The sequence below is a fragment of the Bubalus kerabau genome, chromosome 3, assembly GCF_029407905.1.
Source record: "Bubalus kerabau isolate K-KA32 ecotype Philippines breed swamp buffalo chromosome 3, PCC_UOA_SB_1v2, whole genome shotgun sequence".
Taxonomy (NCBI): Eukaryota; Metazoa; Chordata; class Mammalia; order Artiodactyla; family Bovidae; genus Bubalus; species Bubalus kerabau.
The window spans coordinates 69,934,550-70,078,728 of NC_073626.1; the positions used below are offsets into that span (position 1 = coordinate 69,934,550).

The following is a 144,179-nucleotide window of genomic DNA, read 5'->3' on the forward strand; positions in this document are numbered from 1 at the left end:
TTTAAAACAAAATTGTTTTAATTAGTTCATACTGCAGCAGTACACTAATACATTACAAGAAAGTCAAAGAATGATTTGCAGTTAATAGCCTCCAAACAACATGACAACCACAAAATACTCACTTCTAAATAATTGTATGCTTGAGGTTATTTTATCATTTCAGTAGAAACTCAAATAACTTGGATTTCAAATTTAACAGGTAGAAAAATTGAAACAGTATTTCCCAGCTGTTTTTCTAAGAGCAGTATGAATTTTTCACTATATTTGAGCAAGGTGACATGAAAATGGATAAAAATGGCATACACATTGGACAAAAAATAAATGTTCTTTTTCCTTTGCCCAAGTTCTACCGGCTTAATTTTAAAGCAAGGATAAAGGAGATACTCTCAATCTTGGTTGTCCAGCATTTTTGATGTCTGCTTAATCCTGAAAATTTTTGGATTGTGACTGAGGCCAGACAGGGAGATAGAAGACAAAGGGTTAAGAATAGAGTTGGAATTAGGGCTGAGGCCAAAGGGAAATGAATGTAGGGCAGCAGGAGAGAGACAGAAGTCAAAACAAATTGGGGCTGAAGCCAGAGCAAGACAGAAGACTTTGTCTAATGGAAGATGTTGAAGATATATTGAAAGTGGAAACATAAAAGTGAGATCATGACAAATTGTTTTAAGGATTCCAGACTATCTAATACCTTGATTACTCTCTCCAGAACAGTTCGGATAGTGGAAGTCCTATCACATCATTTATAATGTTCATATTTTAAAGTTCCAGCCAGATAAAAACACACAACAAAAAAAACTTCTGTACATCTTCTAATGATTAACTGAAACAGAAAATACTTCATGTAATAAAAATACTTCCAGTAAACCAGAAAGGTGTGCAAAGCATATTTATATAACAACGCTTTTAACAATCTACTTCTTAAATGCTTGGGAGAGTGATCATTTAAAAGTTATGAAAAAGTGTGAATTTTCTTCCTTCAATGTAATATTATCATTTTAAAGGAAGTCACTTTTCACATACAAAATATAGCCATCTTTCCCAAAGGGAGTATGTTGCAAAAATGTCAAGTCACCATCACATTCGTAAACAGTTTTTTCCCCAACCAGGTTAACCAAGTGATCAAACAAAGGAGAGAAAATCATACCTCACAACTATGAATCTTATAATTGATGACTATGTTGACTCCAAGGTAAGACTCAAAATATCAGAAGAATTGGTTTCATAGTCTGTCCTCAATATGTTGTGATATTTTTACATTGTGTACTTTCTAATACCAATTATTAGCTCTTATAATAATGTCTAATAATATCTGATAATAATGATAACAAAAGAAAAAAAACAATTTGGTTTTTTTGCCCTTATATGAGTTGTCTTAGGATTTTTGTGAATTCAGATAGGGGTCAAATATGGACCCAATTTTGCCCTCACTACCTGAGGCAATTGACAAAAGCTATTTTCAAAATCTTAAAGCAGAACATAAAATCTTTCATAAAACTTTGATAACTAAGATAATATTAATTTCTGAAATGATGTACATGTTTGTTAGCTAGTGTTCTCATTTTTGTTGTTGTTGTTGTTGTTCATTACACTTTCATAATAAATAATGACTTTTGGCGACAGAGCCTAGCTTTGACCTGGTGGTTTGCCCAAGGAACCCTTGGCATCTTGTTCTCAGTACACTGAACCACTGAGTAGAAAGAGCCTGCAGCTGGTGTCAGATTGGCTCCCAGAAGCCCATATGCAACAGGCAGCCTGATCACAGTGCTTTACTGAGGTGCATTATTTATGGCCCTTGGCAGCTGCCAGCCACATTACACTGCATTATGCAAGTATTGCATCTGTGGTCCACGACTGGAGGAGAAATAGATTTTATTAAATACAGGTCATATTTGATAAGGAAAAAAAGAAATAAATCCTAAGTGTACTCCACAAGAAGAGTGCTTCAACATATATCTAAAAAGCTATTAATAATTCCATAGTGTTGAAGCAATTGATGCAATTTTTATGCAAAGTTTTAGATCACAAATCGCATTGAAATGGGAATTAGATATTTCTGGTTCTGGCCAGGTCAGAGTCATTTTGTAAAATCCCTAATAAGACTTGCTTCCACTGCTAGCCCTGGCCATCTGCTGTGATGCCAGTCTGGATTATAGCATCTCTATACCTGGGTGCAAGGGTTACCAGTATGTGTGTATGGTAGAGCCGTTGCCCTTCCACATTTAAAATACTGTGTCCCATGCAATAAGTCCTCAGCCTCAGTTAGGAAGAGGGTGTTTCTTAGATTACAAATGATGGTATATCTGTACAATTTCTTTCGAACACTTTTTAATTCTCAGTACCTCCAGGCACATCTCAGAAAACAAATCAGAATCTGCCCCCTCCCCACCATCACAATACTTCCCCACTAGATGTACCCAGCTCTTGGAATGTTTGCATGCATATTCTCCTAAAGATCACAACAGTCCAGTGAACAGTTATATCAGAAGCAGTTACTAAATCCTCTCCATTTGGTTACTTAGTTTATTGTTTTTGTGATAGTGTGTACCTAGGTTGGTGTATTTCTCTATAAGCAGATTTTGTGTTTCTTAAGAAAAGCTAAAAGAACCCAGAAGGCAACTGGAAAGGACAAGTAAGAAAAAGGAAAAGAAGAGTAAATACTGTTAGGAAACCATTCAAGTTTTATAAGCCAAATTCAGTTTTTGCAAGTACAAATATTACTACAAGTGATTTAAACAAAACATCAAAAAAGGTCTTACTCTACTTTTTGTTCCCATGCATCTACTACACGGTACAGTCAAATATACTACAACTCTTAGCTTTCATTATCTTCCCTTCTATGAAGGCAGGGACTATCCCAATCAATTGTCTATTCATAGTGGCCAGCATAATTTGTCCACCATTTAGTAGAGACACAAAATTAATTTTTGAATAAATGCCAACTGAAAGAATGAATCAACAATCTTAAAGCACCAGTCAATGTTCTCACTATCTTCAAGGAGCTTAGAGTAAGTCCTTAGAAATTGTTCTGGAAAAGAAACATCTTATCAAAAAAGTTCTTTAAATAGATTAACATATAAGTACGTGTATTTGGTTGACCCTCTTTCCAGCCTGGTATATAAATTGTTGTATCTATTTTAATACTTATAATTGCAGGAAAACCTTTTTTGTCAAAAATAGCAGGCCCTCTGCTATGACACTCAGTCGTCTAATTGTAGTCATCTAATTGTATTATAACTACTATTTATTCTGTATGTCTCAAATACCTGATACCTGATACCTGTGCACTGGTTCATCCACCTAATTCACTACCAATGAAAGTTTTAATGACTGGACTACCAGATTATGCTTTCACTTAAAATTATAGTAGCTATAACACAATTAGATGGCTGTTTCTAAGTGCCACTGATGCTCTAAAGAAAGATATTGTGTAGCAAAGGGTAAGTGACAGCCTATTGAAATCCAGTATGAAAGGAGTATGTACCAACAAGGATCTCTCAACTTGTAATAGCAGAGGAACTCAAGCATGAACGATCAGAGGGCTGAAAACTGTTGTCCCAATGAAAGGTTACCATTCTTAATTCATTTTTCAGACTTGAGCTCTTTCTTAGGCACATAACACAATGACTGAAGACGTGGTTGCTTTCTTAGGGGGAGGATCTTACAAACTACATCAAGTTTACACAATAATGATCCCTCCACTCCTTCCCTATAGGAATCTATGATCATCTACTCAGACAACTGTCATTTGTAGAAAATAAGATATATGCAGACGTTGTAAGGACAGTCACACAAAAGGTCAGAGTTGACATCCATACCTGGAGAACTTAAATGTCAAGGAATCTCTGGAACAGTGGGGACATGCGTCAGATCATGCCATGAGCCATGCCGTGTAGGGCCACCAAGACAGATGGGTCATGGTGGAGAGTTCTCACAAACGTGGTCCACTGGAGAAGGGAATGGCAAACTACTTCAGTATTGCTGCCTTGGAAAGCGCAGTAAACAGTATGAAAAGGCAAAAAATATGACACTGAAAGATGAACTCCCCAGCTCAGTAGATGCCCAAAATGCTACTGGATAAGAATGGAGAATTAACTCCAGAAACAATGAAGAGATCGAGCCACAGTGAAAACAATGCCCAGTTGTGGATGGGACTGGTGATGAAAGTAAAGTCTGATGCTATAAAGAGCAATATTGCATAGGAACCAGGAATGTTACATCCACGAATTCAAGGTAAATTAGAAGTGGTCAAACAGGAGATGGCAAGAGTGAACATTGACATTTTAGGAATCAGTGAAGTAAAATGGACTGGAATGGATGAATTTAACTCAGATGACCATTATATCTACACTGTGGGCAAGAATCCCTTAGAAGAAATGGGGTAGCCCTCACACTCAACAAAGGAGTCTGAAATGCAGTACTTGGGTGCAGTCTCAAAAACAACAGAAAGATCTCTGTTCATTTCCAAGGCAAACCATTCAATATCACAGTAATCCAAGTCTATGCCCCAACCAGTAATGCTGAAGAAGCTGAAGTTGAATGGTTCTATGAAGACCTACAAGGCCTTCTAGAACTAATACCCCCCAAAAAAGATGGCTTTATCATCATAGGGGACTGGAATGCAAAGGTAGGAGGTCAGATACTTGGAGTAACAGGCAAGTTTGGCCTTGGAGTACAAAATGAAGCAGGGTAAAGGATAACAGAGTTTTGCCAGGAAAATGCACTGGTCATAGCAAACACTCTCTTCAAACAACACAAGAGAAGACTCTACATGTGGACTTCACCAGATGGTCAATACTGAAATCAGATTGATTATATTCTTTGTAGCCAAAGATTGAGAAACTCTATACAGTCAGCAAAAACAAGACTGGGAGCTGACTGTGGATCAATCAGATCATTAACTGCTTTTTGCCAAATTCAGACTGAAATTGAAGAATGTAGGGAAAACCATTAGACTATTCAGGTATGACCTAAACCAAATCCCTTATGATTATACAGTGGAAGTGACAAATAGATGTAAGGGATTAAATCTGATAGATTGCCTGAAGAATTATGGATGGAAGTTTGTGACTTTGATAGGAGGCAGGGATCAAGACTATCCCTAAGAAAAAGAAATGCAAAATGGCAAAATGGTTGTCTGAGGAGGCCTTACAAATACTGACAAAAGAATAGAAGTGAAAGGCAAAGGAGAGAAGGAAAGATATACCCATTTGAAGGCAGAATTCCAAAGAATAGCAAGGAGAGATAAGAAAGCCTTCCTCAGTGACCAATGCAAAGAAACAGGGAAAAACAATAGAATGGGAAAGACTAGAGATCTCTTCAAAAAAATTAGTGATACCAAGGGAACATTTCATGCAAAGTTGGGCACAATAAAGGACAGATGGTATGGACCAAACAGAAGCAGAACATATTAAGAAGTGCCAAGAATACACAGAAGAACTGTACCAAAAAATCTTCATGACCCACATAACCACGATGGTATGATCACTCACCTAGAGTCACACATCCTGGAATGTGAAGTCATGTGGGCCTTAGGAAGCATCACCAGAACAAAGCTAGTGGAGGTGATGGAATTCCAGTTGAGCTATTTCAAATCCTGAATGATGATATTGTGAAAGTACTACACTCAGTATGTCAGGAAATTTGGAAAACTCATCAGTGCCCACAGGACTGGAAAAGGTCCAATCCTTGAGTCCAGTCCTTGACTGGATTTCATTCCAGTCTCAAAGAAAGGCAATACCAAAGATTTTTCAAATTACTGCACAGTTGCATTCATCTCACACACTAGTAAAGTAATGCTCAAAATTCTCCAAGCCAGGCTTCAATAGTACATGAATTGTGAAATTCCAGATGTTCAAACCAGATTTAGAAAAGGCAGAGGAACCAGAAATCAAATTGCCAACATCCGTTAGATAATAGAAAACGTAAGAGAATTCCAGAAAAACATCTACTTCTGCTCTATTGATTACGCCAAAGCCTTTGACTTTGTAAATCACAACAAACTGTGGAAAACTCTTCAAGAGATGGGAATACCAGACCACATGACCTGCCTTTTGAGAAATCTGTATGCAGGTCAAGAAGCAACAATTAGAACTGGACATGGAACAATAAACTGGTTCCAAATTGGGAAAGGAGTACATCAAGGCTGTGTATTGTCACCCTGATTATTTAACTTCTATGCAGAGTACATTATGCAAAATGCCAGGTTGGATGAAGCACAAGCTGGAATCAGGATTGTCAGGAGAAAAATCAATAACCTCAGATACACAGATGATACCACTCTTATGGTAGAAGGTGAAGAGGAAATAAAGAACCTCTTGATGAAAGTGAAAGAGGTGAATGAAAAAGCTGGCTTAAAACTGAACATTCAAAAACTGAAGATCATGGCATCTGGTCCCACTACTTCATGACAAATAGATGAGGAAACAATGGAAATAGTGAGATACTTTAACTTTCTTGTGTTCCAAAATCACTGCAGATGGTGACTGCATCCATGAAATTAGAAGACACTTGTCCCTTGGATGAAAAGCTTTGACTTACCTAGACATCATATACAATTATGTAAAGTTTAAAAATAAAATAAAATTAAAAAAAAAAGAAAGCCAAGACATTACTTTGCTGACAAAGATCTATCTAGTCAAAGCTATTGTTTTTCCAGTAGTCACATATGGATGTGAGAGTTGGACTATCAGGAAAGTTAAGAACCAAAGAATTGATGCTTTTGAACTTTGGAAGACTCTTGAGAGTCCCTTGGACTGCAAGGAGATCATATCAGTCAATCCTAAAGGAAATCAGTCCTGAATATTCATTGAATGGACTGATGATGAAGCTGAATTCCAATACTTTGGCCACCTAATGGAAAGAACTGAGTCATTGGCAAAGACCCTGATGCTTGGAAATATTGAAGGCAGGAGGAGAAGGGGATGACAGAGGACGAGATGGTTGGATGGCATCACCAACTCAATGGACATGACTTTGAGCATGCTACGGGAGTTGGTGATGGACAGGTAAGCCTGGCATGCTGCAGCCCATGGTGTTGTAAAGTCGGATATGACTGAGTGACTGAACTGAACTGTGCCAGATCAGGTGCTCTGAGAAATAGATGCTAAATTGGGATAGAAATGAGAGAAATTTATTGGAAGAAACTCCTCTAACAGACAAAGAAAAAATGGGAGTAAGAAAAGAGTGAGTTTTGCCCTAGATCTTTGTCATTTCTCTTGCCTCCTTTCATGCATGTGGGATGATATCATACAAAACACTACTTGATTCATTTTACTGGTGACCTTCCAGATGAGGAAGAGATGACCAGCACATTGGAGGTCTCAGTAAGTCACATGTACTCCAGAGGGAAGGAAATAAACTTTATTAAGATTCAGGGACCCACCATAACCATAAAATTTTAGTAGCTAAATGGTCAAGGTCTGTCATGACACCCTCTTCAAAGTAAAGAACAAATTATCACATTGTGTACATCTTATCTGGAGAAGGCAATGGCACCCCACTCTAGCACTCTTGCCTGGAAAATCCCATGGATGGAGGAGCCTGGTGGGCTGCAGTCCATGGGGTCACGAAGAGTTGGACACGACTAAGCGACTTCCCTTTCACTTTTCACTTTCCTGCATTGGAGAAGGAAATGGCTACCCACTCCAGTGTTCTTGCCTGGAGAATCCCAGGGACAGGGGAGCCTGGTGGGCTGCCGTCTATGGGGTGGCACAGAGTTGGACATGACTGAAGCGACTTAGCAGCAGCAGTACATCTTATCATGATGCTCAAGATGTAATATTTAGATAAAGAATCACTGTGCCGGTGGGCTTCTTCCATCTTTGTAATCAGTGCATTTCACATCAATATCCAGGATAAGACTGTCAGCTTTAAGTGAGTCGCAAAGCAGGAAAGAGCTCTGCTGTAGGTCTTGGCTATAGTACAAGCAGCCCTCACACTTGGACCATATGATCTGGTCCACCTTGTGGTGTGGGAGGTACCACTGGTGGGAAGACATAACATATGGCAAGTTCCAATTAAAGATTCATAAAGTGGGTCTCTTGAAGTTTGGGGGCAAGGTATTGCCACTTGCAGTATAAAATTATACATCTTTTGAAAAATAATTCCTGGTGTGTTGCTGGACTTCAGTAAAAATGGAATATCTGACCATGAATCACAAAATGAACATATGGCTAAACTGTCCATCATGAGTTGAGTCCTATAAGACTTACCAATGATAAAGTACTGTGAACTCAGAAACAATCCTTTATAAAGTGAAAATTGTAGATCTGCAACAGAGCACAAACAGAATTGGAATCAACCACTGTTACACCATGTCCCTTCTCAGCTCATTCTTACATCTGTATGATGAATCTCAAATAATGAGCTAGAGGAGGAAGAAAATCCTCTAAATGGACAGTTTAGGTTCAGTGTACCTTTTTTTCCATTTTGGATAAAATCAGTGAGTTTATAACACATTCAGAATTATAGACAATGGTAAAAGCCCAACTAACTCTTCTGGGATATGGAAAGAAAAAGACTATAAGTTTCAGTAGGAGATTGGATTAAGCATGTGGATTATCTACGAGATAGGCATATGTAAATGGGCATTAAGTATGAAGATCTAAGTATCATGAGTCAATGTTCACTAAAAAATATCTACCATAGAAGATGCAGTAATCAACCAAGTAGGCAAAATAACTCAACCAATTAATGTCAGCCAGCCTCTGTTATCAGTCAACTCAGTGTTGGCCTGAGGAACAGATGAATGAAGTGGCAGAAAAGAACATGAATGCACCAACACCATGGACTCCCACATATCAAGGCCAGTTGAGCTACTGGATTTCCAGCCTGTCAACAGTAGACATCAATGTGGAGCCCTGATATGGCACTGTTCAAGGAGTGCATCTAACTACACGAGCCATCTCCATCTGAGAGGGACCATTAGTTTATGTTCATAGGACTAAATAGAACAATGTATTCCAGGCGTGGGTTTGATTTTATTTTATTTTTTTGTCCAAAGGCCTCAGCCAGCACTCCAGATAAGAGATTATGAAAAGCTTGAGCCAAAGTATGGAACATATTAAAAAAAAAAATAACTAATAAACAGAAACCTCAACTAAACAGATTTAGAAGACCAGAATTTGAAGCTCTCATGCTCCATGATGATAGCAGAGTCCAACAGGAAGAAGAAAGAATCCTCTTCTTTCCTGACAAAGACTCAGCCAGTGAAAAGCCATAGACTGTTTTCTACAGCTCTTTAACTTCTTTTTCCTCTCTATAAAAAGCATTCTTCTTCCCTTGCTGTGGGGGAACTTGCATGTGGTTCAACATGGTTGCAGATCCCAAACTGCAGTTCTCTGCTGATCATGAATACATCCATATTTCCTGGAGTAACATATGACAACCTATTGTTTTAGGTCAAGATTTTGGTGTGACCAGAGAAGACTCCCAGTGGCTCTGGGGCTAGTGAGCAAACAGTTGTGGTACCCCAATTGAGTCCATTAGTGCTCACTGTTTTTATCTCTGACCTTGAAATTTGAAGAGATGTTTTTCCTTGGAATTGATCCCATGATCTCCTTGTATTTGAAGCCCTCTAGGTTTTATTCAAGATTTAAAACTTTCATCTTTCTTACTAAGGCCTTGTTCTGTATGTGAGAAACAGTTTGAGACTTCAGTCTGATCAGATCATTTCAACTAAAGCTGGCTGAAAATGCCTTCAGCCTAGCTCCTTTGGAAAGGGGCTACTTTAAACGAAACTGTGCCAATGCAACCTCTCTTTTGGAAAGGCTATTCTTTAGAAACTAGTTGAAAAAGCCTTTGACCTAGCTCTTCCAGAACTAAGCTGTTTCCTTTGAACTGACTTGTATTCAGGCTTGCAAGCTGTTTGAACTGAGCTGGCTGTGCTGTAAGCTGCTTAAATTGTTTCAAAATTGTTCTTTACTGTAGAGGAAAGGCCTCTAGGGAATGGGATCCCAGTTATCTAAATATAATGAGGGCTCCCCCGGCACATGGACTGCAGCCTGTTTTATGTTTAAGAACTGCAATCCTTCCTTATATGCATTTCTAACCAAATGGACCAACCTGACCAAAGGCGGTTTAGAATACCATTATAGAGAACTTCTGAAATCCCTAAGCTTAATTTCCTTAAAACTGAATTGGATTATAATAGTTCAAAAATTTCCAGAACTGAGTGGAACGCTTATTTCAAATAGTAATTGGAGGTTTCTCAATCTTACCTCATGCAAAGAGTTGACTTATTGGAAAAGACTCTGATGCTGGGAGGGATTGGGGGCAGGAGGAGAAGGGGACGACAGAGGATGAGATGGCTGGATGGCATCACCGACTCGATAGATGTGAGTTTGAGTGAACTCCAGGAGTTGGTGATGGGCAGGGAGGCCTGGCGTGCTGCAGTTCATGGGGTCACAAAGAGTTGGACACAACTGAGTGACTGAACTGAACTGAACTGAATCTTATCAGGAATCTAAGACTACCACTCTGCAAAACACTATTTTAAAACTGTTTGAGGCAAACAAATGATAAAATGACCCCTTAAGCCCCAGGCTCTTCTTCCATGGCTTTTTTTTCCCCTTGGGTTCCACCTCTGGTGCCATCTTGTCTCTCTTACTCAGCTCATCATAGCAAGACTTCCCCTCCTTTCCATCTTCCTCCATCCCTTCTACCCCCATGCCTCCACTATAACTTCAAGTCCCCACACTAATTATTTCACCAAGTTTCCCCTTTTTACTGAAACTATCCCCACTCTCTTTTCTTCTGAACTTGTCAGAATGTCTTCCTTTAAAATTAAGCCTTCTGATAACTCCGGGAATTGGTGATGGACGGGGAGGCCTGGCGTGCTGCAGTTCATGTGGTCGCAAAGAGTCTTTCACGACTGAGCAACTGAACTGAACTGAACTGATAATCCAGAAGCTAGACTCTTAAATTCTTATATTCCCTGGACTAAAGTTGAACTGCAAACCACCATCAAAGATTCTCCCAAAGTAATGAAAGATTCTCACAGATTTTCCAAGTAGTTCAATATGTCATTTGCACTTATCAATCTAGTTCCTCTGACTTATATCAGCTAGTTCATATGACTGTCAATGAAGGCCAGGATCAGCATGGGGAAAATTCTGAAAGGTATCTAGAATTAAAACTGGGAAACCATCCAATTAACTTATGATGTGATTAGGCTTAGACAATCTCTAGGCAACTTCATCTAGCAATTTCTAGGGGCTTTCCAAATTCTGTTGATTAGAACAAAATTCATGTTGCACATAAAAATCTGACTAATCTGTCTATGATTATTAAAATCAATTTCAGAATGTTTTTAATGAAAATTCTGATCTTTCTTAAGACATTGATTCTACCTGGGTAGCTTCAAACATTTTATTAATGGGCTCAACCAGGATGTTTCTCTTTTAATAAAAAGGACGGGGATGAAATAGGAAATTATGTCCACTCCAGATTTAGTTAATTGAGCAAGCCAATTTGATCATACTCTAAATGTGCCACCTCCAAGGAAGATAGATAAAATTCTTAATCTTCAACTCCTGTAAATGAAGGCTTCTAAATGAAACCAAAATCCTCCTAGTTTATGCCATTACAGCAAATAGCCACGGTGTTAGGGATTGTTACAAATAAGAGTTTTAGTTAACTTCAGCCCTCCAACCAGCCTTTTCTGTATCCTCCCAATTTTTAATGAAAGGGCTCTGAGGAAATACAGGGGTTCTTTCCAATCCTTCTTCTTAACAGTTTAGAGAAACATTTCTCCTGATTGGGGATGAATCTCTTCTATGTATAATTGACTAGAACCACACACTTGGTACCCAACTCTACTACTATAAAACAGCCTCTGTTTCATAGTACTAACTCATTTCAAATAATTGGGATTTCTGATGAACATCAAGAGGTTCCTATCTTGGAATGCATTTCCTTTTTTTTAAAGGCTCTTTGAGAGATATATACACCCTTTTCTCCTTAGTTCCTCTGCCTTTATCCATTTATTACATCAAGATTTTTTAGAGGGAGGAAAATGTTGGCATTCTCCCAAAAGGGGGAAGTAATTCTAGATTTTGACAGTAGTTATCAAAGAAAACAATCAGGTGAATTAAAAGACATTTCAACATCTTTTATTTATTTCATCTCTGATGGTACTAGAGCAGATTCTGGAAAGACTAATCATTTGACCTTAATAAATCACCTACCACTTCCTTATGGGCAAAATCTCCAACAGATGTTGGCAAAGCTCAGAGTGCACTTCCCATTAAAATTCAAAAACTCCCCACAAACCTCTCCCCAGAATTAATCCATAACCTATAAGTGAAGAAGCCCTTCAAGGCATAAAACTCATAATAAAAGATTACAAGTTTCAAGTCTTCATGATTCCTTTTACTGGCCCCTGTAACATTCTCATTTTACCAGTGAGAAAACCTAAAGACCAAGGGTGATGATTTACTCAAGCCCTCTGAACGATAAACAGTAAACAGCATTGTTATCCCTCAACACCCTGCTGTTCTTAGCCCTCATACATTACTAACATCCATTCCCACCAGAAGTAAATTCTTTACTATAATTGATTTATGCAGTGTGTTTTTTAGTATTTCAGCTGATGAAGCTAGCCAATACCTTTTTATTTTCACCTGGGAGGAAAAACAATTCACCTGGACAATAATGCCTCAAAGCTGTTAATAGTCCTTATTTTTTTTGCAAATTCTAAAGGCTGAACTGGATGACATAAAGTTCCTTAGAGTGTTACTTCATTATAACATGTGGATGATTTGCTTTTTTGCTCCTCTTCTCAAGCCTCCTCCCAGGAAGAGAGCATCTACTTGCTAAGGCTTTAGCCTTAAAGGGACAAAAGTTTGCCCCCAAAATTGCTGTTTTCCCAAACTCAGGATTGATATATAGGGCATCTGATATTAGATATCAGGACAGGAATTATTCCTAGATCCAGATAGACTTCATGGTGTTCTAAGTGTTCCCAAACCCAAAATTTAGCACCAGCTACCAGGTTTTCTGAGGCCAATTGGTGGTTGCTGAAATTGGATCCCAAATTTCTCTCTTATGGCCAAGCCTCTGTATGTTTTACTCAGCAACAACCCCAGCCTAATTTTATGTGAAGAACTGAATGAAGAACTTAGGCATCCCAATTATCAGATTCCCTTTTTTACCCCTTTTTTCTACATGAAAAAGAAGGGAATGCCCTTAAGAGGACTCCCTAACATGGGGACCACCATCATTTATCCACATTCAGTTGGCAACTGAGTCTTCATTGCCCAACTTAAAATCATAATCAAAGATCCATGAGAACTTTGTGCTCCTTGTCCCTATAACTCTGAAGAGTTTAAAGTCCTATCTACAGAAGGGTGACAATTTTATCAGAGGAAAACATACAAGCTATGATGTCTGTCTAGGGATTTGGGGCAAGAAAAGGAATCATCATCTTGGTAGGAATTAGATCATCAGGAAGAGACAGAATTGCTGTTACAGAATGGGGCTAGAAGAGATACCTATGGGACCCAGCTGACCCAGTTTGGGACCTTGTGGTACTCTCTTGCCAAGCTAAGTGTAAATAGACAGATATAGCAATGCAGGTACAAGAAGAACATGGTGACCAAGGGATTGGATGGCTGAAGAACAACACTCTAGGTCATGCTACCAGATGAGCCACAATCAGCAGAAGTGGTGGTAATGGTGCAAGAAAACTAAAAACAATAGTACAGGGGAAAGAAAGCAATTGTGGCCCTAAGATCAACTGTAGCAGCAGGGTTGGAATTAATTCTGTTAACCTCCATTTTCAGGCCCACAAGAATCCTGGAGGAGCAGCCCCTTAAATATATACAGAAAAGTAGATACATAGGCGGAGAAGGCAATGGCACCCCACTCCAGTACTCTTGCCTGGAAAATCCCATGGACGGAGGAGCCTGGTGGGCTGTAGTCCATGGGGTTGCTAGGAGTTGGACATGACTGAGCGACTTCACTTTCACTTTTCACTTTCATGCATTGGAGAAGGAAATGGCAACCCACTCCAATGTTCTTGCCTGGAGAATCCCAGGGACAGGGAAGCCTGGTGGGCTGCCGTCTGTGGGGTCGCACAGAGTTGGACACGACTGAAGTGACTTAGCAGCAGCAGCAGATACATAGGAGAAAAGGGGAGAGGGCTATAATGAATATTAAGATGTGCTACTCAGATCCTCCTTCAGGGAAGGACTAGCTGCCTTCAGGATTTGTTACAGTTTTATGAGTTATCTATTGCTGCTATCAAGTTATCCACCAAACTTAGACGCTTAAGAATTTATCTCAGATTCTTGTAGGTTATCGATTCATATATGGCTTAGCTGGGTGCCTTTTGCTCAAGGTCATTCATGAGGTTGTATCAAGCTGCTGGCTGGGGCTGCACCTGTGTCTGAAGATTCTACTATGTGGGGTATTTGGAGGGTCACTTCCAAGCTTAATGACATGGTCCTTCAGTACCTTACAAGTGACCCTTTCTAGAGGGCTATCTCACAACATGATAGCTGGTTTCCCCAGGGTGAGTGGCTCAAGAGAAAGTGTGAGAAGGACCATCACCCCAGGGTAGCCACAGTTGGTGACAGAATGAGGAACAGAACAAAAAGGCCCAATCATTTCATTTTAACATGGGTGGTTGACAGGCAACACACCTCCAGGCTCTGTGCCAGACTGGCCTGGGCACTGTCAGGCCTGAATCACAGTTCAAACTTTTCCTCTGGCCAATCCTACTTACCCCTCCTTCGTCTCATAAGAGTTGATCCCTAATAAACGTCTTATACTCCAAACTTCATCTTCTTTGTGTGCGTGGTGGGAGAAGGTGGTATTATTTCCTTTCTTCTTCTTCCTGAGTGTTTTCCTCCCAGGAAATTCCAAGTCTCCTTTTCTAATTCACTACTTTCTGCCCACTGACCATGGCTCTAGCACAGTGGACTGGAAAGTCCAATCACCCCTAAGCCATAATGGTCTTGTAATATTTTTTTCCCAAGGTAGCAGCTACCACCTGGTCTTATACTTCATATGGTTTTGGTTATAAAGATGGTAGAGGAGTTAGGGAGACGTTCTCAGAGGATTTTCTTAAATTAAGAGATCCGCTTAGAAATTAAAGCTAGAGACAAAACTAACTTTCAAATGGCAATGTTTTTTTAATTTCACCAAATCTATTTAGTAAACAAATAATGATTACCATATGAGAGGTTCTCTCATTGAGATACATGGAAGAGTGGCAGGAGGCAATGAAATAAAGCAAACAACTCAGTTTAGTTTTTACTTTTGTTAATAAATTAGTAATGGGTTTTTTTTTAATTTAGAATGTACATACTACTTAGGTTCAACCTCTCAAGATATATTATTCTTCAGTGAAATAATTCTCTAATTCTTTGGAGAGAACATAAAAGACCAAATGTAATACATACAATTTAGAAGCAGAGTTATAATGAAAATGCAAATTAATTCAAAGGTCCATAGTGAGATCATTCAGCCATCTGGTCGCTAATGAAGTTCTTAATTGTTATAGCATCAGCACCCCAGTCAGAAGACAAGATGGAGAAAAAAATCTGTTGCCTTTTAATATTTAATATCTGCTGTCTTATAATATTTTTAAAATTTTAATTAAATTTCAAGAAATAGTTTCCAGCTCTGAAACATTTTTTAATACCATGGAGCACTGCAAACCTTGTAAATACAAAACTTAGAATTTTTTTTGAATAATTATTTCCCATGCTGTGTAATGAATAGAAAACTTAAACACTATATTCATAATTCAGCATACAAAATATGTAGCAATAGGGATTCTGTAAAGAATAACATTAATTCATCTAAGACATATTTATTAGCATCCATACTGTGCCAGAAACTGTTACAGGTATTGGGCAGATACAGTAATAACCAAAGTAGACAAGATTCCCTGCCTTCATGGTGTTTGCATTCTACCCCAGGAGACACAGAGTAAAGTAAATAAATAAAATGCATAGTACTTTAAATTAGTTAAAAGTTATAAAAATAAAAGCAGAGAAGAGTGATATGAAATGTGACTGAGGGGTGGGGAATGAGAGTTGAAAGTTTAGATTCTGTGTTGAGGAAAGACCCCACTGAGACACTGACTTGAGTGAAGACCTAAAGGAAGTGAGGCGATGAGCCTCACACACATTTTAGGGAAAGAACGCCTATAAGCGGAGAGAGCAATTGAGAAATCCCTGAGGCAGGGTTCAGTCTGGCGTGGGTAAGAAACAGCAAGGTGGCCAGTACTGCCATCGAAGAGTGAAGGAGGGCACGATACCAGAGATGAGGTTTGAGATGGGGAGGGCAGAAGTATGCACTGAGGGGCACAAGGAGGACTTGGGCTTTACTCTGAGGAAGATGAAGAATTTTGAGCACAGGTGACATGGTAGGATCTCACTGAGTTTTAACAGAATTACTCCAGTTGTCCTGGGGAGTTGTAAATGGAGCAAAGTTAGAAATGGGGACCCAAGTTCAGAGCTACACCAAGAAGAGAGGTGATGGGGATTTGTCCAGGATGATGGCATCCGTTGTTGTTGTTCAGTTGATAAGTTGTTTCTGACTCTTTGACACCCCATGAATGGCAGCACACCAGGCTTCCCTGTCTTTCATATCTCCCAGAGTCTGCTCAAACACATGTCCTTTGAGTTGGTGATGCCTTCCAACCATTGGATGATGAAATGTCATCCTCCGTCACCCCCCTTCTTCTCCTACCCTCAATCTTTCCCAGCATCAGGGTTTTTTCCAGTGAGTCACCTCTTCACATCAGGTAGCCAAAGTTTTGGAGTTTCAGCTTCAGCATCAGTCCTTCCAATGAATACTCAGGGTGGATCTCCTTTAGGATTGACTGGTTTAACCTCCTTGCAGTCCAAGGGACTCTCAAGAATCTTCTCTGGCACCACAATTCAAAAGCATCAGTTCTTCAGCACTCAGCCTTCTTCATGATCCAGCTCTCACATCCATACATAACTACTGGAAAAACCAAAGCTTTGACTATACAGACTTTTGTCGGCAAAGTGATGGCAACAGAGCTGGTGAGAAGTGGTCACTTTCTCAGGTAGAATTTTTCATTTAGTGAGGACTTCAGATACTCAGAACATTTTACTTTACTCTGTAATCTTTGTCATATACAAAAGTGAAAGTGAAGTCAGTCAGTCGTGTCTGACTCTTTGCGACCCCATGGACTGTAGCCTACCAGGCTCTTCCATCCATGGGATTTTCCAGGCAAGAATACTGGAGTGGGTTGCCATTTCCTTCTCCAGGAGATCTTCCCGACCCAGGGATTGAACCCAGGTCTCCTGCATTGTAGGCAGACGCTTTACCATCTGAGCCACCAGGGAAGTCTGTTTCAAAAGAACCAATACATGTGACAGCCTAGGACAACCTTAGTAAAGTGACCCAAGAGCCCTTCAATATCCAGTCTTTTTCTCCTGGCTGATTCTGCTAATCTCTTAATCTGTCATGCTTTTTCTGTCCCTTCCTCTTTCCCTATCCTACCCTTGAACTCTATTTACAATGGTTAAATTTTTGTATTAACTTGACTGGCCCAGAAGATGCCCAGGTATTTCAGTCAAGCATTATTTTTGGTGTGTCTGTAGAGTATTTCTAGAAGAGATTAGTACTTGGATTACTGGACTGAGGAAAGTAGATTGACCTCCCCAATGGAGGTGGGCACCATCCAAGCCACTGAGTACTCAAATGGAATAAAAAAGAGAATGCAAGTGAATTCTCTCTCTCTGCATGACTGTTGAGTTGAGACAATGGTTTCCTGCTCTTGGACTGGCACTTTACACTCTTGGTACTCAGGCCTACAGACTCAAACTAGAATTTACATCACCAGTTTTTTGGGTCTCCAGCTTCAATGTGGGATTTCTCAGTTTCAGTAATTTCATGAGTCAGTTTCTTATTAAAAAATCCCATTTAACATTCTTACCTATTTATCTGTCTCCGATTTGTTGTATTTCTCTGACTATTAATATACTACTCAACCCCATGTATCAAGACTCATTATGGAAGTGATTCTTCTTATATTACAGCTTTCTTATTTTTTACAACTAAAAGGAAATTAATTCCTCTTTGCTCCAACCACAGTGTCTTTCTACATCTCTCATTTCTCCCTTTGGCATTGTACCGCAGTACAATCCTTATCACAGCCATTAGAATACCATCTCTGTACCTTCCAGTTTCATGAACAGTGTTGTGGATGTTTCTTGAAATTACTTCATATCCAATGGGCATTTGTTCATAATTAGACCTAGCCAAAAAGTGAAGACCAATTCTTTATACACTTGGCATTGCCATGGTTGTTAGGGATATTGATATCAATTGTATGAAATTAGCTCTGTGATTTTTTTTCCCAAGGTAAAAAAAGCCAAATTATTAGCATCTTAAAATGGCAGGTAAAAAGAAGACTAAAGAGAGAAGAATAAAGTGATGTAGTCATGGATACCAACTAGGTAATATAATAGGGTCTCTAGACAAGAGCAGAGTGTAAGATTTGGACTAGAGACAGAAGCAAAAATTGGAAAGGACCTTGCATATAGGACTTCATACCAGAAAAATCAAATAAAATTCAAAACTCATGAAGGGAAAATTAAAACAAATAGAATTAAAATGATTCTAAAGGTATAAGATGATGACACAAACCTGCCAAAAAAAAAAAAAGGATATATCATACAGAGTCCATCAGGAGAAGCTCATTTATTGTTCAAACAACTATAGGAATAACAAACCAAATGTATGTTGGAAACATTTATAATCAGTCAGCTATAAAAGTAGAAACTATAGATGCCTTTCCCAAAATAGAAATATAATCCCAGTCATGAATAAGTTGAAATCAAGGTCAAGAATATATCAGTATGACATATTTTGGAGGTAGTCACTAAAGTCTTGGGAAGAGTTCATTGTTATTAGTTCAATCTAAAATGAACCTCTTAAAAATAAATAGATAAATAAATAGATAAATAAATAAATAAATAAAATGAATCTCTTAAAGAGAAGTCGAAGAAATGAGTCAATACACAGGATCAGATTGTCAAACTAGATTCATATGACTCAGGTTTTACTCAATATCAAATTTTACTATATAATTGTAAGAATATTAGGCATTCAAGAAGCTCAGATGAAGCAGAGTGAGTTCCAGGACATTAACAGTAATTCCCTAGGTCCTTTCTTCCCACACGAAGACACATATGGGAGACGTGCACCTCTAGCCTAGGATAAAGTCTGAAAGGGTGGCTCTTGGATTCCTCATGTAGCAGGCCATGTTTAAATTATGAAATGTCTCAATTTAATACTCAGCAGCTTTCCATACTCTATGTGTACCTTTCTGTACCCATTCTCCAAAGAGCCATGTCATTTTTACTGGGTTTCATTTATTGTATGTAATCCTTAAAGATATCCCTCTATGGTCACTTAAAAAATAAGGTCTATACCTCCTAGCAAAATAATATTAGTCTATTTACCCAGAGGTCCATTTGGCAAGGAGACTAAAATGGTCATCTGCCTTCTTTTCCCATTTGGTGAAGGAAGAGAATGAATCCCATGGATCCTGGCCAACTGCTTTAGCATCTTCCTCCTAGGAAGTATAAGACGATGTTTCTTATGACAGTGTGGTGCTTTTTGTAAGAAAATACAAAGTGAGTTTCGGAAAGGGGAGTGAGAGGTGTATCATGAAAGAATTAAGGTAAATAAGTATTTACAAAATCCGTGAGTCTACAATTTAAAGAAAAGAATGTGAGAATGGTATTTGGAAGAAAGATAAAATAAATGATAATTCTATTGAGGATACTTTTCATAGTGTGGGGAGAAACACAGGCTAAAGTGTTTAAAAATACAAAGAATGTAAAATGGTCTCACATTATTGGTAGCGACAACAATTCCCAAGCTGGCAATTTGCCATTAGCCATGAACTAGATCACCTCCCTTCATAAACAACTTACATATGTTGAAAAAATAAAAACCACATGTGACAGAATATTAAAATGAGATCCTTCCTGCTTCCTGCAGCTGAACAAGAAGATAATGGATGCTCTATCCCTGGGTGAGTGTTACGCATCATGACCTAGAACCCATTAGACGATGTGAGATAATGGGACCCCAACAGAAGACACTTTTTGAGGAGTGTTCTGCCCCAAAAGCCAAGGGTCATAAGAAAAGCTGTAGCAAAGCTTCAGTCTGAGGGAAATGTAGCCTGCATCCCAGGAAGATGCAAGGGGATGTTCTTAGAGTGTCTCAGAAAACCCTGAATGTGTTCCCAGAAAGGGGCAACTTCAAAATCTGGAGGCTCACAGAGCACCAATGATCTTAGGTAATAGCTTCCCTGTCCTCCTGCCCCATCCCCTCTCTCTTTCTTCTACCTGCAGATTTCTCCCATTAGCCGCCTGAGAGAAAATAGAAACTCTATAACAATATGGAAAGAGAGAGGAAAGATCAATTTTCCTGTATTTAGGGTCTGCCTTTCAGTCTCAAAAGTTTGATTATTATCTGAGATAGGACTGTCTTAATTACTGAATTGAGATATGATGTGTGTGTGGGTGCGTGTGTGCACACACATGTGTGTGTGTGTGTGTGTGTGTGTGTGATTTCTATTACCTAAAAGTAACCAGAAAATATATTATCCAGTTGTCAAGGTAGGGGTAATACCCACTGATCAGATTTAAAGAGACTGTGAGGGACAAAATGAAATTGCTTTGCAAATATACCATGTGAAAACTGCTTGTTCAATGTATTGGTCACATTTACTTACTTGGTTTAATCTTAATATCCCCACAGAAAACATAATTAGCCTAAAGTAACTTAACTGGAAAAAAAATGAAAAAATTTAAACTGACTCTAAAGGAAAAGCATATGATTTAAGCTACTGTTTCCATTCATTAAAATAATGAATCAATAATTGGCATGTAATCAAAAAGTGCACATTTGTTATTTTACAAACTGAGGAAATGCATAGAAGAAAAACAAAAGAAAAATAATTGCATTCTATCTTGCAGCTAATAACCACTATAATAGCACTTTGGATTGCATCTTTTCAAATATTTCATAGATGAAAACCTCTGAATATTTTTTCTACTAAAAAGGTATCATTTCCATATTAATAAATATAACTTTTAATATTTTTGTGACTCTTTAAAAATTTATTTTTAATTGGAGGATAATTGCTTTACAATATTGTGTTGGTTTCTGCCACACATCAACATGAATCCTCCATAGGTATAGGTATACGCCATCCTTCCTGAACCTCTCTCCCACATTCCATGCCCTGCCACCCCACTAGGTTATCACAGAGCATCAGGCTGAGCTCTGCATCATACAGCAAATTCCCTCTGGCTATCTATTTTACATGTGTTAGTGTGTATGTTTCCATGCTACTCTCTAACTTTGTCCCACTCCCTTCTTCCCCCACTCTACCTGCAAGTCTGTTCTCTGTATCTGTGTCTCTAGTCCTGCAGGAAAATAGATTCATCAATACCATTTTTCTAGTTTCCATATATATAAGTTAGTATATGATATTTGATTTTTCTCTTTCTGACTTACTTCACTCTGTATAACAGGCTCAAGGGTCATCTACCTCACTAGAACTGACTCAAATTTGTTCATTTTTATGGCGGAGTAATATTCCATTTTACATATGTACCACACTTCTTTATCCATTCATCTGTCAATGGACACCTAGGTTGCTTCCAGGTCCTGTCTATTGTAAATAGTGCTGCAATGAACATTGGGGTGCATGGCCTTTAAGAATTGTGGTTTTCTCAGGGTATATGCCCAGTAGTGAGAGAGAGAATTCTAGAAAAACATCTATTTCTGCTTTATTGACTATGCCAAAATCTTTGACTATGGGATCACCACAACAGTTGAAAATTCTTTAAGAATTGGGAATACCAGACCAGCTAATCTGCCTCTTGAGAAATCTGTATGCAGGTCAGGAAGCAACAGTTAGAACTGGACATGGAAAAACAGACTGGTTCCAAATAGGGAAAGGAGTACATCAAGGCTGTATATTGTCACCCTGCTTATTTAATTTATATGTAGAATACATCATGAGAAACATTGGGCTGGATGAAACACAAGCTGGAATCAAGATTGCTGGGAGAAATATTAGTAACCTCAGATATGCAGGTGACACCACCCTTATGGTAGAAAGCAAAGAACTAAAGAGCCTCTTGATGAAAGTGAAAGTGGAGAGTGAAAAAGTTGGCTTAAAGCTCAATATTCAGAAAACTAAGGTCATGGCATCTGGTCCCATCACATCATGGCAAATAGATGGGGAAACAGTGGAAACTGTGGGTGACTTTATTTTCTTAGGCTCGAAAATCACTGCAGATGGTGATTGCAGTCATGAAATTAAAAGACGCTTACTCCTTGGAAGAAAAGTTATGACCAACCTAGACAACATATTAAAGAGCAGAGTCATTACTTTGCCAACAAAGGTGCTTCTAGTCAAGGCTATGGTTTTTCCAGTAGTCATGTATGGATGTGGGAGTTGGACTATAAAGAAAGCTGAGCACCGAAGAATTGATGCTTTTGAACTGTGATGTTAGAGAAGACTCTTGAGAGTCCCTTGGACTGCAAGGAGATCCAACCAGTCCATCCTAAAGGAAATCAGTCCTGAATGTTCATTGGAAGGACTGATGTTGAAGCTGAAACTTCAATACTTTGGCCACCTGATGTGAGGAACTGATTCATTTGAAAAGACCCTGATGCTGGGAAAGATTGAATGTGGGAGGAGAAGGGGACAACAGAGGATGAGATGGTTGGATGGCATCAGTGACTCAAAGGACATGAGTTTGAGTAAACTCCTGGAGTTGGTGATGGACAGGGAGGCCTGGTTTATGAGGTTGCAAAGAATTGGACATGACTAAGCAACTGAACCTCAGATATGCAGATGACACCACCCTTATAGCAGAAAGTGAAGAGGAACTAAAAAGCCTCTTGATGAAGGTGAAAGTGGAGAGTGAAAAAGTTGGCTTAAAGCTCAACATTCAGAAAATGAAGATCATGGCATCCGGTCCCATCACTTCATGGGAAATAGATGGGGAAACAGTGGAAACAGTGTCAGACTTTATTTTTCTGGGCTCCAAAATCACTGCAGCCATGAAATTAAAAGATGCTTACTCCTTGGAAGGAAAGTTATGACCAACCTAGATAGCATAAAAAGCAGAGACATAACTTTGCCAACAAAGGTTCGTCTAGTCAAGGCTATGGTTTTTCCTGTGGTCATGTATGGATGTGAGAGTTGGACTGTGAAGAAGGCTGAGCGCCGAAGAATTGATGCTTTTGAACTGTGGTGTTGGAGAAGACTCTTGAGAGTCCCTTGGACTGCAAGGAGATCCAACCAGTCCATTGTGAAGGAGATCAGCCCTGGGATTTCTTTGGAAGGAATGATGCTAAAGCTGAAACTCCAGTACTTTGGCCACCTCATGTGAAGAGTTGACTCATTGGAAAAGACTCTGATGCTGGGAGGGATTGGGGGCAGGAGGAGAAGGGGACAACAGAGGATGAGAAGCTGGATGGCATCTCCGACTCGATGGACATGAGTCTGAGTGAACTCCGGGAGTTGGTGATGGACAGGGAGGCCTGGCGTGCTGCGATTCATGGGCTGCAAAGAGTCGGACACGACTGAGTGACTGATCTGATCTGAAGCAACTGAACTGAAATGAACTGATGCCCAGTAGTGAGATTGCTGGATCATATGGTGATTTTATTCATAGTTTTTTGAAGGAATCTTCATACTGTTCTCCATAGTGGCTGTATCAATGTACAATCCCACTGACAGTGTAGGAGGAGTCCCTTTTCTTCACATTCTCTCCAGCATTTATTTTTTGTAGATTTTTTGATGATGGCCATTATGACTGGGGTGAGGTGATACCTCACTGTAGTTTTGATTTGCATTTCTCTAAGAATAAACAATATTGAGCATTTTTTCATGTGTTTATTAGCTATCTTATGTCTGCTTTGCAAAAATGTCTGTTCAGGTCTTCTGCCCACTTTTGATTGGGCTGTTTGTTTTTCTGATATTGAGTTGCATGTTGTTGTTGTCATTCAGTCTTTCAGTTGTGTCTGACTATGACCTCCATGGACTGCAACATGCCAGGCTTCCCTGTCCTTTACCATCTAGAGTTTGCTCAAACTCATGTCCCTTGAATTGGTGATACCATCCAACCATTTTGTCCTCTGTTGTCCCCTTCTCCTCCTTCCTTCAATCTTTCCCAGCATCAGGGCCTTTTCTAATGAGTTGGCTCTTCCCATCAGGTGGGCAAAGTATTGGAGCTTCAGCTTCAGCATCTGTCCTTCCAATGAGTATTCAGGACTGATTTCTTTTAGGATTGACTGATTTGATCTCCTTGTTGCCCAAGGGACTCTCAAGAGTCTTCTCCAATACCACAGTTCAAAAGCATCAATTCTTCAGTGCTCAGCCTTCTTTATGATCCAACTCTCACATCCATACATGACTGCTGGACAAACCATAGCTTTGACTAGAAGCACCTTTGTCAGCAAAGTAATGTCTATGCTTTTTAATATGCTCTCTAGGTTTGTCATAGCTTTTCTTCCAAGGAGCAAATGTCTTTCAGTTTCATAGATGCAGTCACCATCTGCAGTGATTTTGGAGACCAAGAAAATAAAGTCTGTCACTGTTTCCATTGTTTCCCCATCTACTTGGCATGAAGTGATGGGACCAGATGCCATGATCTTAGTTTTCTTAATGTTGAGCTTCAAGCCTGTGTTTTCACTCTCCTCTTTCACCTTCTTCAAGATGCTCTACAGAGAATTACAGTTCCTCTTCACTTTTCTGGCATAAGAGTGGTGTCATCTGCATATCTGAGGTTATTGATATTTCTCCCCACATTCTTGATTCTAGCTTATGCTTCATCCAACCCAGCATTTCACATGACATTCTCTGCATATAAATAAGCAGGATGACAATATACAGCTTTGATGTGCTCCTTTCCTAATTTTGAACCAGTTTGTTGTTCCATGTCCAGTTCTAACTGTTGCTTCTTGAGCTGCATACAGATTTCTAAGGAGGCAGGTCAGGTGGTCTGGTATTCCCATTTGTTGAAGAATTTTCCACTTTGTTGTGATCCACACAATCAAAGGCTTTGGCATAATCAATAAAGCAGAAGTAGACATTTTTCTGGAATTCTCTTGCTGTTTGATGATCCAGTGGATATTGGCAATTTGATCTCTGGTTCCTTTGCCTTTTCTAAATCCAGCTTGAACATCTGGAATTTCATGGTTCATGTACTGTTGAAGCCTGGCTTGGAAAATTTTGAGCATTACTTTGCTAGCGTGTGAGATGAGTGCAATTGTGCGGTAGTTTGAACATTCTCTGGCATTGCCCTTCTTTGGGACGGAAATGAAAACTGACATTTTCCAGTGTGGTCATTGCTGACTTTTGTGTTTTTAAAAGTTTACTGGAAAAATCTTTTCATAAATGAGACCTTTTAGTTTTTTTATACTTTAAATGTTGTAAATGTTTTCCCATTTGTCATTTGCCCTTTAATTTTCCTGATTATTTTTCTCTTTTATTACATAAAAGTTAAAAAGCTTATTTAATCAAACCTAGAAACAGTTTTCTTTGGGAGCTCTGATATCAGTGATAAAAAAAAATCCACCTGCTTACAATATTACATTGATAATTATGTAATTTTATTCTAGTACATTTCTGATTTCACTTCATTAAATATTTCATTTTTAGTCTCTGAAATTTATCTCAAGGAAAGATGTTTTATATATAAAAAATTCCAACTTTGCATACATAATTATATTGTTAAACTCCAATCAGCCAGAGACTAGAACAGGAACAAGCTTATAATTCAACAGAATCAGATTTACTGACCTAGTGAGATGAGACACTCCAGAGGAACCATGGATTGCTACCTTTTACCAGAGAGAAAGGACAGAAATGTCTTTTGTAAGCTTTGAGTTCTCACATAGTATTATGAAGAGGAGATAAGTGGCTCTGCGATCAGTTATGAATTGGTTACTATTTCTGAGGTGGGACTGGAGAAGCTGGGTTAATTTGGATTGGGTGCTGTCACCAGACAAGGATGGCTTAGAAATTGTGTATCCCCAGTAACAGATGAGTGCAGCAAAGTGGTCCAGGGCATCATTAGTACAAAAATGATAGTTACGCAGAGTATTGTTTTGACACTTTTCAGTTGCTGTATAACCTCAGAAGAAACAGTGGTTCCTGTCAACTTTGGAATAGGTTTTTCCTGTGTCTGTACCCAAAACCCTCATAAAAAACTGCATTTCTTTTTCTGTACAAGATGATTTTCATTCTTTCAGCCCCAGAAAAGCTTTTAGTCTTTCTATATTTAATATACACATTTGTATATGTATATATTTAATAACAATCTATTGGTCATTCTTTAACACACTAATCTGAAATGTATTATTAATCATATTTCTATATATATTTGAACACTTCTTTTTATTTTATCCTAATAACCTTTCTGATCATAGTGGCTCCAGAATTCTGATTTTAAATGGGGAACACATGTAAACCTGTGGCGGATTCATTTTGATATTTGGCAAATCTAATACAGTTATGTAAAGTTTAAAAATAAAATAAAAAAATAAATAAATAAAAATAAAAACTTCAAAAAAAAAAAAAATAAAAGAGATACAATATTCTCTTCCTCATTCTAATGTCTGATTCTTTTCATTTTTTTTATCTTGAATTTTAAGTTTAATATTAATATTGTAAAATGTGCTTATCAGTTAGGATTAACTTCAACTATGAGTATGAGAAACCCCAAATGACTCTTAACTATTCTGGAAGGTTAGTGGTCCAGGACAGGGTGCTTTCTGTGTCAGGGAACAGGTGCCTCCTGTCTTTATTACTCAGTTGTGAGTAGACTGAAGTTTATGGTCCTGGATAGGTGTAACCATGTTCCCAGCTGCAGGATAGGGAGAGAAATGAAGGCTGAGGAAGGGATAAAGATGAAGCAGAGAGCAAAGAGCACATAAATGCTTTTCTTAAGGAAGGTTTTGAGATGCTTATAGGACACTATAAGCTTACATCTCATTGTCTAGAGATGTCACGTAGCTATACCTACTTGCACGGAAGGCTGATAAATATGGTTTTTATTCTAGCCTCCTATGAGCTGAGCTAAAAATTCCGTTACCATGGAGGAAGAGGTTTTCAGAAATATGGGATCCACTAGTAGACCCTATAGTAATGTACCCAATGTCTCTCCTCCAATTCTTTTGTAAAATTTATTTTTTCCTTTCATTGGTATCAATTTTTTCTGTCTTGTATTTGTTTAATACATTTTGATTGAAATAGTTAATTTACAATGTTGTGCTATTAACCAATTCAGATATAGAGTAAAATGATTCAGTCATATATATGTTTAGATTCTTTTCCTTTATAGGTATTACAAGATATTGATATAGTTCCCTGTGCTGTACAGCAGGTCCTCTGTGGTTACCTATTTTATATATAGAAGCGTGTATATTTTAATCCCAAATTCCTAATTTATTCATTCCCCCCTTCTCCTTTGGTAACCATAAATTTGTTTTCTATATCAGAGAGTATATTTGTGTTTTGTAAATAAGTTTATTTGTATCATTTTTTTAGATTCCACATAAGGGATAATATACAATATTTGTCTTTCTCTGTCTGACTTTCTTCACTTAGTAAGATAATCTCTAAAGTTTTTGCACAGCAAAGGAAACAAAAAGACAGCTTAAGGAATGGGAGAAAATATTTGCAAAGAATGCAACTTACAAGAGCTTAATTTCCAAAATATATCAAAAACTCATAACTCAACATCAAAAAAGAAACAACCCGATGATAAAGTGGGAAGATACAGATAGATATTTCTCCAAAGAAATACAGATGGCCAACAGGCACAAGGAAAGATGCTCAACATTGCTAATTATTAGAGGAAGGCAAATGAGAGGTGAGGCAAATTAGAGGAAGGCAAATATGAGGTGAAGTTATCACCTCACACCAGTCAGGATGTCCATCATCAAAAGTCTGCAAATAAAAATTGCTGGAGAGGCTGTGTTAAAAAAGGAATACTCCTCAACTGTTGGTGGCAATGTAAACTGATATGTCCACTTCAGAGAACAGTATGGAGGTTTCTTAAAAAACTAAAATATTTTTACCATATGATTCAGCAGTAGCATTCATGGCATCTAGCTGGAGAAAACTATAATTTGAAAAGATACATGAACTCCAATGTCCGTAGCAACACTATTTATGATAATCAAGACTTGAAAGCAACCTGCTGCTGCTAAGTCACTTCAGTCGTGTCCGACTCTGTGCGACCTCATAGACGGCAGCCCACCAGGCTCCCCCATCCCTGGGATTCTCCAGGCAAGAACACTGGAGTGGGTTGCCATTTCCTTCTCCAATGCATGCAAGTGAAAAGTGAAAGTGAAGTCGCTCAGTCGTGTCCGACTCTTAGCGACCCCATGGACTGCAGTCTACCAGGCTCTTCCATCCATGGGATTCTCCAGGCAAGAGTACTGGAGTGGGGTGCCATTGCCTTCTCCATGAAAGCAACCTAAGTGTCCATCAATAGATGAATGGATAAAAACACTGTGGTATATATACATAATAGAATATTACTCAGCCATAAATAAGAATGAAATAATGCCATTTGCAGCAACATGGATAGATCTAGATATCATGTTTTTTATATTTGTTATAGAAGAATGTACCAGAAATTATTATTTTTTTTTTTACTGTCCCAAGGATTCTCTCTATATCCTCCTTAGAGGCAACCACTATCAAATCTTTTAGTATTACATTCAAAAAATATTTTTACAAAACATTAGGTTTATGCTGCCATTTAAAAAATGTTTGTTTTTACTGTAGATGATAAGGATTTAGTGTTTTTCACCACCACTTTCCCCAACCACATATTTCCCATCCATCTAGGACCCAGTTTATTCTTAGTTATATCAGCTTATATCAGTAATTATCAGCTTAGTTATATCAGGAATTATAATTCTTAGTTAGATCAGGATTCATTTTTCATGTAATTATGAATAGGTAAATATTTAAAGCTGAGCCATGTAGTGTAAAATGATTACATTTTTCTTTTACAACTTCTCCCAACTAATTGTTTTGTTTTACTTAGTTTTCTAGTTTTTCTCTATATTATCTGCTGTCAGTCATTCTCTCAATTTAATCTTCTTCAGATCAGATCAGATCAGATCAGTCGCTCAGTCGTGTCTGACTCTTTGCGACCCCATGAATCGCAGCACGCCAGGCCTCCCTGTCCTTCACCAACTCCCGGAGTTCACCCAGACTCACATCCATCAAGTCAGTGATGCCATCCAGCCATCTCATCCTCTGTCGTCCCCTTCTCCTCTTGCCCCCAATCCCTCCCAGCATCAGAGTCTTTTCCAATGAATCAACTCTTCGCATGAGGTAGCCAAAGTACTGGAGTTTCAGTTGCGGCTAAGTCGCTTTAGTCGTGTCTGACTCTGTGCAACCCCAGAGACAGCAGCCCACCAGGCTCCCCTGTCCCTGGGATTCTCCAGGCAAAAACACTGGAGTGGGTTGCCATTGCCTTCTCCAATGCATGAAAGTGAAAAGTAAAAGTGAAGTCGCTCAGTCGTGTCCAACTCCTAGCGACCCCATGGACTGCAGCCCACCAGGCTCCTCTGTCCATGGGATTTGCCAGGCAAGAGTACCTCTCTATATACCTCTGCTCCAATCTGTATTGATACATCATTAGCACACATCTTTCATCCTTTTATTTCCCTTAATTATCACTAAGAGAATTCTTCTTACTTCTCACCCTCTGATTCCTGATCCTAGGTTCCTCTTTTTGGTTCAATCCCACTTTTTTGATGGGAGTAAAATATTTCAGTAGGTAATAAAGATTGTTGTTTGGCATGAGGAAGAAGGGGGAAGGTTTTCAGAACCTTCCCTTTTGAAAGTATGATGGAAATTTGTTCTTAATCTATTTCATGTTTGAAATTATATGCTGAAACTTTTGATATCTAAGTGATAGAAATAACTTCTGGACTTGTTATATGCTATGAACTACTTATAAGTCTCTTGTTGTTTTTTAGTCACTAAGTCATGTCTGGATCTTTGCAATCTCATGAACTGTACCCTGCCAGGCTCCTCTATGTCCATGAGATTTCCCAGGCACGAATACTGGAGTGGGTTGCAATTTCCATCCCCAGGGAATCTTCCCAAACCAGGGATCGAACCTGTATCTCCTGCTTTGGCAGGTGGATTCTCTACTGCTGAGTCATAGCAGTGTTGCTTACCAATTGCTTTAGTCTACCAAACCATCTGGCAGTGTTCAGGAAAAAGTTGGGAAATGTTAGGTTTGAAGCTCTGATTAAATCCAGTAAGATCAATAGATCTATGCCATGCAATTGCCATATATATCAATCTGTGTATATACATATGAGTGTATGTGAGTATATATATATTTATATATATAGTCTTATTCCATGACTACGTTGTGCCCAACTCTTTGCAACCCCATGAAATACAGTACACCAGGCTTCCCCATCCTTCACCAATTCTTTGGACAGAGATCCTTTAGAGTCAGGAAGCATTTTCCTGTATTCAGGTGAACAAACCATTGCAAAAAAAAAAGGGGCGGGGGAGAAAAGCCCACCATTAACAGTCTTTCTATTTGGGTTAGCCATGTATTTAATCTTTTCCTACTGAAAAATCTGAGTGAGTGCCATTGTGGACTTTTGACAGAATGAGGGTTTACACTAGAGGGCTCTTATCCCTCCTATGGACTCTATGCACCTTTCTATGTACAGAGTTTGCTTAGATTTCCATTTCTTACTACTCACAATAGCACATGACTGTATCTGGAAGAAGAACTGGAGTTAAGCTGATTTCACCTGTATTTACCTAGCCATATTAAAGTTAACAATGCAATATTAGTGGGATTTTTTTTGCTTGCTTCAGCAATTAGTTTCAATTAATATTGTTTACCCTGCCCTCCCCACCACTCTTTGATAATTGTAGTCTTTTATTGGAGGAAACTTTTAGAAATTTGCTCCTCTTAGACTTCCCTTTATTTCTGCAATTTTAATTGTTCAATGGCACCCCACTCCAGTACTCTTGCCTGGAAAATCCCATGGACAGAGGAGCCCGGTAGGCTGCAGTCCATGGGGTCATGAAGAGTCGGACACTTACTGAGCGACTTCACTTTCACTTTTCACTTTCATGCATTGGAGAAGGAAATGGCAACCCACTCCAGTATTCTTGCCTGGAGAATCCCAGGGATGGGGGAGCCTGGTGGGCTGCCGTCTATGGGGTTGCACAGAGTCGGACACGACTGAAGCGACTTAGCAGCAGCAGCAGAGTAAAGACAAAATAATAGCTGTACAATAAGTTAAAATTTCATCATTTTGATTTGAAATTTTGAAGAAAAAACACAGCACTATTTTTTTTTTAGAAATTAACAAAATGGTAATCTTTTTTTTTTTTTCCTATTTCACCAGAACTGGTTACTAAAATCCAGAGTTGAGGACAAAACTTTGCCAAGTACCTGATTTTCTGAAGATAGCAAAATCAGGGAGGAAAAAAGAAAGACACTTCTGAATTCATTAGAAGACAGACAAATGATTTCTATTACCTTCTACTCTTATCCCTGAGCTTCCTAGCCCCAGTCTATATATATTTAAAACTAAATAGGAGAGAGTTGTGAGAGAGGAGGAGTCACAAAAGTCCCAAGGCATTGACTGTGTTCAAAGGAAGAGTCCACAGAGAATCAAGGGGAAAGAGATCCTGAAGAATCACTCATAACAGCTGAGGATGCCAGTGAATAAAGAAGACTAGCATTTCATTCCTCTATTAGAATACTTCTGAAGCATCAAATTTTCTGATCTTCTCTTTGCATTTATTTGAACTAGAGAGAAAAGAAATAGAGACAGCAGGGCAGTGAAGAGTTCAACCATGTAGCAATCTTCACTTCCCTCACTTGGCATGTCTAGCCTGTGGCTCAATTAGATACAAAGAAAGTTAGCCTGACCTTTATCCAAGATTATCACCTGCTTGAAAAACAACCTCAGTAACAAGTAGCTATGAGTACTCTGCTGGGGTATATATGAAAAAGCAGAAGTGAAAAAATCTTGGCAGGAATGAGGATATCTCCATAGGGCAGCTGAAGAACTCAACCATGCCTTCAATGAAAGTGATAACATTTGTGTGTCTGCTGGCAAGACAACATCAATGGCCAGTCAGGACTCTCCAGAAGAGCAGCAATAGCAGAGAGAAGACCACAACACCACCTAAGAAAGAGACATTTGTCCTTTTCCACCTTTCATATTCCCTCTTACCAGACTCCAGCTTCAAAGAGATATTGATCTAGAAGGGAGAGTGGGGAAATGAATGGAGAAGACTGTTCGTCCTTCCTACTTCAAGATGAAGCTCAGCTATTCTTGGAAAGAGGTGATAATGAAATTGAATATGAGGTAGATGCTTTTAAACTGGGTTCAACCAAAAATAACTTTTTAAATAATGATCAAAGGGTTATAGGATCTATCTGAGATAGCTTTGGGGGATGATAGTGGGTAAGTCTGCATGGTCCAGTTGGGACAACCACTGGAGGAAAAGATTAAACAAGTATTATTATGTTCATATCCTCTTAGGTTTATCCTATTATGAGGAATAAATGTAGAATAATAATATAACTTTATAAGGCCAAAGAGAAAAGAATATAGATGAATTTGGTTTTCTTTTTTCTTTTGATTAATAAGGATATAGGCAAGGATGTCAAAAGAGATACTGAAGAATTTTGACAATTTAAAATCGCCAGCAAAGAATTTTATGTCATGATTCTTAGAAATCAGCTTTTGGTTGTCAGAAATTGAAAAAAGTCTCAGAAATATTTTCACATTCTATTTTTCAAATGATTGAACATCTCATGTACCAAACATCGGCTAATTCACTGAGACATAACACATCTCCTCCTGTTCTCCTGAAACTTTTTTTTTTCCTTCGAGATGCTCAAAAGAAAAAACTTCTCAGGACACTTAACAAGGGCAAAGAAATCTCTAGGATCGATGATCTTTCATGTGAGAGAAGAAAGAATGTCTAAGTACTTGCTATGCACTAGATATTTTTATGATCACTGCATAATTTAATCTTCCATGTATAAGTATTTGTTCCCATGTAGGGAACAGAATTATTAAGTAACTTGCCCAAGTTCAAGGGCAGTGGCCGGGAGGACCAACCCCATGTCCAAGGAGCCATGGCTGTCGAGGGCCTAGAGGAGCTATCCCACATTGAAGGTCAGGAAGGGTGGCGGTGAGGAGATACCCCTCATCCAAGGTAAGGAGCAATGGCTGCGCTTTGCTGGAGCAGCTGTGAAGAGATACCCCACGCCCAAGGTAGGAGAAACCCAAGTAAGACGGTAGGTGTTGCAAGAGGGCATCAGAGGGCAAACACACTGAACCCATACTCACAGAAAACTAGTCAATCTAATCACACTAAGACCACAGCCTTGTCTAACTCAATGAAACTAAGCCATGCCTGTGGGGCAACCCAAGATGGGTGGCGGGTCATGGTGGAGAGATCTGACAGAATGTGGTCCACTGGAGAAGGGAATGGCAAACCACTTCAGTATTCTTGCCTTGAGAACCCCATGAACAGTATGAAAAGGCAAAACGATAGGATACTGAAAGAGAAACTCCCCAGGTCAGTAGGTGCCCGATATGCTACTGGAGATCAGTGGAGAAATAATTCCAGAAAGAATGAAGGGATGGAGCCAAAGCAAAAGCAATACCCAGTGTGGATGTGACTGGTGAGAGAAGCAAGGTCCGATGCTGTAAAGAGCAATATTGCATAGGAACCTGGAATGTCAGGTCCATGAATCAAGGCAAATTGGAAGTGGTCAAACAGGAGATGGCAGGAATGAATGTCGACATTCTAGGAATCAGCAAACTAAAATGGACTGGAATGGGTGAATTTAACTCAGATGACCATTATATCTACTACTGCGGGCAGGAATCCCTCAGAAGAAATGGAGTAGCCATCATGGTCAACAAAAGAGTCCGAAATGCACTACTCGGATGCAATCTCAAAAACGACAGAATGATCTCTGTTCGTTTCCAAGGCAAACCATTCAATATCACCGTAATCCAAGTCTATGCCCCAACCAGTAATGCTGAAGAAGCTGAAGTTGAACTGTTCTATGAAGACCTACAAGACCTTCTAGAACTAACACCCAAAAAAGATGTCCTTTTCATTATAGGGGACTGGAATGCAAAAGTAGGAAGTCAAGAAACACCTGGAGTAACAGGCAAATTTGGCCTTGGAATATGGAATGAAGCAGGGCAAAGACTAATAGAGTTTTGCCAAGAAAACGCACTGGTCATAACAAACACCCTCTTCCAACAACACAAGACAAGACTCTATACATGGACATCACTAAATGGTCAACACCGAAATCAGGTTGATTATATTCTTTGCAGCCAAAGATGGAAAAGCTCTATACAGTCAGCAAAAACAAGACAAGGAGCTGACTGTGGCTCAGATCATGAGCTCCTTGTTGCCAAATTCAGACTGAAATTGAAGAAAGTAGGGAAAACCACTAGACCATTCAGGTATGACCTAAATCAAATCCCTTATGATTATACAGTGGAAGTGAGAAATAGATTTAAGGGCCTAGATCTGATAAATAGAGTGCCTGATGAACTATGGAATGAGGTTCGTGACATTGTACAGGAGACAGGGATCAAGACCATCCCCATGGAAAAGAAATGCAAAAAAGCAAAATGTCTGTCTGGGGAGGCCTTACAAATAGCTGTGAAAAGAAGAGAAGCGAAAAGCAAAGGAGCAAACGAAAGATATAAACATCTGAATGCATAGTTCCAAAGAATAGCAAGAAGAGATAAGAAAGCCTTCTTCAGCGATCAATGCAAAGAAATAGAGGAAAACAACAGAATGGGAAAGACTAGAGATCTCTTCAAGAAAATCAGAGATACCAAGGGAAGATTTCGTGCAAAGATGGGCTCGATAAAGGACAGAAATGATATGGACCTCACAGAAGCAGAAGATATTAAGAAGAGATGGCAAGAATACACAGAAGAACTGTACAAAAAAGATCTTCATGACCCAGATAATCATGATGGTGTGATGACTGACCTAGAGCCAGACATCCTGGAATGTGAAGTCAAGTGGGCCTTAGAAAGCATCACTATGAACAAAGCTAGTGGAGGTGATGGAATTCCAGTTGAGCTATTCCAAATCCTGAAAGATGATGCTGTTAAAGTGCTGCACTCAATATGCCAGCAAATTTGGAAAACTCAGCAGTGGCCACAGGACTGGAAAAGGTCAGTTTTCATTCCAATCCCAAAGAAAGGCAATGCCAAAGAATGCTCAAACTACCGCACAATTGCACTCATCTCACATGCTGGTAAAGTAATGCTCAAAATTCTCCAAGCCAGGCTTCAGCAATACGTGAACTGTGAACTTCCTGATGTTCAAGCTGGTTTTAGATAAGGCAGAGGAACCAGAGATCAAATTGCCAACATCCTCTGGATCATGGAAAAAGCAAGAGAGTTCCAGAAAAACATCTATTTCTGCTTTCTTGACTATGCCAATGCCTTCGACTGTGTGGATCACAATAAACTGTGGAAAATTCTGAAAGAGATGGGAAATACCAGACCACCTGATCTGCCTCTTGAGAAATTTGTATGCAGGTCAGGAAGCAACAGTTAGAACTGGACATGGAACAACAGACTTGTTCCAAATAGGAAAAGGAGGATGTCAAGGTTGTATATTGTCACCCTGTTTATTTAACTTATATGCAGAGTACATCATGAGAAACGCTGGACTGGAAGAAACACAAGATGGAATCAAGATTGCTGGGAGAAATATCAATAACCTCAGATATGCAGATGACACCACCCTTATGGCAGAAAGTGAAGAGGAACTAAAAAGCCTCTTGATGAAAGTGAAAGAGGAGAGTGAAAAAGTTGGCTTAAAGCTCAACATTCAGAAAACGAAGATCATGGCATCCGGTCCCACCACTTCATGGGAAATAGTTGGGGAAACAGTGGAAACAGTGTCAGACTTTATTTTTCTGGGCTCCAAAATCTCTGCAGATGGTGACTGCAGCCATGAAATTAAAAGACGCTTACTCCTTGAAAGGAAAGTTATGACCAACCTAGATAGCATGTTGAAAAACAGAGACATTACTTTGCCAACAAAGGTCCGTCTAGTCAAGACTATGGTTTTTCCTGTGGTCATGTATGGATGTGAGAGTTGGACTGTGTAGAAGGCTGAGCGCCGAAGAATTGATGCTTTTGAACTGTGGTGTTGGAGAAGAGTCTTGAGAGTCCCTTGGACTGCAAGGAGATCCAACCAGTCCATTGTGAAGGAGATCAGCCCTGGGATTTCTTTGGAAGGAATGATGCTGAAGCTGAAACTCCAGTACTTTGGCACCTCATGCAACAAGTTTAGTCTTTGGAAAATATTCTGATGCTGGGAGGGTCTGGGGGCAAGAGGAGAAGGGGACGACAGAGGATGAGATGGCTGGATGGCATCACTGACTCGATGGACGTGAGTCTGAGTGAACTCCGGGAGTTGGTGATGGACAGGGAGGCCTGGCGTGCTGTGATTCATGGGGTCGCAAAGAGTCAGACACGACTGAGCGACTGATCTGATCTGATCTGCCCAAGTTCACTCAGCCATATAAATGCCAGAGCAGTAATAAGACACCATATTTATCTGGTTCCAAACCCTCTGTTTTTTTCGACTACAATCAAGTGGCTTCTCTATGAAATAGCAACATAGAAGTAAACTATATATGTAGAAGAGATATCTATAATTTACAACTTGGGGATCAGAGCATAAGGGACCACAATACTTGTGAGCGTTATAGAGAAAATTCCATATAACATGAAGTCGTTTGGTATTTTATCCTTAAGGTATAATTCCCTACTATGTGTATATGTTATCACTCAGTCAAGTCTACTCTTTGCGACCCCATGGACTGTAGCCCACCTGGCTCCTCTGTTCATGGAATTCTCCAGGCAAGAATACTAGCATGGATTACCATTTCCTTCTCCAAAAACTGCCTACTAAAGACCCATAAAAAAATGAGTGCCTGTGTGAAAATGAAAGCGTTAGTCACAAAGCCATGTGCAACTCTTTGCAACCTCATGGACTGTGGCCCGCCAGGCTCCTCTGTTCATGGAATTCTCCAGGTAAAGTTGGGATGCCATTTCCTACTCCAGGGGATCTTCCCAACCCATTGATCGAACCTGGGTTTCCCACATTGTAGGAAGATTCTTTACCCTCTGAGGCACCAGAGAAGCCCGAGTACATGTGTAACTAAAATCATATGAGGTAATTTCAATAAAACCATTTTGAATTATTTAGAGGAAATGTAATTATTTTAATGAGAACTTCCATTTACTATAGAATTTTCTAATATAACTATTGTAACCATAATTTTCAAATACTTACAGAAATTAATTTCCCTTGTTGCATTATCATATTGCCTAGAAAATTTGCAACATATTGCCTAGAATTTACAAACATGAAAAAAAGAGAAAAATAATCTTCCCAGGGTAAATATTGCTGTAACTCTCATCACAGAGGGACACACACCATGGTTTTGTATTGAGAGCTTCCCTGGTGGCTCAGCTGGTAAAGAATCTGCCTGCATGTGGGAGACCTGGGTTTAATCCCTGGGTTGGGAAGATGCCCTGGAGAAGGGAAAGGCTACCCACTCCAGTATTCTGGTCAGGAGAATTCCATGGACCATATAGTCCATGGGGTGACAAAGAGTCGGAAGCGACTGAGCGACTTTCACTTCACTTTGTATTGAGAAGTATCATAAAGACAAAGTAGTCAGAAAGGCTACATTCTGACCTTGGGTATATACTGATGTTCCCAATTATTATATGATATCATAAGAAAATGCTTATACAAGTAATATTTATTCTTATCTATATACATCCTGGCATTTATAACTTTAATTAGGATGTACCTAATTTCGAACGTTTATTTATTTGTCAAGCATTTTTAAGGAAGCTACTCTCAGTTTCTATGAGAAATGAGAAATAAGAACAAATAGAATCTCTACCAGTAGGTGATTAGTATGGAGTAAGCCACATGGAATGTATACATAATTTCTGTAATACAGGATTATATCTGAAAAGTGCAAGAAATAAATGCAGATATGAAAGTTCAAAGCAGCGGTTACTTTCAGCCAAAGGAATCAAGCATGACTTTTTGAAAGAGGCAGCATTTCAACTAGGCTTAAAAATGATCTTTGAAATATATTATATGCCTGTTGAGTATTTAAGTGAGGTTAAAATAATGTTTTTCCTGTTTTGACAAATTTATATAGCTTATTTAATAATTTCTTATTAGTGAGTCATCTGTATATATCCCTGTAAGGAAAAATACATTTTAAAATATGCTGGATTCAACTTACTCGTATTTTATTTTGAACATCTGTACACATTTACATATATTTCAGGAGACTGATGGGGTTTTCTTTCTATGTACCATCTTTATAAAATTTTATTATCAGGTTAACATAAATCATGTAGCACCCCATCATTTTCCATGCGCTGGAAGAATTTATCATGGGGATCATAGTCCCTTGGAAAATAAGAAATGATCCTAGTAAACACATCCTGCTTTGGACCCATTTTCCTTTAGAAAACTCTTATGGAGTTTTCAGTTTCCTCCATTGCTACGGACACACCAATAACACTGTTCATGTTTGTTATTTTTTTCTAAGTTCATTGCAGTAATCAATATTCTATAGAAAATTACTGAGATTTTAGAATTCATTTTCATAGAATTTTAGTTTTCTTCCTCCTTGCAGTCTTTTAACAGACTTCTTTCCTGTCTCTGTAACTCTGTTCTTTCTCTAATTTTGTTAATTGAGTCTTTTAAAAAGTTATCTATTTTCACCAGAAGGGCTGGTCCTCTAGATGTCTGAGATAGTAAGGTACAAATGTGGGCAGGGAAGGATATGCTAATTGCATTGTAATAAAGACATTAGAGGTAGCAAAAAGAAAAATATTTTTAAAATGAATGTATTTTAATTGGAGGGTAATTCTTTTATAATATTATGGTGGTTTTTGCCATACATTGACATGAATCAGCCACGGGTGTGCATGTGTCCCCCATCTTGAACCCCCCTCCCCACTTCCTCCCCATCCCATCCCTCTGGGTTGTCCCAGTGCACCAGCTTTGAGTGCCCTGTTTCATGCATCAAACTTGGACTGGTCATCTAGTAACATATGGTAATATACAAGTTTCAATGCTATTCTCTCAAATCATCCCAACCTCCCCTCTCCCACAGAGCCCAAAAGTCTGTTCTCTATATCTATGTCTCTTTTGCTGTCTTGCTATAAGGTCGTCATTACATTCTTTCTAAATCCCATTTATATGTGTTAGTATACTGTATTGGTGTTTTTCTTTCTGTCTTACTCCACTCTGTATAATAGGCTCCAGTTTTACCCCCTCATTAGGACTGATTCAAATGTGTTCTTTTTAATAGCTGAGTCAGTGAACTGAAATGGACTGGAATGGGTGAATTTAACTCAGATGACCATTATATCTACTACTGCAGGCAGGAATCCCTCAGAAGAAATGGAGTGGCCATCATGGTCAACAAAAGAGTCCGAAATGCAGTACTCGGATGCGATCTCAAAAATGACAGAATGATCTCTGTTCGTTTCCAAGGCAAACCATTCAATATCACCGTAATCCAAGTCTATGCCCCAACCAGTAACACTGAAGAAGCTGAAGTTGAACGGTTCTATGAAGACCTACAAGACCTTCTAGAACTAACACCCAAAAAAGATGTCCTTTTCATTATAGGGGACTGGAATGCAAAAGTAGGAAGTCAAGAAACACCTGGAGTAACAGGCAAATTTGGCCTTGGAATATGGAATGAAGCAGGGCAAAGACTAATAGAGTTTTGCCAAGAAAATGCACTGGTCATAACAAACACCCTCTTCCAACAACACAAGAGAAGACTCTATACATGGACATCACTAAATGGTCAACACCAAAATCAGATTGATTATATTCTTTGCAGCCAAAGATGGAGAAGCTCTATACAGTCAGCAAAAACAAGACAAGGAGCTGACTGTGGCTCAGACCATGAACTCCTTATTGCCAAATTCAGACTGAAATTGAAGAAAGTAGGGAAAACCACTAGACCATTCAGGTATGACCTAAATCAATCCCTTATGATTATACAGTGGAAGTGAGAAATAGATTTAAGGGCCTAGATCTGATAAATAGAGTGCCTGATGAACTATGGAATGAGGTTCGTGACATTGTACAGGAGATGGGGATCAAGACCATCCCCATGGAAAAGAAATGCAAAAAAGCAAAATGTCTGTCTGGGGAGGCCTTACAAATAGCTGTGAAAAGAAGAGAAGCGAAAAGCAAAGGAGAAAAGGAAAGATATAAGCATCTGAATGCAGAGTTCCAAAGAATAGAAAGAAGAGATAAGAAAGCCTTCTTCAGCAATCAATGCAAAGAAATAGAGGAAAACAACAGAATGGGAAAGACTAGAGATCTCTTCAAGAAAATCAGAGATACCAAGGGAACATTTCATGCAAAGATGGGCTCAATAAAGGACAGAAATGGTATGGACCTAACAGAAGCAGAAGATATTAAGAAGAGATGGCAAGAATACACAGAAGAACTGTACAAAAAAGATCTTCACGACCCAGATAATCACGATGGTGTGATGACTGACCTAGAGCCAGACATCCTGGAATGTGAAGTCAAGTGGGCCTTAGAAAGCATCACTACGAACAAAGCTAGTGGAGGTGATGGAATTCCAGTTGAGCCATTCCAAATCCTGAAAGATGATGCTGTGAAAGTGCTGCACTCAATATGCCAGCAAATTTGGGAAACTCAGCAGTGGCCACAGGACTGGAAAAGGTCAGTGTTCATTCCAATCCCAAAGAAAGGCAATGCCAAAGAATGCTCAAACTACTGCACAATTGCACTCATCTCACATGCTAGTAAAGTAATGCTCAAAATTCTCCAAGCCAGGCTTCAGCAATATGTGAATCGTGAACTTGCTGAAGCTGGTTTTAGAAAAGGCAGAGGAACCAGAGATCAAATTGCCAACATCCACTGGATCATGGAAAAAGCAAGAGAGTTCCAGAAAAACATCTATTTCTGCTTTATTGACTATGCCAAAGCCTTTGACTGTGTGGATCACAATAAACTGTGGAAAATTCTGAAAGAGATGGGAATACCAGACCACCTGATCTGCCTCTTGAGAAATTTGTATGCAGTTCAGAAAGCAACAGTTAGAACTGGACATGGAACAACAGACTGGTTCCAAATAGGAAAAGGAGTTCGTCAAGGCTGTATATTGTCACCCTGTTTATTTAACTTATATACAGAGTACATCATGAGAAACGCTGGACTGGAAGAAACACAAGCTGGAATCAAGATTGCTGGGAGAAATATCAATAACCTCAGATATGCAGATGACACCACCCTTATGGCAGAAAGTGAAGAGGAACTCAAAAGCCTCTTGATGAAAGTGAAAGAGGAGAGTGAAAAAGTTGGCTTAAAGCTCAACATTCAGAAAATGAAGATCATGGCATCCGGTCCCACCACTTCATGGGAAATAGATGGGGAAACAGTGGAAACAGTGTCAGACTTTATTTTTCTGGGCTCCAAAATCACTGCAGATGGTGACTGCAGTCATGAAATTAAAAGATGCTTACTCCTTGGAAGGAAAGTTATGACCAACCTAGACAGCATATTCAAAAGCAAAGACATTACTTTGCCAACAAAGGTTCGTCTAGGCAAGGCTATGGTTTTTCCTGTGGTCATGTATGGATGTGAGAGTTGGACTGTGAAGAAGGCTGAGTGCCGAAGAATTGATGCCTTTGAACTGTGGTGTTGGAGAAGACTCTTGAGAGTCCTTTGGACTGCAAGGAGATCCAACCAGTCCATTCTGAAGGAGATCAGCCCTGGAATTTCTTTGGAAGGAATGATGCTAAAGCTGAAACTCCAGTACTTTGGCCACCTCATGCAAAGAGTTGACTCATTGGTAAAGGCTCTGATGCTGGCAGGGATTGGGGGCAGGAGGAGAAGGGTTCAACAGAAGATGAGGTGGATGGATGGCATCACTGACTCGATGGACGTGAGTCTGAGTGAACTCTGGGAGTTGGCGATGGACAGGGAGGCCTGGTGTGCTGCGATTCATGGGGTCACAAAGAGTCAGACACAACTGAGTGACTGATCTGATCTGATCTGATATGAAGAATTGATTCACTGGAAAAGACCTGGAGGAGAAGGGGACGACAGATGATGAGATGGTTGGATGGCATCACTGACTCAATGGACATGAGTTTGGGTAAACTCTGGGAGTTGGTAATGGACAGGGAGGCCTGGTGTGCTGCAGTCCATGGGGTCGCACAGTCAGACATGACTGAGTGACTGAACTGAACTGAATATTCCATTGTGTATATGTACTGAACTTTCTTATCCATTCTTCTGCTGATGGACATCTAGATTGCTTCCATGTCCTAGCTATTATAAACAGTGCTCTGTTGAAAAAGAAAAATAGTATTTTTATTAAATGAAATACTTCTTTAGTAGTAAGAGTAAAACAAGTTTGGGTTTTCTGTGGATGAGAAATATTGTCAGTATTGGTAACACAATAATGTTTTCAATATTGTATCATCCCCATTTAAATAACTATTGTATATTAATAGGCAAGTATATTTATCAATCAAAATATCTTCAAATATAGGCAATATGGACTAAGGCTTATATTTATCCAGAAAAAAGTACACTGAAAATCAAGAAATGTGTTGGCTGGTCATGATACAAGGATGGGAAAACTGTTTTAAGCATTTTAGCTTCTTCTTGTTCATCCTGTACCAATAGGGGATGATCCTGACCCCATCTTCAGCCTCCAAGGGTATTTTGACAATGAGTAAGGAAATATACAAAGTATTTTGAATTTGTATAAATGGGTGGTTAATAAGAAAATGCAAAGTTCTTTAAAAAATATATTTAAAGACATATCTTTCCTGGCTAACATTAATATATTTGGATCTTGACCAGAATATTTATCATGTGCTTTAATTTGTTTTTGACCAAGCTAAATGAAATCAAGGTTATTAAAGAACTGCAGCCTCTCATCTCAAAGCAGTGTTGTAATTCCTCCCTTAGGTACAGGGAGCTGGCAATGTTCAACATCAGCCTGTCTCCATATTGAAATAGCTAGAGCTGCTTCCCGAGGAAGCCTCCCTTATTTATATTGTTGGCCCTCTCCTCTTCTATCAGCAAGCACTAGTACAATGAGATCCCAGAACAAATGAGCTTATTAAGATCATGCTTAGACATATCGTTTTTCAAATCACACTCTACAAGACAGATGTGCTGGCAAAGCTGTAATAAATGTCAAGGCTCAAGGCATCCACCATTCTTTTCAGCAGCCGATGGCTTGGCTAGAAAAGCTTTTCATAAATTTTAGTGCACACCTGTCAACTGGCAGGTGTGATAGTCTGCTATCACAGAGCCTGAGCTGTGATTTCTGGGCTGGCAAAGCCATCATCGTTTTCAGAGCAATCATGTGCTTTTCTCTGTTTGTGACCAATGAAATCTATGTGATCACACTGAGAATCGGTGCGTCTTGGCAGACCCGCCAGCGCAACTCATCACATAGAGATTATTTTAGATCGGCTGCCATGAAGTGTTATTTCCCATTTGTTAACACAATGGGGTTTCATGACAACAACTGAAATACATTCATTTGTGTATGGGTTTTGTATTTACAGTTACCAAACCCATTCCACCTTTCAAGTACTCCTTTAACCATCCACGATAAATCTTCTACCTGAAACAACTGCGAGCTAATTATGTCACATTTATGTTAGGGAGGAAAAAAACTTTTATTTTAATAAGGTAAATTTGTGAGTTAGAAATAAACTTTTGATCCAAATCACGTGAACTAAAATTGTATGCCATATGCATGCATATACGTTTGTGTGTGTGTGTGTGTGTGTGTGTGTGTGTACATGTGTATGTGTATGTTTAGAAAGTTTCTGAAAGGAAATTCAAACTGTTAATAGTGACACCAGTAAAGAGAAAAGGAGATTTGGAGATAGGTAAGTCAAGGATCTTCCATTATCTTTGCTATATATTATGATAATACTTGGATTCCATGATAATATACTCATATATTCCTTGTGTAATAAAAAAGTAAATTTTAAAACAGAGAATCCTAAATATTGATATCAAGAAGAAAATAGGGCCCCAAAGGCCACAGTTAGATCAACAACGCCATGCATTTATGGAGTGCTTTCATATATACTGTATCGCTAAACCCTCACAGACACTTGGTGGGATGATTGAATGAGATAGCATTCTCACTTACATAGATAAAGCCTGAAATTTAATGAGGCTCAGAGACATGGCTAAGTTTTCAGTTAAGTTCCTAAGTTAGGACTAAGAACCTGAGTCTTCCAGCATGATTGAGGCTTCAGTTGCCTTAAGTAAGCCCTACTCTCTTCTTCATTTTCTGCTCTGAAAGCATCAACAGCAAATATATTCTTACTGTCCTTATGTTTGCTATAAAACTCTTTTTTTCATTTTAAGTACTTCTGACATATATATATATATATATATATATATACACACACACACACACACACACATATACACACACAGTATATATTTCAAGTTATCAATACAGTCACAGTTTTATATTAATCAAACAGATCAATCACTTCATAGAATTTCTTAGACATAAACAGATACAGGAACATTCACAAAAATTTTAATACTAAGATTTCCACTTAAGAAAAAAATAACTGTAATTATGTTCAGCAAAATTTTTTTTTTTTTTTCAAAATCATGCAAGTGCAAGGCCTCTGGTTTTTCTAATGGATGCTTGCCATAAATACCATTCAAGAAAATAGCTCCTAAGTGAAGATATTAATTTCCATTAATGGCATAGTCCATCAGAATTAATAGCAATTCAGCAGTTGAGCACAGGTACACTTACAAAAGAGTAATCTATTAACCAATAATTCCTTAAGACAAAAGTTTCATGTGAAAATTTTAGGAAAATGCTCACCTTCCCACCCCTTCTATATCTCCAAGTCTCTACATCTTTATAGTAATAAAATAATTTATAATTATTTTCCTTTTCTCAACCCCTTTTGCAAGTGATTTAGAGGAGAGAATAGGCATCAGGAAAGGGCTCATATTTGTTTTGACACAAAACATAACAAATATGCCAATTTACATGCACAAAGACTGCATTCGCGTACTAAAGATTCCCTATATAGCCCATGGAATTCTCCAGGCCAGAATACTGGAGTAGGTAGCCATTCCCTTCTCTAGGGGAATCTTCCTAACTGAGGGATCGAACCAGGTCTCCTGCATTGCAGGCAGATTCTTTACCAGCTGAGCCACCAGGGAAGCCCAAAGATTGCCTGGTGACCTACAAACCACACCTGCAGCCTTGGCAAGGAGTCTGGTGATTGCTAACTCTGTTCCTGGCCCTCTGAGGAACTACAGTTGAGGGTGTGGATGAGGGGGAAATGTTTTGGAGGGGGATTCAAAATTTCCAAAGTCAAGGACGTCAACCACAATGAACCATCACAACTACCAGATAGCTAGATCTCACAGGCTTTATGAAAGCACCATGCTGCTCTTCAGCTCTGTCACTGTTTGAAACTGGCCCCCTTTACGCTTTCCTCAGAAGACCAGGTACAAGCAACTAGCTGACCTCCCTTTGGGGCTGCCACCCAAGCTTCTGAACTGGAAACATCAGCTCTGCTCTCTGCCAGGTCATAGGGTACTCTCAGTCCCACCCTCACTCTGGCAGACGTTGACCAAAGCCATTATCGATTGAACACAAAGACATGTTACACTCTGTCATTTTGGAAACACAATTGTAAAGGGGAGATGATAAGCAACAGCTGCAAAACAAGGATTGAGAACTACTGCTCCATTCCTTCCCCAGTTGAGCCCACCTCTGCTGCTTGCCTGGTGACTCTTGGGAATGGGCAAGCATTTCCCATGACTACCTGTTGAACTGAAACATCCAGGCCCTGGAGATGACTATGATTTCTGCATCCTGTACCTTCTTCCGATGTCCCTAAATCTGCACTAGCAATTACCCAACTAGGGTCTTCCTGAATGGAAGAGCTACAAGAGTCCCGTCTTTTGTTTATGTGAATTTAGAGGCAACACAAATTCATCACATTTAACAAGTGACAGCCATTTTGATCGGAGAAGGCAATGGCAACCCACTCCAATACTCTTGCCTGGAAAATCCCATGGGCAGAGGAATCTGGTAGGCTGCAGTCAATGGGGTTGCTAAGAGTTGGACACGACTGAGCGTCTTTGCTTTCACTTTTCACTTTCACGCATTGGAGACGGAAATGGCAACCCACTCCAGTGTTCTTGCCTTGAGAATCCCAGGGGTGGGGGAGCCTGGTGGGCTTCCATCTATGGGGTCGCACAGAGTTGGACACTACTGAAGCAATTTAGCAGTGGCAGCAGCCATTTTGATATTTGTCTTTATTTCCAACATTTTTATGTCTTCTAATAATTGCTACAATGTATTTAATGTGTATGAGGTATATTTTTAACAGCTTTACATTGGTTAAGTAAATAACTTAATCCTAAAAACAACTCTAAGAAGATACTACTATTATCCACATTTTATAGATGAGCAAATCAAGCCCTAGAGAGACTGGGGAATTTTTAAAGAGCAGATATATGGTATCATCTTGCTGTTGAGTCTGGGATCTGAACTGCTTTTTCATTTCTTAATTTCTCTGCCCACTTGCTCTTCCTCTGCCTGTATTTCCAGGCAGAGGACCAGAACACTCAAAATTTCTAGGTTCCCTAGACATCTTATATAGTTAGCCTCATGTACTGAAAAATAAACTAATTAAACAATTTATCCTGAAATTAAAAGCCTTGAGATTTTATCTTACTGTATTTGACAATCTGAAAGAGTAACTAAAAGCTGGCCTTAATAGTTAAAATATTTTCCCTTAGAATGCTTAGGTGATATACTCCCAAAGCCAAGCAATTTACTGAGAAGTGTTATAGTTTATAAATTACTTTCTACCCTAGGGTCCTAAGAAAATGGGAGAAGGCACATCTAACCTTGAAATCCCTGCTGACCTCCTCAGCTCCTTGTAAGAAATGTTCTAGTTCTGTGCACATGCAACTTTCCTTTCAGTCGCTATTGAAGTCACTTGATGAGGGATTGAGAAGGCTTCTGAATAAAACAGAAAGGACACTTGCACTAATTCCATCCCCAGACAGTGACATTCTCTCTCAGATGAAATAAAGCATCAAACGTGTTGGTTTTAGAAAAAGTTTAAAGGAAGCTCTGGCACTTAAACGAATCTACAGCTTGGTTTCCAGCGTGAAAGGGATGTTTTAATTAATGTCTTACTCTGCTACATTTTGGTTGGGCATTTTCCTCTTTCCTTCTTCTCCCCTGGCACTAGGAGCCCAGCACTGGTCTGGGTACCAAAAGCACAGAGACAGTGCCTATGGTATCATCCCTGCTCTCCAGGATTTCAATTGGTTTCTACAGCAATTTCAGCTCCCTGAGACACATTGTTTCCAGGGGCAGATTTATTTTCATATTTTAGGCTGCCAGCTTCCCAAGCTCAAATTTTAAGTCACATTAATTGTTCCATTGTTCTCTCTAACTGTCATCCCAATGGCCTCGGAAACAAATACCTACATCTTGGCCTAAACTGGTGATCAAAAATTATAAGTAAATGAATGAAGCAGTGGAGACTATCAATCCAAAGGAAATGCTCATTAAATGCTGACATGGAAACCATTAATGCCTGAATAGTTGCAGGGAGTGTAATCAGACTCCTGATTAATTCAAAACTGTGTTCTTCAGGCAGACTATGCAATCCTGAACAAAATGGGGCTTTTCCCAATCTAGCTAGATTCCTATGAGGTAAGGATTTAAAGGAGACATAGGATCTATAAATAGCTTCTCTGCTGCAAGGATCAATAGTTGAGAAATTTAAGCAGACAGTAAATAGCTCAGCTGGTTCATTTCTCTGATGTTCTTGCAATAAAGACTTGGCTGACTGCCTTTTAAAAATTTTTTAGGGCTTTGTTGCATTCAGTTTGATATGAAATGGTAGCTTTTACCAAAGGAAGGTGTAGGGTGATTTTTTTTTTCATTTGTAAAATATAACCACTGTGTTAGTTGTCAAATTGTAAACAAGCTAATGTTTCCCTAGCTGCACTGCTAGAGGCTGTCCTCACACATTAGGTCATCTTCTGGCTGCAGTTCTAATATCCCTCACTGAAGGTAGGGCAGCTCAACACACACAGCTTTACGATCACCCCAAGGCTCTGATTCCATTAGTATTTGACCAGGCTGGGGTGAAGAAATAATATAAAAATCTGAGGTACCTTTATAGACAACTAGGTGAGGAAAATGCTATTTAAAAAAGGTAAGAGAAAAGGAAAAAAATAAATAAACAGGTGCCATGTACTGAGCCCAGTCACATAGTAAATGCTCAGTAAGTATGCGATTTCATTGTTGACACCGTTACGGACTCTAACAGAACTGTGCTACTACATTATAGACTCTACAAAAATCACTTTTTACAAATATGTGAAATAAGTACTATTGTTGGTTCCATTTACAGATTAAAAAAACTGAGTCTAAGAAAGACCAAATGATTTAAGTTCACTCAGCTAGTCAGCGATCCAAACGAAATGGGAACTCCAGTCTGATTCCAAAGCAAAACTCTAGCCTGGATCAGGCTGCTATTGACAATGAGATACTAATTCAGTATAAGTTGTTAGTTTCTTGGGTAGCATAGAAAGTCAATTTGCAGTCACTTTGGGGTTAAATAATACACCCAAGAAAATTAGAGATCCAATACACCCAAGAAAATTAGAGATCCAATACATTCAAGAAAATTAGAGATACCAAAGGAACACTTCAAGCAAGGATGGGCACGGTAAAGGACAGAAATGGTATGGACCTAACAGAAGCAGAAGATATTAAGTAGAGGTGGCAAGAATACACAGAAGAACTGTACAAAAATATCTTCATGATCCAGATAACCTTGATGGTGTGATCACTCACCTAGAGCCAGACATCCAGGAATGCGAAGTCAAGTGGGCCTTAGGAAGCATCACTATGAACAAAGCTAGTGGAGGTGATGGAATTCCAGTTAAGCTATTTCAAATCCTAAAAGGTGGTGCTGTGAAAGTGATGCACTCAATATGCCAGCAAATTTGGAAAACTCAAAAATGGACCCAGGACTGGAAAAGGTCAGTTATCATTCCAATCCCAAAGAAAGGCAATGCCAAAGAATGCTCAAATTACTGCACGATTGCACTCATCTCACAAAGTAATGCTCAAAATTCTCCAAGCTAGGATTCAACATTACATGAACTGTCAAACTCCAGATGTTCAGGTTGGATTTAAAGAAGGCAGAGAAACCAGAGATCAAATTGCCAAAATCTGCTGGATCATTGAAAAAGCGAGAGTTCCAGAAAAACATCTATTTCTGTTTTATTGCCTATACCAAAGCTTTGACTGTGTGAATCACAACAAACTGTGGAAAATTCTAGAGATGGGAATACCAGACCACCTGACCTGCCTCCTGAGAAATCTGTATGCAGGTCAAGAAGCAATAGTTAGAACTGGACATGGAACAACAGACTGGTTCCAAGTTGGGAAAGGAGTAAGTCAAGGCTACATATTGTCACCCTGCTTATTTAATTTATATGCAGGGTACATCATGTGAAATATCAGGCTGGATGGAGCATAGGCTGGAATCAAGATTGACAGGAGAAATATCAATAACCTCAGATATGCAGATGACACCACCCTTGTGGCAGAAAGTGAAGAAGAACTAAAGAGCCTCTTGATGAAAGTGAAAGAGGAGAGTGAAAAAGTTGGCTTAAAGCTCAACATACAGAAAACTAAGAACATGGCATCCAGTGCCATCACATCATGCTAAATAGATGGGGAAACAGTGGAAACAGTGACAAACTTTATTTTTAGGGGCTCCAAAATCACTGCAGATGGTAACTGTAGCCAAGAAATTAAAAGACGCTTGCTCCTTGGAATAAATGCTATGACCAAGCTAGTCAGCATAGGTCCATCTAGTCAAAGCTATGGTTTTTCCTAGTCATGTATGGATGTAAGAGTAGGAGTATAAAGAAAGCTGAGCACCAAAGAATAGATGCTTTTGAAATGTGGTGTTGGAAAAGACTCTTAAGAGTCCCTTGGACTGCAAGGAGATCCAACCAGTCCATCCTAAAGGAGATCAGTCCTGAATATTCAATGGAAGGACTGATGCTGAAGCTGAAACTCCTGAAGTTTGGCCACCTGATGCAAAGAACTGACTCATTGTAAAAGACCCTGATGCTGGGAAAGATTGAAGGCAGGAGGAGAAGGGGACAACAGAGTATAATATGGTTGGATGGCATCACCGACTAGATGGACATGAATTTGAGCAAGCTCCAGAAATTGGTGATGGATAAGGAATCCTGGCATGCTTCACTTGTGGGGTTGCAAAGAGTTGGACACAACTGAGTGACTAAACTGAACTGAATACACTCAAACCTTACTTGCCTATTGTGGCAGCTCACAATAAAGTAACTGTATGTGTGTGTGTGTATATATATATATATATATATATATATATATATATATATATATATTTTGAATAAAAATGGGGTCACTTTTTATATTACATATGTAATTTTTCTTCTTATTACAGCATTTCAGTGCATTCTTTCAAGTTAGCACATACTGATCAACGTATTTTTCTCATAACTTCATTCCACTTCATAGTAGAATAAACTATTTGCATCTGAATATTCCTCTATTAGAGAGCATCCAGGTTGTTTCCAGATTTTACTTTGACAAACAATGCTACTATAAAGAGTCTCTATATGTGTATACAAGATACACACACACACACATTCATACATATATTTTTATTTATTTATATGTATATGTGTTTGTGTTTGTGTGTGTGTATGCATACACACATAGACAAATACATTGGAGACTGTATTCCCATTGATAGCTTCCAAATGTAGAATGACTGGCCAAATAGGTACAATTTTTTCTGAACTGTTTAATTATGTTTTATATCCATCATAAATGCATGTATGTTTCTCCATTTCTTCTCTATATCTGACTTATTCCTATTTTGGGGTTTTGAAAATCTGGTTGTTAAAAAGTGACTTCAGTATTATTTTTATATTTCTTGATTAGTCAAGATGTTCCCAGGTGGCTCTGTGATAAAGAATCCTCCTGTCAACGCAGGAGAGGCAGGTTTGATCCCTAGGTCAGGAAAATCCACTGGAGGAGATCATGGCAATCCACTCCAATATTCTTGCCTGGGGAATCACATGCACAGAGGAGCCTGGTGGGCTACAGTCCATGGGGTCGCAAAGAATCAGACAACTGAGCAACTGAGCACACAAAGATATTAAAGTATAGTTACATTTTACTATTTTCTACTAAGTCTTCATTATAAAGTTGTCCAGTTTTCTATTCGGCTGTGTTTTTGGTAAGTTGTATAAACTCACAGTGTGGTACTGTTAAGGGCTGTGAAGATCTGAGATTTTGTCCTATTTGCAAGCAAACAGGTAGTCTACTGTAGTTCTGTGGATGCTGGAAGAAGACACAAGATACCTGGATCAGAGCCAAAGGGCACTGTTTCTCATATCACAGGAGGCCTCATGAGTGTCAGCATATTTGTGTTAGTCCCCCGCCTCCAAATCCCTTCAGGGTGCCAGATGATGCTGCACATACAGTGGGTTGTACTACAGGAAAGAAACCTGGCCATAAGCATGCCTGTTCTTTGCCTTGGAGGGAGACACTATCTCTATCTTCCAAGGATATTTGCTAGTCATACATCTTTGAAAAAATTAGTCCTGAACAAAGCACAGTTAATGCCTCGTTCGTAAGACTGGCAGAAACACAAAAGACCCAAGGAAAATAGGCTCCCAGCTATTAGTGAAATCAGCCTTTGATCAAGTATATTGCACACTTTTTCTCTCAATCACTACCTACAATAGCATTTGTATTTTGTCAATGTCTCTCCTCCTTCCTGTCATTCTTGGTCGGCTATGCATACTATTTTCATATAGATTTAGAAGTGTTGTTCTTGTTCAGTCACTCAGTTGTGTCCAAATCTTTGCAACCCCATGGACTGCAGCACACCAGGCTTTATGTCCTTCATCATCTCCCAGAGTTTGCTCAAACTCATGAACATTGGGTCAGTAATGCCATCCAACCATCTCATCCTCTGCTGTCCCCTTCTCTTCCTGCCTATAATGTTTCCCAGCATCAGAGTCTTTTCCAATGAGTCAGCTCTTTGCATCAGGTGGCCAAAGTATTAGAGATGCAGCTTCACCATCAGTCCTTCCAATGAATATTCAGGGTTGATTTCCTTTAGGATTGACTGGTTGGATCTCCTTGCAGTCAAAGGGAGAAGATTCTCAAGAGTCTTCTCAACACCACAATTCAAAAGCATCAATTCTTTAGCACTTAGCCTTCTTTATGGTCCAACTCACATCCATAGATGACTACTGGAAAAACCATAGCATTGATTATATGGACCTTTGTCAGTAAAGCAATGTCTCTGCTTTTTAATACCCTGTCTAGGTTTGTCATAGCTTTCTTTCAAGGAGCAAATGTCTTTTAATTTCATGGCTACATTACCATCCACAGTGATTTTGGAGCCCAAGAATATAAAGTCTGTCACTGTGTTTCCATTGTTTCCCCATCTATTTGCCATGAAGTGATGGGACCGGATGCCATAATTTTAGTTTTTTGAATGTTGCCTTTTTCACTCTCCTCTTTCACCTTCATCAAGAGGCTCTTTAGCTCCTCTTCACTTTCTGCCATTAAGGTGGTGTCATCTGCATATTGAAACAATATCCCTAATTTTGGTACAAATTATTGCTTTCTTCCTGGTTTAAATGAAAACAGGTTATTTTCTAATTGCCACTTTATGAAAGCTGCCAATTTACATGTCCGTTATTTCTGTTTTTGTACTGATAAATGTGTAATAAAAGGCATAGAAAGGGAAGCCCATGTGGACTTTTGCCCCATCAAAATAAGGACTTAAGGTTACTAACTCCTTTCTATCAACTAAATTGCCACAAATTCAAACGATTAGCAATATTAGAATCATGCACAGAATAAGATATAGATACTGAAGCAGATCAATGTTTTGTGACACTTGAAGTGGTGTTTGAAGTATGAAAACACAAAATTACAAATACAACATCACTCCGGCCTATACAAATGTGAAGTTCTGAAGTGTCAGCCAAGCTCGTTCAGATTCACAGTAAATCTGCTCTATCTGGTAAAGGATATGAAAAAGAAAGTTGAAACCAATCACAAGATGAAGTTTTTGCTTTTCTGGGCCATAGTACTGCTTTATGACTCAGCTAAGTATGTAGCTTTGATCCCTCATGGAAAACTTTCCACAGTCTCTGCCCTTTCTGCCTTCATATTATGGTGAACTTCAGTCCACGGTGAATGAGGTTTTGTGGAGTATATTCACTGGGTGCAAAATAATCACATCAGATCCAGCAGAATTACCTAAGTACTGGAGGGCGGGGGGGACAGGAATGGATCCTAAAGCAATTCATCCTACAGGTGCCTTCCTGTGACCTCTCAACAGTTTGTAAGTGTGCTAAAATCTGTGCTAAATGGATTTGGAAGGCAAGCAGAGAGTTTCAGAAGTACCAGAATATATGGAGTGACCTTTAGGAATGTGCATGAAATGAACTGGGATGAAGTATTTTCAGACAAGCTTAGTTCTTCCTGTATGTCTTTATGTCTCCATACATATATATCTTAATACAACAGCAATTGGCCTAGCTGTCTCTTTTTCTCTGAGTTGCTCCAGTCACTTGGTTCATGTTTTACAGTTAGCTGTAAAACATAAATAATATTGGTTGAATGCCTAATATGTACATGGTATTCTATAAACCATAAACACATAAAAATTATTATAACACTGCCAAATGGCAACCCACTTCAGTATTCTTGCCTGGAGAATCCCATGGACAGAGGAACCTGACTGTCTACAGTCCATAAAGTTTACACAGGGTCAGACATGACTAAAGCAACTTAGCATGCATGCCCAAGTTTTATAAAGCTTACAGTCTTCTTATAGAAATAAGGGCTTCCATGGTGGCTCAGTTGGGAAAGAATCCACCTGCAATGCAGGAGACCTGGGTTCAATCCCTGGGTTGGAAAGATCTCCTGGAGAAGGGAATGGATACCTACTCCAGTATCCTGGCCTGGAGAATTCCACGGACTATACACTTCAGCTCAGTTCAGTTCAGTTGCTCAGTCATGTCCAACTCTTTGCGACCCTGTGAATCGCAGCACGCCAGGCCTCCCTGTCCATTGCCAACTCCCAGAGTTCACTCAGACTGACTTTCATCGAGTCAGTGATGCCATCCAGCCATCTCATCCTCTGTCGTCCCCTTCTCCTCCTGCCCCCAATCCCTGCCAGCATCAGAGTCTTTTCCAATGAGTCAACTCTTCACATGAGGTGGCCAAAGTACTGGAGTTTCAGCTTTAGCATCACTCCTTCCAGAGAAATCCCAGGGCTGATCTCCTTCAGAATGGACTGGTTGGATCTCCTTGCAGTCCAAGGGACTCTCAAAAGTCTTCTCCAACACCACAGTTCAAAAGCATCAATTCTTCGGCACTCAGCCTTCTTCACAGTCCAACTCTCACATCCATACATGACCACTGGAAAAACCATAGCCTTGACTAGAGGAACCTTTGTTGGCAAAGGTTCTCTGCTTTTGAATATGCTATGTAGGTTGGTCATAACTTTCCTTCCAAGGAGTAAGCGTCTTTTCATTTCATGGCTGCAGTCACCATCTGCAGTGATTTTGGAGCCCAGAAAAATAAAGTCTGACACTGTTTCCACTGTTTCCCCGTCTATTTCCCATGAAGTGATGGGACCAGATGCCATGATCTTCATTTTCTGAATGTTGAGCTTTAAGCCAACTTTTTCACTCTCCTCTTTCACTTTCATCAAGAGGCTTTTAGTTCCTCTTCACTTTCTGCCATAAGGGTGATATCATCTGCATATCTGAGGTTATTGATATTTCTCCCAGCAATCTTGATTCCAGCTTGTGCTTCTTCCAGCCCAGCGTTTCTCATGATATACTTTGCATATAAGTTAAATAAGCAGGGTGACAATATACAGCCTTGACGTTCTCCTTTCCCAATTTTGAACCAGTCTGTTGTTCCATGTCCAGTTCTAACTGTTTCTTCCTGACCTGCATACAGATTTCGCAAGAGGCAGACCAAGTGGTCTGGTATTCCCATCTCTTTCAGAATTTCCCACAGTTTATTGTGATCCACACAGTCAAAGGCTATGGCATAGTCAAGAAAGCATAAATAGATATTTTTCTGGAACTCGCTTGCTTTTTTGATGGTCCAACAGATGTTGGCAATTTGATCTCTGGTTCCTCTGCCTTTTCTAAAACCAGATTGAACATCTGGAAGGTCACGGTTCACATATTGCTGAAGCCTGGCTTGGAGAATTTTGAGCATTACTTTACTAGAGTGTGAGATGAGTGCAATTGTGCGGTAGTTTGAGCATTCTTTGGCATTGCCTTTCTTTGGGATTGGAATGAACACTGCCCTTTTCCAGTCCTGTGGCCACTGCTGAGTTTTCCAAATTTGCTGGCATATGGAATGTAGCACTTTCACAGCATCATCTTTCAGGATTTGAAATAGCTCAACTGGAATTCCATCACCTCCACTAGCTTTGTTCGTAGTGATCTTTCTAAGGCCCACTTGACTGGTAACAAAGAGTCAGACACGACTGAGTGACTTTCATTTCACTTCACTTATAGAAATAAAGCCAGTACACAGATATCTCCAGTATTGGTTAGACTATGCCTAGTGGCATGAGAGAGCAATAGACAGTTACTTAAGTTTAAAGTAGAAATGTTTCTTAGAGGGAGTAGCATTTAAGATGATACCTGAACAATGAGGTTGCCTACAATGTAGACACAGGGAAAGTGTTCCAGGAAGATTGAAAGGGCAAAGCCCTGGGGAACAGAAACTTACCAGGAACAGGAAGTAGTCCAACTTTACTTGGAAGATACAGTAAAATTAAAGACAGTGAGCAAGAAAAGTGGTGGCATGACATCACTGAGATCTTTGCACTCCTGCCGAGTGTAAAAACATTAAGGCAGTATAGTCAATGGGGAAACATTCTTCAGGGAAGTAGACTGAACAGAGAAGTAATGTTGGGAAGTTACCCTGAAAGAAGTATGTAGAATAAGGGAAAGAGATGGGAAAGTACTTTGAGGCCAGGTTAGGACTTCAATAGAGTACACAAAGCATCCTGTTAGGTATGGAGGTGAAAGGGTCACTTTCAGATCTCCTTACAGGATTTAATGTCATGACAGAAATGGGAGGTCCAGGGAGAAAGAAGATGACAATTTTCTGGGAATCTTGCAGCTTTGAGATCTGAAAGGGCAAATTATTCTATTTGTAGGATGTTATCATGTTGACTTATACATTCTCTCTCTCTCTCTTTTTTTTTACTATATTATATTTACCACTGCCCTAGTGCTCTCTCTCCCCACTTCTGTGACTTCACATGTCAAGTGTGTCTGCTAGCTTACTTAGCTTTGATAGTTCAGTTCAGTTCAGTTCAGTCATTCAGTCGTGTCTGACTCTTTGTGACCCTATGAACCGCAGCATGCCAGGCCTCCCTGTCCATCACCAACTCCCAGAGTCCACCCAAACTCATGTCCATTGAGTTGGTGATGCCATCCAATCACTGTATCCTCTGTCGTCCCCTTCTCCTCCTGCCCTCAATCTTTCCCAGCATCAGGGTCTTTTCAAATGAGTCAGCTCTTTGCATCAGGTGGCCAAAGTATTGGAGTTTCAGCTTCAACATCAGACCTTCCAATGAACACCCAGGACTGATCTCCTTTAGGGTGGACTGGTTGGATCTCCTTGCAGTCCAAGGGACTCTCAAGAGTCTTCTCCAACACTACAGTTCAAAAGCAGCAATTCTTCGGCGCTCAGCTTTTTTTATAATAGCAGGTGGATTAAAGTCCCATAAAATCATAGACACTGTACAATTTCACCAAAGCAAAAGGAAGTCAATTAATTTTAAGGGGTATGCAACTTCCTTAAGATATCAAAATAAGGAAGTACAAGTGACAAAGTTACCACCAACTACCTCCATGTATGTGTGTGTGTGTAAAGAACACCAAGGGATAGCTCCCCAGAGAGTAAGGAAAAAAATCACAAATGTGGAGAGAATGATGAGGTGGTTGATGTCAGGTGGTGATGCTGTGCAGTATCTTCATGCCCAAAGAGAGTCAAAAGGCTGCAGAATTACCATGAGGTTTGGGAAGATAGCAGGGTATTAAAGACAGAGACCTTGGTAGGGAGCATGGTTTACTAAGGGGTTTCATATCAACTATGAATTTCTTGGTCCCCTACTTTCACTTCCATCTTGCTCTTATTGTCATAGTCATTCTTACTTAGAAGTGATGGATTCAACAGGAAAGATAATCTAGCATGAAATATTATTCAATGCCATATCCCGATATGTGCTCAGAAGCTCAGTCATGTCCAGCTCTTTTGCAACCCCATGGACTGTAGCCCTCCAGGCTCCTCTGTCCATTGGATTCTCCCAGCAAGAATCCTGGAGTAGGGTACCATCTCCTCCTCCAGGAGATCTTCCCAACCCAGGGATCAAATTTGTGTCTCTTACATATTGTGTGTTGACAGGGGGATTCTTTACCACTGTGGCAAGCTCTCATATCCCTATGAAGTACATCTTTTCATGCATTTTCATACCTCTCAGTTCTTAAGGCAGAATTGTATAATTTTGATTTTGCCTACAAAATATCAACAGATTCAGTTATAATTAGAGATAGAATGTGAGTCAAGGGTTCACAGTAATTTGTTTTTGTGCCAGGAAAGTAGATCACACACTGAGAAGTAGGTCTACCTGAAATAATTTAGAAAGGATTTAATATTTTGCCACTGAAACTGGCACATTTGTTCAAAATTTCACTGTGCCCCTTACCAGATAATGTGGTGGGAATAATCACTTAGGCTAGAAATCAGTATTCTAGGAGTGGTCTCTATATTATTGAGTTTATGATATCCTGCAGAACTGTTTTGAATATATAGTGTAGCAAAGTAAATATAAATATCCAATAACCCTGTGTACGAGACAGCAAAAGAGACACTGATGTATAGAACAGTCTTATGGACTCTGTGGGAGAGGGAGAAGGTGGGATGATTTGGGAGAATGGCATTGAAACATGTAAAATATCATGTATGAAATGAGTTGCCAGTCCAGGTTCGATGCATGATACTGGATGCTTGGGGCTGGTGCACTGGGACGACCCAGAGGGATGGTATGGGGAGGGAGGAGGGAGGAGAGTTCAGGATGGGGAACACATGTATACCTGTGGCGGATTCATTTTGATATTTGGCAGAACTAATACAATTATGTAAAATTTAAAAATAAAATAAAATTTAAAAAAAATATCCATAAACTGTAAAGACATATATAAATGAACTCTTATACTATTATTACAAAAGATTCCATAATTTCCTATGGCACTTGAATTCTGGTGTTGGTGAACTTTGGAGAAGGATATTAGAAATGGCTGTAATGCCCGAGGCATCCAGATCTTCTCTATGACCCAGCCCATATTTACCAACCACACAATGACCATCCAGGGGCCAGCAAGCAGTTTTCCCTCACAAGAAACTAAGTCTGAAACTGTTAGAAAATATACCCAAAGGACACACCCGGGTTTTATCTGACCTAAAGCTTATAGTTTAATGACCTTTTATGGGAAAAATAAATAAATCATGAATACATAATTTAGCAGAAAAGAATGAACATGCACTTAGAATGAGGAAAGAAATAACAATCACAAATTTTAAAAGACTGACAAATAGCTCAAAAATACAAATTCTAGGATAATAATAAATATTTAATAAACATCTAACATGCAATCTAAAGAGTTTTTTCATAAAATTTTCAGCTTATACTTTTATTACCTTTTCATATAACCATAATGTTGTGATACCATTTTCCACACAGAAAGCAAATGACAATTTAGTTTTTAATATGATAGATTGAAAACTATTTTTTTTTTTACTATTGATAATTGAAATGTATAAAATATGGCTCTTCACAGTTCAGTTGAGTTCAGTTCAGTCGCTCAGTCATGTCCTACTCTTTGTGACCCCATGAATCACAGCACGCCAGGCCTCCCTGTCCATCACCAACTCCCGGAGTTCACTCAAACTCATGTCCGTTGAGTCGGAGATGCCATCCAGCCATCTCATCCTCTGTTGTCCCCTTCTCCTCCTGCCCCCAATCCCTCCCAGCATCAGGGTCTTTTCAAATGAGTCAACTCTTCACATGAGGTGTCCAAAGTATTGGAGTTTCAGCTTTAGCATCAGTCCATCCAATGAACACCCAGGACTGATCTTCTTTAGGATGGACTGGTTGGATCTCCTTGCAGTCCAAGGGACTCTCAAGAGTCTTCTCCAACACCACAGTTCAAAAGCATCAATTCTTCGGTGCTCAGCTTTCTTCACAGTCCAACTCTCACATCCATACATGACCACTGGAAAAACCATAGCCTTGACTAGACGGACCCTTGTTGGCAAAGTAATGTCTCTGCTTTTGAATATGCTATATAGGTTGGTCATAACTTTCCTTCCAAGGAGTAAGCGTCTTTTCATTTCATGGCTGCAATCACTATCTGCAGTGATTTTGGAGCCCCCAAAAATAAAGTCTGACACTGTTTCCACTGTTTCCCCATCTATTTCCCATGAAGTAATGGGACCAGATGCCATGATCTTAGTTTTCTGAATGTTGAGCTTTAAGCCAACTTTTTCACTCTCGTCTTTCACTTTCATCAAGAGGATCTGTAGTTCTTCTTCACTTTCTGCCATAAGGGTGGTGTCATCTGCATATCTGAGGTTGTTGATATTTCTCCCGGCAATCTTGATTCCAGCTTGTGTTTCTTCCAGTCCAGCATTTCTCATGATGTATTCTGCATATAAGTTAAATAAGCAGGGTGACAATATACAGCCTTGACGTACTCCTTTTCCTATTTGGAACCAGTCTGTTGTTCCATATCCAGGTCTAACTGTTGCTTCCTGACCTGCATATAGGTTTCTCAACAGGCAGGTCAGGTGGTCTGGTATTCCCATCTCTTTCAGAATTTTCCACAGTTTATTGTGATCCACACAGTCAATGGCTTTGGCATAGTCAATAAAGCAGAAATAGATGTTTTTCTGGAACTCTCTTGCTTTTTCGATGATCCAGCAGATGTTGGCAGTTTGATCTCTGGTTCCTCTGCCTTTTCTAAAACCAGCTTGAACATCTGGAAGGTCACGGTTCATGTGTTGCTGAAGCCTGGCTTGGAGAATTTTGAGCATTACTTTACTAGCATGTGAGATGAGCGCAATTGTGTGGTAGTTTGAACATTCTTTGGCATTGCCTTTCTTTGGGACTGGAATGAAAACTGACCTTTTCCAGTCCTGTGGCCACTGCTGAGTTTTCCCAATTTGCTGGCATATTGAATGTAGCACTTTCACAGCATCATCTTTCAGGATTTGAAATAGCTCAACTGGAATTCCATCACCTCCACTAGCTTTGTTCATAGTGATGCTTTCTAAGGCCCACTTGACTTCACATTCCAGGATGTCTGGCTCTAGGTGAGTGATCACACCATCGTGATTATCTTATCTCACACTTACATGTACCCTTTTTGATATCTCAGGTTTGTGCTTTCCATACTAGCAATTCTAATAAATTTAATGGTCTCTTTAAAATATTATATGCATAGTATGTGTGTGTATGCTAAGTTGCTTTAGTTGTGTCCAGCTCTTTGTGACTCCATGGACTATAGCCCACCAGGCTTTTCTGTCCATGGGATTCTTCAGGCAAGAATACTGGAATGGGTTGCCATGCCTACCTCCAGGGGACCTTCCCAATCAAAGGATCAAAGCTATACCACTTATGTCTCTTGCATTGGCAGGTGGATTCTTTATCTCTAAAGCCACCTGGGAAGGCCAATATGCATAGTACATTTGTAATTATTGATACTCATTATTGAAAATATTTATGATGGGAGAGAAACTTCTATTTAGACCTGATAACAGTAAGAGCTGTATCTTCTGCTTACAATTGCACACATCAGCTTTTTGGAAGAATTTACCACAGATAACTCTGACTCTGTACATTTCTACCCTTGTTTCTCTTGTCTTCCCACATATATCCCACAACAGGATCTCTGGGATGAGTTCATATCAAAATATGACCTCCAATCCTGCACATTTCTGAGAAGACATCAGGTGAGGTGGTACGGTGGAAAACTTCTAGAAGCAAGCCCTACTTTGATTCACAGATGTGATAGCATACCTCATAAATATATCTCCTAAACTACAAACAGAAATATGTCCACCCAAACTAAATGTATCCCTGAGTTTACTTCCCGTGTCTACATCCTCAAAATTTCTGTAGTCACACAAATCTTGTCATACAGGACAGGATAGATTTAGGATCCTAGTAGGAGATAGAGTTCTTCACCAAGAATAGTCAAAATGCCTTTGTCTGCAAATATTTAAAAACCATATGCCATATGAATACACTGCTAAGGTCATCTCTGGTCCTTGGAAGCAACCCAAGCAAAAGAGGGCTCTGAGCTTAAGATCAATTAGCCTCATAGTAAGTCTGTCTCTGAATCAATGATGTATGAAACCAAGGAACAAATATTCACTTTGTTGGCCTTTTTCATGAGTATCACAGGAGAATAAGGTCAGGTGTAGATTGCTGCTGCTGCTGCTAAGTCGCTTCAGTCTTGTCCAACTCTGTGCAACCCCATAGACGGCAGCCCACCAGGCTCTCCCGTCCCTGGGATTCTCCAGGCAAGAACACTGGAGTGGGTTGCCATTTCCTTCTCCAATGCATGAAAGTGAAAAGTGAAAGTGAAGTCACTCAGTCGTGTCCGACTCTAGCAACCCCATGGACTGCAGCCTACCAGGCTCCTCCGTCCATGGGATTTTCTAGGCAAAAGTACTGGAGTGGGGTGCCATTGCCTTCTCCGCAGGTGTAGATTAGTGATAGTCAAATTATACTTCTTCAGGCTAGAGCAAGGATTAGGGTGTGAAATCAAGCAGATACAAAAAAGAAACTTTAACAGGAAAATAGGATGACAGAGTTGAGATTCTAATGAAGAGGTAGGAAGTATCAGATGAAAGAGATGGGAATATGAAAATGAGTATCAGAGTTCAGGATTACCAAATGAAACCACAGATGCCACTACACCCAGAGATGCCCTCTCCATTGAAACCTAGTTGTCTGGTAACACCTGGATACAGCCAAAGGCATTCAGTATAAGAACTTGTCCACTCCCAGAATATGAAAGAGAAGGTGTTAGTCTAAGCGGTTAAACAGTGACATACATCTCTAATCACCCTGGTTTGGTTGACACTCTAGTGGTTTTCAGAGGAGTTTCTTTCAAATGCGTTACTCTGAATGAGTAATCCAGCTGAGGAGATTAGTGCTTATATGGGTCTATTAGTAATGGCACTGACTTATGTTAAGAATTTCTAAACATTTTCTTTTAGGACTATCAGACATTTTTGAGCTTGGGAATTTACAGTCACCGGCTATGGAGGGTTAGGGTTGGCACCATCAGGGAGAATCTTTTTATTACCAAAAAGTAAGCAATCTTCCCTAACCACCCTCCCCTGCCAAAAAACACCCTACATTTCCAGAAAAACATCGCCATGCTCTTTGAGTTTAATGTCAAATCTGGGAAGGGGATACCAGTAGTGAAGTTTAGATTAGAGGCCCAATACTTAGTGTGGGTAGTCTAACTGCTCTTCTTAAAATAATCTTTCCTGGGAAAACTACAAAAATTTACAGGGTTCAGGTAGGAGTCAGAGAGCAAACCGAACTACACACCCCCTTCCACTGAAACAATGTTGCTCAAAGGGATGACCCGAGGTTCACCTGTATCGGAACTTCTAAGGGTACTGGTTTAAAATGAAAAAATCGCCAGCTCACAGAGACTTAAGGAAATGCAAACTCTGCATATGGGTCTCACACACATGCATGGCTGACAAGCATCCCAGTGAATTTTTACAGCCTTTGCACTAACACCTGAAAAGTGGCAAAGGCTGCCATCAAGGAGTGAGGCTGGATTGAAGGAAGGATCCTTAGCCACCATCAAACAGTTCAAGGAATTGCCTCAAATTACATGGCCAGAGTCATAGAGAATTCCAAAGTGGAGACACTCACATTTGAATCGTCTCTTCCCTCCTCCCTGAGCTATGCTTGCTGAAGATTAATGCCTTACTCTTTGCGACACCAATTTGACTTTGCTGTTTCCCATTATGGCTCCTTTGCTTTCATTCTCTCCCTCTTTTGACAGATACAACTTCATTTGGATGTTCCCATGGTCCTCCTGTGCTTTCTGGACTCACTAGATTGAATGCAATCTCAAATCCAACCTACGCTCAGTGATATTTTCTCCCTCTGTGACATTCCTAAAATGTTACCATGTGATTTTGGCTTGATTGGCAATTGAAAGGGAACTCTGGGGCACTTCTCTCTTTTTAAACACTGCTAATCATCAAAACCATGGTCCTTATCACATATCAAACTATATCTCTCTATAATTAGCACCATTGCTTATAGGTCTGCCTTCTGTTAATATACTTCAGGTAATTGAGTTCCTCTTCCACATGACAGCTATAGCTATATTCTAACTGATAAGTCTTTAGCTTTGCATGTTTTATAATGTTTGCATTTCCTTAAGTCTCTGTGAGCTGGTGATTTTTGTGCACGTGAAATGAGAATTGTCTCAATTGCCATCCCTATGATTATACATTCCTAACCATGCCCTCATTAGATAAAAACTCCAACAAAACTGTCCTCAGAAGAGGTTTTGTTTGTGCTGTTTCAATGTGTGCATGCTCAATCACTTTAGTCATGTCCAAATCTTTGCCACTCCATGGACTGTAGCCCACCAGACTCCTCTGTCCATAGAATTCTCCAGGCAAGAATACTGGAGTGGATTGTCATGCCCTCCTCCAGGGAATCTTCCTGACCCAGTGATCAAACCTGCATCTCTGTGTCTCCTGCATTGTAGGCAGATTTACTAGCTGAGCTGTGGTTGTTTCAATAGTGGTTCTCCAACCAGGGCAGTTTTCTCCCCCACCTCCCACTCTGACTACAGGGAACATTTGACAATGTCTAGAGACACTGACAGTGCCTACACCTGAGAGGGGTGCCACTGTCTTTTGTGGACAGATGCCAAACACACAAACATCCCGCAATGCCCAGAATGTCGCCCCACCTTCCCCTTTCATCCCTACAACAAAGAATTATAGAATTATCCAGACTAAACTGTCAAGTGTTGAGGCTAAGAAAACTTTGTTAGAAAACCTCAAGTCAATATAGAAAAATGTGTACAATGATTTACTTGCTACTCACTCTTCCTTGAGATTCCTTTCAAAACAGGCAAAATTTTCACATTCCATGTCACCTTTCGCCTGGAAAATTGTAAAAACATATTTTTACAAGTTAGGATCATCACTGACAATGTTATAAGGTACTAACATGTTTATCTCAGTGGAAAAGGGGAAAATTCTGGTTCTTTGGACATATTCCGTTGAATGTTTTGTCTGTACATAGTCTCCACCTGGTCTGAGAGAATCATTTGCCCTTGACGTCTAAAACAAAACAAACAAACAAAAAAAAAAACAGAAATAAAATAAAACAAATGTCAGCACATGAGAATCTGGCTTGGAGGTAAGATATTCAAAATCAGCCTTCTATAAACACTATCTTTAACTCTACTCCAATAAAAATAGACATTAAACACATTTAAATTGCCTATGAAGTAAAGATGAAGCCCACTTTAATTCATTTGCATTTTACAATCATTCATGAGGTATTTAATATGTGCTGAGTGCTAGGTCAGATGTTAATGATATGAGAGAAAACAAAATCTCTAACTTTGACAAAGAGTCTGCTGAGGGAGAGAGAAATATAAACTGTTCTCAGAGCAGATGACATTCCTGTTCCATCAAAAAGATGACTCAGAAGAGTCGTTCTTCATCTTCTGCCACCAAATCTTCCAACCCACCAGCATCTCTAAAACTGTATGCTCTGCCTGTGTGGTGACTCAGTGGATTCACTGTCCATGTTCTACATAGACCAACTTCTCTCACCTCTGTCTAATCAATGACTTTCCTCAGGTCATTGATTATCAGGTCATTGATATCTCCTTTCTCTTCTCTCTCATTACATCATGTTTTGCTCCTCTTTTCTGTATCACTGATATCATCATAAAAGCATGCTGTACTATCTATAAGTCTCAGTCTCATCTCTATACCCTCACCTCCTTCTGATCTCCTTTCACCCTCTTAGCTCAAACTATCAGTGTCCTTTGATACAGATCATCTCTGTCTCCTCCTTAAAAAAAAAAAAATATATATATATATATATATATATTTTAACTTGGAATTTTGTACACCATATATTTCTGATTTTTTTCTTACCTATATGGTTGCTACTTCTCAGTTTTCTCTGCTGGAACTTTATCTCCCCAACCTTGAAATGCTATAGACCCCTTACTCTTAGATGATCCTATCCACTCCAATGGCCTTCAACACATTCTATGTGCTGATGACCCTCAGATTTCTATTTCCAGAATGAATCTTTCCTCTAAATTGTAATACTTTGTACTAGGATGTCTAATGGGCGTTTCAAATCCTTGCAAATCTGAAACTGGGCCCTTGATTCACCTCCCTACTGCTTGCCAAACATGTTTTTCCTCTAGAGATTCTTATCACAGTAGTTACTGCCATAAAGCATCTTATGTCAAAAATCTGGTGTCATAACTTTTCTTCAAACCCATCAAATGAATATTGATAGAATTAGATTTGAATAGTACCCTGCCCTAACCTAATGTCTCTCTCTTGGGTTCATCACCTGGTACTCCAAGAAGTCTCTGCTCTGGTAAATCAACAGCCAGTTCTGCCCCTAGAAGCCAGAGAAAAATATTTTTAAATGAAAATTATATCACATCACCCAGGTCCTTATGACAGAACACAAAGAATAACTAAAGACCCTCTTGATGAAAGTGAAAGAGGAGAGTGAAAAAGTTGGCTTAAAACTCAACAGTCAGAAACTAAGATCATGGCATCTAGTCCCATCACTTAATGGCAAATAGATGGGGAAACAATGGAAACAGTGACAGACCTTATTTTCTTGGGCTCCAAAATCACTGCAGATGGTGACCGCAGCCATGAATTTAAAAGACGCTTGCTCCGTGAAAGAAAAGTTGTGACCAACCTAGACAGCGTATTAAAAAGCAGAGACGTTACTTTGCCAACAAAGATCCATCTAGTCAAAGTTATGGTTTTTCTAGTAGTCATGCATGGATGTGAGAGTTGGACTGTGAAGAAAGCTGAGCACCGAAGAATTGATGCTTTTGAACTGTGGTGTTGGAGAAGACTCTTGAGGGTCCCTTGGACTGAAAGGATGTCCAACCAGTCCATTCTAAAGGAGATCAGTCCTGGGTGTTCATTGGAGGGACTGATGCTAAAGCTGAAACTCCAATACTTTGGCCACCTGATGTGAAGAATTGACTCATTGGAAAAGACCCTGATGCTGGGAAAGATTGAAGGCAGGAGAAGAAGGGGACAACAGAGGGTGAGATGGTTGATGGCATCACTGACTTGATGGACATGAGTTTGAGCAAGCTTTGGGAGCTGGTGATGGACAGGAAAGACCAGCATGCTGTGGTTCATGAGGTTGCAAAGAGTTGGACACGACTAAGCGGCTGAACTGAACCCAGCTCCTGGACACTGTGTGGTAGTTTTCCAACATTCAGAATAAAATCATAGTCTTTACCTTTTCGGGCTCAATTTAAATTCTCACTTCCTTTTCCAGTCATTTTCTCCTTGCTCATGACACTCTGTTGGCCTTTTTGCAAGTTTCACCTTCTTACCTCAGAATCTTTATAATCACTGTAACTACTTCCTGAAACAATTTTTCTCCAGGAAATCACATGGCTCATCCCTTACTATGTTCATGTACTACTCAAATATCATTTCCTAAGAGACAACCCTCTTAATATTAACTCTTCGCTAACCCCATGCTATGCTATGCTATGCTAAGTCACTTCAGTCGTGTCTGACTTTGTGCGACCCCATAGACAGCAGCCCACCAGGCTCCCCTGTCCCTGGGATTCTCCAGGCAAGAACACTGGAGTGGGTTGCCATTTCCTTCTCCAATGCATGAAAGTGAAAAGTGAAAGTGAAGTCGCTCAGTTGTGTACAACTCTTAGCGACCCCATGGATTGCAGCCTACCAGGCTCCTCCGTCCATGGGATTTTCCAAGAAAGAGTACTGGAGTGGGTTGCCATCGCCTTCTCTGTACCTTGTTATAATTTTTTCTAGCATTTATCACCACCTGATTTGCATTCTAATTTACTTGTTTGTATATTTACTGTTTATTCCACTATTATATAAATGCCATAGCCACAGGATTTTTGTTTTGTTCTCAACTCTATCCCTAGAGAAGGAAATGGCAACCCACTCCAGTGTTCTTGCCTGGAGGATCTCAGGGATGGGGGAGCCTGGTGGCTGCCATCTATGGGGTCACACAGAGTCGGACACGACTGAAGTGACTTAGCATAGCATAGCAACTCTATCCCTAGAGCTAAGAATTGTCCTTGGAGTATCTTGGGCACTCAGATATTCATTTGACTACTGAATGAACTAGTCTCCATATTCAGCAAGATAGCACCTGGTACACGCTTTCCTAACTTTTGTAAACTTTATTCATTTCTCTTATTTACCAAGCTTATACTTTTGGAAGCAGTATACTAACCCTATGTTGTTTATAGGTAACTGGAAATAAGCATTCATTTGTAATACTTTCTATATTTGGGCACATCTTACCCTGAGGTAGAAATCAAACAATATATGATACAGTGAATACAACATACCACAGCACATCAATTAAGTACAAATAAGTGATTAAAATAATTACCAAGACAATCACATTATTTTAAATAATCTAATTTTTAATACTTTTAGTAATTAGGAAAAATATATTTAGTAATTAGGAAAAATTATATTTATATATATTAGAAGTTTGTATATTTAAGGGATGAAACAAGATGACCCAAGATGCCATTCTAGAGATGGGTGCAATTTGAGCTCTTCAAAGAGGAGGGCATGGCCACCCACCTAGTATTCTTGCTTGGACAATGCCATGGACAGAGGAGCCTGGTGGGCTACAGTCACAAACAATTGGACAGGACTGAGCACCTAACACTTTCACTTTCAAAGAGAATTGTAGTATATTTTGTGGTTGGTCTTAAATATTTGATACAAGAATCAGTGTCTGTCTTTTCTGAATTAGGTTTTGATGTGTTCCCTAACATGTAGGATTTGAAGTTCAATGAGCTGACAATACTAGAACTTTGCTTTCTTAGTAACAAATGAAACATGTACTTGAAAAGTAGCCTAATAACTGTGTAATCTAAAAAATATCTGAATAATGGTAGCGAGTCATAACTTGCAGAGAAAGAAATTGATGTTCCCACTGTTCCTGAGCAGACTTAGATTAATTGTCAAACTTTCAATGAAGGAGTGAAGAGCTTCTTGCCTCAATCTTGTTGAGAATAAAGATTCTGACACTTCTTATTTCACATTACAAAGGTAAATAAACATATTTAATGCAATATATTAAAGCACAGCGTTGGGAGGAAAGAGGAACTGGCTTCTAATTTTTGCTCACCCCCTGAGAAGTAGTATGACCTTGAGCCCCAATTTCCCCATTTTTATCATTAATAACAGGTGAAGGGAGTGAGATAAAATAATTCTTTGTGTCTTCTACTTGAGACCAATTTGCAATATAAACCACAAAGCCACTTATTGGCAGTTCTACAGATTATACTGAATGTAAGATCATTTTTGTGCCTTTTAACATGGACAAAGATATAAAATATATCCATGGCATAAAATTTTTTCATAAAATCAATTAGAACAATAGGAAAACCCCCCAAAAATCAGTTCCTTCAAAACTCAAAAATTAACCAATGGTCTGTAATAATCCAAGGAACATTCATTCAATAAAATTGGCTCAATCTTGGTAAAAAGCAGCGAGCTTTGTGGTGTCTTAACTTGCCCTGTCCCCATCTGCTCTTACCACCTCTGTGATATCTTTGAAAACCAACAGCTTTGCAGTCTACTGTGAAAATCTTCAGTTTAGCAGTCACTTGGTGGAGCAGAATGAATTCAGGGCTCCCCACAAAGTCAGAGAATTATTGTTAGTTGATCTGCCTGACAGCTGCCTGAAAACCAGCACTTAAAGGACTTGTATTTGTTTCACCGGATTCAGAACTTACTCGATGAGAAAAGCCCTTTGGGAGGGGTGGTATTTGTCCAAAATGATTAGGGGCAATTGTTTAAGATTGCAGCAGCCTGATGTAGTGATAACAGTTGGGGAAATCAAGAGGCTCACCAGAAAATATAAAAGGAAACACTAGAAATTAGATGTCCATATGGGGCTTTTAAAAGTTCTGACATTTTCTTGGAAAAGAAGGCCACTCATATGTGCAGGGCTGCACTCAGGAAAGACTGTATTCAGGACTGTGTAAGTACTGAGGAAAGCCTCAAAAAAGTCCTAAGCTCTCACTGATAGCTCTGCATAATCAGGAAGTGAAAGTTGAGACATAGTGTAAATTGCCAGAGCATTTGTGTCCAAACATGCACACAAATCCCCTTAGAAAATACTGGGAGAATTATTGATTCATTACATTTGAGGAAATCTCTATCCAATCATCAGCTGACCACTGAGGTAACTAAACAGAGACATCAGAGGCTTCATGTGACAAAGAATACAGAATTGGTTCAGTTCAAACAGAAAGACAATTCTTTGTGAAGATGGCAAGAGTGGGTGGGATGTGATTTCCAGAGTAACCACATATTAGTAAAGATGTCCAGTTTTTAATTAAAAAATCATGAGACATGAAATGAAACACTAAAGTATATTGCATATGCAGGAGAGATTAATAGAAACTGCCCCTAAAGAAGCCCAGATGTTACTTAATAGAAAAAGATATTAAACCATTCATTATAAATATGTTGAAAGAACTAAAGGAAACAATGTCTGAAAAATGAATGGATATCAGAGGAAAGATGTCCCAAATAGAAAATAACAAAAAAAGAGATGTAATTTTTTTTTTAAGAGTGAAATAGAAACACTGGCATTAAATTCAAACAATTTAAGTGAGGGAAAAAAAAAAAAAGTACCAGGAAGTATCAACAACAGCTATGAGCTGAACAAAGGAAAAATTAGCAAACTTGAAGATAGGTCAGTTAAGAATATGTAGCCTGAGGTACCGAAAATAAAAAAGAATGAAGAAAAATGAGCAGAAACTCAGACTTATGGGATAACATGTAAAAAATGAGAGTTCTGAAGCAGAGAAAGAAAGAGGCAGAAAGAATACGTGAAGAATCAATGGCATAAAACTCCTGAAATGATAAAAAATATTCATCTACCCATCCAAGAAGCTCAATAAATTCCAAGTAATAAACTCAAAGAGATCCACAGCTGCACACATAACAGTAAACATTTTGAAAGCCTAAGACAATAACTTTCAGTGTAGCAAGAAAGACATGACCAAACATGTACAAGGGACACTCAATAAAATTAACAGATGATTTTTCATCTTCAGCTATGAAGTCTAAAAGGCAGTGTGATGACATTTTCAAAGTGCGGAAATCAATAATTCCATACTCAGCAAAACTATTCTTCAAAAATGAAGATGTTAAGATATATCATGGACAAATAAAAACAGAATTAATTGATAACAGATATGTCCCACAAGATTTAACACAAGGAGTAAGGACACTAGCAAGAAATTCGGAGAAGGCAATGGCAACCCACTCCAGTACTCTTGCCTGGAAAATCCCATGGATGGAGGAGCCTGGTCGGAGTTGGGCACAACTGAGCGACTTCACTTTCACTTTCATGCATTGGAGAAAGAAATGGCAACCCACTCCAGTGTTCTTGCCTTGAGAATCCCAGGGACAGCGGAGCCTGATGGGCTGCCGTCTATGGGGTCGCACAGAGTCAGACACGACTGAAGTTACTTAGCAGCAGCAGCAGCAGCAAGAAATTTGAATCCACAAAAATAAGAAAAGAGAAGTTAACTATATAGGTACAGATAAAAGAGACTAAGTATCTTTTATATTCTCTTACCTTGTTTAATAACTGTTGAATAAAGCAATAATTATAAAACTATGTTGATGCTTGTAATGCACAAATATGTAATATAAAAATATTAATGTATAAAGATTATAATAATAGCATAAATGAGGGAGAGGAACTATAGATATGTTGGTGTAAAATTCCTGCCTTCAATTGAATTTAAGCAGGTATGAATTTGAAGTAGATCATTGGTGTCAACATGTTGATTGTAACACTCAGGGGTACTTGGGGATTACATATAGTCAAAAATATATTAAAATAAATGAAGTGAAGTGAAGTCACTCAGTCATGTCCTTACTCTTTGTGACCCCATCGACTGTAGCCTAACAGGCTTCTCCGTCCATAAAATAAATGAGGGAATGAAATGAAATATTAGAAAATATTTAACACAAAAGAAGAATGGATGAGCAAAGGAAGAATAAACATACAAATGACATATAAAAAATCAAAAAACAAGTTAGCAAAGTGGATAATAAACAATTTCCAGCTACATGCTGTTTAAAAGAAACATACTTTATAAGACAAGTTAAAATTATGACAATTAAAAGGATGGAAAAATATATACCATGCAAATAGCAAAAGAGGTATCATGGCTATGTTAATACCAAACAAAAGAAACTTAAAGACAAAAGTTGTTACTACAGAAAGAGGAGGATATTTTATAATAAGATGGTCAGTATTATTATTAGGAAGGCATAATTATAGCCAATATATATCAGACAACAGAAACTCAAAATATATGTTAACAAAAATGTATGAATTTAATAAGAGAAATAGACAATTCAACAGGAATAGAGAATTCAAGACTCCATTTCAAATAAGTCTTCTACTACATGATTATATCAGAAGAAATAAGGAATATAAAACTTGAACAACACTACAAATCAACTAAACTTAACGGGTATATATGTATTTAAAGTATTCCACATAACAACAAAAGAGTACACATTTTTCTCAAGCCCACATGGCTATACTCCAGTAAAGAATGTTTATGAGGCCATAAAAAAGCCATACTAAATATAAACTGCTGAGAATTATTCAAAATATGTTATTTAATATCTGACTACAAAAATAGAATCAAACTAGAAATCATTATCCAATGAGAACTTAGAAAAGTCACAAATATTTGAAAATTAACACTCAGTGGGTCAAAGAGAGAATCACAATTAGAAACTATGTAGGTATGATTGAAAACAAAAACATAACATATTAAATTAAGAGCAGATTGTGAAAGCAGCATTTAGTGAGAAACTTACAGCTGTAATAGCCAGTGGTGGATTCAGTTTGATATTTGGCAAAACTAATACAATTATGTAAAGTTTAAAAATAAAATAAAATTTAAAAAAAATAAATAAATAAAAATAAGAAAGATGCAAAACAAAGTATATACATTGTATAGTCCTTCTGTTTCTGTCATTTGTCAAGGATTTATAAACCAAATTCATTGTTCTTCATAAATCTGACTTCATTTCAGTTATTGACCCTTCATTTGAGAGAGTACCAGCAATTGTGATTAACTCGGTTAACTCTCGGAGAAGGCAATGGCACCCCACTCCAGTACTCTTGCCTGGAGAATCCCATGGATGGAGGAGCCTGGTGGGCTGCAGTCTATGGGGTCACTGAGTCGGACACAATTGAGTGACTTCACTTTCCCTTTTCACTTTTATGCATTGGAGAAGGAAATGGCAACCCACTCCAGTGTTCTTGCCTGGAGAATCCCAGGGACGGGGGAGCCTGGTGGGCTGCCGTCTCTGGGGTCGCACAGAGTCGAACACGACTGAAGCGAGTTAGCAGCAGCAGCTGTTAACTCATGTACTACTGCTGCTGTCGTCTGACTCAGCAACCCCATAGACTGCAGCCCACCAGGCTCCTCCGTCCATGGGATTTTCCAGGCAAGAGTACTGGAGTGGGGTGCTACTGCCTTCTCCGAACTCTTGTACTAATTCCTGAATAAAGCATAGACTCATCAGATCAATTGTTTTTATCATGAATGTTTGTGATCATGTTATAGTTCAACAATTTCATATGCAAGTGCTAGCTAGCTTCACTGCTCAAAATTTAGAAGAAGAATAAAAAATTTAAAATGAATTTTTAAAAGCAAAACTGACACATGCATGAGGTGCATTTTGCTGTTGTATAATTGTAAGCACGCCTATAGGGATGACCACTTTTTATTTACTGCACTACACTCATAAGAACCCTTTTGGTTAGCTGTCTTAAAATTTAAATCAAGACTATTTATTTGAAATATATATATAGTATCTTCCCATTCTATTTCATTGCAAATATTGAGATTTGTCTTCTCTACCTACTTAATTGATATTTCATGTTTGATTCTCAAATACTTTGACATGGTGAATAATCATACCTGAGGAATTGTACTTCATTCTTTCAACAATATAAGCTGTTTTCCAAACCCCATTTAGCAGATTAAAATTAGCACACTTTCAGTTATTCAATGTTAAAAATTTGTGTACTTACATGAGGTCTTTAAGGTCATAGGTGATGCAAGAATCAATTCTCCTCCTGTATCAGTCATAGTTACTATATACACAGCCATGATGAATATGTGGAGGAAAAAATATTCAGATTTATACACTTGTACAATTTTGTATATTCTGATTCTGTAAAAATTGATTTATTTTTTATAGGAAAGAAAAAGCCGGCTGTGATAAAGCAGCAAGAAGACCAAGGGTTTTATCATCAGTGCTCAAGGGCACTGAAACTTTGCTAGCTTACCAATTCACATGGCTGACTTAATATACTAGAGTAATAAATTTTTAAAAGCCATTCTTTTCTGTAGCTTTGGTATTAAAGTGCCAATACTATGAATAATAAAGGGAGAATCATAAAGGAGAAAACCAGAAAGTTTCGGTTGTGTTTGTGTTACCTAAAGAAGCAATGGGGAGGCAGATGTAACCAGCCAACTATCACTTGGATAGTGTTGATTTAGACCCATCCATGCTTGCATTTTGTGTTTTTCATACATAAGTGTATTACAAAAGGTGAACTATTTTACTATTTACTTAAATAATACCATCCAAGATATACTAGAAATTTCTCTAATAGATATAACTGAGTTGCATCTATCAAAGAAAAGAAGAAAAACCTTAAATCAATAACCTAAATTTACACCTTAAGAATCTAGAAAAGGCAGAGGAAACAAGATCCAAAGCAAGCAGAAGGAATGAGGTAATAAAACTTAGAGCAGAGATAAACAAAATAGACAATAATGAAGTAACAGAGAAAAATCACCGAAACCAAAAATTTCTTCTTTGAAAAATCAAAATTAACAGTTAACACATTACATAACAAATGAAATTTAGAAGTTCTCATTAAGAAATAGCTACCGACAGATTCAAGAGGAAAGAGTTTCCTCTTTTGATGTATTAACAAGTAAAGAGATTAAATAAGATAAAAAATATATCACAAAGAAAGCCTGAGCCCAGATGGCTGTAGCGATGACTACGAAACGTGTAAGGAATAACTAAAATGAATCCTTCACAAATTCTTCTCAAAAGTAGAAAAAAAGGGACTACGCCACAATTCCCTTTTGTAAGGCCAGTACTACAATGATAACAAAAACAAAGACATAACGAGAAAACTATAGACCAGTATCTGTTATAGATGCAACAATTCTCAAAATACTAACAAACTGAATTCAGGCACATGAAAAAGATTATACATGATGACCTAATGGGATTTATCCCTGGGAGGCAACATTGGGCTGACATTCAAGAACTATTAATGTAAGTCACCATGGCAAAAGACTAAAAGACAAAAGTATATGATAATTTCAGTTAGTAGAAAACATACCAATAAGTATTCAAGATCTAAATAAATGGTAAGATATCCCATTTTCACAGATTAGAATTAATACTGCAAAGAAGGCTGCTGCTGCTGCTGCTGCTAAGTCGCTTCAGTCGTGTCTGACTCTGTGCGACCCCATAGATGGCAGCCCACCAGGCTCCCCCGTCCCCGGGATTCTCCAGGCAAGAACACTGGAGTGGGTTGCCATTTCCTTCTCCAATGCATGAAAGTGAAAAGTGAAAGTGAAGCTGCCCAGTCATGTCCGACTCCCAGCGACCCCATGGACTGCAGCCTACCAGGCTCCTCCGTCCATGGAAGTTTCCAGGTAAGAGTACTGGAGTGGGTTGCCAGTGCCTTCTCCGATTCAACACAATCCCCCCAAAAATTCCATCTGGCTTATTTATAGACATTGACAAGTTGATCCTAAAATTCACATAGAAATTCAAGGGTCAAAGGTAGCCAAAACCATCTTGAAAAATAGAAAAAAATTGGACAAATCACATATCCTGATTTCAAAACTGACTCTAGAATAACTTCCAGTTTTTGGTTCTGCATGTAAAGAACTTGAAGTCACCATTCAATGCTAATGAGTAAAATGCTAACCAGAATGAAAAATCAGTAACTCTCCTATGATCTATAAGAAAGGGCAGGACACAACAGCTGCTCTCAAGACAGAAGAGATGAACAGGGAAGTACAGAGATTTGTGGCTTGTTAGAACAGAATCTGATGAGTAATAACTACCACAGGAACCAGTGCTGGGGTAGGACAAGCTGAACGATAACTTACGAATTACTTAAACAAGTGAACAAGTCTCAAAGTTAAAAACTCCAGAAGCAGAGAGTCATGGGGAGAGATGCGGGTGCTCCACGATATGATGAGATTTATCTTCAGTAAATCAACCAGATACCCACAATAAATATAAGAGAAAAAAAATTCTGTCTTGCTTCTGGAAGGGTGAGGGAAAAAGGGAAATATTTTTAAATAGGCCAGAGCACTGTGCTGTTCTTAACAAGGCCTGCCTTCAGGGAAAACTACTTAACCAAAGTCTATATTACTGGGGTTTTATCAGAGTCTAACTGAACCAGGAAAGGAAAACACCCAACTTACACTCACTATTGCTGTCCTGTCCCATCTAAGCTGTGAAAAGAAATTGAGAAACACATGTTAAATTCACAGTTCAAAGGCACAGACATTAAAAGACTGACCTAATCAAAGACTAGAGAATGTTTTCCCTATTCCCATATCTCACCACCATATTAGTAAAGGCTTATTTAGAGAGGTTTCTTTTACCCAGTACATAATGCCTAGCTCGGAGAAGGCAATAGCACCTTGCCTAGCTGCTGCTGCTGCTAAGTTGCTTCAGTCGTGTCCGAATCTGTGCGACCCCATAGATGGCAGCCCACCAGGCTCCCCCGTCCCTGGGATTCTCCAGGCAAGAACACTGGAGTGGGTTACCATTTCCTTCTCCAATGCATGAAAGTGAAAAGTCAAAGTGAAGTCGCTCAGTCGTGTCCGACTCCTAGCGACCCCATGGACTGCGGCCTACCAGGCTCCTCTGTCCATGGGATTTTCCAGGCAAGAGTACTGGAGTGGGGTGCCACTGCCTAGCTACTCAGAAACAATTTTAAGACACACCGAAAGGCAAACAACAACAAGAAAAAATAATTTAAAGAGACAGTGTCATAGGGAAGAACAAATCTGATCCCATCATGGATGTTTCTTTTACTTTAACCTTTGTATTCTATTGCTTTTGGTGCAAGTTAAGAATGTTGCCTCAATATGTAAGGAAATCTGGAAAACACAGCAGTGGCCACTGAACTGGAAAAGGTCAGTTTTTATTCCAATCCCAAAGAAGGGCAAAATGTCAAAGAATGTTCAAAGTACCACACAACTGCTCTCACTTCACATGCTAGCAAGGTAATGCTCAAGATCCTTTAGGCTAGGCTCCAACACAGTATGCGAACTGAGAACCTCCAGATGTACAAGCTGAAATTAGAAAGGGAAGAGATAGCAGAGATCAAATTGCCAACATCCACTGGATCATAGAAAAAGCAAGGGAATTCCAAAAAACCATCTACTTCTGCTTCATTGACTACACTAAAGCCTTTGACCGTATAGTTCACAACAAACTGTGGAAAATTCTTAAAGAGATAGGAATACCAAACCACCTTACCTGCCTCCTGAGAAACCTGCAAGCAGGTTAGAAGCAACAGTTAGAACAGAAACCTGTAAGAAGCAAGAGTTAGAACCAGACATGGAACAATATACTGGTTGAAAATTGGGAAAGGAGTACTTCAAGCCTGTATATTGTCATCCTGCTTATTTAACGTATGTGCAGTTCATTATAGGAAATGCCAGGCTGGATGAAGCACAAAGTGGAATCAAGATTGTTGGGAGAAATATCAATAACCTCAGATATGTAGATGATACCATCCTAATGGCAGAAAGTGAAGAGCAGCTAAAGAGCCTCTTGATGAATGTGAAAGAGGTGAGTTAAAAAGCTGGCTTAAAACTCGACATTCAAAAAAGCAAGACCATGGCAACCAGTCCCATAACTTCATGGCAAATAGACAGGGAAAAAATGGAAACAATGATAGGTTTTATATTCTTGCGCTCCAAAACCACTGCAGATGATGACTACAGCCTTGAAATTAAAAGAGGATTGCTCCTTAGAAGAAAAGCTATGAAAAACCTAGACAGGGTATTAAAAACCAGAGATATCATTTTGCTGCCAAAGGTCCCTATAGTCAAAGATATGGTTTTTCCAGTAGAGAAACTGAAGAATTGATGCTTTTGAACTGGTGCTGCAGAAGACTCTTGAGAGTCTCTTGGACTGCAAGGAGATTAAACCAGTCAATCCTAAAGGAAATAAACCTTGAATATTCACTGGAAGGACTGATGCTGAAACTTAAGCTCCAATACTTTGGCTTTTGCTGCTGCTGCTAAGTCGCTTCAGTCGTGTCCGACCCTGTGCAACCCCATAGATGGCAGCCCACCAGGCTCCCCCATCCCTGGGACTCTCCAGGCAAGAACACTAGAGTGGGTTGCTATTTCCTTCTCCAGTGCATGAAATGGAAAAGTGAAAGTGAAGACATTCAGTTGTGTCCGACTCTTAGCGATCCCATGGACTGCAGCCTACCAGGCTCCTCCATCCATGGGATTTTCCAGGCAAGAGTACTGGAGTGGGGTGCCATCACCTTCTCCCATACTTTGGCTACCTGATGTGAAAACTCAACTCATTGGAAAAGACCCTGATGCTGGGAAATATTGACGGCAGGAGAAGAAGGGGATGACAGAGGATGAGATGGTTGGATGGCATCATTGACTCAACGGACATAAGTTTGCGCAAACTCCAGAAAATAATGAAGGATAGGGAATCCTGGTGTACTACAGTCCATGGAGTTGCAAAGAGTCAGACACAACTGAGTGACTGAACAACAAGAATATAGCCTGAAATATACAGGATAGCCAAGGCTCTGACCCTTAAAGATATAACATGATCCCATTCAAATAGACACAAGAAGTTTCATAACAGGGAATAACATTTGTCTTGGAGGTTTATAGGAACACTGTGACTGGACCTACATGGACAGAGGCAAGAACGAAGGCTTCTGGAACCAAGAAGTTTGCAACAACCAATCGCACCCATCCTCTCTTACTATTAAAGAAAAGCCTGAATTGTAACTCAGGTAAGATGGTTCTTTGGGACCCTGGTCCACCATCTTCTCTGTCTGCTGGCTTTCAGAATTAAGTTGCTCTTCCTTGCCCCAGCAACGAATCTCTTGATTTATTGGCCCGTCATGCAGTGAGTGCTACAAGCCTGGACTCAGTAACAGTGGCAAGCACTAGAACCAAGCATTGCAGGGCTGGTGGAATGATCAAACTGGAATTTTAAACAACGGTGATTAATATACTAAGGACCCTAGTGGATAATGTGTACAGAAGGCAAGAAAATATGGGCAATGTAAGCAGAGAGAATGAAGACACTAAGAACACACCAAAAAGAAAGTCTAGTGATTGAAAAGAAAAACAAACAAACAAAAAAACTGTAGCAGAAAAGAAGAATGTCTATAATGGACTTAGTACTGGGCACATGACTAAAGAAAGACTCTTTCAACTAAAAAGGATATATCAATAAGATCCTCAAAGAAAAAAGAAAAGGCAGGAAAAAAGAAAACCCACAATAGATTATCCATGGACTATGGGACTGTGGAATGTCTAACAAAAAGTACGACATAATTTGTAATGGGACAACCAGAGAAGAGAGAAAAGGAGTATTTAAAGCAAGTTTACTTTCAACATTAAAAAATCAATTAATGTAATCCATCACATCAAAAGACTAAAAACTGAAAACCATATGATCTTATTAATAGATGTGGAAAAACAATCAACAAAATCTAACACCCATTAATGATTAAAAAAAACCCCTCCAAATTAACAAGGAATAGAGGAGAATTATCTCAATTTGATAAAAACCATCTCCAAAAATCCTACAGCTAACATCATATCAATGGTGAAAGACTAGAAGTCTTCCCATTATGATAGGGTACAGGACAAGGAGATCTCCTTTCATGGCTCCTTTTAACATGGAACCAGAAGTTTTTACTAATGCAACAATGTAAGAAAAGGAAATAAAAGATATACAGATAGAGAAAGAAGACACAAACTGTCTTATTTCACAGATGGCATAGATAGAAAATACAAAATAAGTGACAAAAAACCCTTGGAAGGAATAAGCAGTTATAGCAAGACTGCAGGACACAAGGTTAATATAGAGAAGTCAGTTGCTATGCACCAACAAACAAGCAGAAATTGAATTTAAAACAATATCATTTATATTAGCACCCAGAATAAAGTACTTAGATATAAATATATATGTGTGATTTATATGAGGAAAATTACAAAACTCTAATGAATGAAATCAAAGAAGAATTAATTGGTAAGACATTCCATATTCATGGATAGGAAGAATCAATATGGTTAAGATGTTAGTTGTACCCAACTTGTCTATAAATTCAGTGAAATCCCAATAAAAATCCCAGCAAGTAATTTTATAAATAATGACACACCAAATTTAAAGTTTCAGTGTAGAGGCAAAAAAAAAAAAAAAAACTCAGAACCAACGCAGTCTGCAAAGAAAAGAACAAAGTTAGAGAACTGACACTTCCAAATTTCAAGACATATTATAAAGCTACAGTAATGAAGACAGTTTGGCACTGACAAAAGGACAAATATATCAGTGGAAAAAAAATTTTAAAGAGCCCAGAAATATATACCCCATAAATGCAATCTATTGATATTTGACAAAAGAGCAAATGTGATACAATGAAGTAAAGATAGTCTCTTCAACAAATTATGCTAGCGTTCATATTTTGTATGTGAATATAGAGACAGATATTACTGCCTTCACAAAAATTAATTCAGAATGGATCATATACCTAAATGTAAAATTCTAAGCTAAAAAAACCCTCAGACGACAACATAGGGGAAATCTGGATGAGCTTTGTTTTATTATACAAAAAAAAAGATACTTTGCATGGAAAAAAAAAAACTAATTTATAAGCTGGTCTTCATTAAAACTAAACTTCTTTCTCTGTTAAAAAAACTGAAAGAATGAGAAGACAAATCAAATACTGAGAGGAAGTACACCTGCCAACACATGTTATATCTTTTTGATTACAGCCATTCAAACAGATTAAGCCAGATATAGAAAAGCAAATACTGTATCATACCACTTATATGTGCACCCTGAAAAAGAGAAATCAAACTCACTTAGAGACAGCAGACTGGTGGCTGACACAGGTAGGGGTAGGGGTGGGCAAAATGAGTAAAGGGGATCAAAAGATCCAAACTTCCAGTTATAAGATAAATATGTCCTGGGAATGTAATAGATATCATGGTGACTATAGCTAACAATTCTCTCCCGTATATTTGAAAGTTTCAAAGGGAATAAATCTTAAAATTATTTTTTTCTTGTGATGAGAACTTTTTAACTCTTTGGGAAAAGAAAAAAAGAAAAACAGCGAGACACTTTTGAGTGAAAAGTGTGAAATAGTGTGAACAGTTACTAGCCATTTAAAACTCTGGCTCTTAGAACTTTTCTGAAGTATATGGAAACTCCCAACATGAGAAATAGTTGTAATTAACCACTGACAAAGGAAAACACAGACAATGGAAGTAATCAACTCTGTCTACTAAATAAAGCAGTTAAAACTACTAGAATCATCACGGACAACTGGGCAACGTTAAGTAAGAATGGAACTAATGTTTCCAGGAGTGAAGAAGCAGACCTCTAGATTTGATCTTCATTGTTTACTTTTTGGGGATAATTCAGGTACTTCTTCAAATATGTTAACTCCTTCTCACAACAGGAGACAGCATGATTTGAAAGAAAAAGTAAGTATTAGAAGTGCCCCCTCCCCCTACTCAAGTTCCAATTCTCAAAAACTTGCCCTGAGGCAAGTCACTTAACCTCTCAGAGGCTTAGATTTTTCATCTGCAAAATACATTTAATAATATATTATTGAACAATATGTGAGGATTAAATGAGACTTTTAGGGTATGTTAACAGAACCGGGCATATAGTAAAGATTAAATAAATGCATGTCAAACAGATTAATGTGTTAAATTAAATAAATGGCCTGTGATTTGGGATATTTTTCAAGATATAGAACTTATTTTAGAAATTCCAGTTCTTACACTAAACTCTAGTGATCTGAAAGAGTATAGGCTTAATGTAGAGATGTCCAAAGTAGTTTACCTATTGGGAGAACCTAGTTCAGTGACCTGTAAAAGCATTCCCCACTCCTTTCTGAGTATTAAAGGATTTTATATCTGTACCTTCTTATGGAAAAGGTTCTTGAGAATGTCAGGTCTGTAGTGCACAGTATCCTTCTTGAGGACAAAATGTCCATTTACAGCCCTAAGTTAAGGATTCTCCACAATAATGCTGTTTCTTCTTAAAAAGAGAGGAACAAAGAGAGTATTTACCTATCTTAAATTGGTCTTTTTTGAAATATGCTCAAAGCTTCAGCAGGTCTGTCAGAAGCTGACCTATGTCCACTTGAGGTTTTTTTCATTATGTGACTGTCTATTTCAATCTCCCAGATATATTAATATTTCAAATAAAAATAATACAGAGAATGAAAAATTGCCACTTGCAGCAACACGGATGAACCTAGAGATTATTAAGTAAGTCAGACAAAGACAAATATGATATCACTTACATGTAGAATCTAAAAAAAGTTATACAAATCAACTTATTTACAAAACAGAAACAGACTTACTAGAAAACAAATTTATGATTACCAAAGGCAGAGAGATAAACTAGGAGATACAAACCATTATAAAGAAAATAGATAATCAGCAAGAATTTAGAGTTTGATCAATATGATAACCTATAACGGAATAACCTCTAATGGAAAAGAATCTGAAGCTGTATACTTAAAACTGCTGCTGCTAAGTAGCTTCAGTCCTGTCCGACTCTGTGCGATCCCATAGACGGCAGCCCACCAGGCTCTCCCGTCCCTGGGATTCTCCAGGCAAGAACACTGGAGTGGGTTGCCATTTCCTTCTCCAGTGCATGAAAGTGAAAAGTCAAAGTGAAGTCGCTCAGTCGTGTCCGACTCTTAGTGACCCCATGGACTGCAACTTACCAGGAGTACTGGAGTGGGGTGCCATTGCCTTCTCCATATTTGAAACTAGCATAATACAAACAATTGCTAAATTTTTTAAAAAACAGAAGGAAAAGCTCTAATTTAATGTGATTTATTTTTGAAATTTTTTCAAAATGATCAAATATATCAAAGAAAGCTACGTGAATGAAAGAGAAGAGGTATTTTAAAATATAGAGGTGCTAATCAGAGGGAACAAGGTCAACTAATAGAAGTCAGTTAAAAGTTAAGCTTATCAAAGTTTAACCTAATTTTCATCCAGTCCTAGATATAATATGATGCTGAATTGCAAGTCATTTCAGTTTAACAAATGTAGTGCTTACTATGTACATGGCACTACTGCTAGCTACCTGACTTCTCTCATTCCCTACTCTTAGTATTGTTAGATGTGGTCCTTTTAAGAATCCATTACTACTTTCTAAAGGAAAAAAAAAAAAAAAGCAAATGGGACCTCAGTTCAGTTCAGTCACTCAGTTGTGTCCAACTCTTTTCGACCCCATGAATTGCAGCACGCCAGGCCTACCTGTCCATCACGAACTCCCAGAGTTCACCCAAACTCATGTCCATCCAGTCAGTAATGCCATCCAGCCATCAACAGATGAATGGGAAAAAATGTGGTATATTTATAGCATATATTCTATATAATGGAATAGCACTCAGTCATAAAAAGAATGAATTTTGTCATTTGTAACAACATGGATGGATTTGAAGGGTACTATGACATCACCAACTCAATGGACATGAGTTTGGGTGGTCTCCTGGAGTTGGTGATGGATAGGGAGGCCTGGTGTGCTGCAGTTCATGGGGTTGCAAAGAGTCGGACACAACTGAGTGAACTGAACTGAACTGATGCCAAGAGAAATAAGTCAGAGAAAGACAAGTACTGTATGATATCACTTATATGTGGAATCTAAAAGACAAACTAGTGAATATAATTTAAAAAAAAAAAAGGGAGAGAGACTCACAGATATAAAGAACAGAGTGTGGTTACCAGTAGGGAGAAGGAAAAGGGTAGATGCAAGACAAGGCTAGAGAATTAAGAGGTACAAACTAGTGGATTGGCCAAAAAAGTCCATTCAGGCTTTTCGTAGCATTGTAGGAAAAGCTGAATGAACTTCTTGGCCAACCCTAATATTTATGTATAAAACAAATGAGCTACAGGGATATATTGTACAGCATAGGGAATACAGTCAATACTCTCTAGTAACTATAACTGGAGTACATAACCTTTAAATCACTAGGTTGTACACCTGAAGCTTATGTAATATTGTACATCAACTACACCTCAATAACTTTTTTAATTTAAAAAACCACTACTGCTTTTGACTTGCCTCTCAGAGTATTAAAGACAATGAATCATGGTTTAAAACAAACAAAAAAAAACTTTGGGTTTCAAAAAAATAACTTCAGGTAAATGATAAAAACTATATCTGATAAGGGACATCATATAAGTCATATCTTATAAAGCAGTTTGTATCCATAAAATACAGAGGACTCTTAAAACACTAAAAAAGACAGCCTAATTAAAACATAGGCAAAAGGTTTACACTGACATTTCTCCAAAGTAGACATATAAATGGCCAATGAGCATATGAACAAATGTTCATCATTTATCACTTCAGTTCAGTTCAGTTCAGTCGCTCAGTCCTGTCCAGCTCTTTGCAACCCCATGAATCGCAGCACGCCAGGCCTCCCTGTCCATCACCAACTCCCCGAGTTCACTCAGACTCATGTCCATCGAGTCAGTGATGCCATTCAGCCATCTCATCCTCTGTCGTCCCCTTCTCCTCCTGCCCCCAATCCCTCCCAGCATCAGAGTCTTTTCCAATGAGTCAACTCTTCACATGAGGTGGCCAAAGTACTGGAGTTTCAGCTTTAGTGTCACTCCTTCCAAAGAAATCCCAGGACTGATCTCCTTCAGAATGGACTGGTTGGATCTCCTTGCAGTCCAAGGGACTCTCAAGAGTCTTCTCCAACACCCCAGTTCAAAAGCATCAATTCTTCGGCACTCAGCTTTCTTCACGGTCCAACTCTCACATCCATACATGACTACTGGGAAAACCATAACCTTGACTAGACGGACTTTGTTGGCAAAGTAATGTCTCTGCTTTTTAATATGCTATCTAGGTTGGTCATAACTTTCCTTCCAAGGAGTAAACATTTTTTGATTTCATGGCTGCAATCACCATCTGCAGTGATTTTGGAGCCCCAAAAAACAAAATCTGACACTGTTTCCACTGTTAGGCAATACAAAAAGAAATATAATGAGATACAAGGTCACAATCAGTAAAATGACTAACATACAAAAGATAGAGAATATCCAGTGTTGGCAAGGATATGGAGAAATTGGAACCCTCAATAAATCTCTATAAATGTAAAATGGTACAAGAAGTTTGGTGGTTACTTAAAATACCAAACAAAAAGTTACTTATTATCTAGCAATTCCAAGAGAACGGGAAAACAGAAAAATACCTCTACACAAAAATTTATACATGAAGGTTCATAGCAACATTATTCACAAGATCCAAAACGTGGTAGCAATCCAAATGTCTACAAATTGGTGAATGAATAAACAAAATTGTATATACATAAACACAGTATCATTCAGTCATAAAAATAAATGAAGTTCTGGTATACATGCCATAACAGAGATAAATTTTAAAAATGTGCTAAATGAAAAAGGTCAGACAGAAATGGGCATACGCCTATGATTCCATTTATATGAAATTTCGGAAGAGACAAATACACAGAAATAGAAAATAGAATAGCTTTTGCCAGGGCCTGGGATAAACAAGGAATGGATTATTGTTAATGGACACACGAGTTCTTTTTTAGGGTGATTAAATGTTTTAAAGTTAGTGGCAATGGTTGTTCAACTCTGTGAATATCTGAGTTACACGCTTCAAAAACATGAATTTTATGGTATGAGAATTATATTTAAATAAAGCTGTTATTATGGAAAGCAGTCTGAGTCATCTTTTATTTCAGATATACTCTGTTAAAAAAAAATGGACATTTTCACTCATAACCACACAAATACATGTTTATGAAGATTTGGAAATGTGGATATCTGACTTTTCCATAATTGATGAAAAAATATCCTCGTGTTAAAAATCAGCCAGTCATTTCTGTGTGCATCTATAGATCCCTGAACAGTCATAAAACTTATTTGACTATTTCTGGTATTCATCCAACATACTATCATGCATATGGATCATTCCTGGAAAGGCTTCCTATACCTTCAAAACTAAGACGACATTAATAAGTTATATTGAATTTTATTAGGCCAAGGTTGTTGTTCAGTAGCTCAGTCATATCCAACTCTTTGTGACTCCATGGACTGCAGCACATCAGGCTTCCCTGTCCTTCACTGTCCCCCAAAGTTTGCTCAGACTCATGTCTATTGATATGATGATGTCATGCAACCATCTCATCCTCTGTTGCCCGCTTCTCCTCCTGTCCTCAATCTTTACCAGCAAAAGGGTTTTTCCCAAAGAGTCAGCTCTTCACATTAGGTAGTCAAAGTTTTGGAGTTTCACTATTCAGGACTGATTTCCTTTAGGATTGACTGATTTCATCTCCTTGTTGCCCAAGAGACTCGCAAGAGTCTTCTCCAGCACCACAATTCAGTTCAGTCGCTCAGTCGTGTCTGACTCTTTGTGACCCCATGAATCACAGCCCGCCAGGCCTCCCTGTCCATCACCAACTCCCGGAGTTCACTCAAACTCATGTCCATCGAGTTGGTGATGCCATCCAGCCATCTCATCCTCTGTCATCCCCTTCTCCTCCTGCCCCCAATCCCTCCCAGCATCAGAGTCTTTTTCAACGAGTCAACTCTTTGCATGAGGTGGACAAAGTATTGGAGTTTCAGCTTCAGCATCATTCCTTCCAATGAACACCCAGGACTGATCTCCTTTAGGATGGACTGGTTGGATCTCCTTGCAGCCCGAGGGACTCTCAAGAGTATTCTCCAATACCACAGTTCAAAAGTATCAATTCTTCAGTGCTCAGCTTTCTTCGCAGTCCAACTCTCACATCCATACATGACCACTGGAAAAACCATAGCCTTGACTAGATGGACCTTTGTTGGCAAAGTAATATCTCTGCTTTTCAATATGCTATCTAGGTTGGTCATAACTTTCCTTCCAAGGAGTAAGCGTCTTTTCATTTCATGGCTGCAATCACCATCTGCCCATCTGTGATTTTGGAGCCCCCCCAAAATAAAGTCTGACACTGTTTCCACTGTTTCCCCATCTATTTCCCATGAAGTAATTGGACAAGATGCCATGATCCTAGTTTTATGAATTCTGGGCTTTAAGCCAACTTTTTCACTCTCCTCTTTCACTTTCATCAAAAAGCTTTTTAGTTCCTCATCATTTTCTGCCATAAGGGTGGTATCATCTGCACATCTGAGGTTATTGATATTTCTCCTGGCAATCTTGATTCCAGCTTGTGCTTCTTCCAGCCCAGCATTTCTCATGATGTACTCTGCATAGAAGTTAAATAAGCAGGGTGACAATATACAGCCTTGACGTACTCCTTTTCCTGTTTGGAACCAGTCTGTTGTTCCATGTCCAGTTCTAACTGTTGCTTCTTGACCTGCATACAGATTTCTCAAGAGGCAGGTCAGGTGGTCTGGTATCCCCATCTCTTTCAGAATTTTCCACAGTTTATTGTGATCCACACAGTTAGAAAGCATCAATTCTTTGGTGCTCAACCTTCTTTATGGTCCGACTCTCACATCCATACATGACTACTGGAAAAATCTTAGCTTTGACTAGATGGACATTTGTTGGCAACGTAACATCTCTGCTTTTTAATATGCTGTCTAGGTTAGTCATAGCTTTTCTTCCAAGATGCCAGCGTCTTTTAGTTTCATGGCTGCAGTCACCATCTGAAGTGATTTTGGAGCCTAGGGAAATAAAGTCTGTGATTGTTTCCATTTTTTTCCCATCTATTTGCTATGAAGTGATGGGACCAGATGACATGATCTTAGTTTTCTGAATGTTGAGCTTTAAGCCAATTTTTTCACTCTCCTTTTTCACCTTCATCAAGAGGCTCTTTAGTTCTTCTTCACTTTCTGCCATTAGGGTGGTATCATCTGCATGTCTGTGGTTACTGACATTACTTCCAGCAATCTTGATTATACCTTGAGCTATATCAAGTTTGGCATTTTGCATAATGTACTTTGCATATAAGTTAAATAAGCAGGGTGTCAATATACAGGTTTGATGGACTCTTTTCCCCCTTTTGAACCAGTCCATTGTTCCATGTAGGGCATCCCTGGTGATCAGATGGTAAAGTTTGCCTACAGTATTGGAGACCCGAGTTCAATCCCTGGGTTGGGAAGATCTGCTGAAGAAGGAAATGGCAACCCACTCCAGTGTTCTTGCCTGGGAAATCCCATGGATGGAGGAGCATGGTAGGCTACAGTCCATGGGGTTGCAAAAAGTTGGCTACGACTGAACAACTAACACACGTTGTTCCATGTATGGTTCTAACTGTTGCTTCTCGACCTGCATGCAGGTTTCTCAGGAGGCAGGTAAGGTGGTCTGCTATTAGCTCAATGCCGTTTTATGAAAAATTTAAGTATTTAAACTTTGTCAGCCAAAAGCATATCTTTATATCATTTAACATATGCCACTAGTTATACAGCTATGAGAGGTGAAAAAGTTCAAATTAAATATTTGCACTGTTATTCCTTCCCCCCAAATTAACTCAATCTGGACAGCATTATCACTTCTGCTGAGCAGTAAATTCATCCACTTTTATAGGTCATGCTTATTTTTCTCTTCTACAAATTTCTTATCTATTTCACACAGGCTCTCTCTGAGAAACCACTAGTATGAAATGAGCAACAGATGTGTGAATTTTCTAACACCTCTTTCTGTCCACATTTTCTTTTAAATTTTCCCTTGTTCAATTACCACTTGGAGCTCAAGTCATTTTCTAGTCAATACCTCTTTGTAGCTTTTGACTGAACCAAGAAATAAGGAGACCCTGTAAAGATAATCAAGTCATGACTGGCCATTGACAAAAGAGTCAATTATAGTCAGAAATATACCAGTTTGTTTTACTTGACAATTAAACTAGTGGAAGAAAACTAGCTTGTAAATACTGGGATTGACATAGTACACACTGAAGACAACAAATTAAATTGTCAGTTTCATATGAGAAAATAGTACACAACTAATTAAAATATTTAGGATCTTGTGATGCATGTCATATAATCAGCAATGTATAGGGGAATAATTTAAAATATTTTAATATTAACTCTAAAGAACTATTATAAGTGTTAGAATAAACTATCAACTTTATTCTAGTACTTCAATCATATTACATAATATTAAGACTTGTCATCATTATATGAATGGCAAATCATAAACTTTATTATAATAAAGATCACTTTGGGAAATTTTTATATATAAAGTTTTTATGAATAGGATTATTATAAAAGTAAATCCATTTAGGGATAGTATCATTAGCTAACCTTTTACAAAAGGAAAGTAAAATACTAAAATTATAACTATCACAGTAATCCAAGTCTATGCCCCTACCAGTAATGCTGAAGAAGCTGAAGTTGAACGGTTCTATGAAGACCTACAAGACCTTTTAGAACTAACACCCCAAAAAGATGTCCTTTTCATTATAGGGGACTGGAATGCAAAAGTAGGAAGTCAAGAAACACCTGGAGTAACAGGCAAATTTGGCCTTGGAATACGGAATGAAGCAGGGCAAAGACTAATAGAGTTTTGCCAAGAAAATGCATTGGTCATAACAAACACCCTCTTCCAAAAACACAAGGGAAGACTCTATACATGGATGTCACCAGATGGTCAACACCAAAATCAGATTGATTATATTCTTTGCAGCCAAAAATGGAGAAGCTTTATACAGTCAGCAAAAACAAGACCAGGAGCTGACTGTGGCTCAGACCATGAACTCCTTATTGCCAAATTCAGATTTAAATTGAAGAAAGTGGGGAAAACCACTAGACCATTCAGGTATGACCTAAATCAAATCCCTTATGATTACACAGTGGAAGTGAGAAATAGATTTAAGGGACTAGATCTGATAGATAGAGTGCCTGATGAACTATGGAATGAGGTTCGTGACATTGTACAGGAGACAGGGAACAAGACCATCCCCATGGAAAAGAAATGCAAAAAAGCAAAATGGCTGTCTGGAAAGGCCTTAAAAATAGCTGTGAAAAGAAGAGAAGCAAAAAGCAAAGGAGAAAAGAAAAGATATAAACATCTGAATGCAGAGTTCCAAAGAATAGCAAGAAGAGATAAGAAAGCCTTCCTCAGCAATCAATGCGAAGAAATAGAGGAAAACAACAGAATGGGAAAGACTAGCGATCTCTTCAAGAAAATCAGAGATACCAAAGGAACATTTCATGCAAAGATGGGCTCGATAAAGGACAGAAATGGTATGGACCTAACAGAAGCAGAAGATATTAAGAAGAGATGGCAAGAATACACAGAACTGTACAAAAAAGATCTTCACGACCCAGATAATCACGATGGTGTGATTAGTCACCTAGAGCCAGACATCCTGGAATGTGAAGTCAAGTGGGCCTTGGAAAGCATCACTACGAACAAAGCTAGTGGAGGTGATGGAATTCCATTTGAGCTATTCCAAAACCTGAAAGATGATGCTGTGAAAGTGCTGCCCTCAATATGCCAGCAAATTTGGAAAACTCAGCAGTGGCCACAGGACTGGAAAAGGTCAGTTTTCATTGCAATCCCAAAGAAAGGCAATGCCAAAGAATGCTCAAACTACTGCACAATTGCACTCATCTCACACACTAGTAAAGTAATGCTGAAAATTCTCCAAGCCAGGCTTCAGCAATATGTGAATCGTGAACTTGCTGAAGCTGGTTTTAGAAAAGGCAGAGGAACCAGAGATCAAATTGCCAACATCCGCTGAATCATGGAAAAAGCAAGAGAGTTCCAGAAAAACATCTATTTCTGCTTTCTTGACGATGCCAAAGCCTTTGACTGTGTGGATCACAATAAACTGTGGAAAATTCTTCAAGAGATGGGGATACCAGACCACCTGATCTGCCTCTTGAGAAATTTGTATGCAAGTCAGGAAGCAACAGTTAGAACTGGACATGGAACAACAGACTGGTTCCAAATAGGAAAAGGAGGCCATCAAGGCTGTATATTGTCACCCTGTTTATTTAACTTACATGCAGAGTACATCATGAGAAATGCTGGACTGGAAGAAACACAAGCTGGAATCAAGATTGCTGGGAGAAATATCAATAAGCTCAGATATGCAGATGACACCACCCTTATGGCAGAAAGTGAAGAGGAAGTAAAAAGCCTCTTGATGAAAGTGAAAGTAGAGAGTGAAAAAGTTGGCTTAAAGCTCAACATTCAGAAAATGAAGATCATGGCATCCGGTCCCATCACTTCATGGGAAATAGATGGGGAAACAGTGGAAACAGTGTCAGACTTTATTTTTCTGGGCTCCAAAATCACTGCAGATGGTGACTGCAGCCATGAAATGAAAAGACGCTTACTCCTTGGAAGGAAAGTTATGACCAACCTAGATAGCATATTCAAAAGCAGAGACAGTACTTTGCCAACAAAGGTCTGTCTAGTCCAGGCTATGGTTTTTCCAGTGGTCATGTATGGATGTGAGAGTTGGACTGTGAAGAAGGCTGAGCACCGAAGAATTGACGCTTTTGAACTGTGGTGTTGGAGAAGACTCTTGAGAGTCCCTTGGACTGCAAGGAGATCCAACCAGTCCATTCTGAAGGAGATCAGCCCTGGGATTTCTCTGGAAGGAATGATGCTAAAGCTGAAACTCCAGTACTTTGGCCACCTCATGCGAAGAGTTGACTCATTGGAAAAGACTCTGATGCTGGGAGGGATTGGAGGCAAGAGGAGAAGGGGACGACAGAGGATGAGATGGCTGGATGGCATCACTGACTCGATGGACGTGAGTCTGAGTGAACTCGGGGAGTTGGTGATGGACAGGGAGGCCTGGCGTGCTGCGATTCATGGGGTCGCAAAGAGTCAGACATGACTGAGCGACTTATCTGATCTGATGATCTTAATTTCAGTATACAATCAACTGTGTAAATCAATGACTTTAAATATAGTTCATCTATATCATTCATTGTAAATGAAATCAATTGACTTATTAGTTGGATATCCTGATTTCCTCCATGTCTAATTATTGAGACTCCTATCTTTTTCCAATAAGTAAGACTGAGGGCTTTTGTGTATGAAGAGTAAAATTCCTTTTTTGACCCTTTGAGGTGTTTGAAAGACAAAAATAATTGACTGCCAAAAAAGGGATTTAAGTTGACATTACAATTTTAAGGTTGACCAGATGCATGCAAGCATGCTTGGAAAGTAAGCACAACAATCTGAATATCTTTTTTCCCCCTATGCGCAATGCCTTTTAGTTAATTAAGGGTGAGGGGTGTCAAACTAAAACTCTGGCTTTAAAAAAATGTAACAATAAACTCATCAGAAAAGTGAACACTTCAATAAACAAAAGTCAAAATTTAGAACAATAAAGGCAAATATTCTCCACAAAAGTATGGTTTTTTTCCTATAAAATTTTCCCATAATTTTAATTTATCTATGATTAAAAATTGGGATTTTCACAAAAATTTTTGAATATCTGAATTTTGTTTAAAAAATTCCTACCTGGCAACTACAGTCCCATTTTTCACACATAGCAAGAAAATAGAAATAAGTAAAACATGCTTTTTTAGATGTGGGCACATCAGAAGCATCTCTAATTCAAAGGACATGAACTTGGGCAAACTCCAGTAGATGGTGGGGGATAGGGAGGCCTGGCTTGCTGCAGTCCATGGGGTCTCAGTCAGACACGACTTGCAACTGAACAGCAACAGCATCAGAAGCATTGTTTTCAGTCTGTTTATAGGATTTACAGCACTCATAATTTCTTAGCTTTACTGATTTATATGACCTATACCTCTAAGCATCTAAATTTATGCCTCTCCCACCAAAAGAATAAACAAATAATTTGGTTTCAGAAGGTTTAAAATCCTAAAAGTATATCTTCAATGCATTTATTTTGACATAAAAAATGATTCTGATCACTTTTTAGAAGTACTGTACACATTTCTGGTCATACGTCTAGCTTTCAAAGCACAGTGGAAAGGAAGCCTTAAAGCCTTAGGTACATTGTACTCTCTGCTTGCTAAAAACTATCTCTAGAATCCACACTATGACTGATGACAAAACACACATGGAAATGACTGGGGTTAGAGAAGACAGAAAGAGGAGCAGTCCTTTCAGATTCAGTTCACACCAGGCCTCCCTGTCCATCACCAACTCCCGGAGTTCACTCAGACTCACGTCCATCTAGTCAGTGATGCCATCCAGCCATCTCATCCTCTGTCGTCCCCTTCTCCTCTTGCCCCCAATCCCTCCCAGCATCAGAGTCTTTTCCAATGAGTCAACTCTTCACATGAGGTGGCCAAAGTACTGAAGTTTCAGCTTTAGCATCATTCCTTCCAAAGAACACCCAGGTCTGATCTCCTTTAGAATGGACTGGTTGGACCTCCTTGCAGTCCAAGGGACCCTCAAGAGTCTTCTCCAACACCACAGTTCAAAAGCATCAATTCTTCGGCGCTCAGCCTTCTTCACAGTCCCAACTCTCACATCCATACATGACCACAGGAAAAACCATAGCCTTGACTAGACAGACCTTTGTTGGCAAAGTAATGTCTCTGCTTTTGAATATGCTATCTAGGTTGGTCATAACTTATCTTCCAAGGAGTAAGCGTCTTTTAATTTCATGGCTGCAGTCACCATCTCTAGTGATTTTGGAGCCCAAAAAAATAAAGTCTGACATTAGTCATATACAATATTTGCCCAAAGTCAAAACTACCTATTTCAAGATCTAACCTGGAACATAAACTACTCTTAGCATTAATATATTAAATATTGATGTAAACATTGACAAGATGACATGCTGGAAGTTTAATAAAATTTTTCCTAGAACTAAGTTCTTTTCAAAAAGACATAAACACAGTCTACTGACCTACCATTTAGAATATCAAATGGTATAAGCTGAATATTATTAAAATGTCTTGGAAAAAATATACACTCTTGAACCAAACAATTGTATATGTAGCATAGAACTTCATATCACAAGAAACAATCACTGATTTATCCAAAGATTTATATACAAGGAAGTTCTCATAACCTTATTTATAATAACAAAAAGGAGGGGGCAATATACCACCTAATTCATCAATAGAGTATTGGTTGATACTTGGTACACTGGAAATGTGAAGTGTAGATAATTAATTAACACCACAGTACCAATTCACAATATCAAATGAAGTAAGCAGGTCCAAAGCAGTATGTGTACCAAGATCCCAGTTTCATAATAGACCTGAATGAAATAAAAATGAAAGCATGTGTATCAAAATACTTTATATACCTAAGATTCGATTTTAGGTATAGTGGGTTGAATAGAGTCCCCTCAAAAGTCATATACATGTGAAATGACAGAATGTGGCTTTATTTGGAAATAGAGCCTTTGCATATATTATTGGAGAAGGAAATGGCAACCCACTCCAGTATTCTTGCCTGGAGAATCCTATGGAGAGAGGAGCCTGGCAGGCCATGATCCATAGGGTTGCAGAGAGTCAGACTCTACTGAAGTGACTAAGCACTCACGCATATGTAATTAGTTAAGATGAGGCCAGACTGGACTAGGGTGGGCTCTAAATCCAATGACTAGTGCCCTTATAAGAAGAGATAATACACAAAGACAAAGCAGAAGAAGGCCACGTGAAGACAAAGGCCAAGATTGGGATGATACAGTCACAAAGGAATGCCAATGATTGCTGGGAGCTTCCAGAAGCTAGGAAGAAGCAAGGCAGGATTCTTCCCCAGAGTGTTCAGAGGAAGCATAGCCTTGTTGACACCTTGATTTTTGATTTCTTGTCTACAGAACTGTGAGAAAACACATTGTTTTGTTGTTTTAAGTCACCAAATTTGAGGTCCTGTGTTCAGGCGGCCCTGGGAAACTAAAACAATAAGTGATATTTATTTTCCTCTTCATGTGTATGGTTTTTATTCTATTTTATATATTAATATAATTTTCATAATAATAAAAGCCAAAGATATATTGTGACCTAATAATTAAATATCTAATAACTGATAATTATATATTCTTTTGAACTGAAAGTTCTAATCCACATATTTTGCAGAGAAAAATCTGTCTTCAAACATACTCTATAATACTAATGAATATCTGAAGCCCCAAAACTACCTTCCACATTTACAAGATTTGGGGATAAGCAAAGAAATCTAAGAACGAACAAACATCACTAAAATGTATTTATAATAAAATCAAAGTAAACTAAGCCGCTCTGTAAAAGCAATAAAGAACTTCTGGAACAGCAAACATGTTTGGTTCATATAATATTGATTTGGTTTTAGTAAACAGAGTAATTTCTCAGGTGGGCATTGAGAGAATTCAATATGGAACAAATAAGATAAAATACACTTGGATACAAGACAGACACAATACAAATAAACTTTAGAACTGGAAGCCTTAGAAATTTCATCTAGTACATCTTCCAAATTTTCAAGAATCCTTCAAACAACATTCCTGACAGGAGATAATTCATTCAAGGGAATGAAATTTTCCAAGTACCCATCACTTGCCAAGAATAAATAACTACATCATCCAGTAAACAGTTCCAAAGGTAGAAACTCACGTTGTCAGAAAGCTGCCTATTGTGTACTTCCACAATTCTAGTTGTTAGAAAATTCTTATGTTGAGATAAAATCTTATTTCTGGGATAACTAAAATATTTTTATTCTCCTTTTATACTCTTCCTTCATTTTTCTATTCATTATTCATAGACAACTTGGATCATAACTTGAAATTATACATTTAAAGAGTTTTAGAAAGGAAATAAAGAGATTACTAACTTCTCACCAATGACAACATTCCCTTTACAGCATTCTTTACCTAACTGCTACACCCTCTGGTTTTGAACACAACTTAAAAAGAACAAGTTCCCTCATCTGTAAGCAGGTAGATCTATTTTAGGCATGTTTTATGTAGAGCTGAACTTTGCCTTTCTATGAATTTCACTGATTGGTTGTATTCCTTCCTGCCAGAGCACAGTCAACTCATCCATGTGAAAGCTAGCCAGGTATAGAGAATCACCATCAGCTCTCCCTTAGGTCTCTGCTTAACTCAGCAAAACATGCCTGGTTACCCTTCCTGGTTTTGAGAATCTTCAGTATTCACCCTCCTTCACAGTTTTCTGAATAAATCTGATACATCCATGTGTCTATCTACAGCCTAGTGCCTGGTACTCAATATGTTTCAGGTGTGATATGTCCACTGGGAGTGATAGCCCTAACGTGGCCACTGTGTCAGAAATCCTATCAACCATAGTTAGGGGCAATAGCACACTTCCTATTGACTGTTTAGCTAAAATCCTGGAGTATTTTTCACTAGAATCCCCTTAATTCTTGTTTCCCCCCATTTCTATAAACAGGTAGTTTTTTTTAATAGAATAACTAAAAGGCAGAACTTGGTATTTATCCCTACTGAATACCATTGTATTAGTTCCTTCCTTTCTGGCTGGTTTTTCAACATCTCTCTGATCCTTAATTCTTCAATCCAAATGATATTCTTTAGAGACTTGCACCATTCACAAATTTAACAAGGTCTTCCACGTCTTCCCTTAGGCAGAGAGTTTTAAACATTTTAACTAAAATTCTGAAGTTCCTCCAAAGCTCTTCAACTATTAGTCATAATGCTGCTGCTTCTACTACTGATGATAGACAATGAGTACCTCTTTCTACCAAACATTGTCCTAAGTACTTTATTTATATTATCACATCTAATACTCATAAAAACCCTGTGAGATAATGACGACTGCTCCCGCTCATTTTACAGATAAAAGCATGGCTAGTGGAGTGACAGAGCCAGAGTTGGTTATAAGCTGGTGCAGCTATCTCAGGTCTTCATGGCCTCCATCCATTCTGACTGGACAATGCCCTCATTACCAGTTGCTAAATATTTATAAAATAACTATTGTGTGGAGCCAGGATTTGGAATCCAGCTCTCTGATTCCACAGTCCATCATTGTAAGCAGATTCCATTCTGGTTCCACATTAATGGATAAAGGTAAGGCCAAATAATCCCATCTCCCAAGTGTGATTCAACTATAGATGCTCTAATTTTATCTCACTGAGCATTTTCCCTAAGCATTTGATGATAAGTTAACTTAAAAAATATCTGCTACCAGAAGATTTAAAGAACTAAAGGATAAAGAAAAACACAGTAAATAACTGAACATAAAATGCATATAGCTCATCCTATACCACTCTAAATTAATATCAAATATGTCATTTAAAATAATACTGAAAGTACATGCAATACACTGTGTGTGTCTGTGTGTGTGTGTGTGAGAAAGCATTTCTTCTCCCTTGTGGTTTGTAACTTTTATTAGATGGGTTACAGATACACAAAAAGTCAACATTGTATAGGATCACCTCTGATGAGTTGTATACCTAAATTTGTCCTTTATTTCCAAGGACATGAGACAATAGAAAAACTCCTTGTTGAAATCAGATGAACTCTGATTATAATTCTCAAGTTCAAGAATTTGATCTTGAATAAATTTCTTGTTGCCTCTGAGTCTCAGTTATGCATTTGTGAAACTGGGAGAATAGTACCTATCTCAGATTATTGCAAGAACAAAATGAACTAATATATGTGAAGTACTTGGAACAATTACTGACAGGCAGTTGGTACTAAATATATATTAGCAAATTTTTATAAGGAATGTGGTGTGGCAGAATTATCAAAGCTAAAGGATGAACAAGGCGTATCTTCCTGTATGAATTATATGTGAATTGGGGAATTATTTATATAGTAAAACAAATAGTTTATTATTAATAATATGAAAAATCATTTGTTTGAATATTCAAGACAAAATGGGGGACCTGGAAATCCCTTCATGAAGCAGATCTCCTCTGTTGGAACACATTAGTAGTAACTTCTGATAAGTACTAGAGTGGGAATTCTCTGACAGCAGTTTAATAACAATCTCAAAAAAGGGGGAAACCTTTTCAGTCTAATAATAAAAGGAACTATTTAAGAGTGATAAACTCTACTATATAGTTTTGGAATTATTTGTGGCACATATTGTCAGACTACAGTTCTCCATTGGTCCCTAATATTCTTGCATGTTTTGGGAACCAAGACACTGAAAAGCTTTTCTGAATTAGCTTTTCAAGAATGTTTATTCAGCAACAGCCTTGGGAAATAGAGATAGGGTATGTTTGTCTGCTCTCCAACATGTATGTCTCCCTCTAGGGCAAATACTGATCAGAATTCTTTCTATTATAAAATATTGGGGTTTTCTAAGCTTGGGGTTGCTGCTAAGTCTCTTCAGTCATGTCCGACTCTGTGCGACCCCATAGATGGCAGCCCACTAGGCTCCCCCGTCCCTGGGATTCTCCAGGCAAGAACACTGGAGTGGGTTGCCATTTCCTTCTCCAATGCATGAAAGTAAAAAGTGAAAGTGAAGTCACTCAGTCGTGTCTGACTCTTAGCGACCCCATGGACTGCAGCCCACCGGGCTCCTCCGTCCATGGGATTTTCCAGGCAAGAGTACTGGAGTGGGGTGCCATTGCCTTCTCCAAGTTTGGGGTTACTATCCTGTAAAATAAGGATGTTACATGTGCAAATATCACCTGGCCCTTGTCAAGTTGCCCTGTGGGAACTGGGGCTTGTAAAATCAGCTTAAGAAAACTGCTGACATTCTGTTGACTACTATTGCTTTAAGTATTCAACTATACATTTTCTCTGATCCAGAAGTCTCGTGTCTTTTGCCACTGTCCATGAAATTGTGACAAGCTAACTCATTAGCTTCCAAGTAGGATAAAATCTTAGATCCATCAGTTATTGATATATGTGTATATATTGCAAATAAGCTTGAAATATAAATGATAAACAAGAAGACCTATTTAACCATATGAAGACAATGGGCTAATAGCCTAAAAAAAAACTTCTGAAAATAAGAAAAAGATGAATATCTAAAAATATTGGCTAAACATATGAACATACATTTATTTAAAAAGTAAATATAAATGTAACATGCTAATAAATATATATATAATTGCAGAAAAATTTAAACTTGGAAAAAACTTTTAAATTCAATGATAACATTGAATTTAATATAAATGTTCAGAAAATGTCTCCATCATTACCAGCTGGTAGGAGTATAAATTGTGAAACATTTTTTGTAGGAATACTTGTAATATATGTCACAGTCCCTAAAAAGAATGCGTACACTTTGATACTATCATCCCACTTGAGAAATATATCCTATAGACATAATTATATATTTCGTCATTTTTCATAATTTCTCACAATAGGAAACAGTATAGATTTCCAATGACAAATTAATTTTTAACTTTTAATTACTATATAGAAATATAGTATAATAAAACATGCTACTGATAATTTAAACACACACATAAATGTGAAAGAAGAAGGCATTTATGTATTTTGAAGCGGAAAAAGAAACACCACTTGGGACTTCCCTGGCAATCCTGTGGTTAAGGCTCACCCTTCCACTGCTGAGGGGGTGGGTTCAATCTCCAGTGTGGAAACTAAGATCCCACATGTTGTGTGGCCAAATAAATAAATAAATAACATCTTCAAAAAGTGAAAGAAACACTACAGGAAAATTTCTATAGTAGAATCTCAATTTTGATAAAGAATTTTTTATGTATAATGTCTTTTAAGGAATTTGAAAGCCTATAACCAAAATTGTTAATAGTCTTTATCTAAATGCTAGGACTCAAAGTAGTTTTAATTAGGCTTTTTTCTGTCTGATGTCTTTGTAACTTTTATGAACTTCTACAATTCTAATAAAAAAGAAAGTTATCTTTCAACACTCTGCTTTGTCTGCTTGGCCCTTGTATCATGATATCTTTACCAAGTGGTCTGAATCCATCTGTTAACATGGATTTTTTACTTCTCAATACACAGTCTTCAGTGTTACTTGTCTGAACAATCTGCAGTTTGCCTTCTCCCACAGTTTAAAAACTACATGAGTCTTTCTCATTTTCTCTTCCTTGGAGTCATAGAGTATAAGTGTACACCCTCAGATGTATAACAGCTCTTCAAATATTTAAAGGCCTTGCCTATTTTCCCTAACCTGTTTCCATCTTCTCTGATTAAAACCTATGGCTTTGTCAATCATTCCTTATATGACATAATGCTAGACCCTTCTCCATCTCAGTCACCTGTTCTCACATTTCCTGAAACTCTGTGGTCAATGTCTTTTGAATACTTCAGAGAAAATATCCCTCCATATCCAGTTTCCAAATACAGAGTCCAAAGACCACAGTTTCCATCCCTTGTACATTTCCCTTAAAACACCTCTTTTTGCAACCTTTTAAAAGTAGTCATATCACTCTACTGATGCACATTGAACTTTTCACTTACTGATACTATCTATCTTCATAAAAATGCTGCCAAATTATATCTCCATGGCTTTGCATTTCTTAATTGACTTTGTACATATGCATTTGAATTTGTGTATTCATACCTAAGTAAATCTAGGAGTTCACATATCTTCCTATTATATTTCATTTTACTGACTCTGGTTCTTATCCCAACAGAAAAAAGGAATACATCTTTTAAGCTTAATAAATCTAGATGGATTTTGTGTGCCTCTGTGCACCTTTGTATATTTCTTATATACATACATCTTATTAAATGTAATCAAGAGGCTTGTTTTTCCTTAGAGAGTAAGTTGTCCCCTTGAGAGGATCCTAAGTGAAGCATACTGGAAATTTAAAAGGATGGACAGATCACTTTAACAAGAAGGAGCCTCAAGCCTTTGAAGTTTCACAAACTCAGAAGCAGGTAGTATAAATGAGTAAACAGGTTCATGCTGGAGAGCACTTGTGCATCCACTCAGGGCAATTCTTGACCTCTGCCACAGGGGAACATGGCTTATAACTGACTTTTCATGAGAATCCAGAAAGCTGAGTTTTTATGTGGAATTGTCCAATTTTCATATTGTTTCATTTAATTAAAAAAGTTAACAAGCTCTGTTTTCCAAATTAGATATATCCACAAGCCAAATATATTCTGTGTGGCTAATATGTGACCTCTGAATAGGTAGAAGCTAAGAGAAGGAAATGAGAGTCTTAGCATCGTTAGCATACCCCACTACTGATGGCATGCCAAGATTGATAATTTCATAATTTGGCATTTATTAACCAAGAATTCTAGGACTTCCCTGGTAGCTCCACTGTTGAAAAATCTGCCTGTAATACAGGAGACCCTGAATCCGGAAGATCTGCTGGAAAAGGGATAGGCTAACCACTCCAGTATTCTTGGGGTTCCCTGGTGATCTAGCTAGTAAAAAATCTATTTGCAATGCAGGAGACCTGGGTTCAATCCCTAGGTTGGGAAGATCCCCTGGAGAAGGGAAAGGCTACCCAGTCCAGTATTCTGGCCTGGATAATTCCATGGACTGTATAGTCCATGGGGTCGCAAAGATATAGACATGACTGAGCGACTTTTGGGAGAAGGCAATGGCACACCACTCCAGTACTCTTGCCTGGAAAATCCCATGGACTGAGGAGCCTGGTAGGCTGCAGTCCATGGGGTCGCTAATAGTCGGACACGACTGAGCAACTTCACTTTCAGTTTTCACTTTCATGCATTGGAGAAGGAAATGGCAACCCACTCCAGTGTTCTTGCCTGGAGAATCCCAGGGACGAGGGAGCCTGGTGGGCTGCTGTCTGTGGGGTCGCACTGAGTCGGACACGACTGAAGCAACTTAGCAGTAGCAGTAGCAGAGCGACTTTTACTTTCACTTTTCTTTCTGGATTCTTAACTGAGCATTAATTCCAAAAGAACTTACTGAATTCCTTCTATAGTTTTTAATATTATCAGTTAAAAATTCAACATAATTAACAGTAGCATCTACTTGGAATATATAATAATTTCAAGAAAGTCCAATTCACAGTTTCAAGTATGAGTCCCTCTAAAAGCCTTCATAAAAATCTTAGGATCAGGATTTAGCATGAAAAATGTTTACTTAGTATCTCCTAATTACCAGAAGGAATATTAGACTCATAATATGAGTATTTCATAATCAAGAGATATTTCAGTGCTTTAGAATTTTTCATGAGACTTTCTGGGAACCTCACTTTGTTAAATATAACTAGTTATACAACCCTTGACACAATGTCAAAATTCCAAGAGCAAAAACGCTCTCTTCTTTGACCCATAGCAACTGTACAATTCTATTTCATGCCTGACAGCTGATTCTCACAAGGCCTCTGATATGCCTAACATAATCCATGACAGCTGATTCTAGCAAACAGCAATCATAGCAGACAAATAATTTTTTTGACTAGTTGTCTGAAAGAAGCATGAATAAATAATATATTTGATTTGATCATATATAGAGATAGCCTTTTATTAGATCCAAATCTGGAATTATTAAGTAAATTTTTACTTGGTAAATTAACATGCACAAGAAATGTACAAGAGTAATTTGATGCTTTATATTCCAATACCATTGTTTAGCTTTTTCTCCATCCTCCTCTAGCAGTCTTTCTTTAAAATAAAGGGAATTCTGTTTAACATGCAGGTTCAGAATCAAAAACCCAAGTTTCAGTCTTAATCTAGAAGTGGCCCAGGAATCTTCGTTTCATTAGACTCTCTAGGGGATTAGGAAACAAAACATCTACAACTTATATTTTGAGAGGCACTACCTAATCCTATCAATCCACTAAGTGTTACTCATATTAAAACTGTGCCCACCCTCAATTCTCCAACCCCCTGATTTGCAAATTACATACTATTCATATCACTTTCAGAAAACATAATATAAAGACTGGACAACACATAGGCACCAAATTGTCTAGTGACTAACAGTCTCTACTAGATTACCTCCAACTCCTTCTCTCATCTCAGAAACTGTCTCCAAAAAACTGGCCAAACTTTGACTTTTTCTAGTATAAGAGATTTTTAATAATGTATAGAGATACACAATGAAGGTTACTACTCTCTCCTATATGAGTGACTTTAAAGCTAGCCCAGCTTCAGCTCCCAGCATACCTGATGGTGCAAGCTGCTCAATTCTGTCAGCCTCCATGGCCAAATGACACATTGCCAAGAATCCAAGAAAGATAGGTCTGAAATGTATTTGTAAGAGTTTCGGCCCTAAACTAAAAGACCAATAGAGCAAGGTCAGACTTCATGCATGAGTTTGTCTGGCACATAGTATTCACCAGCTGTGGACAGTGAAATTTGATGGAGTATCCAGGCCCTTTTGATTGACTTTCTCAAAAGAAGTTTCAGCACTGGGAATAAGCACCTCTAAGTGGAAATGTGGGCTTATCTGCTGGTAAATAGAAAAAAGAACCAATTTTGTAGGTAAGGACATGAACACTGAGCATTACAAATTTCTCTGAAAAATATGTAACCCAGTTGTGATACTAGCCATTTTACCTACTCAAGTATTGCTGCCGCTGCTAAGTCACTTCAGTCGTGTCCGACTCTGTGCGACCAAATAGACAGCAACCTACCAGGCTCCCCATCCCTGGGATTCTCCAGGCAAGAACACTGGAGTGGGTTGCCATTTCCTTCTCCAATGCATGAAAGTGAAAAGTGAAAGTGAAGTCGATCAGTCGTGTCCAACTCTTCGCAACCCCATGGACTACAGGCCACCAGGCTCCTCCATCCATGGGATTTTCCAAGCAAGAGTACTGGAGTGGGGTGCCACTGCTTAGGTTGGTGTAAAAGCAATTGTGGTTTTGCATTGTTGAAATTTGCCATTTGATATTGGAATACATTCTTAAATAAATATGGTTGTGCTATACACCATTTTAATGTGCATTTCTTTGTTTATGGTTTTTGCTAATGGCCTTATTACTTGCTGTTAATTTTCTCTGTATTTTAGACTATGGAAATGATATTAGACAAAAAGCAAATTCAGGTGATTTTCTTATTCAAGTTCAGAATGGTCATAAAGCCGCGGAGACAACTTTTAATATCAACAATGCATTTGGCCCAGGAAAGGCTAATGAACGTACAGCACAGTGGTGGTTCAAGAAGCTTAGCCAAGGAGATGAGAGTCTTGAAGATGAGGAGTGCAGTGACCAGCCATTGGAAGTTGACAACAGCCAAGAGCATCATTGAAGCTGATCCTCCTACAACTAAACAAGAAGTTGCCCAAGAACTCAGCATTGATCATTCTATAGTCATTTGGCATTTGAAGCAAGTTGGAAAGGTGAAAAGGCTTAGTAAGTAGGGGTCTCATGAGCTGACCAGAAAAAAAAAAATCATCTTTGTGAAATGTCATCTTACTCTATGCAACAACAATGGACCATTTCTCAATCAGATTGTGATGTGTGATGACTAGTGGATTTTATATGACAACCAGCAATGATCAGCTCAGAGGCTGGACCAAGAAGACGCTCCAAAGCACTTGCCAAAGCCAAACTTTCACCAAAAAAAGGGTCATGGTCACTGTTGGTGGTCTGCAGCCAGCCTAAGCCACTACAGCTTTCTGAATCCTGGTGAAAGCATTATATCTGAGAGGAATGCTCAGTAAGATGAGGTGCACTGAAAACTGCAATGCCCGCAGAAAGCATCGGTCAACAGAAAGGGTCCACTTCTCCACGGCAATGCCCGACCGCACGTCACACAACCAATGCTTCAAAAGTTTAATGAATTGGACTACAAAGTTTTGCCTCATCTACCATATGCACCTGACCTCTCACGAACCAGCTACCACTTCTTCAAGCATCTCAACGGCATTTTTGCAGGGAAAATGTTTTCACAACCATCAGGTCACAGAAAAATGCTTTCCAAGAATCTCAAAACAAGGATTTTTATGCTACACAAATAAACAAACTTAATTCTCATTGGCAGAAATGTGTTGATTGTAATGGTTCCTATTTTGATTAATAAAGATGTGTTTAAGCCTGGTTATAATGATTTAAAATTCAGGATCTGAAACCACTATTACTTTTGCATCAACTTAATACTTTTACAAGAGTGCTCACTATCACTCCTCTTATTAAACATTGTACTGGAAGTCCTAGCTAGAGACATCAAGCAAGAAAATAAAGGCAATCAAATCAGAAAGGAAGAAGTAAAGTTGCCCTTGTTTGAAGATGATATGCTCTTATATATAGAAGATCCTAAAGACTCTACTAGAAAACTGTTGGAATTAATAAACTCAGCTGAGTTGCATAATATAAAATCAATACACAGAAATCAATTATAGTTCTATAAACTAGCAATGAAATATCTGAAAAAGAAAACAATCTCACTCTAAAAAGCAAAAAAGACAATAAAATACTTAAGAATAAATTTACCCAAGGAAGTGAAAAATCTATACAATAAAAACTATAAGACTTTGATTTTTAAAAAATTAAAGATACAAACAAATGGAAAGATATCCCATGTTCCTGGATCACAAAAACTTGGACTTCCATTTTTTTTTTTTTACATAAAGAATGGGATTATATTCAAAAATGGCAAAAGATTTCTCCTCTGATACTCTATTTCATTCAAATGCAGATTCCCTTGCAGTATTATTTAAATATTTCATTAGCATATTTCACCAACAAAACTGTAAGTTTCATGATGATATTGTGTCTTATACTTGTTTTCTTTATCACATCTGAAAGCACATGCTCTTTTCATTCACAGAATTTGGTAGATGGTTAAAAGTTATTCTCCCCCTTGGAACACACAACTAAATTCTATTTTCTGTCCCCACCCCCACCTTGATCATGTGACCGAACTGTGAACAACAGAATGTGAACTGAAGTTAAGTTCTGGAAAAGAACTGAGCTGTAAGATGAACGGTACTTCTGTTCCTGAGTTGTTGCCCATAAAGAACTACCTAGATTGCTGCGTAATACAGGAACAACCAGGCTGAGCTATAGAATGAGTAAGAAATCAACTCTTTATCATGTAAACACTCTGAAATGTGAAGATTTTAAAATATGAGCATTTAGTACCCATTAATAATACTAACACTTATCTCAATTGCAATTATACACTATTTATTTACTTATCTCCCTAAGCAGTCTAAAAGCTCCCTTGAGCCTGAAACTGTGCCTACTTTTGCTCACCAGCAAGTGTCTAGCTCCTAGCCCTGTGCCTCATATGTAGCAATGTCTCAGTAAATCCCATGGAATGTACAAATAATGGAAAACATGTTCAACAGGTGTAAGTTAATAAATGCTTGTTTTTTATTTTAATTTTTTATTTTATATTGTGTTAACTCCCAAAGAAAGGCAATGCCAAAGAATGCTCAAACTACCACACAATTGCACTCATCTCACACCCTAGTAAAGTAATGCTCAAAATTCTCCAAGCCAGGCTTCAGCAATACGTGAACCATGAACTTCCAGATGTTCAAGCTGGTTTTAGAAAAGGCAGAGGAACCAGAGATCAAATTGCCAACATCCGCTGGATCATGGAAAAAGCAAGAGAATTCCAGAAAAACATCTATTTCTGCCTTATTGACTATGCCATAGCCTTTGACTGTGTGGATCACAATAAACTGTGGAAAATTCTGAAAGAGATGGGAATACCAGACCACCTGACCTACTTCTTGAGAAACCTATATGCAGGTCAGGAAGAAACAGTTAGAACTCGACATGGAACAACAGACTAATTCCAAATAGGAAAAGGAGTACGTCAAGGCTGTATATTGTCACCCTGCTTATTTAACTTATATGCAGAGTACATCATGAGAAACGCTGGGCTGGAAGAAGCACAAGCTGGAATCAAGATTGCCGGGAGAATTATCAATAACCTCAGATATGCAGATGACACCACCCTTATGGCAGAAAGTGAAGAGGAAGTAAAAAGCCTCTTGATGAAAGTGAAAGAGGAGAGTGAAAAAGTTGGCTTAAAGCTCAACATTCAGAAAACGAAGATCATGGCATCCGGTCCCATCACTTCATGGGAAATAGATGGGGAAACAATGGAAACAGTGTCAGACTTTATTTTTCTGGGCTCCAAAATCACTGCAGCCATGAAATGAAAAGACGCTTACTCCTTGGAAGGAAAGTTATGACCAACCTAGTTAGCATATTGAAACGCAGAGACATTACTTTGCCAACAAAGGTCCGTCTAGTCAAGGCTATGGTTTTTCCTGTGGTCATGTATGGATGTGAGAGTTGGACTGTGAAGAAGGCTGAGTGCCGAAGAATTGATGCTTTTGAACTGTGGTGTTGGAGAAGACTCTTGAGAGTCCCTTGGACTGCAAGGGAGATCCAACCAGTCCATTCTAAAGGAGATCAGCCCTGGGATTTCTTTGGAAGGAATGATGCTAAAGCTGAAACTCCAGTACTTTGGGCCACCTCATGCGAAGAGTTGACCCATTGGAAAAGACTCTGATGCTGGGAGGGATTGGGGGCAGGAGGAGAAGGGGACGACTGAAGATGAGATGGCTAGATGATATCATTGACTCGATGGACGTGAGTCTGAGTGAACTCCAGGAGTTGGTGATGGACAGGGAGGCCTGGTGTGCAGTGATTCATGGGGTTGCAAAGAGTCGGACACGACTGAGAGACTGAACTGGACTGAACTGAACTATAACAATGTTGTGTTAGTTGACGGTGTACAAAGTGATTCAGTTATACATACATATATATATGTGTGTATATATATTCTTTTTCAGTTTCTTTTCCCATATAGATGATTACAAGGTATTGAGTAGAGTTGCCTATGCTATTATACAGTAGGTCCCTGTTGATTATATATTGTATATATAGTAATGTGTATATGTTAATCCCAACCTCTTAATGTATGCCTTTCTCCCACTTTTCCCTTTGGTAACCAGAAGTTTGTTTTCAAACTCTGTGTGTCTGTTTCTGTTTTATAAATAAGTTCATTTGTATCAGTTTTTTAGATTTCATACATAAGTAATATCATATGATATTTGTCTTTCTCTGTCTGATTTACTTCACTTAGTATGGTAATCTCTGGGTCCATCCATGTTGCTGCAAATGGCATTATTTCATTGTTTTTAATGGTTGAGTAATATTCCACTGTCTATATGTACCACATGTTCTCTATCCATTCATGTGTTGATAGACATTTAGGCTGCTTCCATGCATTGGCTATTGTGAATAGCGCTACAGGGAACATTGGGAGTGCATGTATCTTTTCAAAATATGATATTCTCCAGATATGAATTGCTGGATCATGTGACTGTTGTATTTTTAGTTTTTAAGGCACTTCCATACTGTTTTCCATAGCATCTGTACCAATTTATGTTCCCATTAGCAGTGTAGAAAGGTCCCCAGTAAATGCTTATTGAATTGAAGTACAGAAGCAGAGAAAGAAATTCCAAAGTAAAATTTAGAAACTACATTTCAGTTCTCATTCTGTCTTTCCTCTTCTGACCCAAAATGTTTCAAAATACTTAGAAATGTATCTTGGTAGGTTTTGTAAGTGCTTGAATAAATTCCACCCTATCATGGCTACTACATCAGTAGTCTATGACATTTCCTGTTCTCACACCATTCCTATGTAACTTTTTATTCTTTTACTGAGTGTGATTGTGTGGCCATGGGACATATTCTAGCAGTCAGCCAATATTGCACCTGTATTGGCACCATTTAACTGCTATGTTAATTTTGCCTGATGTGTTCTGATTTCCAATGACTTTCATTCAGCCAGACAGTTCCAGATGCCTGCCTAACACAACTTGCATCGTTATATGAGCCCCTGTATAGATCAGATTAGATCAACAATCCCAGCACACAATGTTGAAAGGTAGTCTCTTTTGGTCTTCTGACTGTAAAGCCAAATCAATGCCAAAAGGCATCTTTCATGTTACTGCACTTACTGTCAGTAAGTGCCAAAACAACCATCTTAACAGGGTTAGGAGAAGCACTGAGGTACTTAAAGTTTGTGTGCTGCCAGGACAACAGGGTATATTGCATCTGTTGCCTGGGATACACATCTACAACATTCAACAAATAAACTATAGAATTTAGTGTTTGAGAAAAGCCAAGAACATGAATATGAAGCAAATAGTTGAAGAATTGCCTTAGAAGGCAAGCACAATCCAAGTGCTCACAAAAGGAACAGAGGTCAAGATACCAGTGAAATAGCAGTTCAGTATATCAGATTTTCATAGGGAGAAATCTATAATGATCTCTTACTTTTTAACATGTTATTTGACCCAGTAGTAATCTTCTCTAGATGGTGCTTGTTCAGCAGGACTGCACTTGTTCACTGAGGTGAAAGAATAATTTGACCATAAGTAATAATTTTCCAGTGGCCTGAAAAGGTCATGCAACTATACATAGTCACAGTTTGGGATTTTTGGAAGATTCCTTTCCTTAGTATATTCTGTTTGTACTTGAAAGGAGCCAGATGCTTGGAAATCCTCATCAAGAGGTAAATTATATCTACCTTCCTTTTCAATCTGGGCTGGCTTATGACTATTTTAACCAAAAGTACACAATGGAAGTCACACTATTCCAGCCTTAGACCTAATCTTTAGGATGACTGGCAGTTCCCACATTGATCTCTTGGAGACCCGAGCCTCCTTGTAAGAGATTTGAAATCCCACTGAAGAGACTACATGAAGAGGTCCTACAACTACATGGAGAAAAAGAGGAACCCAGCTGAGCCCAGACTTTCAACTGCTACCATCAAAACACCAAACCTGTGAGTAAAGCAGTCTTGATTCCTTCAGAATGTCCAAGACAGCAACTGGATACCACCAGGGGACCCCACATAATACCATATGAAGCAGAAGAATCAGACAGCTAAGCGCTGATAGAATCCTGACATACAAACTTCTTATATATAAAGGTACTATGTTTTAAAGAATTTTTCTGTACAGCAACACAGTAGATAATTGAAACACATGGACATCAAACACACAAATTTGGTGGTGTGGCTTTTATATGAATTTAGAATCTATACATTGATGATTACACAGTAAAATTACTCCATCAGGAGAATGAGGAAAGAATCTGGATAGACAGTTACTTGCTGCAGGGGTAGGTCACATCAGAGTTGGCCACCAGAAACAGCCCTCTTAACAGTCAGCTCAGTCACCATTCCTTAGCTTCTACTGACTGGCCAAGGGGATTTTATTCCAAAAGCCATAAAATTAAATTAGAATTCACTGCTTAAGCATAATGACTTCCCACTGTTTATGTGGGTTATCATTTACAACCAACTGGCATTTAATCAACCACTATTTTTTCTCAGGACCAGAGACCACAACATTGTGCTTTTTCTCTTCCTCCCTGTTGAGTTAAGTAGCTCCATCCCAGTTATGAAGGGATATCAAATTGTTTATGAAAAAAATCAGCATGTAGTATTGTTTTCAAATATATTTATGATTTCACACCAACCTAGGAATGATTTAATTCATTTCACTGATGTCTTCAATTTTACATTTACATATATAATAATATCAAAATCTCCTGGAGGAAAAAGAATTAAAGGAATACAACCATATTCTGATATAAACTTACCTATAGAACTAGTTATGTCTCCAGATTCACATTCTTCTCTAAATTGGAGAATGTCAAGAATATGCACGTAATTGCCTCACTCAAGCGAACAACGTGCATTCTCACCTAAAGCCTCCCAAGTCCACACTCTTGCCCCTACCACTATTTCGCCCAGATGCCCTCCCTCCCTCTGTATTTCTGCCTCTTAGAATCAGCCAGAACCAGCTAAATACAAGGTCTGCTACGCCCACCCATGGGCTTATCTGCCCTGAACACCTCCTTGTAATTCTGAGGAATACTGCTCACTTTCTATCCAAGCTCTGTCCTCCTCCTCACTCTGACCCCCAAATATCTAAACAACTCCAGCAAAACAAATCATGTTTCTTGTTTTAAACTAACCCGGGTTTATTTCTGTCATCACTTGCAATCACACAAGTCCCAGGTTCTTCCTTTGGAAGCTTTTCCTATCTCAAAGGGAAAACTGTCATCTCTGAATGCCTATAGTTATATGTTTATTCCAGTCTCAAAGTTCTTTTTTTTTTTTAATTTTATTTTATTTTTAAACTTTACATAATTGTATTAGTTTTGCCAAATATCAAAATGAATATTATTTCAAGTTAACATGTAATAAGTTAATGTTCCTTGTGGTAGGTACCTGATTGATTTTACTTTCCCCAAGTCTTCCTTGCACTTAGTATGTTTTTATTTAGCAAATGATGTTAAATAATATAAAATCTGTCAAAATTTAACAAGTGAACTATGGATGTTCTCCTCTTTCCATTAACAAACTGTAATGGCAATTGAAATGCAAAGTTGGTAATGTACTAGTTGGTTATTATGAAAATTACCTATGCAACCCCCCTCTCCTTCTATCATGACTTAATAGTACTAATGCTGTGGGAAAGGGAAAAGTTCTGCCTATTGAATAACTGTTAATAATAGGTTTTCAGTGTCTGTATAATTTGAACCATGAAATAACCAATATCATCTAACTATATTATGACAAGCCCAATTAATTTATTTACTTCAAATAATTCATTGGCTTCATAATTTCTTCAGAGCTCAAAAGATAAAAGTTTCGAAAATGTATAAAGCTTGATGGTGTTTCAGGTAGATCACTAGTTTAATAAAGCAGGTACAATAAGAAGGGTATTTGCATATATGGGCAATCTCAGTTCAGAGAAATGCGCATTTTATTTTACATGTGCTGGTGGCTGTCATGGTCGTGCTACAGCTGTTAGAAATTACAGGTTTTCAGTAACAAGCGTCAGCCGTCGCTGTAATTATTATTATTTTATCAAACAATTGCAGGGAGTATTTTAGGCTGACAGAAGCCTTCTAGGTCTTTGTTTATTCACTGCACCGTTTGCTCTGCCCTCCACACCGACTGAGTTAAAGTTCTCTTACTCCTGATTTAAAACCTATTATTAGAGAAAGCAAAGGTTCCCATCTTTAGCACAACGGAAGATTGGTGCTTGCATGGAGAGAACACTGGTCTGGGAATGTAAATAAGAGCACACAACCTGAGAAGCCTTATTTAGTGGGTTCCCAGCAACATTCCCAGATAGGGACCACAGACCACCCTGCAATGTCAAGAAATAAGAATTGAAGCAACAGGCAAATGCCAGTTTAAATGGATTTATAATCTCAGATGCAAGACTAGCAGCTCAAGGAGGTCAAGTTTTCTATCTAAGCAGCAGGCACAGCAAAAGTTCTACCTCCATGGCCATATGTTGCCCTCTACTAGGGAAATATTAGTGTAATGAAAAGTTTTTTATGGACAAGAGGGACTTCTCCTTTAAGCATCAGTCAAGGTAGAGAACTCAGTGATCTAGGAGAAAGGGACATCAGAAACCAGCTGCTGCACAAAGGAACTGCCAGCTGGCCACTGGATGTTCGAGTGGAACATTCTAGTGTACATTATAATCTCTGTAATTAGCCAACTTTTATAACTGTGTATATGCATTAAGATTACACGTATTTTGGTGCCCAATTATGCCAAGAGCAGAGTAGGAGGATAATGGAGGTTTTTATTTCTTATCCCCTTACCTAGGAAGAGAGACGCTTCACCTCTGCTTACTGAATAAAATAGAAAAATTCTAAAGCCCTTAGTCCATGTTGTGCAAAGAACTTCAAAGGTTTCAATTCATGGTGTGTAGTTTCTGAGGAGCTGATGCCATGGGAGAAGAATGACATCATCCCTAGAAGGCCGTAGAACAGTACGCTCACGTGAAGCTGGATGCCATTCGTTGGCTTGTAGAATCTCGAATTTATGAACAACAAGACAAATTGCAGTCCTGCCATGATCTTTTGAAATGCGAAGCACATTTTCCACATGCTTTTCTGTGTAAATTAGGTACTTTTTTCTAGTAGAACTCCGAGTTATAGTATTAAAGTTAATAAAGGTTTATAAAGATTTTGTGTAACAAACATAGCACTCGAGAACAAACAATCCATTCAGATGCTGAAATGCTATAATACATTTACCAAAGCTCAAATATCATTAAAGTATTATATTAAAATGTAATGTGCATCATTATATTTCAAGCTTATGTTTGCTGTTACTATTTGCTTCTTTTAAGAGCTTCCCACATAATCCTATTACCATACTCAAAGTAGAAAGTTCTATTTGAGGCTCAGTTGCTGCACGAGCCAAAGCTGGGCCTACTTAAAAATCACATAATTGCCCTTAAGTTGGAAAGGATGGTTCTCAGGAAAATCATAATTTAACTCCACTAGTCCTAAGAAAATTTTTATAAGAAGAGTCCAATTTGGGTCACTGATCTGTCTTTTAGGTGCCAAATTGAAAGGCTATTCTACAAGGTCATAGCTGAATATTTAACCAAGTCAAATTTTCTCCTATTATTTTCACAGTCCAATGGTCTCACCGTTAATTTCTCCTGCAAATTAACCTTGACATTTCTCCAAATGATTCTATTCTAAAATTAGCAATTACTCTCCTTCTTTGTTTTTTTTTTAATTCCAAAATCTTTTAAAAGACATAGAAAATAAAAATTCACACATCACAGAAGTAGACATCAATATCATTTTCAGGAAAATATTCTAGCAAGGAGGAAATGCACCATTTCTAAAAAGCATCTGGAAAGAAAGGTATGGGGGACAATGGCACTTTCAAAAGTAAGAACTGAACTAAAAAATGATGCAAAAAATAACATAAGCTCTAAAGACATTGCAGTCAGCCATGGGAAGGAGTTAAGCTGTATATAACTCAATTTATATAAAGAAAAACACCACAAATGTCCAAAGTGCCTCCAGATATAAAATGTTTATTGTTGGCAGTTTGATGAGATTCAAACTCCGTGGAGAGGTATTGCACTACCAATTTGTTATATCAAGGTAAATCTGAAATAAGTACTCAAATGTGCCCAGAGCACTAGGAATAAAAATCAGATTCTTTCCTCTTTTCTGAGTCAGAGGACAGGCATCGTGCATCATTTCCTCAAGTCTCCCTACACAGGTAGTTAACACACAGAGATATTCCTGTACGAAAGATGGCAAACGCACATCATGGCTGTCTTCTAGTCACCTAGTCCTAACTTGGTTTAGAAATAGAAAAACACCAATACAGTATACTAACGCATATATATGGAATTTAGAAAGATGGTAACAATAACCCTGTGTACAAGACAGCAAAACAGACACTGATGTATAGAACAGTCTTATGGACTCTGTGGGAGAGGGAGAGGGTGGGAAGATTTGGGAGAATGGCATTGAAACATGTAAAATATCATGTATGAAATGAGTTGCCAGTCCAGGTTCGATGCACGATACTGGATGCTTGGGGCTGGTGCACTGGGACGACCCAGAGGGATGGAATGGGGAGGGAGGAGGGAGGAGGGTTCAGGATGGGGAACACATGTATACCTGTGGCGGATTCATTTTTATATTTGGCAAAACTAATACAGTTATGTAAAGTTTAAAAATAAAATAAAATTTAAATTAAAAAAAAAAAAATAAGAAATAAGAAATGAAAACCACCAGAGGGAAGGAAAGAGATCTGCTCCAGACAACATCAGAAGGTAACACCAAGATGAAAATGTTATTTCCTCCCCATATTTCTCTGAACAAAAGTGTTTGAGAAGGAAAAACAATATTTCCCCAAATTGGGAAAGTTTGGATTGCACTAAATGCTTACTGACATTATTTTCTTAGGTGTGATAAAATACTGAAAATTATGTACAAAAATGCCTTTATACTTAGGACATGTATACTAATCAGGGATAGATTCTAGGGAAAAGAAATAGGAAGCAAGAAAGGAAAAAAGATAAAGCAAATATAGCCAAATGCTAACTTTTTTGAAGATGTGACAATTTTCAGAGCAAAAATGTCAAATAAATATTGCACAAATAGAAAACTGTAATGGATGTTGTGGATCTAAATTCTTGTGAAACAATTTCTAGTTATATGTAAGCTCCTGATCACTCCTTTTTAATTAGTCTATTCATCATAAAGCATGGTTTCTGGCATATATCTTTCAAATAACCACATTAGCTTTCAATCTGATATATATCTTTCAAGCCACCACTTTAACCTTTTGATGGTATGCCTGGTGAGACCTGAATGGGGATAGCTCTCAACTCTGTGGAGCAGAATCGTGAACCAATTTGTTCTATCAGGGTTGATCTAAAATTGCATATAGAAACAGAAGTGCTGACAGGGGTCAGAGGCTCAGGGGAGGACTGCTACATTGGGATTGAAGTAAAAGTCATTGATCTCTCAGGAAAACTCTAAATGAGGAATGGAAAGCATAATGCTTGCTAGACAGGATGAGGTGAAGGGGACACGTCAGAGGAAGAGCACAAGTTCTATAAAATACTTGGTTTTTTAGCCACAATATACGTGAGTGAGTGATAGTTGCTCCGTTGTATCTGACCCTTTGTGACCCCATGGACTGCAGCCTGCCAGGTTCTTCTGTCCATGGGATTCTTCAGGCAAGAATACTGGAGTGGATAGCCATTCCCTTCTCCAGGGAATCTTCCTGACCCAAGGACTGAACTCATGTCTCCTGCTTTGCAGACAGATTTTTCACTGTCTGAGTCACCAGGGAAGCCATGATTACACTATTATTTTAGGCAAAATTTATTATTATATTAGGTTTTCCTTGGGAAAAAAAAAAAAAAAGAACCTAGGGTCTTGAATGAGATGTACTTAAATGCATAATCTGGGGATGATTTAAGTGTTTGAAATATTGAGGCTTTTGTATGAAGGAATGCTTTCTTTCATGCCTCAAGTTCTATAACCATTTTCACATAGGCCCTGGCCACTTTTGTTAAGTTTCTTCTGAAATATTGTCATAACTATTGTTGATGTCATTTCTATAATGACTAATTTTTGCCATCATATTTTTAGTTGGTTATTATCTTTGCAAGTAAATTGTAAGAGATTAAACTCAGTAAAAGGAGAGAGAAATCCAGAGATATCTGATAGCTTGTTCCTCCCCCTACATAAGCACAGAAATCATACTATACCTTACTCCTCAACTTTGAAGAGTTGTTTTTTCTAGGAATAAACAAAACATAAATATCAAATGAAAAAGAATGTGATTAAATTCTAAGTACAGAGGTAATGTTTTTATGTTACAAATAAATAGTACACTTAACTCTATAAAAGAAATCCCACATTTAACTTGAAGTATGGAGCATTTTAGTGGCAAATTCTCACACCTGAACTTAGTTCATCTCAACATTATTTCCTTAATTTACCTATCAAATCTTGTCAAAAGCCATGTAGTCATTCTGACCCCATAACTTAACCTTCATTAGACAGTCATACCTCATTTTATTTCACTTTAATTGCCAATCATGAGGGACTTGCCATTGCTTCAATCAATGTGCTGTGACTATGAGAACTCAGTTATTTCTAGAAGTTGGTAATTGATAAAAATTTTCCATTGCAGTGGTTGACATCAGCCTTCTGTTTGTTGGCCCTGGATTTTTATTATTATTATTTTTAGGTAAACATTTCAGGCAAAGCCCTGCTGCTGCTGCTGCTAAGTCGCTTCAGTCGTGTTTGACTCTGTGCGACCCCATAGACGGCAGCCCACCAGGCTCCCACATCCCTGGAATTCTCCAGGCAAGAACACTGGAGTGGGTTGCCATTTTCTTCTCCAATGCATGAAAGTGAAAAGTGAAAGTGAAGTCGCTCAGTCGTGTCCGACTCCTAGCAACCCCATGGACTGCAGCCCACCAGGCTCCTCCATCCATGGGATTTTCCAGGCAAGAGTACTGGAGTGGGGTGCCATTGCCTTCTCTAGTCAGCTGCTATTTCATTTCTAAGAACATAATGGTCTATTAGTCATCGACACAGTTTCTCTCAAGTCAAGGCATCCTGGTTGCTACTCTGACTTTACTGCCTATTTTACATCTTGCTGCCCTTAAATAAATTCTGTCATTTGATCCTTTTCTATTTTAGAAGGCTATTCATTCAACTAATACTGAAGAGCCTAGTTAAATGGCAATAACCCCTATTGTCAACACTGGCTTGACAGTAGGAGATAACAACTCCCTGTAAGCTTTTCAGAAATGCAAACACTCACCAGGTCTTTATTTCTTGATGTCTTAATGAAGGAAGTTTCTTCCTGGCCCTGGTGAGGAATCTAGTAATCTAGAGGGTACTCTCTTCTCACATAGTAAACCCAACCTAAAATCTTCCCTTCTCAAGCCTTCAAATCCCTTTCTTAATATTCTGCCAAGGCAGGGCTAGCATCTCTCCCCAGTTAACTGCACGTCATTGTGTCCATGCCTCAAGGAGCCGTCCCAGCAGCATATTAGGGCCAACTCCAAGTGTCCTTGCCAGAATATTAGACCATGAGTCATAGAAGAGTGCTGCCAATACAGTCCTCCCTACCCAGCCTTATATCTCCCCTCTCTGGTCCAATTCCCTCAACATCGCCTCCCACATATGTTACCATAGTTCCAGCTGGAACACATTAGCCAAACCTTATAGTCCTTTGGGTCAGTATATTGTTTCCTGGTCTGTGCTATCCTCTGATTTTAATTAATGATATTGAGTCAATTGTTGGGGGAGGGGACAATGTTGCCAATAAGCATCATTTGTGAGATAGCTATCACTGCCAGGATAGTTTGTAGGTCTCCAGGCAAAGGGAAGCAGCTCACTTCTAGAAAGGCTGAGGAAGCCACTGTTCCTCACTTGAAGGGCTTGGGAAAAAAGGGGGCTTATCAGGTTACATTTGGTGCAGTCAGTAACAGCCACAGCAAAAAGGTGGACTGAAAAGCTATAAGGCAGAATGTAAGTATCTGAAAAACTGATGAAGCATTTAAGGTAGGTTTTGGTTGTGAGGAGGTAAGCTATCAATATACTACCAAGGATTTAATGAAAGAACACCCCACAGTAAGTGGCAATAAACACAATCAAGTGTGAAGGAACAGGAGGCAGACCCTACTAGTGAACTGGCTGTTACTAAAGTCAAAGTCAGAGCAAATAGCAGACAATGCAAAAAGGCAATCCTTGTTCAAAACACTAATAGAATCTTTCCTATTTAGTACTCAGTAAATCACTAGAGAGCAAATCTGAATTAAGAATTAGCAAAAGCCTCATCAGAGAGCAGCTTGATAACTTGACATTTAAAGATTAGGAAATTGCACAGAAATATGCATTTAGGGGCTTTGAAATAGCTCTGACTTTCCCCCAAATTTAAAATCCAGGTTAAAACAGAAAAAAAAGTGGCCATTTCAGAAAAATAAATAGATTTACAATCTATACATCTAGATTTCAACTGATGTATCCTTAATTAAATGGTTCAATTGTAGAAACATTTTTTATCATTTATTTTTAAAAATAATTATCCAAAGAGGAAGGAGTTGGTTCTAGTAGGATGGCATAGCACCCTAACGCCCATCCTTTCCTCTTATTGAAACTAAAAATTCTGTATAAAACAGAAAAATCAACATCTAACTATCTAGTTGGGCTTCCCTGATGGCCCAGCTGGTAAAGAATCTGCCTGCAATGCAGGAGACCTGGATTCAATCCCTGGGTTGGGAAGAACCCCTGGAAAAGGTAGCACCTACCCGCTTCAGTATTCTGGCCTAGATAATTTCATGGACTGTATAGTCCATGGGGTCGCTACCTAGTCAACTACCTGGTTGAAAATTCTACAATAAACAGAGGGGGATCATTCAGGAGAATGAAAACCTTAGAGAAATGACCAATCTGTTATTTTCTTTCCCAGCTTTACCTTTGTAACTGGAAAGGGTTAATTTTGAATTCATGCGGGATCTGCCTCTGTGACTTTAACCCCATTTTTCCACTTTTGTTATTATAAGCATACATAGTGACCTGCCTCAGGGAGATAACCTGACCCTGCCCACCTGTGAAGGACTGCGTGTACGTGTGTGCCAAATTGCTTCAGTTATGTCCCACTCTGTGCTACCCTATGGACTGTAGCCCACCAGTTTCCATGGGATTCTCCAGGCAAGAGTACTGGAGTAGGCTGCCATGCCCTCCTCCAGGTTCTGTTCGACTCTATGGATTGTAGCCCACGAGGCACCTCTGTCAATGGGATTATCCAGGCAAGAATACTGGAGTGGGTTGCCATGGCCTCCTCCAGGGGATCTTCCTGACTCATGGATTGAACCGATGTCTCTTACATCTCCTGCATTGGCAGGTGGGCTCCCCTTTGTGGCTCAGCTGGTAAAGAATCCACCTGCAATGTGGGAGACCAGGATCCGATCCCTGGGTTGGGAAGATCTCCTAGAGAAGACAAAGGCTACCCATTGCAGTATTTTGGGCTAGAGATTTCCATGGACTGTATAGTCCATTGGGTCACAAAGAGTCGAACACAACTGAGCTCCTTTCACTTTCACTTTTTCTTCACCACTAGTGCCATCTGGGAAGCCCTGTGAAGGACCGTGACTCTCCTGAATTCTTTGTGTGGCAAATGGCACAATGCCCTGCACTTCTCTTCTGCTACTTACCGGCATGGCCCATAAATTCACTTGTGGGGAGGCCAGAATCACAGATAAATGTGACATCTCTGTTTGTTGATATAACAGGAGATATTCCATTTCACACCACCCATGAAATGACTGTAAGGAAATGAAACTAATACATCCTCTCTCCGAGGCTTGCCATCCTAGGAGACATTTGCAGAAATCAAGTGATCTTTTTACTTTGTTTCCTCACCTCCCCCCATGTCTGATCATTAAAAGAATCTGGCATCCAGGCCCTGACAAGATGGTTATTTTGAAGCATGAGACTGCTATCTTCTCAGTCAGCTGGCTCCCAAATTAAGTCCCTTTCTCTTCCCAATACCACATCTTGGATTCACTGACTTATGATGTGGCAAGCAAAGTGAGCATGACTAGGTAACTCCTTAAGAAAGGTCCCAGTTGCAGAGTAATGTGCCATTGTGGGCTTTAAAAAACCTGATAGAAAATAATCTTTTTGGCCAGAATAATCAGGAAAGCCAGGCTTCAATAGTAAGTGAACCGTGAACTTCCAGAAGTTCAAGCTGGATTTAGAAAAGTCAGAGGAACCAGAGATCATCAAATTGCCAATATCTGTTGGATCATCAAAAAAGCAAGAGAGTTCCAGAAAAACATCAATTTCTGCTTTATTGACTATGCCTAAGCCTTTGACTGTGTGGACCATAACAAACCCTGGAAAATTCTTAAAGAGATGAATCTTAAAGAGATGATCAGGTCAGACCACCTGACCTGCCTCTTGAGAAATCCATATGCAGGTCAGAAAGCAACAGTTAGAACTGGACATGGAACAACAGACTGGTTCCCAATTGGGAAAGCAGTATGTCAACACTGTATATTGTCACCCTGCTTATTTAACTTCTATGCAGAGTACATCATGAGAAACGCTGGGCTGGAAGAAGCACAAGCTGGAATCAAGATTGCTGGGAGAAATATCAATAACCTCAGATATGCAGATAACACTACCCTTACGGCAGAAAGTGAAGAAGAACTAAAGAGCCTCTTGCTCAAAGTGAAAGAGGAGGGTGAAAATGTTGGCTTAAAATTCGACATTCAGAAAACCAAGATCATGGCATCTGGTCCCATCACTTCATGGCAAAGAGATAGGGAAACAGTGGAAACAGTGACAGACTTTATTTTTTAATCATAGCAGATGGGGACTGCAGCCATGAAATTAAAAGACACTTACTCCTTGGAAGAAAAGTTATGACCAACCTAGACCAAATATTAAAAAGCAGAGACATTACTTTGCTGACAAAGGTCCATATAGTCAAAGCTATGTTCTTTCCAGTAGTCATGTATGGATGTGAGAGTTGGACTACAAAGAAAGCTGAGTGCTGAAGAATTGATGCTTTTGAACTGTGGTATTGGAAAAGACTCCCTTGGACTGCAAGGAGATCCAACCAGTCCATCCTAAAGGAGATCAGTCCTGAGTGTTCATTGGAAGGACTGATGTTGAAGCTGAAACTCCAATACTTCAGCTACCTGATGTGAAGAGCTGACTCATTGGAAAAGACCCTGATGTTGGGAAAGATTGAGGGCAGGAGGTTAAGGGGACGACAGAGGATGAGATGGTTGGATGGCATCACTGACTCAATGGACATGGGTTTGGGTGGACTCCAGGAGTTGGTGATAGACAGGGAGGCCTGGCATGCTGCAGTCCATGAGATCGCAAAGAGTCAGACACGACTGAGTGACTGAACTGAACTGAATCAGGAAAAGAGCTCTATGAACAGATAGTTTGGGGCAGGGGGTGTTAAGAAGTCTGAAGGAGAGAAATCTCCAGGAGACTGCCTAATTCTCAATATGAATCCTTACAAGGCTCAGCCTAAACCCTCAATAATGCATTTACAAGATGGACCTAAGCCATGGTACAGAAGACTTAAGAGATTTTAACTGAAATCTGACTGACTGCCCACAGAAGACACAAACAGATGTATAGACAACCCTAGACAGGTTGATGGCCTGTTAACACGCAAACAATATATTCTGAGACCTATAACAGGACTCTGAGTCTGAACAACATCCAAGACACAATCCAAAATCATGTGACATAAAAAGAAGCAGAAAATGTCAAGGGAAATCTCAAGTGAAAAGATAATCAAGAGATAAAAACCCTGAGATATCCCAGATGTTAAAACAACTAGTCAAAGTCTTTATAGTCCATTATAACTGAGTCTCATTAGATAAATGAAAAATACTTAAAGTGAATAAAAAAGCAGTCTCCTCAACAGAATAATAGACATTAAAAACAGAAAATATGGAGTTATGATCCAATATGGTAACATGGGAAGCTCTTTAAATTACCTCTTCCCATGGACACAAGAAATCAACAGCTACAGCTACATGTGGAACAAATTCCTCTGAAAGAAATCCAGAAGATAGCCAAGAGACTCCTACACATTGGGCAAATTAAAACAAATCTACATCAATATAGATAGGAAAGGCTGAGACACACTCTTACCAAAAACCCCACACCCAGTGTAATGACATCCGGGAGAGGACACACAGCTCTCAGCTTCTCCATGAGGCAGCAGGTTGCCATCTCCACATTCTCCCTCTGGCCCACACAAAGCAGAACTGTGTTCAGTATAGTCCCACATGACTATAACAAATGGTTACTAACCATCTATCTCCCAGGGCTCAACGCAGAGGGAATAGACAGAACTGGCCATTTTCAAGTCTTTCCCTGAAATAGGAAACAGTGTCAGACTTTATTTTTGGGGCTCCAAAATCACTGCAGATGGTGACTGCAGCCATGAAATTAAAAGACGCTTACTCCTTGGAAGAAAACTTATGACCAACTTAGATAGCATATTCAAAAGCAGAGACATTACTTTGCCAACAAAGGTCCGTCTAGTCAAGGCTATGGTTTTTCCAGTGGTCATGTATGGATGTGAGAGTTGAACTGTGAAGAAAGCTGAGCGCCGGAGAATTGATGCTTTTGAACTGTGGTGTTGGAGAAGACTCTTGAGAGTCCTTTGGACTGCAAGGAGATCCAACCAGTCCATTCTAAAGGAGATCAGCCCTGGGTGTTCTTTGGAAGGAATGATGCTAAAGCTGAAACTCCAGTACTTTGGCCACCTCATGTGAAGAGTTGACTCATTGGAAAAGACTCTGATTCTGGGAGGGTTTGGGAGCAGGAGGAGAAGGGGATGACAGAGGATGAGATGGCTGGATGGCATCACCGATTCGATGGACGTGAGTTTGAGTGAACTCCAGGAGTTGGTGATGGACAGGGAGGCCTGGCGTGCTGCAATTCATAGGGTCGCAAAGAGTCGGACACGACTGAGAGACTGAACTGAACTGAATACTTTAAAAGCTGCTGCCTAAGGGTCTCTTTTACAATCAACCTGCATTTCAGTGCTGACTGATATCCTCTATTTTAAGACAATGACAGGTTTTGACACACCTTCCACTACTGGGAGCCACTAAAACAACAATAGAAAAAGGCAGTTTACACAATGAAATGATTTGAGAGACAGCCTAGAGCTCAGACTGGGCTAAATAATAGGGTTCATCTCTACACAGGAAGACTCCAGTAAGACTGGGAAAGGTGACTGTTTTATCTAAGGCCAGAAACCAACCAAGAGCAACAAGGATAATGAAGAAGAGAGAAAATTTTCCAAACAAAAGAACAAGATAAAACTCCAGAAACAGAGTTTAATTAAATGGAGACACATAATTTACCTAATAAAGAGTTCAAAATAATGGTCATAAATGTGCTCACCAAGATCAGGAGAACAATGCATGAACTAAGTGAGAATTTCAACAAAGAAGTAGGAAATATAAGAAAGAATCAAACATAAGTCACACAGTTGAATAATACAATAACTGAACTGAAAAATTCAATAGAGGGATTCAATGGCAGACTACATGAAGTGGAAGAAACGATGAGCAAACTCACACAGGGCAGTTTAATTCATCCAGTCAGAAGAGCAAAAGAAAAAACAGCAAAAAAGGGTGAAGACAGCTTAAGAAAATCATGGTATATCAGCCAGCAGATCAACATTTGCATTATATCAATCCCAGAATAAAAGAGAGAGAAATGGGCAGAAAGTTTATTCAAAGAAATAATGTCTGGAAACTTCCCTAATCTGGGAAAAACACAGATATACAAATCCAGAAAGTCCTAAATGTTCCAAATAAGAACCCAAGGAGACCCACACCAAGACACACAATTAAAATCATGAAAAATTAAAAACAACTTGTCAAGGGAACCCCCATAAGATCATGAGAAGAGTTTTAAGCAGAAACTTTGAATGACAGATGGGAATGACATGCTGTATTCAAAATACTGAAAAAAGCCCTGCCAATCCAGAAAGTCTCAAAGAGGTATCGCACTCCAATATTCATAATAGTATTATTCAAACTAGTCAAGATTTGGAAGCAATCTAAGTGTCCATCAATGGATGAGTAGATAAAGAAAATGATCATATATATATATATTATCTATATATATAATTGAGTTTATATTGTATATGTGTGCTCAGTTGCTAAGTCATGTCTGGCTCTCTGTGACCCCACAGACTGTAGCCACCAGGCTCAGACTCTGTCCATGGGATTTCCTAGCCAAGAATACTGGAATGGGTTGCCATTTGCTTCTCCAATAGAATTGTAAGATAAGTGTTCAAATAAAAAAAAAAAACTGAAATTAAAAATGGACAGAGTCAGAATTTTAAAACTTAAAAATACACTTGCTAAATTTTTTTTGTAAATCTTCTAAAGTAAACAAGGGGTTTCCCTGGTTGCTCAGATAGTAAAGAATCTGCCTGCAACAGGAGACCCAGGGTGGATCCCTGGTTTGGGAGGATTTCCTGGAGAAAAGGAACAGCTAAGAGTAAAAATAGAAATCTTAGAATACAACTGAGTTTAAAGGTTTAGAATATCTGATTTCAAGACTTATTATAAAGCTATCATGTAACCAAGACAGTTTGGAATTCTTAAAATTCTGTTCCATAGATCAGTGCAACAGAACAGAGTCAAGAAACACATCAACACATGTATGTTCAACTGAGTTGTGACAAAAGAATCAAGGCAATTAAAATAAAGAAAGGAGAATCTTTTGGGAAAAAAATAACCCTAAATAAACAGGGTATCCAAATGGTGAGGGCAGGAGAATGTGGCAAACACAACGCACACAACACACAAAACTTAAAATGAATTAAAGACCAAAATCTAAAAGTACAAAACTTTAAAAGAAAACATGGGGGAAATTATTGCTTTCTTGAAGTACACACAAAGTTTCTTTGAAAATTGAAATTATGAAACATTAAAAACAACTGATAAATTGGACTTCATAAAAATTGACAACTCATTCTTCAAAAGAGTACTGCTGAGTAGCATTGTCATATACGTTTGGTTGAATTTTAAAGACATTATGCTAAGTGAAAGAAGCCCGTCTCAAAGGTTACATATTGTATGATTCCATTTATATGACATTCTAGGACTGCTGATGTTTCCCAGAATTATGAGTGGGGAAAGGAGTAACTGTAAATGATAGCATAAGGGAGTTTGGGAAGAGAATTAGAACTAATTTTTTCCCTGAATATGATGCTATGTTTAAGAACCAACATACAAGTTATAATTCATAGAACTCTACACACACAAAAGTCAAACTGGGTGTCAGTTCAGTTCAGTCACTCAGTCGTGTCCGACTCTTTGCAACCCCATGAATTGCAGCACGCCAGGCCTCCCTGTCCATCACCAACTCCCAGAGTTCACTCAGACTCACGTCCATCAAGTGAGTGATGCCATCCAGCCATCTCATCCTCTGTCATCCCCTTCTCCTCCTGCCCCCAAACCCTCCCAGCATCAGAGTCTTTTCCAATGAGTCAACTCTTTGCATGAGGTGGCCAAAGTACTGGAGTTTCAGCTTCAGCATCATTCCTTCCAAAGAAATCCCAGGGCTAATCTCCTTCAGAATGGACTGGTTGGATCTCCTTGCAGTCCAAGGGACTCTCAAGAGTCTTCTCCAACACCACAGTTCAAAAGCATCAATTCTTCGGCGCTCAGCCTTCTTCACAGTCCAACTCTCACATCCATACATGACCACTGGAAAAACCATAGCCTTGACTAGACGGACCTTTGTTGGCAAAGTAATGTCTCTGCTTTTCAATATGCTATCTAGGTTGGTCATGACTTTCCTTCCAAGGAGTAAGTGTCTTTAATTTCATGGCTGCAGTCACCATCTGCAGTGATTTTGGAGCCCAGAAAAATAAAGTCTGACACTGTTTCCACTGTTTTTTCCCCATCTATTTCCCATGAAGTGATGGGACCGGATGCCATGATCTTCATTTTCTGAATGTTGAGCTTTAAGCCAACTTTTCCACTCTACACTTTCATCAAGAGGCTTTTTAGTTCCTCTTCACTTTCTGCCATAAGGGTGGTGTCATCTGCATATCTGAGGTTATTGATATTTCTCCCGGCAATCTTGATTCCAGCTTGTGTTTCTTCCAGTCCAGCATTTCTCATGATGTACTCTGTATATAAACTGGGTGTAGGGTAATTTTAAAAATTAAAAATATACCCCCAAAGTGGCTGACCAAATAAATACCCCGATGCATTTCTATTAATAGTGTGAGAAAATCTCCTTGTGTTGCAATTAATGTCCTGGTTTACAATAGAAAATAATAAAACAATTTTCTATCTGAAGTGAAAATACAGCCCTAATGTTTTGATTTGTATCTGTTTAATTTTAACTTTAAAGTCTTTTCCCACATAATGGGAATTTATTGTTCTCTGTCATCTATTTTATTTAGAGGAAAGGTGTGTATGTGTATATGTGTTGGAGCAGAGTATGGGGAATTCTCTTGTTAATTTTCTATTTATTTATAATATATTTCTGGATCATTTTCCCTACCTTTTAAAATATTGTCTTGTATAACCTTCATATAAAACTTGAAAATGAAAAAAGTTGAGTCACTTATTTGGCAGGATTGTAGAAAACATTAATAAGAGTAATTGGAGTTGAGATTAGAGATACTCTGGTGTTTTGTTTTGTATTGTTTCAAAGGTCATAAATGGCCTTGAATGCCATGCTAAGCAGATATTTAGAAATCAGGAGCTGAGTTGGTAATGACCTATATTCTAAACTATAACATCAGAACTCGTGGTATGACTACTGAGCTTTAGCTGGGGACTGAAGTAAATTTGACAGGTATTTATTAAGCTGAAGAAGTCTAAAAAAAGGAACCATGCCTAGAGTAACGTGTGTACCATTATTTTTAAAGCAGGCGGAAAGGCAATCTAAGTGGAAAAACTGGAGTTCAACTGATGGCACACTCTTGATTAAATTTCTGTCCCTGACTATTAAGAGATGTTTCTCTATTTGGTATCATCACTGGACCATAAATTTCAAAAGCAAAGAAACTTACTGCTATGATTCCACTGCTAATGTGAATGTCAGGTAGACCCTTAACCAGATTAGAGCTCCCTTTGGTATTCCAGTGTCCAATATCCTCTGTGCTTCACTCAAATGCTTATCTAGCTTCATGCCTGGGATTTTACCTGAAGTTCTTCTTCTTCTTTTTTTTTTTTTTTTTTTTTTTGAGATAAAAAAGAGTAATACCACCTCCTTCTTTCACAAATATTTCAACCACTACTTTTTATTGTTCTCTAGACAAACTGGCTCCTTTTAAAGTATATTTTTTTATACAAGATAGGGTTTCAGCATCCCCAAGAGCTGTTGTGTTGGCCTATTTATTGTCTAGCTTTGTCACTCATTCTTAGCATTCTGACTTCTTTTGTATGAACAGGAGCTGACCAGCAGAAGATGGTAGGAGGAACACTTCAATTACTCATACCAACCTCAGAATGAAAACTGTGTTGCCAACTATGACTGCTGAAGTGGATGGCACATTAACTAAGATCAAACTCTAAATCAAATTATTTAATTGCTGAAAACAAATACAGTCACATTGAACCACAGAACTAACAAAATAATCTATAGCTTTTCAACTAAAACAGTAAAACACCAATAAAACATCCTCTCTTCCTTAAGATTCTGTATAATTATATGATTAAATACACTTTCTCCCTCTATCCCATGTAAATTAGAATAATGGAATGCTTGGGGAATACTTTCAACCTAAATATTTATTCAGGGAAGTGAGTTACTTGCCGTTTGTATAAACAACTTGTTTAGGCATAATGTTTATTTCTAAGTAGTAGTGTAATGATATAAAACTCTTTGGAGCTGAGTTCTGCAACCGTCTATAATGTTTGCCATTTTGGAGAATATTACTTTTTCCCTCCTGTAAACATTTTTAATGAAGAATTTAAATGCATGCAACCATATGTCTCTTTGCCAAGCAACAACTACTCAGAGGAAACAAAGTCCCCAGTGATCAGTTAGCTTATGTACTAAGTAAAATAATATCCTAAGGAAGACACATGCTAGAGCACTTGAAATACAATGTAGCCTTTACCATATTTCATGTAAATATAAGCCCTAGACTATTTCCACAAATACGTTATTCAAATAAGAATAATCACATATTTTTATTGGAAATTTGACTTCCAAGATTAGATCCATGCCAGGCACTAAGCTCATGGGATGACTTATAAAGGACACCACATAAAGCATTAAAACTTGAAGAAAATGCATTATAGACCACCTCATCCAAGTTTCTGTTATTACTAAGAGACCCCTAATAGCCCATCACTCTGCCAAGGGTATGTTTTTCCCTCTAGCGAGACCTACATACAGACCTTGGATGTAGAGTTCCCTTTGCTTCCCTCAGTTTCTGTCATAAAGCAGGGCTGCTATTGAAACTTATCACAAACATTTTCTGTAATAAAAATCTTGGCAGCCTTAAAACAACTCTAATTTGTACCTTACTTTACAGATAGTCCAAATATCAATAGCAAGTTGCATAGAACCTTCTATTGAGGTCAAGAATATTTGACTAGCATGTTGCTTTGTGTTGACAATTTCGGTTTACTAGTTATGATTCCTTTCAAATGACCATTGACCCTCTTTATGCATTAATGTTTTTCTAAGTGGCACAGATATAACTTGATGGTATAGACTAGAGTTAAATTTTATCTTAAGAGTCTTTATTTATATCTTAGAAGTATCTGCTGCTGCTAAGTCGCTTCAGTTGTGTCCGACTCTGTGCAACCCCATAGATGGCAGCCCACCAGGCTCCTCTGTCCCTGGGATTCTCCAGGCAGGAATACCGGAGTGGGTTGCCATTGCCTTCTCCAATGCATGCATGCATGCTAAGTTGCTTCAGTTATGTCCGACTCTATGTGACCCCATGGACAGCAACCCACCAGGCTCCTCTGTCCACAGGATTCTCTAGGCAAGAATACTGGAGTGGGTTGCCATTTCCTTCTCCACAGATGGATCTAATAAGGCTCAAAAATACACTTCTTTCCCAATCTATTGGATGCAGTGCTCATAATATTCATTTATCAAACTTTCAATTCTAATTATACTTTTAGTGCTCTAGCAGAAACATGGAATACCTTTGATTTGATAATGTTTTCCAAATATTATATTTATATTATTAATGAAATTTGTTGTTTACATAATACTATTGATCTGCCCTAATTTGTCTTTATAGTCCTCTAGGTACTGTGTCATTATAGAATTGACTAATGTTCTGATTTTCAAGTCAGAATCCTGCTGAAATACGATGAATATGAATACAACCAGTAATCTCTTTTTAAACACAGTAATATTGAATTGCTTCCACCAATTTCTCTACTCAAATTTGTCTTTGACATTTTACACCTGAATGTAAATTGGCATAGAAGAGTGTAAATCCTTTTAAAGTGAGATTGGTAATAATATGACTGCTGAGTATCTGAAAGATTGATTTAAAAGAAGCTTGTAAACAGAACAAGACAAGATCAGTTCAGTCTTCCATAATTCAAATAGATGATTAGTCTATTTGCAGAAATCAATACTATAACTCACATCAATAGAGGGTTTTTTAATAAAATAAAAGCTTACCATTAATAAGTAAGTTAAATACTAGTGATTATATAAGAAAAAATACACAATGAATAATAGAAATTTTTGGATAGTATCATCACCAATTGTTTTTCTTTCCGAATAAATGTTGTAATTTACATAATGCACTATAATAATAACAGAATGATGACACCTTTTTTGTTTCCTAGCAGCATCACTACATTCCTATTTATTTTCAACTTTGGTAAACTTTATTTTTATTAGCTAAGAATGTACTAATTAATAATCGGCCAACAGGAATTTAATTGCATGTATTCTTTTCATTCAGATTGAAAAAATGAGGGATAAAAAGCTAAGTTTTAGAAGTACTAACAATGTATAAGATAATAAAAACAAAACAGAAATACTCATAGCAAGTAAAAAGATATGGAAAACATTATGCAGTTCAGCACTGAATTGTGTGATTCCTACTACAGAATGTAGGATCAGTGAGTGATAAATATGGGGGAGTGGGAGGTAGTACTATGGGCTTGATGGAGAAGGAAAGAATTAAGTTGAGACTTGACATTGGGAAGATTTTGAAGCGATGGGACTAAACCAAGAGTGTTAGAAATGTAACTTAAGAAGGATACTGGGCAGAGGGATTGTAAATATGATTTATGAGGGACTTCCTGGTGGTTCAGGTGATAAAGAATCTGCCTGTAATGTGGGAAACTCTAGTTTGATTCCTGGTTCTAAAGATCCCCTGGAGGAGGAAACGGCAACCTGCTCCAGTATTCTTACTTGGAGAACTCCATGGACAGAGGAGCCTGGCGGGCTACGGTTCATGGGGTCACAAAGAGTCGGACTCGACTGAGCAACTAACACTTTCACTTCACTTTCATAAGGAAAAAAACAGTCTAATAGTAAGTTATTGCTAAAGATGATACACCAGGTTAAGTAGGCATTGGATAAACACACAAACCATATATATGTGTGCATGTGTATGTGTGTGTATGCGTATTATATATATTTTATATAATATAAATAATTATATAATATATAATTATATATTATATAATGTATAGAGTTAGTTGTTCAGTCGAGTCCAACTCTTTGTGACCCTATAAACTGTAGCCCAAGACTCTGATGCTGGGAGGGATTGGGAGCAGGAGGAGAAGGGGACGACAGAGGATGAGATGGCTGGATGGCATCACTGACTCGATGGATGTGAGTCTGAGTAAACTCTGGGAGTTGGTGATGGACAGGGAGGCCTGGCGTGCTGCGATTCATGGGGTTGCAAAGAGTTGGACACGACTGAGCGACTGATCTGATCTGATCTGAGATATATATATATATATATATATATATATATATATATATATATATTTAGAGAGAGAGAAATACACAGAAATCCTAATAAAATTCAGTTACTCTACTCAATGGCCATTTTAACTACTTGAACTGAAACAACTGTTGAAAGATAATGTGGAACAAAGAAGTCTATTATGCAAAAGTTAATTTCATTGTTTCAGTCCTGTTGTGTGATTCCACTGACATCCACTGGTGTAATTTAAACTTCTTTAGTCAAGCCCATGAGGATTTAGAATAAAAAAGAATACTGATCTAGTAGTTGCAGTGCCTATGGCTAAAATTAGAGACATAAATATTATAGCTTATTCATGCTATATTAGTATTTTCCTATGCTATCCTTTCCTTATTAACATGGAATTGCCTGGGTGGACATTATTTGGATTCAATTCAACAAATAGTAATTAAGTGTTAAGTACATCGGGGGTCTTAGTAAGTACCAGTATGGTAAGAAATGCACAGAAAGCACTAAGATATTTCTCCCCACTAAGGCCCAAGATTGCAGATATATAATATTCAGTAGGTGAGAAAGACATGGGAATTAAGTTGTAAGTGAATGTAGGACTCAAATAATCAGGGAGAGAATTCCAGACACAAGAAAAGCAGGAGCAGAATACCAAGGTGGAAATGAGTAGATGGTGTTAGAGAAAAAATGAGAGACACTGCTCAAGGGAGTAAGGGTTTCTGTGGTTGAAATACTTTGATTTGACTAGAGATCACATGACCTAAATGAGTTGGAAGCAGACTTGGGAGTTTTTGAAAACAAATCAATTGAGAAGAAATAACATATAATGTGAAAAGCAGACTCTGATTCAAGAGTTGAACTGTGGTATTGGTAATATTGTCATTGACATTAAAGGTTAATAAAAGGTAAGTAAAATGTATTTCTCTCCTTTTAGAGCTTAATCTTGGAGTGATGAGGGGCTTCCCTGGTAACTCAGATGGTAAAGAATCCACCTGCAATGCAGGAGACCCAGGTTTGATCTCTGGGTCAGGAAGATTTCCTGGAGAAGGGAATGGCTACCCACTCCAGTATTCTTTCCTGGAGAATTCCACAGACAGAAAAGCCTGGCAGGCTACAGTCTATGGGGTCACAAAGAGCTGGACACAACTGAGTGATTTACACACACACACACACACACAGAGGAATGATGAAAGGATTTGAGAAGATACAATTAAGTGTAATTTAAGGGAGTTCATTAAGTATCAAAAAAAGGAACTACATAGACTATGCTATGTGTTCTAAGTCTTCTGGATGTGAAAAAATTATTTTTAATATAAATGGAAACAGTTTGAAAGATAATTCTGAAATCTCTGATATCAAGTATCTAGTTTTCTAAGGTCATCTTTTTCTCCAATTTCCAAATCAGCTATAATTCATATTGAGCTCTGTTGAATAGGAAGTAAAGGTCCATCTAGTCAAAGCTATGGTTTTGCCAGTAGTCATGTATGGATGTGAGAGTAGGACTATAAAGAAAGCTGAGTGCGGAAAAATTGATGCTTTTGAACTGTGGTGTTGGAGAAGTCTCTTGAGAGTCCCCTGGACTGCAAGGAGATCAAACCAGTTAATCCTAAAGAAAATCAATCCTGAATATACATTGGAAGGACTGTTGCTGAAGCTGAAGTTCCAATACTTTGGCCACCTGAGGCAAAGAACTGACTCATTGGAAAAGACCCTGATGCTAAGATTGAAGGCAGGAGGAGAAGGGGACGACAGAGGATGAAATGTTTGGATGGCATCACCGACTCGATGGACATGAGTTTGAGCAAGTTCCAGGAACTGGTAAATGGATAGGAAGGTCTGGCATGCTGCAGTCCATGGGTTTGCAAAGAGTTGGACACAATTGAGCAACTGAACTGAACTTTCTCCCCAAAGCCATCCTCATCAGATGTCTTGCTCCAGATCAATGCTTTGGGAAACCCTCAGCCCCATCACCCCTGGCCATTCCGTAATTGCTTCTCAATGACGCTACTGCTCTCTTTAGTTCTCCTTGGTCCCAGTGACTACACACTGATCACTTGCTTTGGTTTCCCAAGCACAAGTAGATTGACAATTAGATACAGGACTGTAAAGTAAATTTTAAAACTAAATATAACATATCACTGCCCCAAGCCATCTCTCTTCTGAATTTCAACCTCCCATCCTAGTCTTTGGGCCCGCATTCTCCACAAACCACCTTGAGTATTCCCTACCTATGTGCTTATTTCTCAAGGCCCAGCATCCCAGCCAGTCTGTAAGCCTTACCAAATAAAGCAAAAATAAGTTAATATTGTAATATCTGCCAACTATGAAAGTAAGTAATATTTTAGATAGCTGAATAAATTGTTTAATACTCCAAACATTCCTAACTTCTTTTGAAATCCAAACATTCCAAATTTCTTTTGGAATCACTGATTTTAGATTTCTAAATCCATGAGTAGGAAGACTGAATGGCTAAAAATCTCATCAGAGACTTTTAGTTTTCACTTAAATTAATATAGTGCTGTGTTTTAGAAATCTAATTCTTCCTTATTTCAAAAGTAGAAAAGGTAAGAGTCACGCTGTAAGTAATTCATTATTTAAGACTTTAACTGGGCTCTCAGCGTTCTTTATCTGTTATTTTACTGGGTTTTGGTCAGCTCTGTCTACTTTCCTGTTCCCCTCGGTTTCTCAAAGTTGCTTTTGCCTCTCCCACATACTCATGTATTCATCCATCCTAACTCTCTCACAATCTTGACTCCATCCTGCCTCATAACCTTTCCACATTCTTCTAACAATGCTTCTCTCTCTCTCCTTTGCCTTTTCTGTTACTGGTGACTTGACTATCTCCTTCCTTTCATTCAGTTATCAACTTTATCAAGTTTGTCCAACCTAAATATTTATTCTCAGACCCAGCATTCTTGTTCCTATCCAGATTCTTCTTTTCTTCAGTGACAAACTTTTTGAATATTTGGTTTCTCTGTGTTTGATAATGTAATTTAACCTTCCCTCTTGATTGATAGGTTAGCTGGGTAAACTATGTACTACCCACAGGGGTAATGAGCTCCAAGCCTTGCTACTAATGTAAAAAAGTAGTCACAGCCTGGTAAAACCTCTTGATATTGAGCAAAATCAAACATAAGATCCTTGTGAATGATATAAGATCAGCCCCAAACTTGAAGAATACCAACAGTGAAGTTTCATCTAACATATGTTCAAAATCCAAAATGACAAAATATATGTGGAAGCAATACACCAGGAATGGGAGTCAGAAGATTTGACCAACACTAGGAGTTAAGCATTAAAACCTTCATGTAATGGAACCAAGATCAGCAACAAGACAAGGGTTCCCACTCTTGTCTCTATTACTCAACATAGTTTTGGAAGTCCTAGTCATGGCAATCAGAGAAGAAAAAAAAATAATAAAAGGAATCTGGATTGGAAAAAAAAGTAAAACTCTCCTGCTTGCGGACAATGTGATATTATATATGCTGCTGCTGCTAAGTTGCTTCAGTCGTGTCCAACTATGTGCGACCCCATAGACGGCAGCCCACCAGGCTCCTCTATCCCTGGGATTCTCCAGGCAAGAATACTGGAGTGGGTTGCCATTTCCTTCTCCAATGCTTGCATGGATGCTAAGTCGCTTCAGTTGTGTCCGACTCTGGGCGACCCTGTGGACAGCAGCCCACCAGGCTCCTCTGTCCACAGGATTCTCTAGGCAAGAATACTGGAGTGGGTTGCCATTACCTTCTCCAGATCTTGAGACTTTATTAAATTCATTAATTACCTCTAGTAATTTTCTGATAGTATCTTTAGGGTTTTCTAGTAATTTTCTGATAGTATCTTTAGGATATTATATATAGAAAACCCTAAAGATATTATCAGAAAATTACTAGAGGTAATTAATGAATTTAATAAAGTCTCAAGATACAAAATCAATACATAAAAATCACTTGCATTCCTATACACTAACAATGAAAAATCAGAAAGAGATATTAAGGAATCAGTCCCATTTACCATTGCAACAAAATGAATAAAATACCTAGGAATAAACCTACTTAAGGAGATAAAAGAGCTATATACAGGAAACTATAAGACACTGATGAAAGAAATCAAAGATGACATAAACAGACGGAGAAATAGTCCATGTTCCTGGGTTGGAAGAATCAGTATTTTGAAAATGATTATACTGCTAAAGGCAATCTACAGATTAAATACAATCCCTATCAAATTACCAATGGTGTTTTTTCACAGAACTTGAACAAAAAATTTCACAATTCATATGGAAACACAAAAGGCCCTGAATAGCCAAAGCAATCTTGAGAAAGAAGAATGGAGCTGGAAGAATCAATCTTCCTAACTTCAGACTATAATACACAGCTACAGTCATCAATACAGTATGGTACTGGCACAAAAACAGGAATATAGACCAATGGAACATGATAGAAAGCCCAGAGATAAACCCACATACCTATGGACACCTTATCTTTGCCAAAGAAGTCAAGAATATATAATAGAGAAAAGATAGCCTCTTCAATAAGTGGTGCAGGGAAAACTGGACAGTTACATGAAAAAGAATGAAATTAGAACACTTCCTAATACCATACACAAAGATAAACTCAAAATAGATTAAAGACTTAAATGTAAGACCAGAAACTTTAAAACTCTTAGAGGAAAACATAAGCAGCACATTCCATGACATAAATCACAGCAAGATCCTCTATGACCCACCTCCTAGAGTAATGCAAATAAAAATAAAAATAAATAACTGGAACCTAAATAAACTTAAAAGCTTTTCATAGCAAAGGAAACAAAGAACAAGGTAAAAAGACAACCCTCAGAATGGGAGAAAATAAAAGTAAATGAAACAGCTGACAAAAGATTAAACTCCAAAATATACAAGCAGCTCATGCAATTCAATAGCAGAGAAATAAACAACCCAACCAAACACTGGGAAAAAGACCTAAAGAAACATTACTCCAAAGAAGACATACAGATGGCTTATAAACACATGAAAAGATGCCCAATATAACTCATTATCAGATAAATGCAAATCAAAACTAAAACAAAGTATCATCTCACACCAGTCAGAATGGCCATCATCAAAAAGTCTACAAAAAATAAATGCTGGAAACTGTGTGGAGAAAAGGGAACTCTCTTGCACTGTTGGTGAGAATGCAAATAGATACAGCTACTATGGAGAACATTATGGATATTCCTTAAAAAAGCTAGGAATAAAACTACCATATGGCCCAGCAATCCCACTACTGGGCATATATTCTGAGAAAACCACAATTCTAAAAGACACATGTACTCTAATGTTCATTGTAGCACTATCTACAATAGCTAGGACATGCACGCAACCTAGATGGCCCTTGACAGATGAATGGATAAAGAAGTTGTGGTACATAATCACAATGGAATATTACTCAGCTATGAAAAGGAATGCATTTGACTCAGTTCTAATGAGCTGGACAAACCTAGAGCCTACTATACAAGGTGAAGCAAGTCAGAAAAACAAATATCACATGGTAAACACATATACATGGAATCTAGAAAGATAGTACTGAGGAAGCTACTTGCAGGGCAGCAGTGGACAGAGACCAGACTTGGGGACACAGTGTGGGGAGGGGGAGGAGAGGGTGGGACGAATGGAGAGAATAGCATAGAAACATATACGCTGCCATATTTAAAACAGATAGCCAGTGGGCATTTGCAGTATGACTCAGGGAGCTCAACAGTGCTCTGTGACAATCTAGAGGGGTGGGATGGGCTGGGATGTGGAAGGGGGATTCAGGAGGGAGGGAACATATGTATACCTGTGGCTGATTCATGTTGATACATGGCAGAAACCCAACACAACATTGTAAAGCAAGTATCCTCCAATAAATTTTTTTTAATTGTGTAATACTCTGCAAATCAAACTATACATATATGATTCACACTATTTGTGGACTAAAAGCTTGTGATTTCTGAACTAACACTTGTTCTGATATAAGAGCAAATTCTAATGTCTAATAAATATCTGAGACACAGTCCAGTTCAGTTCAGTTCAGTTCAGTCGCTCAGTCGTGTACTACTTTTTGCAACCCCATAAATCGCAGCACGCCAGGCCTCCCTGTCCATCACCAACTCCCAGAGTTCACTCAGACTCACGTCCATCAAGTCAGTGATGCCATCCAGCCATCTCATCATCTGTTGTCCCCTTCTCCTCCTGCCCCCAGTCCCTCCCAGAATCAGAATCTTTTCCAATGAGTCAACTCTTCGCATGAGATGACCAAAGTACTGGAGTTTCAGCTTTAGCATCATTCCCTCCAAAGAAATCCCAGGGCTAATCTCCTTCAGAATGGACTGGTTGGATCTCCTTGCAGTCCAAGGGACTCTCAAGAGTCTTCTCCAACACCACAGTTCAAAAGCATCAATTCTTCAGCACTCAGCCTTCTTCACAGTCCAACTCTCACATCCATACATGACCACAGGAAAAACCATAGCCTTGACTAGACGGACCTTTGTTGGCAAAGTAATGTCTCTGCTTTTGAATATGCTATCTAGGTTGGTCATGACTTTCCTTCCAAGGAGTAAGTGTCTTTAATTTCATGGCTGCAGTCACCATCTGCAGTGATTTTGGAGCCCAGAAAAATAAAGTCTGACACTGTTTACACTGTTTCCCCATCTATTTCCCATGAAGTGATGGAACCAGATGCCATGATCTTTGTTTTCTGAATGCTGAGCTTTAAGCCAACTTTTTCACTCTCCACTTCCACTTTCATCAAGAGGCTTTTTAGTTCCTCTTCACTTTCTGCCATAAGTGTGGTGTCATCTGCATATCTGAGGTTATTGATATTTCTCCTGGAAATCTTGATTCCAGCTTGTGTTTCTTCCAGTCCAGCGTTTCTCATGATGTACTCTGCATATAAGTTAAATAAGCAGGGTGACAATATACAGCCTTGACATACTCCTTTTCCTATTTGGAACCAGTCTGTTGTTCCATGTCCAGTTTTAACTGTTGCTTCCTGACCTGCATACAGATTTCTCAAGAGGCAGGTCAGGTGGTCTGGTATTCCCATCTCTTTCAGAATTTTCCACAGTTTATTGTGATCCACACAGTCAAAGGCTTTGGCATAGTCAGTAAAGCAGAAATAGATGTTTTCTGGAACTCTCTTACAGTGGACCTCAATAAAGGATTTTTGCACATGTACAGAACAGGGCACAATGTTATTAATATCTCAGTTTAAAAGGTAGCTGAGAATATTGGGAAACTCTGATTGAAGTAGAAGATTCTTTCCTAGACATTAGTCTGTATCTGAGGGACTTTTCTTCTTGCCCACCAGTAGGATTCTGAAGCAAAAACTCCTGGATGACTATCTATGACATACATCTGTAAGAAGATTTGAATTATTTAATTTGTTTTCAGAAACATGTCAGAAAAAAGGAAACTGAAGAGGAAGCTGATGCCTGGGTCCAATATACAAGCATCTTCTGTCCTGAATACAGTATTTTCTTAAGGCAAAATAGAGGATCTTTGAATGTTGAAGATGTTCTTACCAGCTTTGACAGTACAGGAAATGTCTAGATCAAACCCTGAGCCTTTGGAGTGGGAGCACTGACTCCAAGACCCTAGACTACCAGAGAATTAACCCTAGGGTGTATCAGATAGGGAGAACTCACACAAAGGAAAACACTGGAATAAAAGGTAGCTGAAAAAAAATTTTTTTTAATATTTGGGGTTTTTAAAAGTAATAAAGGTATCACATTAACTCATTATTTTTATTCAGAGCACATTAAAATATTTCATAGGTTCTCTTTGTTTTCCTCCCCTCCCCAACAAATATATTTCATACAATTAGCAGAAAAATGAGGTTGATGTGTTACATGTTTCTCCCTTTCTTAGCCCCCTTTGCCTCCACTTCCCAATTCTACAACTTGAATAAACATAAAATGAAATTAATAAAATCCCTTTCATTATAACTGGCCTCTTATAAATTATTTGTGACTCCACAAATATGAACACATGGCAAGCTTCAAGGTTGCTAAATAAGCAAACAAAATATTTACATAAATGGTCTTATGATTTGGTTATAAATTACACAAATTACTCAAACAAAAGGTGCTGTGTAAATGTGAAATAATAAGGGTGATGGAATATCCATTATTAACAATATAAGAAGAAAATAAAATATTTTGTGTATACTTAGCACATAAGCAAATTCTTTTACTAGAAACAATTAAACAGCAAATAAAATATGCTTATGTGCTGGAAATGGACAGCTGGATTTATGCCACTCTTGCAATATCTCCATCTCAAGCCATATGGTTCTTGCTCATTAATGCAACTTTTAAAGAAAATCTCACTTGAGAGTGAGTCTGAAGTATGATAAATAAACAAAAACTTATTATATCATTGTCCTTTTTTTGCATCTTAAGTGTTTTTATTTAATTTACATTGGCAGTGAGTTTACTCCCAGCAACACCTTCAGATACAATCTGACATGTACACATTCTCTTTAACTTAGCAGATCTTATAATTAGGTTTCTCTTTACTAGCAAAAGGTGATTTAGAACAATGAGGCTAATCCTAGTTGATAAAGGCAGCAATAAAACAGCAGTATTTTTAGACACTCTAGGGATTGCTAATAATTTAGTTCAGGTATCTATATTGTTTCAGTCCATACAGTGATTATATTATAAATCCTGATACCCATGGAATGGGCTTCCCTGGTGGCTTAAGTGTTAAAAAATTTTCCTTCAATGCAGGAGACCTGGGTTTGATTGCTGGGTTTAAGGGAACAGCTACCAACTCTAGTATTCTGGTCTGGAGAATTCCATGGACAAAGGAGACTGGCAGGCTATAGTTCATGGGGTTGCAAAGAGTTGGACATGATTGAGTGACTTTCATTTTCACCATGGACTACCTATGGGACTTCGCCTTCCAATGCAGGGCTTGTGCTTTAGATCCCTGGTTGGGGAAGCTAAGATTCCACATGACTCACAGCCAAAAAACCAAAACATAAAACAGAATCAATATTGTAACAGATTCAATAAAGGCTTTAAAAATGGTCCACATTAAAAAAATATTTTAAAAAAAATCCTATTATCCAAAAAATTTCTTGAATTTAAGGTTTATAGATTTTTGTTCTTCATTCTAAGACAATAAATTTTAAAATAAAACTACTTTGTAGGGTTTGTTTAAAAAAATAGCTAGTTCTTTGAAAAGGGATTTACTCAGAGAAGAATGGTTATTAAGAAGCCTTTCACAAGTTATATATAAGAAGAGGAATATCTGTAGAAACTACTGTACAAAATTCAGTATTTTCTCTCTTCCAACAGCTTTATATTTGAAGAAACATGTATCTTTATTCCTAATGTATTTAACATGGGCATTTTTAAAAATGTAACTTTTTATTTTGTATTAGGGTATAGCCAATTAACAATGTCCTGACAGCTTTAGGTGAACAGCTAAGAGACTCAGTCACATATATACATGTATCCATTCTCCCCAACTCCCCTCCCTTCTAGATTGCCACATAACATTGGGCAGAGTTCCATGTCCTATACAGTAGGTCCTTGTTAGTTACCCATTTTAAACAAAGCAGTGGGTACATATTCATCCCCAAATCCCTATCCCTTCACCCCATCCTCCCCTTGGCAAATGTAAGTTTGTGTAACGTGCATTTTAATAGATGGTAACAATGGTAATGATAAAACTAATATTGACATTTTTACATTTCCACTTAACTATATGAATATTATAGAAGATAAACATTTAAATTTAAGTTCATCCTAAAATTTGTGGTTGCATAATTCTGACTTCTAGATCTGTATCAAAGCATACAGATTTTAAGGGCCAGAGATCATCATTCTCCTTATTTGCCAAATAACCATAAAGCTGTCAAAAAGAAAATACCTCAACAACATAGGAAATAAATCTAGTATATTCTATATTCTGGAAGGCATTTAACATTATTTAAGAAATGATGTAAAAATATTCAGTCTTTAGGGGTTCTTGGGAAAGATATTGAGCCAAAAGCCAGAGAAATGGGAATCAGTCAGAATCAGCCTCAATTTCCTGATTAATGGTCACAACACAGAACACAAAGTTCAACTTTGGACGGGGCTGCCTTCTAAAAATTCCTCTCCACAAATGAGAGAGTAAAATTGCTAAATGTATAATCCTTCATTCCAATTCTTGGGAAACATTATAAGTTAAGAGTGTGAAAGCCCTAGTTGCTCAGTTGTGTCCGACTCTTTGTGACCCCAATGGACTGTAACGCACCAGGCTCCTCTGTCCATAGAATTCCCCAGGCAAGAACACTGCAGTGGGTAGCCGTTCCCTTCGCCAGGGGATCAAACTCAGGTCTCCTGCACTGAAGGCAGATTCTTTACCATCTGAGCCACCAGGGAAGCTCAACTTAAGAGTAAACAGTCTTTAATTCCCATCAGGTTGTAATATCAGCTGAAGCTGGAGTAACAGGAGGTGGTAAATTAAAGCATTATCTCAAAGTGATTTTCTTCCTAACTCCCAAAATATAGAAGTAATTTCCCTGAATAATCTTTCTCAGATTGAGCAATCAATATAGGTTTAGAACTCACTTACTAGCCTCAGCCTTCTTAACCATGGATTGATCTTTCACCAAAATGAGTGCCAGCAACTCACCACTGGTCACAGACTCAAGTGATTGAAAAAGCACTTCAGAGCTGGCTTCCCATGAGATCATTCTCTAAGAACTAGTGAAATGTTTACAAGAAAAAATAATGACTAGTGGAGAGGGGGTACTAGCAATCAATTCAATAGTTTGATCCCCATGAGAAAATTCTATATTAAAAAAAGTTTCCTTCAGCACTTTTGCTATGTTTTGCTTTTTTAGAAGTACAAGCCATATTTATATTTGCTTTATTTTTCTCTCTTCATTTATTTACATGGGGTCTTTTAAAATGTGTCACAATTTGTATACAACATTGAGCAAGTACCACAGCCTATGTACCAGATTTTTTCAAACTGTCGAGTATGAACAGATGCTGAGGACCCTGTGAAGCGCTCTAGGATAAACTTTAGTTTGGGATCGGAAAAGCTGTGGGATATTGAGTCAACACAGCATACTCAGTAGGATAAAGATGATGGACTATGATATAATCAGTACTTTATTCACATTTTAACCAGAAATGCCTTGTCATCAAAGCAGCATCATTTACTTTATTATATTTTTGTTTCAATTGTATTATGTTTAGTTTTTATCTTGAACTAGTATATTTACTTGGATTTCATGTTTATACAAGAGCTGTTAGCATTTGGGATTTTATGTTATGTTTGGACATGATTAATTAACATTATGTTAAAACCAAGTTAAGTCAATACAGAGTTCTATACATATTTGGGGGGTGCTTCCCTTGTAGCTCAGGGAAGCTGCATTGCAGGCAGACGCTTTACCAACTTCCCAATTCCTGGGTCGGGAAGATCTCCTGAAGAAAGGAATGGCAACCCACTCCAGTATTCTTGCCTGGAGAATCCCATTGACAGAGGAACCTGGCGGGGTACAGTCTAAGGGGTCACAAGAGCCAGTTACAATGGAGAGACTAAGCGCACACACACACACACACACACACATATTTGAAGGAGGGTTTTTGAAAGCAGTACAAATAATAAGAAACTTTTAGATTCAACCATATCTAATAACAGAATTACCTTTTCAAGACTGTAAAAAAAAAAAAAAGAAAGAAAGAAAATCAGCTCACCCCAAGGGACTAAATCAAAGTGCTACATTAATCATAGATCTTACTTAAGAAAAATATTAGAAAATGTGAAAGATTTCCCACTATTATTTACCTCTAATCTATTGGAATTCATGCAGTGAAGTCCCAGGAAGCAATACTGTGTTTACTCTGTAGATAATAAAGCAGCTTATGAGCTTTGCCTTCTCAGATCCTTGTCAAACAAATGAGGCAAGTGTTTCACCTTCCTTCAGTGCATCCACCAGAAGTGTGATTTTATTTAACACAGCTTTCGATTTCATGTGTGCTTGCATGCTCTATCAGTCCTGAAAATTCACTGGAGGGACTGATGCTGAAGCTGAAACTCCAGTACTTTGGCCATCTGATGTGAAGAACTGACTCATTGGAAAAGACCCTGATGCTGGGAAGGATTGAAGGTGGGAGGGGAAGGGGACGACAGAAGACAAGACAGTTGGATGGCATCACGGACTTAACGGACATGAGTTTGAGTAAACTCTGGGAGATGGTGATGGACAGGGAGGCCTGGCATGCTGCAGTCCATGGGGTCGCAAAGAGTCAGACATGACTGAGCGACTGAATTGAACTGAACTGCATGCTAATTGCTTTGGTTGTGTCTGACTCTTTGCGACCCCATGGACTGAAGCCAACCAGGCTCCTCTGTCCATAGGATTCTCCAGGCAAGAATACTGGAGTGGCTTTCCATGCCTTCCTCCAGGGGATCTTCCCAACCCAGGGATCGAACCTGCATCTCTTACGTCTCCTACATTTGCAGGCAGGAAGGAAATGGCAACCCACTCCAGTATTCTTGCCTGGAAAATCCCATGGACGGAGGAGCCTGGTTGGCTACTGTCCATGGGGTCACAGAGAGTCGGACACGACTGAGCAACTTCACTATCACTATCTTTACCGCTAGCGCCACCTGGGAAGCGCTTTTCAGTCTCATACACCTACCCAAATGCAGAAATTGTGTTTAGCCTCCCAGAAAACAGCACAAAATAATATATTCCTACAAGTCATAGAATTGACCAGCTTGTCTACTTGTAAACATTTTCTTCTCCTCACCTTATTTACTTGATGTTAGCTGCTTTTCTTCCTATAGACAGGAATGCACCCAGCTGTCTTCCAGATGAGTAGACAAGTCAAATTCTCCATCACTCTACAGTGTGTTAATACTTATTAGATAAAACATGTTTTCTTGGGCCAGTGTTTTCCAAATAACAAGAAGAGGGAAAAAGACATCCTGGCTTCACTCATCTTTCCTCTTAACTACCTCACTTAGCTTTGCAGAAGGGAACTCTTTGCCTAGTTCATAAATTTGGTGTAATCCAGAGAAGTAAGCGTCCTTTAGATGATGAACACTGATCTGATTTGGGGAGTACTGCCTGATAATTTATTAAATCCACAAGAGATTTTTGGGCACTGCTGTAATCTTAGCTGCAAAACATGTTTAGCAAGATCTTAGGACTGAGACTCAATTTCTAGCTGGCAAGTAAGTATGTCATATAAGAATTGATTATATGACATAGTAAGATACATAGATGTAAGTAATGAAACCTACCGTTTGGTTACCTTACTGGTAAAATGTCATTGATATGGGCCTGGTGGTGAAGGAGGACCTGGAAGCCCACAGGTCCATTTAATTTGCCTGAACATTTTTTTTTTTTAATTTATATTTGAAAAGTCTTTACAGAAGGCACTCAAAGCTCACCACTTCCTATTGTCTTACAGCAGGCTAGTTTCACCCATTTGTTACCTACCCAGTACTTAGAGGTATGACTTTGCTTTGTAATCCCTGGATAGCCTTTAACAATTCTCTGTTAGAGTTTATGGCTTCTGCCAGTATCTGAAATACTTTTTATGCCTAACAATCCTCTTTGCTATTTCAGATTGGTATAATATTCAATGTACAATAAGTCCTTAGGGGATTTTATGGG

The 144,179-nt window shown here is 38.5% G+C and overlaps 1 protein-coding gene across 10 annotated transcripts; it reads right to left on the minus strand.

The window, feature by feature from the left end:
• Positions 1-7,579: 7,579 nt before the first annotated feature.
• Positions 7,580-117,210, minus strand: LOC129646198 (uncharacterized). Of its 10 annotated transcripts, XM_055572044.1 has the most exons (9): positions 116,878-117,210; positions 115,811-115,841; positions 73,789-73,851; positions 66,280-66,372; positions 66,010-66,060; positions 64,507-64,565; positions 19,452-19,564; positions 8,211-8,267; positions 7,580-7,697 (listed from the first exon to the last, which is right to left on the minus strand). In XM_055572044.1, exons 4-9 carry the CDS (start codon positions 66,325-66,327, stop codon positions 7,606-7,608), a joined length of 420 nt encoding a protein of 139 aa, XP_055428019.1. In that variant the 5' UTR covers positions 66,328-66,372; positions 73,789-73,851; positions 115,811-115,841; positions 116,878-117,210; the 3' UTR covers positions 7,580-7,605. The 10 variants fall into 10 exon arrangements, 5 of the variants coding, with proteins under 5 accessions (XP_055428019.1, XP_055428015.1, XP_055428017.1 ...); XM_055572040.1 differs by having other exon boundaries at positions 7,612-8,267; XR_008711747.1 differs by lacking the exons at positions 7,580-7,697; positions 8,211-8,267 and adding an exon at positions 16,955-18,633.
• Positions 117,211-144,179: the final 26,969 nt, after the last annotated feature.

What these genes read in the sequence shown, in the direction of transcription:
- LOC129646198 (XM_055572042.1), bottom strand. Translation starts at nt 66,327, where the DNA reads ATGGCTGCGGTCACCATCTGCAGTGATTTTGGAGCCCAAGAAAATAAG. An exon ending in GAAAGGAATCTCAAGGAAGA is followed by an intron (nt 19,565 to 64,506) that starts GTGAGTAGCAAG and finishes TATACTTCCTAG; the next exon opens with GAGGAAGATGCTAAAGCAGT. An exon ending in CTTGCCAAATGGACCTCTGG is followed by an intron (nt 8,268 to 19,451) that starts GTAAATAGACTA and finishes GCTCTGTTGCAG; the next exon opens with ATCTACAATTTTCACTTTAT.